General features: G+C 40.6%; 2 protein-coding genes across 2 annotated transcripts in view; both read left to right on the forward strand.

Moving 5' to 3' along the window:
• Positions 1 to 344, forward strand: part of LOC110885374 (DNA repair protein recA homolog 2, mitochondrial) — a 3315-nt gene extending 2971 nt beyond the window's left edge. The window contains exon 7 of the mRNA XM_022133060.2: positions 1 to 344. This exon is cut by the window's left edge and continues 114 nt beyond it. Within this exon, the coding sequence (XP_021988752.1) occupies positions 1 to 186 (186 nt within the window). The 3' untranslated portion in view covers positions 187 to 344.
• A 4968-nt stretch (positions 345 to 5312) lies between these two features.
• Positions 5313 to 6275, forward strand: LOC110885373. Its single transcript, XM_022133058.2, has 2 exons — positions 5313 to 5625; positions 6028 to 6275. Exons 1-2 carry the CDS (start codon positions 5375 to 5377, stop codon positions 6164 to 6166), a joined length of 390 nt encoding a protein of 129 aa, XP_021988750.1. The 5' UTR covers positions 5313 to 5374; the 3' UTR covers positions 6167 to 6275.
• The last annotated feature ends 137904 nt before the right edge of the window (positions 6276 to 144179 follow it).

Consider the following 144179-nt stretch of genomic DNA (forward strand, 5'->3'; position numbering starts at 1 on the left):
CTAGAATTGGCTTGTGAACACGGGGTTGTTCTAAAGGAAGGAAATTGTTACTTTATAGATGGAGAGGTTTTGAACAGTAAAATACAAGCAGAAACTTATTTGATTCAAAACGAACGGATCTGTGATAAGTTGGTTAAATCTCTAAGAAGACAGTTGTTTCGTGTTGATGAAGATTCTGATTCATGATCCTAACCAAAGAGGTTGGTATCCTTCTAGCCTTTTTAACATTTCTGAAAATAATGTATCTGTTGAACAGTTATAGTGCATGGAAACATTAGTTGGTTAGTGTACTTTGGAAAAGTTATAAAAAAAAAAAAAACAGTCGTCGTTATGTGACTCAAAAATGCAGTTATGTGATAATGTATGAAATCATAATCAAACTGACCAAAATAAGATAATGAGTGCAACTTAGTAGGATGGTACCCATTAGGGCTGAGTGTTGTAAGAATCGCTAGGCGCTAGTCGGGCGGTGGAGTACCGACTAGCGATTAATCGGGATTAACAGGGATTACTCGGAATTAATCGGATTGAGTTTTTTATATGTAATTTGTAGTTGTATATATACAAACACATTTTTATATGTAGTTTTTTAAAGTAGACATGTTTTAACCCCTCATTGATTCATTTTTTTAAGTAATTGGAAGAAATTTATATGGTTTGGTTGAAATTTGGCCGACGTCGACCGACATTGACTGCCTAGCGATTAATCGGCCATTAATCGGTGAACATCCGATTTGTGATTAATCGGCGATTAATCGGAGACTAGTCGGGATTTTTACAACCATGGCTGTAAATGAACCGAACGTAGTGAATAGTTCGTGAGCAATTTGGCGGGAGTTTGTTTATGTTCGTTCGTTTAGTAAATGAACAAACACGGATAAGAAATCTCATTCATGTAGTTATACAAAATTACAAACGAACATGAATAGGGGCTGACTTCGTTCATTTATGTTTGTGAACCTTCGGTAATATGTTCAGTTATATTCGTTCGTTTGTGTTCGTTCATTTGAAGCTTATTATGTTATATACTTTTATTTTATTGGTGGTAAATTTTTAAAAGTATGAAACCCTAGTTACACTTACACTATATGCCTCCAACAACATCCCCCATTTGACAATTTCAATTTCAGTTTGTGTTACACCTTGACAAAGATCTTAAATTTTGTGTTGATTATGTTTATGCCATCATGTCAAATATGTTTGGAATTATGTGAAGTACTTGTTTAGTTTTGGCGGATTCCGAGTAATATCTGGCATGAAAAATGCATATTTTATTCTAAAAATATGTGATCAATTGTATTCATGAACGTTCGTTTGTGTTCGTTTACATTCGGTAAGTGTTCGTTAACATGTTCAATTCCTTACTGAACGAACACGAACAAGAAATCTCGTTCGGTAAGTGTTCATGAAGAGTTAGTTTCCTTAATGAACGAATACGAACAAGGCCTTGTTCGTGTTTGTTTGCAGCCCTAGTACTAATGTGTAGGTATGACTCAATCTATTTCAGGGTCTTATTTTGTATGAAAATTTTTGTAATAAGTTTTTTTCTTATGATAAATCTACAATCAGTTTCTAAAACTTAATTTGCATGAAAGCAGTGGCGGAACTAGAAGAAATATCCAGGGGTATCCCAATTTTTTACTGTACGTTTATAGAACGGAATTTTTTTTACCTACATTACGGGGCGGGCCCGATCCTGAAAATTCAGGTGCTCTGGGCGAGCGACAAAAAGGCCCTTAGGCTTTACCGTATTAAATCTTATAAACCACTTTTTTTTTAATGTTATTAGTATTTAGGTTAACGAATCAATATTAAGCATTTCACATTTGGGCTATGCTTTATGAATTAATATTGGCAATAAGTTTTTAGGTTTTAGATTGGGATAGGTTTATTTTTAATTTTTAGATCAGACTTGCATCAACATTATCATTATCCAACATTCGGAGTTGTTTCATTCAGAATTGTATCATCATCACCAAAATTCTGAATAACCTAACAAAATTCAAAATATCGAAGCATAAACTAACCAAGAAATCAAACTATCAAAGCACAAGAAGAAAAGAATACTTAAACAATATGCGAATTTTGATCAGTCGATGTTGGTTCGAATTTTGATTAGTTTTGCGACTGCACTGCTGCTTCTACTTGTTCAAAAATCGAAATTATGATCAGTTCTGCTTGATTACTTGTTCGATTTTTTTATCAGTCTCACATAGGTTACACTTTGTCGAATTTTGATCAGTTTCTGCACTTTGTCGCTGCTGATGTTATGGAGTTTAGATGCTGGTGCCTTGTACGACGTTTGGTTTCTACAAATCTGTTGTCGCGCCCCTGCCCTATATTCAAAGGGTCATTATTTGTTTTGGGCTGAAATATTAGTTGGGTTGGGATTTGGGCTTACATACAATTGGGCTTACATTCAAAGGTTTATTATTTCTTTTGGTATTAAACCGACAAAAAAAAAAAAAAAAAAAAAAAAAAAAAAAAAAAAAACCACTACCGATACGAAGTTGAGCCGTAGCCCGTGCTACGGCTCGTTGAATGCTAGTTCCACCCCTACATGAAAGTTTTAGAAGTAATTACACAGATGGTCCATGTAGTAAGGTGATATTAAAGTTTTCATTCCAATTTTTGGGAAGTACTGGTTTAGTCCTCAGTGTCCATCAACGGATAACATAGATGCTCTTTGGAATAGATTAGGGTTAAGTGACTTCCCTTGTTGTTGACCAACAATAGACCCTTCACCATACTCATAAGGAACAAACTTGCGGATTTCATCTTTCTAACATTTTGGGGCTTTTAGAAAAAGATTGTGGTGAAGTAAAGTAAATGTTCAACAGTGAAAGATTAAACTTGTAATGTTCAAAAAGTTAAGATCAAAACTGTGATATGAGCCAGCCTAGAGAAGAAAGTAGTGTCTCATGTAACAAATTCATCAGTTATAAGTCACAAACCTACCATACTGCGTAATACCGACACCGAATTAAGTTAAATTAAAAACTGAATACCATATTGTATATGTTTGGTCGGTACCTGTATGGTATGGTACCAGTACCCCTAAACCATAGGAAACTTTATATAAATTGTTAGATTTTGAAACTCTTGTAATAAAAACGTGTACACATAATGAAAAGTGAGAGTCAGAATTAGGGATGACAAAAATACCCGAGCCCGATGGGTATACCCGAAACCCGACACAAATGGGACAGGTATACCCAATACCCGACGAGTATTGGGCGGGGTATGGGATTAGTTTTAGAAATTTTCGCGGATATGGGTCGGGTATGTGATTAAAAGATACCCGACCCGATTACCCGAAACGACATACCCGTTTACCTAAACTATATACCTGATCATATACCCGATTTTTTTAATTTATTTTTTTATTTTCCATTAACCATTGTATATTAGTGATTTATTTTAGTATGTTCATAATGTAAAAAAGTAAATTTTCTTTTGAGTAAATTACAAGTTTTGTTCTTTATGTTTGTCCCAAATTACAGGCGGTGTCATTTGTCTTTAAATTTGATGAGTTTTGTCCTTAACGTTTCAAAATCCTGCACGTTATGTCTTTTAGGGCAAACCCAGTTATAATTTCCAGTTAAGTTATGTCATGTGCACTGCACATGAGGGTAGTATTGTCTTTTCACATCCTAATTTATAATGATTTTTAGAAAACAAATAAAACATCCTGCAATTTCTCAACACACCCACACACACACTCTCTCTCTCCAACCACCTGCGGCCACCACCTCCCACCGTCACCTGCCGACGACCACCCACTATCTCCACCATCGTCTGAACAAACAAAAAATACAGAGCTACAAACTATCCCCAAATGTTTACAAAAACTGAACAGTCAAAATTAGTCAACACTTTACAAAAACTGATCAAAATTGAAGTGAATCAGACAATTAGTATTGAAATTAGATCATAATCAGACCTCCTCTTTCTGTTATGGTTTTTGATAAAACTCAAGGATGGAGTGGTGATTTGTTCGATAGATACATGGAGTATAAGTATGTATTATTCAATTTTGTTGCTAATTGTGTGATTTAGTTCAGTTTTGATAAGTTTTTGTGAATTGTTGACTGATTTTTGACTTGTGAGATGTTTGATCGGTGACGATGGCGGTGGAAGTGGAAGTGGAGGAGATGATGTCGTACCGGAAAGAGGAGATCTAATCGGAGATCGGAACTTGTCGACGGTGACGATGGCGGTGGAAGTGGAAGTGGAGGGGGAGGAGATAATGTCGTACCGGAAAGAGGAGATCTGATCGGAGATCGGAACTTGTCGACGGTGACGATGGCGGTGGAAGTGGAAGTGGAGGAGATGACGTCGTCGGAGCGGAAAGGTGAGTCGGCGCGAAGAGAAAAGTGGAACTCGTCGAGTTGAGAGTCGGTGTCGGAGATTGAACGGTGGCTCATGGCGGAGCTGTGGCGGTGGTGGTGGGGAAAATCTCTCCCTCTCTCTTCTCTCTCTCTCTCACTCAGAACTTTTGATATTTTTTATACACAATACCCCTTCATATAAGTTTTTGATCAGAACATTTGATCATTTTTTACACACAATACCCCTTCATATAAGTTCTTTTATACAATAGTCCCTGGAAAGTGAAATGATAAAGATGCCCTCATGTGCAAGTCACATGATCATAATTAACAAAAAAATCTGTCTGAGTTAGGGTTAAAGGACATAACGTGCAGGATTTTGAAATGTTAAGGACAAAACTCATCAAATTTAAAGACAAAGGACACCGCCTGCAATTTGGGACAAACATAAAGGACAAAACTTGTAATTTACTCTTTTCTTTTAATATATGTATTTGATAATAGTATTTATATATTGTATGATGTGAAGTGTATAAATATAAGTGTATAAGTATTATAAAGTTATTATCAATATATAATAAAACTTATATGTATGTAATGTATATTTTTAGTTTATAATAATTGTTGTATAAATAAAGTTATATAAAAATTATAATAGTAAAAAATGTATTTGGAAATCCCAACGTATATTTTTTAACAAACTAATGGGTATACCCGAAACCCGACGGGTAATTACCCGAAAAATACCCGACGTGTAATTACCCGAAAAATACCCGACGTGTAATTACCCGAAAAATACCCGACGGGTATTGGGTCGGGTATGGAACACAATTTTACAACCGGGTATGGGTATGTGATTATCAATACCCGCCCAAACCTGACCCATTGTCATCTCTAGTCAGAATGATGTTGGTCCCTCCTTATCCTAACAATATCCATTTTTCTGTTTCTTTGAGTTTAGCCTTATCCAAAATATCAATGGACATAACACTATGATCCATGTTACAAAACTGCCAACTGCTACCAAATGAAGCTACACAAAAATGGCTGCCTTTTCTCCTTTACAAACTCTCTCCTCCTCCTCCTCCTGTGCCAGCAAACCAACTGTCCATGTTCCCACGTTGGCTACACCTAGACCCATGTCTCTAAACATGACCCGAAAGCGAGGATCATTGACCGTGGTTAATGCCGTTGGCGATGTGTCCTCCGATGGCACAGTGTATCTCATTGCCGGTGCAGCTGCCGTTGCGCTTCTCGGGACCGCCTTCCCGATTATCTTTTCCCGCAAAGACACGTATGTTTGTTTATTGATCCACCAAACCAAATGTGGTATTCTTTTCCAATTTACTTAGGAATAGATCAATTGTCTGATTTTGACGGTTTTTAGGTTCAATTGTAAGTAACGGTTTTTGGCCACTATAAACCAAAACCAAGCCGTTGAATCGTTGATAACTATCAAGCTAAAGAAGCAAATAAAACATAATGTATGAACTCTAAATTATTGTATTGCTAAGCAAAGAGTAGTAATGTGAATAGTACAACTTAGCCCTAGAAAAGTCCTAATGATTACATAACGATTGCCGTCGTTATGTAATCATACTGAACGCGATGGCTAGTTGTAAACAATTAAAAAGGTTTGAACAGAAGTGTTTTGGGTCGATAGTGGTGTTAAGGATTTTCTGTATGCGTGTGGCAGGTGCCCAGAGTGCGATGGTGCAGGGTTCGTGAGGAAATCGGGCGGGAGGTTGAATGCAAATGCAGCTAGGAAGGACCAGGCACAGATCGTTTGTGCGAATTGCAATGGTTTAGGCAAACTCAATCAAGTTGATAAGTAGTACATTTGTCTTTGCTTTCATTATTATGGTTTTTGTATCTAATGCAACAATTTAGTATGAACATTTAAATGATATTTACAAAATAAAAATGGTTCCTATGAATTGGTAAGTGATGACCTCAATAAGGTATAGGAGTTTCTTAAACAACGCCACGTCATCAAGATATCGCACAAATGAGACAAAAACTATATGTTCTATGTATCCTGCTTGCAGGCTCTTCGCTCTCCTCGAACTCGGCTTGGTATTCACCACCGGGCAGCGTTGCCAGGTCGCTAGCTTGGGAAGGGGGATCCCTTCCGCGGTTAGGGGTACCGTGCATTTACCCTTTTTTTTAACTATATGTTGTATGTCCCTCCCTCCTGCTGCAAAACCGTTGGACCTATAGTGATTATCTCCCAGAAAATGATGTTGGTTCAACAAGTGCAATTGTTGTTATAAAAAAAAGAAAATAGGAGTTAGGCACCTGTCATTTTAGTCTATATGTTTGATTTATCGTCTGTGGTGTGGGTCCAAAAAGTTTTTAATATTGTCATTTTAGTCCAACTGACTTAACCTAATCCAATGACCTCGGTTAGTCAGGTGCAATTTCGCCATTTCCCTTATTATTTTAATTAAAGCTTTAAACCAACCCTATTTATATGTGAAACACTCGCCAATTCTTCAAAACACAATAACGCTCTAAACCCTAACATGATTTCCTTTAACTCACTCGTTAATCCATCATCCCCCAAATCAATTTCATCTCCCCTTCATTTTCTTCAACTCAATCCCTCAAAACGCTAGCTCAAATCCCTCTTTTAACCCCTGAAATGTTTCACAATCCACACAATTTCACACAATCGATCTCAAATCTCAACTATGTATGTCCCCAATTTCACCCTCCTTTAACTCTCACTCTCTAGGGTTTACGTTCGAAACCTTAATCCCCAAATAATCTCATTTTCCATTCAGTTTTAATAATAAGACTCAATCTCAATCGTTGCTGTCGTCGCCCTATGATAACTTCCATGTACTGACGTTGCAGAGGAACAATTTGTTTCATAATTTCTTTAACGCAACTCCAACTCATCTTCATCTTACAACTCGAACTCTAGTGGTTTTGTTTTACCTAACAAAACGACGTCGTTTAATCATGAAGAGTTTTTTTTCTTTTCTATTGGAGCCTGATAATTCGGGTCAGCTTGACGAGGTGTTGACCGGATTTTATCCGAAACCGGTACTTGAACCAGTTCGAGAAGTGAAACGGATTGTTGATGGTGCAAATACAAGTGGTCAAGTGAATCAGTTTAACTTTGACCAACAGTTTAATGGCGGCGGTGGTGGTTTGCCATTTTATGGTCATCTGTCGGTTGCCCTTATGGGTTGTGAGGTTCAAGAAAGTATGATTGGTGTTGTAAAAACTCAGGGGAAATATCATAAAAAACCAACATACTTTTGTTTTTTCTCATAAAAGTCCTTTCACTTTTTTTTTGCACATTCAAAACCAACATACTTTTCTTTTTGTCTCATACAAATCCCTAAATGTCACACTCCAACCGCGTTAAAACAACAAACCGCGGCGGAAACGTCGGGGAGTGTCGTAACAGAATCATTGTTTCACAACACATGGATAAAAGTTCAAGTTTTATTGAATTAAGTGTATTACATTGCATTGAAATTAGAAACAAAACATGAACAAATTGACATTCATTGTTATTAAGTCACTAAGGTCTCGTCCAATCCTATGTGAGCATGCACCAATATCATCATCAAACATCATCAACTATGGTACCTGAAACATATGTGAAAATACGTCAGCATAAAAATGCCGGCGAGTACATAGGTTTTGTGTGAGTGTCAGATTCATGGCTCTTTTACATTTTGAAATAACTTGAACAACTTCGTTAATTAATATTAGAAAACCTAGTTTTGTAAAATGTTTGTAATGTAAATTGAAATAACCAAGTCAAAACAGATTAGTTATATTTTATAAAACCTCGATGCCATGAACCTGAACTCAAAACATTTGTTTATGTAAACCCAGATTGTAAATTGTTTTTGTAAAAACTCGAATGGTTTATATTATTAGACAAACCTTGTAATATAACTTTGTTTTGAAAACACTTGCCCAAGTGATCTAGATAACGCAACGATATATAATGTGTTAAAAGCACTTATATATAGGAAGTACCAGCGGCGTATCCACCATGCTTTTATCACATTACACCCACCCTGTTACCTAATCACTTCCCTAACCCAATGGTTTAAACATAGATCAAACAGTTCCAAATGGTTCAACAATTCAAATAACCCACATAGATCAGACAGTTCCAAATGGTTCAAACAGTCCAAATAATTCACATAGATCAAACAGTTCCAGACGGTTCAACAGTTCAAATAACCCACATAGATCAAATAGTTTCAAATGGTTCAAAATGTATTACAATGTGTCCATATGCTGGATGAACATATGCAACAAAATGTAATATATGAAAATCAATGTGCTAGCATACTAAGTGAACATACATAGCAAAACATAATGAAATCATGTACTATATGCGTAGTAATGAACATAGCAAGTATATAATATAAAAGCATGAAAAGAACGAAAGTAACAAGTAGGCACATGTGTTTCACCCCAAAATGTTTGAAAACAGTAAAAGAGGGGACTATGTACTCACTTGAGAATGCTTAGAAGTCTTGAATAACAACCAAGCAAAGCTAGAGGGATCACGGAAAATCAAACGACACCTAATATAAGTAACTATGTGGGTAAACCGGACCTAAATCGGAAGATCGGATAGGATGAGGTTTCGTAAACCAAATGAGTATTGGAACTCATATGATATGGTTTAACAAAGCCTACATACTAAATCGAAACCTAATCTAAGTGCTTACGACCCATTACGACTCGTTTAGGTAGCTTACGCTACTTACGACCCATTACACCTAACTAGTCCTATGACAATTATTATATGCCTTAACATGTCTAATAATGTTACCTAATCAGTTTAGATGTAAAAATTTAGGTTACATATGCTTAAAATGAATTTATGCACAAAAAGGGCATTTTGGTCATTTTCCTAAGGCATATAAACTACCTATCATACAACTACTTAAACGAAGTGACCATAAGGTATAACCTCGGAAGGTTATTCCTTATACAACTATGGTCACAAAATATGCTTGATCGGATCCTAATGATCGACCAAACGGGTCGGGTTCGAAAGTCTAAGCGGTTGTTTAGACCACTTATCTTATGACTCTATATAAACACTAAACTAAAAGTGACGAGTTAAACATGTTAAAACATGTTTAAGGAAGTTAGTAAACAAGTTTGATATCAAAACAAAGGGTTTTGATACCCAAGAATAGTTTGGTTGCAAAATACGCATAAACGCGCATTTTGATCGAAACTATGACTCGTCACTATGCCTAATCAATGTGGTAATCAGTAGGTATAGTCAGTCACAAAGGACTATGACCATCGTGATTACGCTCACATTGCGAAGTTCAAACAAACTTCGTGTTGACCATTGACCGGTTAAAGCAGAAAGTCAAACACTGTTTGACTTTCATGCTTGAAATATATGAACAAGCATGAAGGAAAACTTACAAAAGGTCCAAGCAATGAAGGTTTGAACTCAAAAATTCTCAGGTATGAAGCTTTACAAGGAGAGCTTCAACTTAGAGAATGAAATTGAGATCAAATGTGTGAATGAATGTGATGAAGTTGGTGGGTATTTATAGATTTCTCAAAACCGTTAGGATCGCTCCTCGATAATTGAGTTTTAATCTGGACCCTCCATGTGTTACCCATTGTTTTACAAAGCTATGGGTGTCCAAAACCATCACACGGTATTGCAAAAGTTACAAAAAAGACCCCCAAGTTCAATCCCATTGCTGAAAATTGCTGAAAATCAATTTTTCTGCCCAGATATGGTGGTGGCGTGCCGCCACAGCAACACCACTTTGTGGTGGCACGACGCCACGGGTAGCCAGGTCCAGAAACTTTTGAAATTTGACAGTTTTGGTCCCTGCAACACTTTTAAGCCATATTCAATGCGTTAAACCCCGTTAACCAATTTTCAAGGCTCAATAATAAAGTTTAAGTATAGAGAACATAAAATATGCTCAAAAATATCTCGGATGTCGGTTTGTTTGGTCGTACGGTTGCGTTGTTCGGTTAATTACGACGAAACACGAACGGACGCGAAAAACGATCCAAATTACGCGACGAATGGAATTTTAGCATGCCAATTATTAAAATAAAATATTTCAATGATTACAAAAATTTTTGGATGTCCGGATATATTCAGAACATAAGATATGCGCGAAGATGCAAACTTATGCACTTTTTTACGCTTTTAGTCCCTATTGATCAAAAAGTTTATTTTCGCGCACCAAACACCTCAAAGCCTATTTCTAAGCTATGTAAATGATATTTAGGGGATATTTAACTTATGATCAAGTTCCGGAATGTTCGTTACCATTCGATTCGGTATACTTTTGCAGTTCGACGCAAATAGTCCCTTCGATCGAATAAACTTGGTTTCGACACACCAAACCCTCCAAAACTTATTTCTAAGTTACGTAAAGGTTATTTAAGGTATGTTAAGTCTATTTCACTGTTCCGGAGTGTTTGTTGCATTAAACTGATTACGTTTACGCATCAGTTCGCGTGTAACCTTCCAGAAAGCGATTTAAAGCTCGAAATCGAACAAAAATTGATATGTGCAAATGATACACATATTTATACAAATCCCAAGTATGAAACACAAAATTTCATTGATTTGGTATTTGTTTGATGGTCGAAGAGACACAGATGTCACAGTCTCCCCTACTTTAGGAAATTTCGTCCCGAAATTTATTCGTAGGAGTCTGTCTGTGACGTTGTGTTAAATAATTGTCTTGCATGGAATCTAGGGTGTTATCTATTTGCGTAGAGTAACCCATCAAGGACATGCAAGGCATAATCTTGTCATTCCCCAGTGGATATACTTCGAAGTGAAAATGAATGGACGATTCACTTTCTCTAATGGGTTCTTTGTCAGGTGTCGAAAAGATATTCATTTCCCTTGACGGATATTTTTCAGAAGCGAAAATGAATGGACGATTCATTTTCCTCAACGGGTTCTTCGTCAGAAATGGAAACGAAGGAAAAATCAAAAGGATATTCATTTCCCTCAACGGATATTCTTCAGGAACAAAAATGAACGGATTGAGTCATTTTCCTCAACGGGTATTCTTCAGAAATGGAAATGAAGGAAAAAAATCATAAGGATATTCATTTCCCTTAACGGATATTTTTTAGAAACGAAAATGAACGGATTGAGTCATTTTCCTCAACGGGTATTATTCAGAAATGGAAATGAAGGAAAAATCAATAGGATATTCATTTCCCTCAACGGATATTCTTCAGAAATGAAAATGAACGGATTGAGTCATTTTCCTAAACGGGTATTCTTCAGAAATGGAAATGAAGGAAAAATCAAAAGGATATTCATTTCCCTCAACGAATATTCTTCAGAAACGAAAATGAACGGATTGAGTCATTTTCCTCAACGGGTATTCTTCAGAAATGGAGATGAAGGAAAATTCATAAGGATATTCATTTCCCTCAACAGATATTCTTTAGAAACGAAAATGAACGGATTGAGTCATTTTCCTCAACGGGTATTCTTCAGAAATGGAAATGAAGGAAAAATCAAAAGGATATTCATTTCCCTCAACGGATATTCTTCAGAAACGAAAATGAACGGATTGAGTCATTTTCCTCAACGGGTATTCTTCAGAAATGGAAATGAAGGAAAAATCAAAAGGATATTCATTTCCCTCAACGGATATTCTTCAGAAACGAAAATGAACGGATTGAGTCATTTTCCTCAACGGGTATTCTTCAGAAATGGAAATGAAGAAAAAATCAAAAGGATATTCATTTCCCTCAACGGATATTCTTCAGAAACGAAAATGAACGGATTGAGTCATTTTCCTCAACGGGTATTCTTCAGAAATGGAAATGAATGAAAAATCAAAAGGATATTCTTTCAGAAGTGAAAAATGAATAGCTAGTTCATTTTCCTCAACGGGTGCTTCATCAGAAATGGAAATGAATAGAGTTAACTCTAGACACATGACAAAACTTGTTGTAACACCCCGTGTTTTCGAAAGTCAAAGTCAAAGTCCAAGTCAACTTTGACTTCTTTGACTGTTAATGTTTCTTTTGCTTTTTGTATTATGTGGAGTAAGTGTTGTCTAAATAAAATGATCGAATGTTTAATCAATGCGACCGATTTACGACTGTGAATAGTAGGAAGTAACAAGAATCAAATCAATCATCGAACTCGAACCTCGAATTATGCGAATTTTGGTATTGCTATATGTGTGTGTGTGTGCCTTATGTGTTGCTTGTGCGTGTTTACTTTATGTTTTGTGTGGTATTCAACCGAATCAATCGAAACTCGAATCGAAACTCGAAAAGCAATCAAACTCAATCGAAACCGACATCAAAACATGAATTATAGATGATTGTATGTTAGATATAGTAGTTGCGACTGAAATTAATTTGACTAGGAACTCTGTCGTATTCGTATCATCGTCCGTCGAAATCGAAATATCGAAAATCATCGCGAAACACTCAAGAAGGTGTTCCTGATCGAACAGGAATCACCGATCGAACAGGCTAGCTGATCGAACATGCTGCTCGATCGAGCAGCCTAGCCGATCGGAGATCCTGGCCGATCGGCTACCACTTTCCTCTTTTGGAGCCTATAAATAGCCCTGTCACTGTCACTCTTTCTACTTTTGGAAAGCTCTGACCGAACCAGCCCTTGTTCTTCACCTTTTCTCAGATTTCTCTCAACTCTGGTAAGTATTCACTCAAATTCTTGTACGTTTTTTATCATTACACGATTCTACACCTTTCTATCTTTCAAAACTTGATTTCTAACCATGAAATCATCAAGATCTAAGTGTTCTTGGGTGATGTCATCATGGTGTTCTTGAAGAACATCATACTTTGGCCTCATTCAACCGTGAATAGCTTGGAAACCGATTTCCACATAAACAAACAAGGAGATCTTTCATAGATATAAACATTTTCACATAAATCCAAACCCTTTCAGGAGGATAAAAGAGTTAAAAGAAATAGATACAAGTTTTCTCAAACTTTTACACTCAAAGCCTTAAAACCGATAGAAACGAAGCTCGAACCAAGTAACTAATCATTCTAACAGTCAAGAGGTTCAAGATTCGGATTCTATCTACGAGGTTCACCGATTTCGGGTTAAACATCAAACTACCGTTCCGAACAGTTCACCGGCCGACTTGGGTGATTCATGTCCGAACCGGTGAAGCAAGTAAGAACCCACGTCCTACGGTTTAACTCGCTGTCAAAATACCTCAAAATCATACCAAAGCAATCAAAACAGCCAAGTGTTAGGCGAAAGGCCGACCAAGTCAGAAATGCTGGCCGAACGGCTAGGCTGTTCGAACGAACAGCCCATCCGATCGAACATACCAGCCGATAGGCCGGGCCAGCCGATCGGCTAGCACATGGTTTCACACTTTTCAAACTTCATGAAGTATGCTATTGACGAGGTGATGTTCGATCGAATATGCTACTCGATTGGTAAACATTACTCTTCGGATCATGAGATACTATGCTACAACACTTAATCGATTTTGCAACTCGTTCGTAGTATGGAGTGCCAGCCGATCGAACAGGCTGTTCGATCGAGTGACACCCTGCTGAGAACTACTTCTGAAGTTCCTAACCGATCGGTTAAGCCAGCCAATCGAACAGGCCGTTCGATCGATCGACCTGAATGGTAAGAACACTTCAGTGTTCTCAAATGCTACAACGAAAACTTCAAAAGTTCAAACCATCATACACAAACACATCAGAGGAAGAAACAATCCACTCGAATGGTCCAGCCGATCGAGCCTACCGGCCGATCGAACAGGACTGTTCAAACGGACTTTCAAGCCGATCGAACAGCCCGTTCGATCGAACCTGCTGTTCGATCAACCAGGCTATTCGATCCATTCACACTTGTTTACATTTCCGCGCTACTCATCATTATGCTATCGAACTATTCAGGCTAACCCTACTCTCAATGCTCCCTTCAATCCATAATCAATCACTGTGAGTATACTCGAACCCTTTTTGCTTTAGCACTTTTGGGTGTTACATACGTTACTTATCAAAATCACAATCGAACACACTATTCAAACTATTTGAACGCTAACCGATTGCATGTATTACGTGACTAAATGTATGCTTGTTGTTATGTTTACACGTGGAATGCTGTCTACCTGCCTTAGCAACGTAGTACTATAGTTTGGACTCAGCACCCATTCACTCGGGGGTTGTTAAGGACAATTACTTGCATGGATTACGGTGGTAATCATGTATTGCGAACTATCTCGGACAGTCAACCCGCAGTCGTTGGTATCGATAGGTCCATGTCGATAATTAACATGCATCATTTCCCTCTGTGTACGTGCTGGTTATGCGTAAACTATTCGAACTCTATATGCTATTATCAAACTTGTGTGCTCACCTTTACATTTTATGTATTGACATTATTTTAACGTATGTGACAGGTGTTTAAGATAATTGCTTGCTAGGGAAGTGAAGCTAGAATAAAGCTTTAGAGGCTCCCAACAAATAGTTGTCTGTCAGGAACGAGCAACTAGGGCATAGTTGTCTGTAGATCTTGTCAGGCTGGGTCTTAGAAGCATAGAACAATATTTATTTATGTTAAATCTGAGTTGTCGGAACAGAACTACTTGTTTGGATGTTATCTGTAATAATGTATTTGTTTATTCGGGATACGGTATGGGACGTATCTTTAACTGAATTATATAGATAGTTGTTATGGAAACTTCTGGACAATCTGTTTCACTCAGTGCCATGCCCCGATGATTTCCGCCATCGGTTGGGGTGTGACAGATTGGTATCAGAGCCATAACTATAGGGAATTAGGCTAGACACGACCTAGTCCGGGTCACTGTCATAGAGACCTAGGCTATAGTTAGGAACCAACGGACCAAGCTTATGTGCCCTATTCTGCAATTCTTCACTATCACTGCACCCGAATTTCCAGTTTAAGGCCAAGCGATCCAGTCAGGAATAGGTGTGGAAACCGCAAACTCCCGACAGAATTGCCTGACTTATGATGATTTTACCCATTTACTCATGCTTATCTTGATATTTTCAATAACAAACGAGGAGAATTATACCAAATCAGGAGTGAACTCCCCATTTTGATGAAAATTCTCCTTAGATTTTCTTAAAACAAGGAAGAAATTGCTATGCCAGGGGTGAAACCCTAACCTTGGCAAATTGTTCCGAATATTATTTCATCTCACCAAGGCATTCGACGGACTCCAACGACCTGAACTCACAAGTATGACCTAGGGAATGCGTGTGGAATGCCCAAGACTCGAGGCAGAAGCACGATCCTGAACGTCGAAACTGACGACAAGTCTACCGTGAATAGTCGGATTGCTTTGGGTAGTCGATGTCTAGTAGCCGCAGACAATCTATTTCTCAATTTCATGTGTTTCGATTCTGAGCCCGCAACCGCAGACTCTGATGATTCATTGATTTTATGTGTTTTATGTGTGCTTTATCTGTTTATGTGTTATATTTTGGATATTATTCGATTTTGCTGCCACTTTGATCGACACACACGACTCGCATTGCTATTCTATCTCAATTCGATATTTAGTTACAATCTTGACGGTACTATGCTATGTTATGCTATACGACTAAGTCAGGCTATACTACACGATGCTATTCGATATGCTATACGCGATCGCTACACGAACGACACTCGACCTTGGAAGGATAGGTTTCTGTTTTCTGACTGCTTCTATGCTTAGATGTGAATTAGTGTATGTGCTGTGTTTCTATGCCCTGATTGCTTATGTGATTCTGTGTTTACGTGTATCTGTGGTTATGTGCCTATGTGTCTATGTGATATGTGTTCCGAAGTGTTCCTAAGCTTCAGTAATCTAGACGTGTGAGGTGAGATTCGATTACGTTGTGTTGAGTCCCGTGACGATGTCTGTTGCAGACCATGTCGTCGTCTGGATCCCGACACCATCTGACTCGTCAAGAGAAGAGAGATAAGCGTCTTGCCGCTATCATCGCCAAAAGCGTAGCAAAGGCTGTGAGCAACGTTTATGAAAACGCCAGCAAGTTGTCTGAAGAATCGCGAACAGACGCTCCCAAAGATGCAAACAAGGCTTTCAGCTTCAAGCAGTTCAAAGCATGTGGACCCAAAGAGTTCACCGGAGAAGATGGCCCTACCGCCATGTTTCACTGGTTCGACTCAGTCGAAGTCACTCTGCGACAAAGCGGATGTCCTGAAAATCTCCGCACTCTCAATGCTACAGGCGTCTTCCAGTCCCTTGCTTTAGATTGGTGGACGGCTAAACGAACAAGCGCGGAAATGATGCAGCTTACGAGCTAACATGGGAGGAGTTGAAGGCAATTATGATCGATGAATTCTACCCTCCTCATGAACGCCAAAAGCTGGAGGACGAGTTTTGGACTATCAAGCAGAAGGATGGAGACAACACAGCTCTCACTGCTCGCTTCAAGCAGCTTAGCATCATATGTCCCGATCAGGTCAAGACCCCAGATCAAACCATCAAGAAGTACATTCGAGCTCTGCCAGATTGTGTAGCCGACTTTGTTCACGCCGCCAAGCCAGCAACGATTGAAGAGACTTATCTACTCGCCGCTGAGATCAATGACAAGCGAGTGAAGTCTGGCTTTTGGGATAAGCAAACCAAGTCTCTGCACCAAGCCACCGCAACAGCATCCACCGACACCGCCACTGCTCAACCCTCCAAGTCATCAAGAAGAAAGAAGAAGCACAACAACAATAGCTCCAGCAACAAGAGCTGTGCTGCCACAACAACTGCTGCTCCTCTACAAGCTGTACCAGCTCAGCAGCAACAGCACCACCGCTCAGCTCCAATGATCAATGCATCGCCAGCGAAGCGTGCATACACAGGCCCTCACCCGCTCTGCCCGACATGCTCATATCATCATCCAGTGGGTCTAGCCTGTCGTTTTTGCGCTCACTACAACCTTTACGGTCATTTCACTGCGAACTGTCGTTTTGGTCCCCGTCAAGCCCCAGTGCAAGCTACTGTCAACCAAGCTCTACTCCCCGCCCCTCAACGCCAACAAGCAGCTCAAGCACCTGCAGTCAATGCTCGAGTCTGCTTTGCATGTGGTGATCCTAACCATTTTGCAAACAGGTGCCCGAACAGGGTGGTTAAGCAAGAGCCCCAGTAGCAACAACAACAACCTCAGCAACAGCAGCAAGCAGCCCATGCTCGAACCTTCAACATCAATGCCCGTCAGGCTCAGGCGGATAACAACGTGGTTAATGGTACATTCCTTGTGAATGGTATTTATGCCTCATGTTTGTTTGATACTGCAGCCGATAACTGCTTTGTGTCGTTTGAATTCGAGAAGCTCCTTAGTCTTAAGCGCTCTTATCTGTCCTCGTCATTCGAAGTCGAAGTCGCTACTGGAAGAACTGTCGCCGTTAACTCTGTTCTTCATGATTGTACTCTAGAGCTCAACAATCACATCTTTCCAATCGACCTTATTCTGATGCAACTCGGAAGTTTCGACGTCATAGTAGGCATGGACTTTCTTTGCGAAAACCATGCTGAAGTTGTGTGCCTTGAAAAGATGATTCGATTCTCGCTCGCAAACGATGATCTTCTATGTGTGTACAGTGAAACTGCGTCGAAAGGTCTCAAGCTCATGTCGTGTATTCAAGCCAGCAAGTATCTCCGCAAGGAATACCGAGCCTTCTTGGCCAACATTGTAGTAGCGGAGAAGGAAAAGAAAAATAAAGCCGAAGTCAAAGATGTTCCAGTGGTCCGTGAGTTTCCTCAGGTGTTCCCTGACGATCTCCCTGGACTGCCGCCAAGTCGTGATATCGACTTTCGTATTGACCTTATTCCTGGAGCTAACCCCGTCGCCAAATCCCCTTATCGACTCGCTCCATCCGAAATGCGGGAACTCTCAAACCAACTCCAGGAATTACTCGAAAAAGGCTTTATTCGCCCGAGCACCTCTCCTTGGGGCGCGCCAGTCCTTTTCGTCAAAAAGAAGGACGGATCGTTCCGGATATGCATCGACTATCGGGAGTTGAATAAGCTAACCATCAAGAACCGATATCCTTTGCCCCGAATCGATGACCTATTTGATCAACTACAAGGTGCCAAGTGTTTCTCGAAGATCGATCTACGTTCAGGCTATCATCAATTGCGGATTCAAGAGGAAGACATCCCCAAAACCGCCTTTCGAACCCGATATGGCCATTATGAATTCGTTGTTATGCCTTTTGGTCTAACTAACGCACCCGCGGTCTTTATGGATCTGATGAATCGCGTGTGTAAGCCTTTCTTAGACCGTTTCGTCATCGTGTTCATTGACGATGTCTTGATCTATTCCAAATCGAAGACCGAACACGCGCAACATCTACGTTTGGTTCTCGAGTTACTTCAGGGGAACCAACTCTATGCCAAGTTCTCCAAGTGTGAATTCTGGTTAGAGGAGGTTCAATTTCTGGGTCACATCGTGAATAGTCAGGGAATACACGTCGATCCCGCGAAGATTGAAGCTGTCAAAAGTTGGATTACGCCTAAGAACCCGTCTGAAGTTCGTTCTTTCCTCAGACTAGCGGGCTACTATCGACGATTTATCGAAGGATTCTCTAAGATCGCTGTGCCGCTTACCGCACTTACTCATAAAGACAAGCCTTTTGTGTGGGGAACCGCACAAGAGTCTGCCTTTAAAACCCTCAAGCACATGCTGTGCAACGCTCCTATTCTCACGCTGCCCGACGGAAGCAACGATTTCATTGTCTACTGTGATGCTTCCAACCTTGGTCTTGGTTGTGTTCTCATGCAGCGAGACAAGGTTATAGCTTACGCATCTCGACAGCTCAAGATCCATGAGAAGAACTATACAACCCATGACCTCGAGCTCGGCGCGGTTGTCTTTGCATTTAAGATTTGGCGACACTACCTGTATGGTACCAAGTGTACAATCTACACCGATCACAGGAGTTTACAACATATATTTAATCAAAGGGAACTTGATATGCGTCAACGCCGATGGGTAGAACTCCTCAGTGATTACAACTGTGAGATTCGTTATCACCCAGGCAAGGCGAACGTGGTTGCCGACGCGCTCAGCAGAAAGAGTTATGTGCTCAGTATCCGACATGTTCAAGCCCAGCATAACCTCGAAACCCTCATCCGCGAAGCTCAACATGCTTGCTTTAATGAGCGTACATTGAAGAAAGAGAGGATCTACCACGATGGAGCTCAGCTTGTAAGCAAGGCAGATGGGATATTCTACTATCTGGACCGAATTTGGATTCCTAGACGAACTGATCTGCGAAAGATTATCATGAATGAAGCTCAAAAATCCCGATATTCTATTCATCCCGGTGCAGATAAGATGTACCAGGACCTGCGTTATAAGTACTGGTGGCCGGGTATGAAACGTGATATCGCTCTTTACGTTGGAAGTTGCTTAACTTGCGCGAGAGTCAAGGCTGAACATCAAAGGTCTTCTGGCTTACTCGAACAACCACCGATACCTATATGGAAGTGGGAGAGTATAGCTATGGATTTCATAACGAAACTCCCACCCACGCCATCAGGTCACGACAGTATTTGGGTTATAGTTGATCGTCTAACAAAATCAGCCCACTTTTTGCTGATACGAGAAGACTATAAGGTGGAACGACTAGCCCAGATCTACACCGACGAGATCATTTGTAATCATGGTACGCCTCGCGACATCATCTCAGACCGTGATGCTCAGTTTACTTCTCGATTGTGGGAAACTTTTCAAGCGGCTCTTGGTACGTCGCTTAATCTGAGTACTGCATTCCATCTACAAACCGACGGACAGACTGAGAGAACGATCCGTACTCTTGAAGACATGCTCCGGGCGTGTGTCATAGATTTTGGTGGTAGTTGGAACAAACACCTGCCGCTAGTCGAATTCTCGTATAATAACAGCTATCATGCCAGCATCCAAATGGCACCCTTCGAGGCTTTGTATGGAAGGAGATGTCGATCGCCTATTGTGTGGCACGAGATCGGTCATTCGTAACTAACCGGTCCTGAGATCCTACAAGAAACGACTGACAAAATCCACCAGATTCGAGACAACTTGGTGAAAGCTCAGGACAGATAGAAAAGTTATGCCGATAGAAGACGCAAGCCCCTTGAATTTGACGTTGGCGACTACGTACTCCTAAAGGTATCACCTTGGAAGGGTGTAGTGAGATTCGGCAAGAAAGGGAAACTAGCGCCTCGATATGTTGGACCTTTTAAGATTCTGGAAAGGATCGGAAAAGTTGCCTACAGACTCGAACTACCGGAGGAACTCAGTAACGTCCACCCGACTTTCCATGTGTCTAACCTCCAAAAATGCCTTGCTGATCATGATCTAATCGTACCACTCGACGATCTTCAGGTCAACGAAACCTTACACTTCGTGGAAAATCCTGTCAAAATCATGGATCGACAAACCAAGCAACTCAGGCGCTCGCGCATCCCTATCGTGAAGGTCCGATGGGAAGGCAAGCGAGGCGCGGAGTTCACTTGGGAACTTGAAAGCGACATGAAGGCCAAGTACCCGCAACTTGGTAAACGACTCACGGTGATGTGTAGCTTCGAGCTTAATTTCGGGACGAAATTCCCTAAACAAGGGGAGGCTGTAACACCCCGTGTTTTCGAAAGTCAAAGTCAAAGTCCAAATCAACTTTGACTTCTTTGACTGTTAATGTTTCTTTTGCTTTTTGTATTATGTGGAGTAAGTGTTGTCTAAATAAAATGATCGAATGTTTAATCAATGCGACCGATTTACGACTGTGAATAGTAGGAAGTAACAATGCGATAAAGTTAATCCATTGATAACCAAGTAATCAAATCAATCATCGAACTCGAACCTCGAATTATGTGAATTTTGGTATTGCTATATGTGTGTGTGTGCCTTATGTGTTGCTTGTGCGTGTTTACTTTATGTTTTGTGTGGTATTCAATCGAATCAATCGAAACTCGAATCGAAACTCGAAAAGCAATCAAACTCAATCGAAACCGACGTCGAAACGTGAATTATAGATGATTGTATGTTAGATATAGTAGTTGGGACTGAAAGTAATTTGACTAGGAACTCTGTCGTATTCGTATCATCGTCCATCGAAATCGAAATATCAAAAATCGCCGTGAAACACTCAAGAAGGTGTTCCTGATCGAACAGGAATCACCGATCGAACAGGCTAGCCGATCGAACATGCTGCTCGATCGAGCAGCCCAGCCGATCGGAGATCCTGGCCGATCGGCTACCACTTTCCTCTTTTGGAGCCTATAAATAGCCCTGTCATTGTCACTCTTTCTACTTTTGGAAAGCTCTGACCGAACCAGCCCTTGTTCTTCACCTTTTCTCAGATTTCTCTCAACTCCGGTAAGTATTCACTCAAATTCTTGTACGTTTTTGATCATTACACGATTCTACACCTTTCTATCTTTCCAAACTTGATTTCTAACCGTGAAATCATCAAGATCTAAGTGTTCTTGGGTGATGTCATCATGGTGTTCTTGAAGAACATCATACTTTGGCCTCATTCAACCGTGAATAGCTTGGAAACCGATTTCCACATAAACAAACAAGGAGATCTTTCATAGATCTAAACATTTTCACATAAATCCAAACCCTTTCAGGAGGATAAAGGAGTTGAAAGAAATAGATACAAGTTTTCTCAAACTTTTATACTCAAAACCTTAAAACCGATAGAAACGAAGCTCGAACCAACTAACTAATCAATCTAACAGTCAAGAGGTTCAAGATTCGGATTCTATCTACGAGGTTCACCGATTTCGGGTTAAACATCAAACTACCGTTCCGAACAGTTCACCGGCCGGACTTGGGTGATTCCTGTCCGAACCGGTGAAGCAAGTAAGAACCCACGTCCTACGGTTTAACTCGCTGTCAAAATACCTCAAAATCATACCAAAGCAATCAAAACAGCCAAATGTTAGGCAAAAGGCCGACCAGGTTAGAAATGCTGGCCGAACAGCTAGGCTGTTCGAACGAACAACCCAGCCGATCGAACATACCAGCCGATCGCCCGGGCTAGCCGATCGGCTAGCACATGGTTTCACACTTTTCAAACTTCATGAAGTATGCTATTGACGAGGTGATGTTTGATCGAATATGCTACTCGATTGGTAAACATTACTCTTTGGATCATGAGATACTATGCTTCAACACTTAATCGATTTTGCAACTCGTTCGTAGTATGGAGTGCCAGCTGATCGAATAGGCTGTTCGATCAAGTGACACCCTGCTGAGAACTACTTCTGAAGTTCCTAACCGATCGGTTAAGCCGGCCGATCGAACAGGCCGTTCGATCGATCGACCTGAAAGGTAAGAACACTTCAGTGTTCTCAAATGCTACAACGAAAACTTCAAAAGTTTAAACCATCATACACAAACACATCAGAGGAAGAAACAATCCACTCGAATGGTCCAGCCGATCGAGCCTACTGGCCGATCGAACAGGACTGTTCAAACGGACTTTCAAGCCGATCGAACAGCCCGTTCGATCGAACCTGCTATTCGATCGACCAGGCTATTCGATCCATTCACACTTGTTTACATTTCCGCATTACTCATCATTATGCTATCGAACTATTTAGGCTAACCCTACTCTCAGCGCTCCCTTCAATCCATAATCAATCACTGTGAGTATACTCGAACCCTTTTTGCTTTAGCACTTTTGGGTGTTACATACGTTACTTATCAAAATCACAATCGAATACACTATTCAAACTATTTGAACGCTAACCAATTGCATGTATTACGTGACTAAATGTATGCTTGTTGTTATGTTTACACGTGGAATGCTGTCTACCTGCCTTAGCAACGTAGTACTATAGTTTGGACTCAGCACCCGTTCACTCGGGGGTTGTTAAGGACAATTACTTGCATGGATTACGATGGTAATCATGTATTGCGAACTGCCTCGGACAGTCAACCCGCAGTCGTTGGTATCGATAGGTCCATGTCGATAATTAACATGCATCATTTCCCTCTGTGTACGTGCTGGTTATGCGTAAACTATTCGAACTCTATATGCTATTATCAAACTTGTATGCTCACCTTTACATTTTATGTATTGACATTATTTTAACGTATGTGATAGGTGTTTAAGATAATTGCTTGCTAGGGAAGTGAAGCTAGAATAAAGCTTTAGAGGCCCCCAACAAATAGTTGTCTGTCAGGAACGAGCAACTAGGGCATAGTTGTCTGTAGATCTTGTCAGGCTGGGTCTTAGAAGCATAGAACAATATTTATTTATGTTAAATATGAGTTGTCGGAACAGAACTACTTGTTTGGATGTTATCTGTAATAATGTATTTGTTTATTCGGGATACAGTATGGGACGTATCTTTAACTGAATTATATAGATAGTTGTTATGGAAACTTCTGGACAATCTGTTTCGCTCAGTGCCATGCCCCGATGATTTCCGCCATCGGTTGGGGTGTGACACTTGTTGTGGTTTCTGTGCACTAAATTTCATAGTTATGTATGCATCCATAATTACGTAATTCCTTGCACAGTCCGCACAGTTTGTTTTGTAATGTGAAGGGGATAGAATTTAAACAAGCTCAAGATAACTATGATTAGGTCAACACATAAACACATATGCACATAATTGTTTTCTTGGCTATCAATTTGTTATCAGTTTGTTATTAATTATTATTAACTTGTTGTCGATTTGAATATGGGTATTCAAGGTACACTAGGAACCCAGTCGATGGACTTCAACGTCCTCAAGAATCTATCTGAAAAGATAGGATGATCTTAAAAAGAAAATTCGATTTTCGATTACAAGGAATCGTAACATTCGAGTTAAGGTACACAATAATTAAGGACTTACGAAAATACCCTTAGGTACCCTAGTTAGGATTTATAGTGGTATTTTGGGTATTTGTCCAGAGTTGTAACTTGCGCCTTATACTTCGTTTCCTTGGAAGAAACGGGTACATAGGATTTTCGTGGAAATCACAATAAATCATAAGATGGAAGAATTTTAGGAGTAGGTTGTTTCACAAGGAATGCGGTTCCTTGATTGTCGGTATCGTAGGGGATATGTTGTTTATACATGCAACCACATTTGTATATTGCAATGCAAATATAAGATTTATTTATGAACAACAACAACAACTGTTTCATAGACCATGACAACAAAAAAATAATACATAAGGCTTGATTATTCTAAACAGCGTTGTCTTCCAGTCGGTCAAATGCTCATCCCTGCGCTGGATTTGCATTAGGAAGATTTGGGCAATTATTTCAGAAATGGCCCATCTCGCCACAGTTGTAGCAAGACCCTAGTGGAAAACAAGCTTGAGCAGGATTGTTGTCAGCTTGATTTGGTGCAGCTGCAGCTCGGCAAACCCTAGCTGTATGACCTATAAGTCCACAAATTAGGCATTTACGGCACTTCACATTAGCATGATGATGAAGGCTACATTGGTTGCACAAGGGTGCAGTTCCGTTGTATGGCTTCCTAGCAGGGGGTTGAGCTGGTTGGTTGGTGACAGCTTGATCATTGCGAGCGACCATGGCGAAGTTTGGAGAAGCCTTTCGCTTCTTGGAGGATTCAGTCTGCTCATCCTTTGGTTTTGATTCATCGGTCAGTTTCTTATCACCCTTTCGGAAAAGTTTACCTTTCCTGATCTGAGATTCAGTCAAGGTAGCAGATAGCTCAATGGCCTGCCCAACTGTAGTGGGGTTGCTACCAGTAACAATGTCTTGTACTGAGTCAGGGAGGCCATCAATGTACTTTTCAATTGCCTTATCCAAAGGCGTAACCATGTTTGGGCATAACAGACTTAACTCCTTATAACGGTCCGTGTAGGCTCGATGCTCACTGCTATCTTGCTTAAGATCGTAGAATTCCCTTTCCAATGCCTTGATTTCATGACAAGGACATAATTCCTTCATCATCAGAGCTCGAAGTTCTTCCCAGGTTTGAGCCAGTGCTACCTCGGCACCCCTATCTCTCATCACACCATTCCACCATGTTAAAGCTTGTTTCTCAAAGACACTAGATGCAAACTCAACCTTTCGCTCGTTTGGACACTGAACATGTCTGAAGGTGCTCTCTAGACTCTCGAACCATTGCAGAAGTGCAGTTGCTCCTTGAGACCCAGAAAATTTTGATGGCTTAGCAGAGTTGAACGTCGTGAAGTTACAAGGAGCATTATTGTTGTTATTGAAGGCTTGGTTACATTGAGCAATGATGTTTGGGAGTGCAGCAACCATTTGCTGCATAATGATAGCTGCCAGTTCTTCATTAGGTATCTGATTGTCGCGTCGTGGAGGCATTCTAAAAGAGAAAGCATGAGAGAAAACAAGTGAAATGGCATTGGGTAAGAATAGGAAGTTACAACTACCGACCAAAAAGCATGGATGATAGTCATTTGTTCGAAACACGAAGCAAACAAAGGACACACAAAAGCTGAATCAAAGTAAATAGGTCCTCATAATGTATCGTGAAGACATGCTTTAGCCTATAAGTGGACACTCACCCTAAGAGTTCCCAGGTAAGAGTGACTGGTCCGATTATGTGGATTTGTATGAACACTCTTGCCTTAGACAGAAAACTCGGGATACAGGCATCCACTTTTCCAGATTGCAAACCAAACTTTGACGAGATTTTGAAAATTCGGAAGGCACTAAGCCAAAAACAAATCATCCGAAAGGGTGGGTGATTATTTTCAAAATCATTTTGGAAACTTAGAGGGTTCAAAACCTTATAATAAATCATCCTAGAACAGATGATTGGTTTTCAAGGAAGATTCAAAATTTGTGTTCTTGTTGTGGTTGTTGCCTAAAGATAGGCAACGGTATTGTTTTATGACTAAACACAAGTAAACTTGCGTTAGGGTCCTAGGAAGGTTATAGACTAGGTCAAAGCATTACTAATAACCTAATTCCCTATAACCATGAGCTTTGATACCAACTTTTTTGTCACACCCCGACCGCGTTAAAAGAACAAACCGCGGCGGAAACATCGGGGAGTGTCGTAACAGAATCATTGTTTCACAACACATGGATAAAAGTTCTTGTTTTATTGAATTAAGTGTATTACATTGCATTGAAATTAGAAACAAAACATGAACAAATTGACTTTCATTGTTACTAAGTCACTAAGGCCTCGTCCATTCCTATGTGAGCATGCACCAATATCATCATCAAACATCATCAACTATGGTACCTGAAACATATGTGAAAATACGCCAGCATAAAAATGCTGGCGAGTACATAGGTTTTGTGTGAGTGTCAGATTCATGGCTCGTTTACATTTTGAAATAACTTGAACAACTTCGTTAATTAATATTAGAAAACCAAGTTTTGTAAAATGTTTGTAATGTAATTTGAAATAACCAAGTCAAAACAGATTAGTTATATTTTATAAAACCTCGATGCCATGAACCTTAACTCAAAACATTTGTTAATGTAAACCCAGATTGTAAATCGTTTTTGTAAAAACTCGAATGGTTTATATCGTTAGACAAACCCTGTAATATAACTTTGTTTTGAAAACACTAGCCCAAGTGATCTAGATAACACAACGATAAATAATGTTAAAAGCACTTATATATATGAAGTACCAGCGGCGTATCCACCATGCTTTTATCACATACACCCGCCCCGTTACCTAATCACTTCCCTAAACCAATGGTTCAAACATAGATCAAACAGTTCCAAATGGTTCAACAATTCAAATAACCCACATAGATTAAATAGCTCAAATGGTTCAAACAGTCCAAATAATTCACATAGATCAAACAGTTCCAAACGGTTCAACAATTCAAATAACCCACATAGATCAAACAGTTCCAAACGGTTCAAAAGGTAAAACAATGTGTCCATATGCTGGATGAATATATGCAACAAAATGTAATATATGAAAATCAATGTGCTAGCATGCTAAGTGAACATCATAGAAAAACATAATGAAATCATGTACTATATGCGTACTAATGAACATAGCAAGTATACGATATAAAAGCATGAAAAGCACGAAAGTAACAAGTGGGTACATGTGTTTCACCCCAAAATGTTTGAAAACAGTAAAAGAGGGGACTATGTGCTCACTTGAGAATGCTTAGAAGTCTTGAATAACAACCAAGGAAAGCTAGAGGGATCACGGAAAATCAAACGGCACCTAATATAAGTAACTATGTGAGTAAACCGGACCTAAATAGGAAGATCGGATAGGATGAGGTTTCGTAAACCAAATGAGTATTGGAACTCATATGATATGGTTTAACAAAGCCTACATACTAAATCGAAACCTAACCTAAGTGCTTACGACCCATTACGACTCGTTTAGGTAGTTTACGCTACTTTAACGCGTCGTTCGCGTAAAACGCGTTCGGAACGCCTAAGTAGTCCTATGATAAGTATTATATGCCTTAACATATTTAATAATGTTACCTAATCAGTTTAGATGTAAAAATTTAGGTTACATATGCTTAAAATGAATCTATGCATAAAAAGGGCATTTTGGTCATTTTCCTAAGGCATATAAACTACCTATCATACAACTACTTAAACGAAGTGACCATAAAGTATAACCTCGGAAGGTTATTCCCTATACAACTATGGTCACAAAATATGCTTGATCGGATCCTAATGATCGACCAAACGGGTCGGGTTTAGAAGTCTAAGCGGTTGTTTAGGCCGCTTATCTTACGACTCTATATAAGCACTAAACTAAAAGTGACAAGTTAAACATGTTTAACGAAGTTAGAAAACAAGTTTGATATCAAAACAAAGGGTTTTGATATCCAAGAATAGTGTGGTTGCAAAATACGTATAAACGCGCATTTTGACCGAAACTATGACTCGTCACTATGCGTAATCAACGTGGTAATCAGTAGCTATAGTCACAAAGGACTATGACCATCGTGATTACGCTCACGTTGCAAAGTTCAAACAAACTTCGTGTTGACCATTGACCGGTCAAGGCAGAAAGTCAAACACTGTTTGACTTTCATGCTTGAAATATATGAACAAGCATGAAGGAAAACTTACAAAAGGTCCAAGCAATGAAGGTTTGAACTCAAAAATTCTCAGGTATGAAGCTTCACAAGGAGAGCTTCAACTTAGAGAATGAAATTGAGATCAAATGTGTGAATGAAGGTGATGAAGATGGTGGGTATTTATGGATTTCTCAAAACCGTTAGGATCGTTCCTCTATAATTGAGCTTTAATCTGGACCCTCCATGTGTTACCCATTGTTTTACAAAGCTATGTGTGTCCAAAACCATCACACGGTATTGCAAAAGTTACAAAAAGACCCCCAAGTTCAATCCCATTGCTGAAAATTGCTGAAAATCAATTTTTCTGCCTAGATATGGTGGTGGCGTGCTGCTACAGAACCACTTTGTGGTGGCGCGACGCCACGGGTAGCCAGGTCAAGAAAATTTTGAAAATTGACGGTTTTGGTCCCTGCAACACTCTTAAGCCATATTCGTTGCGTTTAAAACCCGTTAACCCATTTTCAAGGCTCAATAATGAAGTTTAAGTATAGGGAACATAAAATATGCTCAAAAATATCTCGGATGTCAGTTCATTTGGTTGTACGGTTGCGTTGTTCAGTTAATTACGACGAAACACGAACGGACGCGAAAAACGATCCAAATTACGTGACGAATGGAATTTTAGCATGCCTATCATTAAAATAAAATATTTCAATGATTACAAAAGTTTTTGGATGTCCGGATATATTCAGAACGTAAGATATGCGCGAAAATGCAAACTTATGCACTTTTTGACGCTTTTAGTCCCTACTGATCAAAAAGTTTATTTTTTGCGCACCAAACAACTCAACGTCTATTTCTAAGCTATGTAAAGGATATTTAGGGCATATTTAACTTATGATCAAGTTCCGGAATGTTCATTACCATTCGATTCGGTATACTTTTTGCAGTTTGATGCAAATAGTCCCTTCGATCGAATAAACTTGATTTCGACACACCAAACCCTCCAAAACTTATTTATAAGTTATGTAAAGGTTATATAAGGTATGTTAAGACTATGTCACTATTCCGGAGTGTTTGTTGCATTAAACTGATTACGTTTATGCATCACTTCACGTATAACCTTCCAGAAAGCGATTTAAAGCTCGAAATCGAACAAGAATTGATATGTGCAAATGATACACATATTTATACAAATCCCAAGTATGAAAAACAAAATTTCGTTGATTCGGTATTTGTTTGATGGTCGAAGAGACACATATGTCACACTAAACAACTTTTTGCATATAAAAGTCCCCCTAAATGTTAAATTTGAATAAAATTGTGAATTATTATTTTTTATTTATTAATATCATGTTAGAAAAGAATTTAGATGAATTAATATTTTAAATTGGATATTTGGTAAACCAAAGTAAGTTTAATGTTTGTCTTTTCTTTTACATTTTAAATTTACTAAAATGATAACATTAAATATTTTTCGGAAAACAATATAATAAAATTCACGAGTGTGGATGACATAACTCAAAATAAAATAAAATAATAAACATGTAAAATGGTATGTGTAAATTCAAAATCGTTAAAGGTATAACATAATTTGTCAAATAATGTTTTCGTGATTTCATCCAATCATATAAGAGATTTTTTTGTTAAAGTTTAACATTTTAAGGGACGTGTATGATACAAGAGTAGAAGGTATTGTTAGTGCATATGTATGTCGCTTACGTCTTGATGTAATAGGGTTAGAAATGTCAAATATGAGTTATGTATGTAAAACAGGCTCATCCGTACAAATGTAGTATATCCGCACGGATGAGCAAGTTCGTAGGTTCGCACGAAGGTGTTAGGTCCGTGCGAATGTGATGTTTGTTAGTCCGTACGAACATAATTCTCTAGTTCACACGGATATAAACGTCTATAAATAGACGTGCGGACCGAGTGTTAGGTAACGCGTGTGACGGACTGTGAGGCGAAGCATTGTCAAATTTGTACCTTAACTATGAATTGATTATAAAACATAGAAAATTGTGAAACCTTGTGTTTCTACCTATTCCTGATGGATTCCGCACATCTGACTTAGGATTAGATGTTTCCGTAAATGTAAACGTCGATTCGCAAACCGGACCTACATCCGCATGGATAAGCAAGTTTGTAGGTTCGCACGAAAGTGTCAGGTTCGTGCAAATGTGATGTTCGTTAGTTCATACGAACGTAATTCTCTAGTCCGAACTGATGTAAACGTCTATAAATAGACGTGCAGCCTGAGTGTTCGGTAACGCGTGTGATGGACTGTGAGGCGAAGGGCTGTTAAATTTGTACCTTGACTGTGAGTTGATTATAAAACATAGAAAATTGTGAAATCTTGTGTTTCTACCTATTTCTGATGGATTCCGCACATCTGACTTAGGATTTGATATCTCCGTAAATGTCGATCTGGAAACCAGACCTACAAATGGTATCAGAGCAGGAGACTGGTATCTACAGAAACTACAAGACTTGGACATATAGAACATTCTTTCTACACATTTTCTTGTTTTCATGATTAAACTGGACTGATTTTTCCAAGGATTGTGAAAAACTCAGTTTTAAACAACATATTGAAAAATCAGCTTAAAATTCAAACGTTTTCATGCCGAAATTTTCAAAAACGAGAAAACCATATTTTTATCATTCGTACGGAGGTACTAGTTCGCACGAATGTAACTTCATCCGCACGAACTAAATATGTTCGCACAAAAGTGACATTTTGATTTGTTTTTGAAAAATTGTCATTCGCACGAATGTACATACTTTCGCACAAAGGTGGTTTCATCCGTTTGAATTGCTTCATCCGAACGAAAGTGATTTCATTTGTACAAATCTATTTCCTTCGCACGAAGGGAGATTGTCTGTTTGAAAAGATTACATTCGCACGAAAGGATTTTAATCGGTAATCGGAAACAGAACAACAATGTCGATGATAAAGAAGATAAATTTATTAAAGAAAGAATTCAATACGTTTACCATGATTGAAGGTGAAACTCTGCAATAGTTTGTTAAGAGATTTTACATTCTTGTAGCTGAGATGAAGAGTTCAAAGTTTGGATATGAAGAAGATTGGTATACGGAAAAATTGTTGGAAGAGTTACCAAGTGAATGTGAAACATTTGTGTTGAATCTTCAATCTAATCGAAAAGAATATTCAAGATTAACTTTCGAGAAATTGATAGATAAATTAGAAGCACATGAACTAGAAGTTGAAAAGATGAAGAATGAAGTCAAAGAATCTACAACAAAGGCTTCATGTTCTGAACCAGTATGCTTAAAATGTTATAAATCTAAACCAGACAATGCCAAACTTCTAAAAGATGTGGAAAGTTTGACAATAGAAAACAAAAATTTAAAACAAAATGAAAAAGATTTGAAAAATCAAATAAAATTTCTAGAAAATCAAAAAATTGTTTTTAAATAATATTGTTTTAGAAAATAAAATTATAATAAATTTTCATCTTGAGAAAATAACGCAACTTGAAAATGAATTTGAGATTGCTAAAAATAAAGTTGAGAATTTAGAAAATAAATTGAAAGTTTCTGTAGCCTCGTCCTTAACGCTAGATCATATGGTTCCAAAACCGATCAAGAAAAATGAAGAACTAGTGAGGACGGGTATGAATTTTGTATCCGTGGTATTTATAACAACCCTTCTAAAATAATTATGATACCCTTATACGTCCTAAAATACACCCCGTATACGAAAAAACGGCCCAAAATACCTTTAGTTTTATAAAAATTAAATACAAACAAGATTTAAAGGTCTTTGGCGGGGCGCGACAGACCCCTCATGATCTGCCGCGGGGCGCGAGCGAGGGGACGAGTGGCGGAACCCTGAGCTGCCACGTGGCACCAGCGTGTCGAAGTTAGTCGCCGAATCAGCCAAGCTAGGGCCTACCCTAGCCTAGCTCGCGGGGCGTGACGAACCCCCTTTTCTCCGTCACGGGGCGCGAGAGAGTGTCTGATCAGCACTATAAATAGGATCGATCGGCATTCAGTTTTAGTCGCTCAAAATCTCAAACTCTCTCTCTCAATTCTGAATAGAAATAATAATATTGGGTATAATACCCCTTAATTAGCAAAGCTCTGCCTCGTTGTAAGTATTTTAACCTCCGGTTACGTATTAGATACACTGTCCGATTGATCTAGTGCTCCGTAACGCATGTCGAGGCTCTGCCTGTCTCACCCCAACCGATGGCAGAAATATCGGGGTGAGGCACTGAGCGAAACAGATTGTCCAGGAGAAATCCATAACAACTAAATTTCCAGATATTTAATATTATGTCCCATACCATAACATACAAAAGTAAACAGTTATTACAGGCCAATATCTCAAGGACAATAAATTGTTTCGACAACTCATGACATGGATTGTTTGTTTGTTTCTAGACTCTCCTACTCGTTTCCATGAAAGCAAGCAAAGCGTCCTAAGCATTCAAACACCTGTCACATACGTTAAAATAGAGGTCAATACACATGGTGTAAAGGTGAGCATACAAGTTTAATAGTATAATAGGTAGCGAAATTGTTTTACGCATAACCAACATGTAACGTGTAGCAAGTGAAGCTAGTAGGTTATCGATAATGAAATATGCACAGACGTGACTGTGAGTTGTAGAATGCGCAACACATATCCCCATTGGGACACGTGAAGTAAAGCCCTTAACAACCCCTGTCAATGACAGGTGCTGAGTCCAAACTATAGTACTATCATTGCTAAGGTGTTAGGCAACAATCACTGTGTAAACATAACATACAAGCATTCATCGAATAACACGTAGCATGCATAACGGTCAGCGTATAAAAGTGTTTGCATTGTGTGTCGATTGTGATTTGAATAAGTAAGGTATGTAACACCCAAAAGTGCGTAAAGCAAAAAGGGTTCGAGTATACTCACAGATAGCATTTAATAAATAAACACCGCCTTGGATTGAAGGGAGCGCTGGAAAGTTAGCCTGATTACAGAACGATAGCATAAGCGATGAACGGCGCGATAAACGATGAAGAGTGAACCAAGTGACGAATGGTCATCCGATCGGATGACAATCCGAACGGATCCAGTTGGATGGCCATTCGGTCAGATTGACATTCGTCTGGGATGGATGTGTTTATGTATGATGGCTTTGAAGTTTTCGTTGTAGCATTTTAAAATCAGAAAAGTATCTCTACTTTTCAGGTCGTTCGATCGAACGGTCATCCGATCAGATAGCCGTTTGATCGAATGGCGGTCCGTCCAGCGAGACATTTCTTTGGAGAACAAGTTCACAGCAGGATGGTCATTCGATCGGATGGTCTTCCGATCGGATGGCAATCCGTTAGAAACTGATGATATTTGAAAGGTTGTAAAAAGTTTAAGTGTTGAAGGCCAAGTGCAATCTGATTGGATTGTCATTCGATCGGATGGCAATCCGATCAGACGGCAATCTGTTCGACGACCTGATCCTTTTAAAATTTGAAATATTTGCTAAGTTTTGAGAAGTTTGCGGTTTGGCCGAGACGGTATGACGACGTGTTAAACAACGGAACCCCATCACGTCCGAGTCATCTGATCGAAGTGGGAATCACCCCAACCTGATCAGTTAACTGCTTGTGCCAGTGGTTCATCTTCAACCCGCTAAGTCGGTTATCTCGTTGATAGGGATTAGATCTCAGACCGACACTTCACTAGAGAATGAGTAGAAGGCCTGAATGAGCTCCGATTCTATCAGTTTTGAGTGCATTGAGTGTAAAAGAGTTGAAAGAAAGTTATGAAACCATCTTTCAATCCTTCTAATCATGAAAATGTTTAGATCTATGCGAAAACAGTGTTAAATCATGTTGAAATCCTTTAGATCTGAGTTGTTCTTGGTGGAATGAGGCCAATTCTTGTAGTTTATAAGAACTCCATGATTACATCACCCTAGAACACCTCAAATCCGGCGATTTCATGGTTAAAAGTGAAGATTCAAAGATGAAAATGATGAAGAAGTGTGTGTAGATGATAGACGTACAAGATTTGAGTTGAAAACTTAAAAGAATCGCGAGAAATCGAAGGAGAAAGGGCTGAGAAGCTGAAGAGTCGCACCAGAGCTGGCACGTAACTGTTTGTGATGTGACAGGTGCTATTTATAGGATTCCAAAAGAGGAAAGTGGCGCAGTGTAACTGATGTGTGTCGGTGTGAATATATTTTTAGTTATATTTTAAGCTCTTTTTAACACTTTAGTCAAGTTTTAAATTTATAAAACACGATATTTTACTAACACTAAACACACATATGGACAAGTGCACCCATCGTGAGCGTAGTATAGCGTTGGTAAGATACCGAGGTCGTCCAAGGACACAAGAGCTTTTAATACTGGTTTATCCTCAACGTCTAATCAAATCAAAAGTTTAGAAAAATTTTTCAACATGAAAATAAAAACTAAAAATGCTGAAAAATAAAAAATAAAAATAAAAATAAAACAGATAGACAAGATGAATCACTTGGATCCGACTCGCCTTTAGTGTAACCTTTGATGATTTCCGCACTTTTGCACTTTTTAAGAGAATATCTTAGTTATAGAAGTAGGCCCCTCTTTTGAAGGTGACGTTACCCTCAACCCAGTAGTTTGAGTTAGCAAGGATACAATCCTAAAGGGTCAGAATATTGAAAGATAATTAATTAAGTTATTAATGTGTGATGTGGTAGGCCCCTCTTTTGAAGGTGACGTTACCCTCGGCTAAGTGGTTTGAGTCAGCAGGGATACAATCTCAAGTAGACCGTAGAGATATGAATGGTGTAAATCTTTTATTTTATATAGACAGTAAAATAACACCAAGACACCATGGACAAATGATAAGGAAGTTTCACCTTCAACATAAGAAACTAGTTATTAAAGTCATTAATACAAAACCAAATAAAAAGTGCAAAAAGATTAAAAATCAAAAGTATTACACTAAATGCTTGTCTTCACTAAGTGATGTAAGAGACTTAGGCAAACATGGCCTTTGATTGTTAAGAACTCTTACTATCAATCTTGAATCCCGAGACTACTACACACAATCTATGATGGATGATGGTGGTGGAGTGTGGGTGAAGTGTGAGAGAGGTGGTTTGCCAAGGGATGCCTTTGAAGTGAACCAAGCACCTTTATTTATAGCCTGCATAAAAGTCTGGACACGGCCCTGTGTCCATCCACTTTCTCTTTCTATATTAATTGCAATTTGTCTGCATTAGCTCCACACGCCACCATGTCCGCTGGGCACAGCCCCGTGTGCAGAAGCGTATCTGTACTATCAAGATTTGCTTGGATTCTGCGAATCTTAGCATTGACCACGACCGTGTTGAGCTGGGCACGCCCCCGTGTCGAGAATAGAAGCTTCTATAGTTTTGTCTTTTCTACAGACAACTTACCACGCCTCGTGTCCGATGGGCACGGGGCCGTATTCAGCCTTCTGTTCTCTTGTTTTTGCTTGGGAAGATGCTGTCGAGGGGTTGGGCATGCCACGTTTATTCCTTTTCTTGTATTTATGTTAGATTTGGCTGGATTTTTGTTTCTTTTGTTCATTTACACTCATTTAATCCTGAAAATACAAAAGGAAGACACAAGCACACTTTTTCCAACATTAGTACTAAAAAGGGTTAGTTTTATGCCTCATTTAATGTAATTTATATGTTGCATTTTGCACACATCAAATACCCCCACACTTGAATCTTTGCTTGTCCTCAAGCAAAACTCTTTATAATGTGGCTTACACACCCAAATGGAATGGGTAGAAGAGAAGTTTTGGGCTTGTCTTGAGTGTTGGGATTCCAAGATCTTTATTAGGCTTTATTTTTATGTTATTCACAATCATATTCATTATGATTTTATTTAGAACGTTTCATAAGAGAAATTACTTATTTGGGCATAACATGCCTCTTTAAAATTCCATTTATATACAAGTTCACATACCTCACGGGAGATCACTCAACACTCGGCCGAAGATGTATTTTGTGAAACACTCGAGACCGGCATGGAACTTACTTCTACCATATGCTTGCCAAGCAATCAATCCTCCTCCTTTTTAACTATACACCTTTGTAAATATCAAGAGGGCTTGGGGAAGGGTTAGGCTTGGGTTAAAGGTAGGTGGTTTTGGGTTAGTGGTTAGTAAAAAGGGCGAAAAGGCATAAAAAGCGTCGGTCTTCGTAAAACTTTTTTTTTGTGACTTTTATTCAAACGAAGCATTTTCAAAGAAAGTTTCTTTTGAGGAACTCGTTTGTTTATTGCTATACTTCTTTCTCTTTTTTTATAAGGAATGTTACATGAAGACCGAGCTTTTTACTAAAATAAAGGGTTTAAAATAAAAAGGGTTTTTGGTGGGTAAAGGGTGTTTGTTTTGTGGGTTTAGAAACGAAAAGATTTAGGCTCAAAGGGGTTAACTAGGAGATTTTGGGTAGGTGGTAAAAAAATGAAAAATAATGGTGTTGAAAAGAAAAAGGGCTAGTCCTAATGCCTCCATCATTTATTTACTTGGGTTTAAGTTGGTAAGGACAGGGAATGTATCGTCATGGCAAGTTCTAGAGTCATAAGAAACCAAGCGGCTATTCACACAAGAAACGAAAAATGAGCATTTAATTTAAAGATGTATATTTGTATGCTCAATAAAGGCTCAAAACTCACTTTTTGTGGGAATGGGTTTTTAATGTGATCAAGTACATATAATCAAATTTTAACTAGATTTGTCATGCTGTTTCATAATTTTCTTATGTTGGTTCTTTTTATCATGATGCTATCGGTTGTAAATTTGTAAAAATATAACCTTTTTAGAACTTGTTATTCCCAAATTAAACCAAGACAAGTAAAAAAAATTGAAAAGTTTTTGAAAAAATTTGGGGTGATTAGCGGTTCCAATAGAGTTTTGTGTAAGGCTTGTTATTAGGACTTGCAAAATTCAAGGTTTTAGCATCCCCCCACACTTAAATTACACATTGTCCTCAATGTGTCCCAAAAATAAATTTTTAGGTTGATTGAATGTGTAATAAGGTGTTAAAAACAAGGTTTTGTTGTTACTGGGTATCTGGACACGGCCCCGTGCTGGATGAGCACGGCCCCGTGGTCAGATTGCCAGTAACTAAAACTTACAGAAGGTAGATACGGGGGCGTGTCTGGTGAACATGACCCCATGTTGGGAAGAAATTAAACAAACAGCAGGTACTGGGCGGTGGACACGGGGACGTGCCGGTTGGGCACGACCCCGTGTTGACAATCTGCAATCATGAAAAACAGGTTTCGGCTTTCGGTTCTGCTTTCCCGGATTTTGTAGCACTAATATTTAGTGCTTCAAGCCTCGTAGGTACCTGTTTTACTTAGAAATACCACACCAAACAAAATAACCAACATCTTACTTAACCATAAGTTCACCATTCACATCACAAACTAAAAAAATGTAGGAAATTAAAAGTGTTAAGAAAAGTAAATTGTTCAACAAGTGGCACGCATGCCATGAAATTGTTCATGAGAGATAAAGGGTTAACCTGTTACGTCCGTCAACCATGTTATGCCACCTCCAACATCTCCCGCTCAATCAATGTCGTCATCCTCGTCATCATCCCCTCCTTGGGCCGCCATGTACTCCCGGATGTTGCTAATATCATCTTGCATGTCAGAGATGTTTCTTTCTATAACTCCGACCTGGGCGTACGTGTTGCATGCCATGTTGTAGGTGTTCCGGGTACACATGAGATTTTCCGGCAATAAATCATGTAAACTTTGAAAGTTAGGAAAACAACCTCCTTGAGAGAAGGATTGACCCGGAGCACCATGGTGCTGATAGTGGTACTGGGTGTGACAACTCGGGTTTCCAAGATTCCATCTTCGCATTAATTGCGCGTTAACTGTTTAGTTGTTTGATTGTTTGACTTGTAACTGTACACTGGATTATAAGTTGAGATGGTTGTTTGATATGTTATGTGTTTAATATGAGTAAAGTGTTTGGTTGCATGAACATGAACTTGTAAACTGTTTAAGATTAGAACTACCTGACGAAACAAAGAGTTTCGCCATCAACCATTCCGACGAAACATGAGTGTTTCGCCATAAGTCACCTCAACGAAACAGGCGTATTTCGTCACACACACCTCGACGAAACGAGGTGTTTCGCCGGCCCATGACTCGCCGAAGCCCATTAGGGCCCAGTACGTTACGTCGTATGTTTTTATTGGGAATCATCGTTCCACTTGCCACACTTTAACAAATAAGAAACCCTAGAACTCCTTCTCCCTATTGTCGGCGACTGTGTGTGTCCTCGAAGCCCCTGAGTCGATCAAGTTATTATTCTGTTCATCGCGGTTAGTGTTTAAACCTTGCCTGATTGTATAATTGTTTTCATTGTCATCTGTTAAATTGAAATCATTAGAGATTGATGTTAAATAATACGTATGTTCATGTTTAGATGATGAATTGGTTAGTAGGAACCAGTTATCGATTACGGTTTCGTGTGTTGCTTGATTGATGATCTAGTAAATAGATAGAGTTGATGTCTTGGTTAGATTAGGGCTTGATGTTCTGTGTTCTGTCTTGAATCGTTTGGAATGATATTGTGATGCCACCGTCTAGGTTTGATTTGATATTTGCACACATCATCATCACTGGATTGTATGAATGCATATATTAGCCTTGAGGGTATCAATGATTTCTAGGTTGTATGTTTCTGCATGATTGAATGAATTCTGTAAACAGTTAATCGGCGGATTAGGGTTTTTGTGTAAACAGTTAATGACGTAACTGGCATTGTTGACGAAACGCAACTCACGGCGAAACGGGGGGTGTTTTGCCGAGAATTCATACAACGAAACAAGGGATGTTTCGTCGAGGGGAACACGACGAAACAATAGGTGTTTTGTCGAAGGGTTACACGACGAAACGTGTGTTTTGTCGAAGGTTTAAACTGCACAGTAACTAAGTTTACTTCTGTTAAGGGTTAACTGGGTTAGCTAACTAATGTTAAATGATAAGCATGATTTGTATGAGTTTGAATATGTGCTTTGTGCTATTTAGTGATCACTGATTCAATGCCCACTGTGATTGTATTTATACGTGAACTTCGTAAATGTAAACTGATTCTGTACACGTGCGTACTTTAGGCCTTGACTGATTATTTGTGAGCACATACTTTAGCATACCGAGCAAACCAAGGTGAGTTCACACTTCCAAGGCATGGGATTCCAGGTGGGTTGGGAATTGGATTGTATGACTACCCGTACATTCATCTAGACTACCAACTTGCCACGGTCCTTGGATTGGGAAGGACGCCAGTGCTAAAACCTACGTAAAGCCTACGTAATATTGTCCTCGGTTTGGGAAGGACACCAGTGTTAGAACTTACGTAAAACCTACGTACTATTGTCCTCGGTTTGGGAAGGACACCAGCGCTAAACCTACGTACTCGCTACGTACGGTCCTCGGTTAGGGAAGGGCACTTACGTAAAACCTACGTAAACTCATACTTACCGCTGTCCTCGGATTGGGAAGGACACCTATAGATACATCTAGTCTAGTACATACAACATGGGAAGCCCCCACTTACTATTGTAAAGGTTTGGGAAACAAGGGTACTGGGTAACACATGATTATGAAACGAACTTACGATGACTGAAACGAACTCTTTAACTGAACAACCAACTGTGAACTCGCTCAACTTCGTTGTTGACACTCTGTTACATGCCTTGCAGGTCGATAGGTACTCATGGAGCTTGGACTGGGAGGCGCAGTCGTTGTGGGACATGGACAGTGGATGCCATGTTAAAACATTATAACATTTTCGAACTTAATACTTATGTTGGTTTTTCACATTATGCTTCCGCTACTTAAACTATGTATTGTTTTGAACACCAATTGTATTGTGATGGATTTCATAAACTACTTTTGACTATATGCTATGTTCAATATGATTGGTGGCTTGATCCTGGTCAGTCACGCCTCCAAGCGGTGCTACTCCGTGGGTGGATTTTGGGGGTGTGACAGATTGGTATCAGAGCCATTGGTTATAGTGAACTTGGTTTTAATAATGGGAAACGTTTTTGTTAAAACCACACTATAACCTGTACAGTGCTCAACGATCCACAACGACGCCTCGCTCCACGTGCAAGACTCAACATTCTAGGTGATATGGTTTATGTTTTATTGCCTACTTGTTAGTTACATAGAACTTTGCTCATGGTATGCTTAGATAAACGTAACTGTGACAACTCGAATTTTCAAGATTTCTATTTCGCATTTATTGCACGTTTATTGTTTATGTAGTTAATTATTTGCACAATTGATTTCTTTGGAATTGTATACGTTTTGATTCAATGAAGTGTATTGTGCGTTTGTGCATGGTTATGTGTTAATTGTGATAGACTTGTCAAATATGTGAACTTGGTGGTGAAACTATGAAATTGTTATGAGATGGTGTGCATGTGTAAAATATGATACTTAGGGAGGTAGAGGGTAATTAGTGAAATCTTAGAGATACTTAACCCTAATCCTTTTTTCACTAATCATTCTCTCAAAACCAAAGCACGTACTACATTCTCTAATCCCCTAACAATCATCACCATCATGATTGACACAAGGCATTCAACACTTTGATTCCACATTTTCTCTAGAATCAACACAAGGTAAATGCTTATTGTTTATTGATTTCTTGATTATTATCGATTCTTGATTCTTGATTATGTGTTCATGAAAACCCTAGTTCCTCATATAGTATTCTGTGATTTTGATTTGATTATGGATGATTGCGATTATGATGATGATTAGTTTCATGCTTGATAGATTGTTCTTGTGATGGTTATTGTTATTAAGCATTGATCGATTGATTAAGATTCTGCCGTTTAAGTGAATGAAATTAGGGTTTTAGAATGATGAATGAAACTGTTGATCGAAAGGAAACGTAACTGTTTTAATGGCAAATATCGAATTATTGAATGTGTTGTGTCTGAGTTTTTCTATATTATGCTAGTCCGACTTCTGTTAAATCAAATAGTCTGAGTTTTATAATGTTATGTAATTGTCCGAATTCTTGATGATTGTGATGTCTGAGTTTTATCATAAGGAAGGATTTTGATCCGAGTTTAATACAAGAACAAACAGTCCGAGTTTGATATGTAAACACCTATGATGTCCGAGTTCTTCATCAAGTATGGTCCGACCTTTCATTAAGTTCATATGGTCCGAAGTTAAAAAAAAGGACATGAAGTCCGACTTTTATCATAAGTATAATGTCCGACTTTTATGATAGGAGATAAGCTTGTCCGAGTTTTGTTACATGGATATCTTGTCCGATCTTTAAATCAAAACAAAGAGGGGTCCGAGTTTAGTGAGGTAGATCCGAGTTTTGGATCCCTCATGTGGTCCGGGTTTCTTGAGCTCCACCCATAGTCCGACTTTGTGAAAGAGTTTCCCCAGGTCCGAGTTTTGCACAATGGGGAGGTGATTGTCTGAGTTTTAATCTCCTCACTTTGTCCGACCTTGTTAACCCCCCCTCTAGTCCGAGGTTGTGAAGGACAACCTCTCTTGTCCGAGTTTTTGACAAGGGAAAACCCTTGTCCGAGTTTTTTGTATGAGAGCCCAAGGTCCGACTTTTTGGCCATACATGCACATTATTCAATTTGTTTAATATGCTAGTTCAACTCTCATGCTTAATAACCTTAATAACCTACTCCGAGTTATGTGTTGTTGTGTTGTCTGAATTTCCCACTGGATATTAGTGTCTGAGTTTTAATAATGTGTGATCTGAGTTTACGAATGATGCTGAATTCAAAACCCTGAATGAAGAACACATTGCATGTTAGTATATATGCTACTGTATATCCTATCTGATGTCATTCCGCACACAACTATCACACGAATCACAACTGTTTAGACATCAATGACTTGTAAACCCTAATTGAATGTAAACGCTTATCTCGAATTTATGTGCAATGTATCCTAGGTCGTGTGTAACGGACTTAGACATTTATTAAACCCTAGAAGCAATAGCATACCGAGCAAACCAAGGTGAGTTCACACAGCCAAGGCATGGGGTTCCCAGGGTGGGAATGGGATTGATTTATTTATTTGTACTTCTCTAGATAATGGAACGTAGTGATATGATCCTCGGGTGAGGAAGGTGATTGGTTAAGATACTGCTAGACTAGTGATGCTTATGGAACTGATCTTCGCACACACGCCAGGGTTGGCTGCGATAATATGACTGATCTTCGCACACATGCCAGGGTTGGCTGCGATAATATGACTAATCTTCGCACACATGCCTAGGAAGGCTGCGAACTATACACTAAAACTTCGCACAGGTGCCGGGTGGCCGCGATACGAACATACCTAGTCTAGAATACTTGAGAATTTTCCCTAATCTTCGCATACATGCCTGAAGGGCCGCGATACGAACTATTACGATACATGACTTAATGAACGAATACAAGGCTTACTATACTATTACAAATACCGAACTATAAACTGTGAACTCGCTCAACTAGTTGTTGATCCTCTGTTACATGCCTTGCAGGTCGTTAGATACTTGGAGCTTGCACAGGGAGGAGCAGGTCGTTGTGGAGCATGGATCGTGGATGCCATGTTAAAACATTTAAACATTTGAACTTATGTTACACATTGGGTTTTCATACTTATGCTTCCGCTACACTTTGAAACCATGATTATGTTTTGAACACCTATCGTATTGACTGATTGGTTTACATTTATTTTACTTGATATTAATTACATGTTCAATATGATTGGTGGCTTGATCCTGGTCAGTCACGCTCCCAAGCGGTGATACTCCGCAGGTGGATTTTGGGGGTGTGACAGATTGGTATCAGAGCCATTGGTTATAGAGAACTTGGTTTTAATATGGGGAAAACGTTTTTTATTAAAACCAGACTATAACCAAAACAGTGCTCTCAACGATCCATAACGACGCTTCGCTCCACGTGCAAGACTCAACATTCTAGGTAATAAGGTTTATGTTTATTGCCTACTTGCTAGAAATGCATAGAACTTTGCTCGTAGTATGCTTAGATTACATTGCTCACTACTTGTTATTGATTGAGAACACCTATGTGCTTACACTCTTCTGTCATCGCACTACTCGCGAACGATTCTCATTTACACTACTTTTACTATGAAGATCATGTCTGGACGTGGGAACATGACTCAAGACCAGTTGACGGCACTTATCAATGAACGAGTAGCTGCGACACTTGCAGCTGCAAACGCAGGAGGTATACCCTGCAGTCGTAACTCATCCTAGGATCTTTAGATCCTACGTTCCTAAACAACTCTTATGTTTAACCTCGTTCTGATCTTACACATTAGGTCAACACGCTCATCAGCCCGTTTGCACTTTCAAGAACTTCATGGACTGTCGTCCAAGCTCATTCAGTGGCACCGAGGGGGCAGTGGGACTCCTCCATTGGTTTGAGAAGCTAGAATCTGTGTTCGAAATGTGTGAATGCCCTGAGGCTCGCAGGGTCAAGTACGCCACTGGTACTTTGGAGGGAATCGCGTTAACATGGTGGAACGCGCAAGTACAGATCCTAGGGTTGGCAGCTGTTAACGCCACCCCTTGGAATGACTTCAAGGAACTAATTAAACGTGAATACTGTACTCGGGAAGACATCCACAAGCTGGAGGATGAGTTTTATCATTTGAAAATGACTGGGTCAGAGATTGAAGCTTACACTAAACGGTCGAACGAGCTGGCCGTGTTGTGTCCAACTATGGTGGACCCTCCAATCAAGCGCATTGAGTTGTATCTCAAGGGGTTAGTGCCAGAAATCCAGAGCCATGTGACATCGGCTAATCTTGATAATATCCAGGCTATTCAGCGCCTTGCTCATCGTATTACGGATCAGGCAGTGGAACAGAACAAGCTGCCAAAATGCATCAGGGCTACCACCACTGCTGTTACTACTTATGCTACTCCCAGTGACAACAAGAGAAAATGGGAGGGGGATTCCAGCAGGGGATCAGTTTCTGTTCAGTCTCAAGCACAACAACGTAAGACAAACGACTACCAGAATCCGAGTCAGCAGACATCAGGCAGTCAGGGGCAGGGTGGATATCGGGGAATTCATCCACTGTGTAATAAGTGCAACAGACACCACAGCGGGCGGTGTCGTAAGGAGCGTTGTCAGAGATGTCTCAAGTTAGGGCATGAAGCTAAAGACTGCAGGAGTTCGCGACCTGCAAATCAGAATCAGCAACATCCACCACTAGCTCCACAGAACCAGCATCAGCAACAGCATCAGCGGGGCAACAGGGGATGTTTTCAGTGCGGGGCTGAAGGTCATTTTAAGCGTGATTGTCCCCAGTTGAACCAGAACCAGAATCGCAACAATAACCACAATCAGGGAAATGGCAACAACAACAACAATGGTGGGAACAACAACGGCAATGAAGCAAGGGGTCGTGCATTTGTGTTGGGGCAGGGTGATGCCAGAAATGATCCCAACGTAGTTATGGGTAAGTTTCTTCTCGACGATATTTATGTTACTGTTTTGTTTGATTCGGGTGCGGATACGAGTTATATGTCTTTGAAAATGAGTAAATTATTAAAACGTACACCAACACCCCTAAACACCAAACATGTTGTAGAGCTAGCAAACGGTAAAAGTGTAGAGGCCACACAGATAGTTAAGGGTTGTAGCATTGTGTTAGCTGGTCAGACTTTCTCCATCGACCTCATTCCTATAGTTCTGGGTAGTTTCGACATCGTCATCGGCATGGATTGGTTATCTAAGCAGCAAGCAGAGATCCTATGTAAGGAGAAGATCATTCGTATTCCTCGTTCGGGTAAAGAACCTCTCGAAGTTCAAGGCGACAAGAGTGGTGCTGTGGTTGGCATCATCTCTTTCTTGAAGGCTCAGAAATGTTTATGAAAGGGTCATACGGCTATCTTGGCATTAGTTACTGATGCAGCTGCGAAAGAGAAAAGAATTGAGGATATTCCAGTTGTACGCGAATTCCCTCAAGTGTTTCCCGAAGATTTACCTGGTCTACCGCCTCACCGTCAGGTCGAGTTTCAAGTCGAGCTAGCTCCAGGGGCAGCACCTATAGCTCGCGCACCGTATCGTTTAGCTCCAACTGAACTGGAAGAATTGTCAAAGCAGCTACAAGAGCTCTTGGATAAGGGCTTTATTCGTCCAAGCTCTTCGCCTTGGGGAGCTCCAGTATTATTCGTGAAAAAGAAGGATGGCACTTTCAGGATGTGCATCGATTACCGCGAACTGAACAAGGTCACAGTGAAGAACCGCTATCCTCTTCCTCGTATTGACGACTTATTCGACTAGTTGCAAGGGTCGAGTTACTACTCCAAGATTGATCTGAGGTCAGGGTATCATCAGCTGAGAGTCCGGGATGAGGACGTCTCCAAGACAGTATTCAGAACTCGCTACGGTCATTACGAGTTCCTTGTCATGCCATTTGGGCTTACGAACGCGCCCGCCATTTTTATGGATCTTATGAACAGGGTGTGCAAACCCTATCTAGACAAGTTCGTCATCGTTTTCATCGACGACATTCTGATCTACTCCAAGAGTCAGGAGGAACACGAGCAGCACTTACGACTTATCTTGGAACTTCTTCAAAAGGAGCAACTGTACGCAAAGTTTTCGAAATGTGACTTCTGGCTTCGTGAAGTCCACTTCTTAGGCCATGTGGTGAACAGGGATGGGATTCATGTCGATCCATCCGAGGTAGATTCGATCAGGAATTGGCCAGCGCCTAGCACTCCAACGGAAATACGCCAATTCTTGGGTTTGGCGGGTTACTACAGGCGGTTTATCAAAGACTTCTCAAAGATCGCGCAGCCGCTTACGCTACTGACACAGAAAGGTGTCACCTACCGTTGGGGAGATTCTCAGGAAAACGCTTTTCAGTACTTAAAGGATAGGCTTTGCAGCGCACCTATTCTCTCATTGCCCGAAGGCACGGATGATTTTGTGGTCTATTGTGACGCATCGATACAGGGGCTGGGTTGTGTATTGATGCAGCGGGATAAAGTTATTGCCTACGCCTCTCGTCAACTCAAGGTTCATGAACGGAACTACACGACGCACGATTTAGAGCTGGGAGCTGTTGTTTTTGCACTTAAGATATGGCGACACTATCTGTACGGTACCAAGTGCACAATTTACACCGATCACAGGAGTCTCGAGCATATCTTCAAGCAGAAGGAATTGAACATGCGTCAACGACGATGGGTCGAACTGCTTAATGATTACGAATGCGCCATCAAGTACCATCCAGGCAAAGCCAATGTTGTGGCCGACGCTCTCAGTCGAAAAGACACCTTACCTAGGCGTGTACGAGCTTTGCAGCTCACTATTCAGTCTGAACTTCCTGCACAAATACGAGATGCTCAGGTGGAAGCATTGAAACCAGAAAACGTAAAGGCTGAAGACTTACGCGGCTCAAGGCAACGAATGGAACAAAAGGAAGACGGTGCCTACTATGTAACGGGGCGTATCTGGGTCCCACTCTATGGCGGTTTACGAGAGCTTGTGATGGATGAAGCACACAAGTCTCGCTACTCAATACATCCAGGGTCGGATAAAATGTACCACGATCTTAAAACAACATATTGGTGGCCTAGTATGAAAGCCCACATCGCTACTTATGTCGGCAAGTGTTTGACTTGTGCAAAAGTCAAAGTGGAGTATCAGAAACCAGCGGGCCTACTTCAGCAACCCAAGATACCGCAATGGAAATGGGAAGAAATTTCCATGGATTTCGTTACAGGCCTACCCAGATCCCAGCGTGGGAATGACACTATATGGGTGATCGTGGATCGACTCACCAAGTCTGCACACTTCCTGGCTATAAAGGAAACGGATAAGTTCTCCACTCTCGCAGACATTTATCTTAAAGAAGTTGTTTCGAGGCACGGGGTGCCCACCTCCATCATTTCGGATCGGGATGCACGATTCACGTCAGAGCTATGGCAAGCGATGCACAAATCTTTTGGCTCACGATTAGACATGAGCACAGCATATCATCCTTAGACGGATGGGCAGTCTGAGCGAACGATCCAAACTCTTGAAGACATGCTTCGGGCATGTGTTATTGATTTCGGCAACGGCTGGGAAAAGCACCTCCCTTTGGTGGAGTTCTCATACAATAACAGCTATCACACCAGCATACAAGCCGCTCCATTCGAGGCATTGTACGGACGTAAATGCCGGTCACCTCTCTGTTGGGCAGAGGTGGGGGATAGTCAGATCACGGGTCCAGAGATTGTAGTGGACGCCACGGAAAAGATTGCACAGATACGACAACGCATGGCGGCAGCACGCGACCGTCAGAAAGCCTACGCGGACAAGTGTAGGAAGCCTTTGGAATTTCAGGTCGGGGACCGGGTTTTATTAAAAGTCTCACCCTGGAAGGGTGTGGTTCGTTTTGGCAAACGGGGCAAACTAAATCCGCGGTATGTCGGACCGTTCGAGATCATTGAGAAAATAGGCAAAGTGGCCTACAAGCTAAACCTACCAGCTGAACTCGGTGCAGTTCACAATGTATTTCACGTGTCGAATCTGAAGAAGTGCCTGTCAGATGAGACCCTCATAGTTCCTTTTAAGGAACTCACTATCGACGAGCGGTTGCAGTTCGTCGAGGAGCCAGTTGAAATCACGGACCGGGATGTTAAGTTCCTCAAAAACAAGAGAATCCCTCTTGTTCGAGTTCGTTGGAACTCCAAACGTGGCCCAGAGTACACCTGGGAACGCGAAGACCAGATGACAGAAAAGTACCCCCAGTTATTCGGAACCAATGCAACCACTACTGAGACTGAAGCTACTACTGCGGAATTTCGGGACGAAATTCCAAATCAACGGGGGGATGATGTGACACCCCAGGAAAACCAGTGAACAATACAGCTTACCTAGCTTCCTCAGTGAGTGCGTACCAAATTTCGGGACGAAATTTCTTTTAAGTTGGGGATAATGTGACAACTCGAATTTTCAAGATTTCTATTTCGCATTTATTGCACGTTCATTGTTTATGTAGTTAATTATTTGCACAATTGATTGCTATGGAATTGTATACGTTTTGATTCAATGAAGTGTATTGTGCGTTTGTGCATGGTTATGTGTTAATTGTGATAGACTTGTCAAATATGTGAACTTGGTGGTGAAACTATGAAATTGTTATGAGATGGTGTGCATGTGTAAAATATGATACTTAGGGAGGTAGAGGGTAATTAGTGAAATCTTAGAGATACTTAACCCTAATCCTTTTTTCACTAATCATTCTCTCAAAACCAAAGCACGTACTACATTCTCTAATCCCCTAACAATCATCACCATCATCATTGACACAAGGCATTCAACACTTTGATTCCACATTTTCTCTAGAATCAACACAAGGTAAATGCTTATTGTTTATTGATTTCTTGATTATTATCGATTCTTGATTCTTGATTATGTGTTCATGAAAACCCTAGTTCCTCATATAGTATTCTGTGATTTTGATTTGATTATGGATGATTGCGATTATGATGATGATTAGTTGCATGCTTGATAGATTGTTCTTGTGATGGTTATTGTTATTAAGCATTGATCGATTGATTAAGATTCTGCCGTTTAAGTGAATGAAATTAGGGTTTTAGAATGATGAATGAAACTGTTGATCGAAAGGAAACGTAACTGTTTTAATGGCAAATATCGAATTATTGAATGTGTTGTGTCTGAGTTTTTTTATATTATGCTAGTCCGACTTCTGTTAAATCAAATAGTCTGAGTTTTATAATGTTATGTAATTGTCCGAATTCTTGATGATTGTGATGTCTGAGTTTTATCATAAGGAAGGATTTTGATCCGAGTTTAATACAAGAACAAACAGTCCGAGTTTGATATGTAAACACCTATGATGTCCGAGTTCTTCATCAAGTATGGTCCGACCTTTCATTAAGTTCATATGGTCCGAAGTTAAAAAAAAGGACATGAAGTCCGACTTTTATCATAAGTATAATGTCCGACTTTTATGATAGGAGATAAGCTTGTCCGAGTTTTGTTACATGGATATCTTGTCCGATCTTTAAATCAAAACAAAGAGGGGTCCGAGTTTAGTGAGGTAGATCCGAGTTTTGGATCCCTCATGTGGTCCGAGTTTCTTGAGCTCCACCCATAGTCCGACTTTGTGAAAGAGTTTCCCCAGGTCTGAGTTTTGCACAATGGGGAGGTGATTGTCTGAGTTTTAATCTCCTCACTTTGTCCGACCTTGTTAACCCCCCCCTCTAGTCCGAGGTTGTGAAGGACAACTTCTCTTGTCCGAGTTTTTGACAAGGGAAAACCCTTGTCCGAGTTTTTTGTATGAGAGCCCAAGGTCCGACTTTTTGGCCATACATGCACATTATTCAATTTGTTTAATATGCTAGTTCAACTCTCATGCTTAATAACCTTAATAACCTACTCCGAGTTATGTGTTGTTGTGTAGTCTGAATTTCCCACTGGATATTAGTGTCTGAGTTTTAATAATGTGTGATCTGAGTTTACGAATGATGCTGAATTCAAAACCCTGAATGAAGAACACATTGCATGTTAGTATATATGCTACTGTATATCCTATCTGATGTCATTCCGCACACAACTATCACACGAATCACAACTGTTTAGACATCAATGACTTGTAAACCCTAATTGAATGTAAACGCTTATCTCGAATTTATGTGCAATGTATCCTAGGTCGTGTGTAACGGACTTAGACATTTATTAAACCCTAGAAGCAATAGCATACCGAGCAAACCAAGGTGAGTTCACACAGCCAAGGCATGGGGTTCCCAGGGTGGGAATGGGATTGATTTATTTATTTGTACTTCTCTAGATAATGGAACGTAGTGATATGATCCTCGGGTGAGGAAGGTGATTGGTTAAGATACTGCTAGACTAGTGATGCTTATAGAACTGATCTTCGCACACACGCCAGGGTTGGCTGCGATAATATGACTGATCTTTGCACACATGCCAGGGTTGGCTGCGATAATATGACTAATCTTCGCACACATGCCTAGGAAGGCTGCGAACTATACACTAAAACTTCGCACAGGTGCCGGGTGGCCGCGATACGAACATACCTAGTCTAGAATACTTGAGAATTTTCCCTAATCTTCGCATACATGCCTGAAGGGCCGCGATACGAACTATTACGATACATGACTTAATGAACGAATACAAGGCTTACTATACTATTACAAATACCGAACTATAAACTGTGAACTCGCTCAACTAGTTGTTGATCCTCTGTTACATGCCTTGCAGGTCGTTAGATACTTGGAGCTTGCACAGGGAGGAGCAGGTCGTTGTGGAGCATGGATCGTGGATGCCATGTTAAAACATTTAAACATTTGAACTTATGTTACACATTGGGTTTTCATACTTATGCTTCCGCTACACTTTGAAACCATGATTATGTTTTGAACACCTATCGTATTGACTGATTGGTTTACATTTATTTTACTTAATATTAATTACATGTTCAATATGATTGGTGGCTTGATCCTGGTCAGTCACGCTCCCAAGCGGTGATACTCCGCAGGTGGATTTTGGGGGTGTGACAGTAACAACTGTTGATTGAAAACCCATGTGTGATTACTCTCTTCTGTCATCGCACTTTCGCGAACCTCTCTCACTCATGTTTCCCTTTTTTTATAAATATCATGAGTGGACGTGTCAATATGACTCAAGCCCAGTTGACGACTTTGATTAACGAACAAGTTGCTGCGGCACTTGCAGCCGCTCAAGCAGGAGGTATACCCTGCAGTCACAACTCACACTAGGATCTTTAGATCCTACCCTCATAGACCAACTCTTGTGTTTAACTTTGTCCTGTTCTTATACACAACAGGTCAGCACGCTCAGCCACCTGTATGCACATTCAAGAATTTCATGGACTGTCGTCCTAGCACATTCAGTGGCACTGAAGGGGCCGTTGGACTCCTCCACTGGTTCGAGAAGCTCGAATCGGTCTTCGAGATGTGTGAATGCCCTGAGGCTCGCAGGGTGAAGTATGCCACTGGTACTCTCGAAGGAAATGCACTGACTTGGTGGAATGCGCAAGTTCAGATGCTGGGGTTGGCGGCTGCTAATGCCACCCCATGGAACGATTTCAAGGAATTAATCAAGCGGGAATACTGCACTCGTGATGACATCCACAAGTTGGAAGTGGAGTTCTTTAACCTGAAGATGACCGGGTCAGAGATAGAGGCGTATACAAAAAGGTCAAACGAGCTGGCCATCTTGTGTCCAACTATGGTGTACCTCAAAGGCTTAGTACCAGAGATTCAAAGCCATGTGACCTCCGCTAACCTTGCTACTATCCAGGATGTTACTCGTCTTGCTCATCGTCTCACAGACCAGGCAGTGGAACAGAACAAGCTGCCTAAACATATCAGTGCTGCTACCACTACTACTGCTTCTGCTATTCCCAGTGAAAACAAGCGAAAATGGGATGGAGATTCTAGCAAGGGTTTGACTACAGTTCAGTCCCAGGCACAGCAGCGAAAGACGGATGACTACCAGAGTCCTGGTCAGCAATCTTCTGGTAGTCAGGGGCAGGGTGGATATCGAGGAAATCACCCAAAGTGCAACAGATGCAACAGACACCACAGTGGTCAGTGCAACAAGGGTCGTTGTCAGAGGTGTCTCAACATGGGTCATGAAGCTAAGGATTGCAGGAGCTCACGGCCTGCAAATCAGAATCGCCAGCAACAACAGCAAGCACCGCAGAATCAGCAACGACAACAGGGCAACAAAGGATGTTTTCATTGTGGCACTGAAGGTCAATTCAAGAGACACTGCCCACAGCTAAATCAGAATCAGAATCAGAACCACAACCAAGGCAACGGGAACAATAATGGAAACAACAATGGGGGAAACAATGATAACAACGGTGCTAGGGGTCATATGTTCGTGCTGGGTCAGGGTGAAGCAAGGAATGAACCTAACGTGGTGATGGGTAAGTTTCTTCTCGACGACTTTTATGTTAATGTTTTATTTGATTCGGGTGCCGATACCAGTTATGTGTCTCTAAAAGTTAGTCAAATGCTCAAGCGCACACCAACACTTTTGAACACCAAGCATGTCGTGGAGTTAGCTAATGGTAGAATCCTAGAGGCCACACACATACTTCAGGGTTGTAATCTTGTCCTCGCTGGTCAGACTTTCTCTATCGATCTCATTCCTATAGTTCTGAGTAGTTTTGACATCGTCATTGGGATGGATTGGTTATCCCAATAGCAAGCAGAAATCCTATACAAGGAAAAGATTATTCATATTCCCCATTCTGGTAAAGAACCTCTCGAAGTTCAAGGCGACAAGAGTGGTGCCGTGGTGGGCATCATCTCCTTCCTTAAGGCCCATAAGTGTTTGCGAAAGGGCCACACCACTATTTTAGCACTTGTTACTGACACATCAACGAAAGAGAAGAAGTTAGAGGATATTCCAGTAGTACGCGACTTTCCCCAAGTGTTTCCTGAAGATTTACCTGGGTTACCGCCTCATCGCCAGGTCGAATTCCAGATCGAACTAGCTCCTGGAGCAGTACCAATAGCTCATGCACCGTATCGCCTAGCTCCATCAGAATTGGAAGAATTATCCACGCAACTGCAAGAGCTCTTGGATAAAGGCTTTATTCGTCCTAGCTCTTCGCCTTGGGGAGCTCCAGTATTGTTTGTGAAGAAGAAAGACGGTACCTTCCGTATGTGCATAGACTACCGTGAACTCAACAAGGTGACCGTGAAGAATCGCTATCCTCTCCCACGCATTGACGATTTGTTCGACCAGCTGCAAGGGTCGAGCTACTACTCGAAGATTAATTTGAGGTTAGGTTACCATCAACTGAGAGTCCGTGACGAGGACGTCTCCAAAACAGCATTCAGAACTCGCTATGGCCACTACGAGTTTCTGGTCATGCCATTCGGGTTAACAAACGCGCCTGCAGTTTTCATGGATCTTATGAACAGAGTGCGTAAGCCTTATTTGGATAAGTTTGTTATTGTATTCATCGACGACATCCTGATCTATTCTAAGAGTCAGGAAGAACACGAGCAGCATTTACGACTCATTTTGGAACTCCTTCGATCAGAACAGCTGTATGCCAAGTTTTCAAAATGCGACTTCTGGCTTCGTGAAGTCCACTTTCTAGGCCACGTGGTAAACAAGGATGGGATTCATGTTGATCCATCCAAGGTAGACTCGATTAAGAACTGGCCTGCACCTCACACACCAACGGAAATACGCCAATTCTTGGGTTTGGCGGGATATTACAGAAGGTTCATCAAAGACTTCTCGAAGATTGCACAGCCGCTTACTCTACTGACTCAGAAAGGGGTCACCTATCGTTGGGGTGATGCTCAAGAATCAGCGTTTCAACATTTGAAGAATAGACTTTGTAGCGCACCTATTCTCTTATTGTCCGAGGCACGGACGATTTCGTAGTTTATTGCGATGCATCAATTCAGGGTCTGGGTTGTGTTTTGATGCAACAGGATAAAGTCATTGCGTACGCCTCACGCCAGCTTAAAGTTCATGAAAGAAACTACACTACACACGATTTGTAGCTGGGAGCTGTTATAACAACCCTCGGTAAAACCGACACCCTCATAATAGTTCTGACACCTTAAATATATTTAAAAATGTCCCAATATGTTTTTGTATGTGCCCCGTATGTGAAAACCGAACCCAAAATACAAAATAACATATAAAATAAATTAAAAACCCTAAAAGATAAGCTGAGGCGGGCCGCATAGGACCTCACCTCAAGCTCATGCGGGCCGCATTAGGATGTAATTGGACTCCGTTTAAACTGTTAGTTGATGCGGGCCGCGTACAAGATCGCTTAAGTCCATGCGGGCCGCGAGCGTCCTAAAATCTGGCAAAGCCCTGAGCCGCCACGTGGCCCAACACACGGCAGAGCTATACGATGACCGGGCCAAGCTATGCAGTTGACCGGAGTCAATGCGGGCCGTGTAAGCCCGGCCCATATCCCACGCGGGCCGCGAGGAAGTCCGATTTCAGCCCTATAAATAGCACGCATCGGGTCTTCAGTCCGATCGCTCAAATTATTTCTTTCTTTTTTTTCTGTAGTGGCGTTACTATACCTGGGCATTTTACCCCCTAAATAGCGAGGTTCTGCTACGATGTAAGTATTATAACCCCTGGAGACGTATTAGATACGCTGCCCGATTGATCTAGGGTTCCGTAACGGCTGTCGTGGTTCTGCCCGACGTAGTCGTTGGAATGCCGTCTCGGGGAGGGTATTACTAATGTTAAAATGGGTTATTATACTAACACATGTGCATTTGTGTAAATTATAGATATTCACCAGGAAACCCTAAAGAATAACCTAAAACAGCAATGTGAGTAATCCTCTTTTTGTTAACTGTTTTTACAAAACCTTACATACTTTTCCATGCGAATAACAGTTATTGAGTATTTGTAAGAATACAATTATCGTGGGTATGTTGGGGTTTTGTATACAAAATTGGTTACAACCTGGTTAAGGAGTAACATTTCCACAAGTCGGGTTCGACAGTACCAACGGGTGATAATTGATATAACTTGGAAACAAATGTAATTGCGGGATCGCCCTCAATACTGTTCACTGTGAATTTTATTTAAACCTGATTAAACTGGGATTCACTCACCAGTATTTTCCACTGACAAAATGTTTTAAAACGCGTTTCAGCTAACAAAATGTGAAAGCCAAATAGAAGCCAGCTGGACAGCACTGGAGGCTTGGAAAAGTGGCAATAAAGTTACCTAATAATAAAACGGATGTTTTTATTAAATAAATAGGATTTATTCCTATGAAATGTGTGTATTGAAAACTTGGGTTTTACCCATATGTTTAATGTTATAAAATATGGTGGTTTACTCTGATTAAATATTTCCTAACTACGGTCCTGATGAAAATTTCCGCTGCCAAATTGGATAAATAATGTGATACCACCGAAACTGGCTCACGGCCGCCCGTTCCCGGGAACTAGGGATCGGGGGTTGTGACAGAAGGTGGTATCAGAGCTATGCCACTGATTCAGCCACAGAAGTGTTCTGCTGACATCAAAATTCAAAGTGTTAGGAAATAAATTATGGAAATACGTGTATAATTGTATTTCTTGCTATGTGTTATCTGACTATTTGTTAGTTTACAGTATGAGCGACCAAGGACCTTTGGACGCTTATCGTCAACTGTCTGGTTCGCCTAGGAGCGAAGGCACCTCCTCTTCTCAGCCTGCCCTCTCAGGGTATTCTGCTGACACAGAAGAAGGAATCTTTGTGTTTAAGGCTCAATCTGAAGAGCCATTTCCTCAGAAAAAGAGGAAAAGAATGAACGTAGGGGAGCGCATGAACGTAGGAAAAGAATGAAAAAGTTGCAGGAGCAGCGAGTGTTAGCCGCAGCAAAAAGAGAGACTGATGCTTATAATCAGGATATGCTCAATAGGGGTATTGCTAATATCCATATTTTAGCAACCACTGCTGCTGACCCAAACCTGGAACAAATGCTAGCACCCCAACCACAAAATCCTGACCAACCCATGGAAGTAGAAAACCTGATAGAAATGCCTGATTACAACCCGGAGGAGATACCTAGGGTACCTGCACCAGATCCCCTAGACCCAAACAACTACGACCCCTGGTGGGACGATGTTAGGGACTACGTGCAACAAAACCCAATACAGGAAAATGTGCCAATGCCCAACTTAGGAGCTTACCCAGGGTTAGATCCTCAAGATCCCTACAACATTAGTGATGCATATGTTAGGGAAATTTTAGAGAATCCATACCCGTACCAGGCCCCTATGCCTCCGTATCAGGAACCCGTACCACAAATTCCAAACCCAGTCCTAGAACCTGCACCCCCAATGAGTGCAGAAAATGTCCAAGAACTTAGGACTTTTGGGGAGGAAATTTTAGAAAGCAGTGAGAGAATGCGACAGGTGGGAGAACGCTTCGTATGGAAATACGATGAGCGTAATATGGATTTTTGGATGAATCCATATCGGTGAATGTGATGACAGGAACGGTAGTAGTAATAATAATAATAAAATAATATATGTGTGGATGTGTTAGAAAAAAAAAAAAACTACGGATGCCTACTACTAGTATTGTAGCTTTAGATTTCAGTCAGTATTGTAATTTAAATTTCAGTACTAGTGTGTAATGATGCATACTATATAAATAGAGTAAAAGTCGTAATGCTCGATGCTTTTGGTTAAAAGTGCGTGTCATGTGATTGGCTATATTCAAATATTAATTGTGATATTAATATTTGGTAATTGTTTAAAATTCAGATGGCCGACGAGGAAAATCAAGATAATCTGAATAACGATAACCAGAGTAACAATAACGTGGTTAATGAGAATCCAAACAACAATGGAAACCAAATGGATAATAGTGCCGTTCAACACATAGTGGCACAAGGAATTATAGATGCAATGCCATTTATTATTCAAACAGTTCAAGAAGCGAATAATAAAAGTAAGCATAGCAGTAAGCGACCAAGTGAACCGGAACACAGCGTGAACAATGGACCCGTACTTCAAACGCCCATTCCCAAAAGAAGAAGAACCATGCCATATGGTTGTTCTTACAAAGAATTCTGGTCCTGTAAACCAATAGAATTCTCGGGCAATGAAGGACCCATTGCAGCCTTACGCTGGATAGAGAAAACTGAGGCAGTCCTGAAAATCAGTAAGTGCGCTGAAGAAGATAAGATAATGTTTGCTTCAAATCTATTTAAAAACGCAGCCTTAGAATGGTGGAACACTATCCTCCAGTCAAGAGGAAGTGATAGGATTTATAACATGGAATGGGAGGAATTTAAAAACATGGTAGAAAGGAAATTCTGCCCTCCCAATGAAAAGGAACAGATAGCCAATAAGTTTCTGAATCTTAGAATGACCGGGGTAGACAGTAAGGGTTACACTACCACATTCTTTGAATATGCTAGGATAGTACCAACCCTTGGATCACCTGAACCGGTATTAATCTCCCGTTATATCTGGGGATTAATTGGAGAGATTAGACATGTAGTCAAGGCAGCTAGACCCCAAACTATAGAAGAAGCTGTAGAACTAGCCAATACCTTGACAGATGAGTTAATCCGTACTAGAGAAGAAGACCAGAGGAGAAACCTAACCCAAAGGCTTACCCAAGAATTCCGTTCTGGGAATTCCAACCGTAGAAATATAGGTTCTACCTCTGCACCATACTGCAGGAACTGCAAGAAGAAGCATTCTGGAAAATGCTCTACTTACTGCAATTACTGTAAGGCGCCAGGACACAAGGAAGAAAATTGCAGAAGAAAAGCCAGTAATGGAATGTGCTACAACTGTGGAGAAAAAGGTCATATTAAGACAAACTGCCCAAAATTGACTCCAGCTGCAAACAACAAGAATACTAAAAATGCTAGAGCATTCGTTCTAACTGCAGATGAAGCCAGGATGATTCCAGATGTAATTGCTGGTACGTTTTTAGTTAATGATATTTTTGCTAAAGTATTAATTGACTCTGGTGCAAACCAAAGTTTTATTAATACTTCATTTTGCAAACTCCTAAATCAATCATTAACTAAACTACCACAAGAATGTCTAGTAGAAACCGCAAATGGAGAAACCGTTAGGATTTCTGAAATCTTGCAGAAAGCAAGAATAGAAATTTTTAGTCAAAAGTTTATTGCAAACCTTTACCCAATGAATTTAGTAGGATTTGATATCGTGTTAGGAATGGATTGGTTAATAGCCAATAAAGCCAATATCTTATGTGAGCAAAAGTCAATTCAAGTAAAATCACCAAGAGGTGAAAAGATCACAATTAAAGGAGAAAAATTATCTAGATCCACTAAATTCATCTCTGTGATGAAAACTGCAAGTTATATAAGGAAAGGATCAATAGTGTATTTGATTTCTATAATCACTAACACTAAAGGAAAAGAATTAAAAGATATTCCAGTAGTGTCCCAGTTTTCAGATGTCTTTCAGAAGAATTGCCAGGACTACCACCAGACAGAGAAGTTGAATTCAGAATTCACCTGTTACCAGGAACAACACCGATTGCCAAAGCACCTTATCGTTTAGCACCCGCTGAAATGCAGGAACTGAAGAAACAATTAGACGAATTGTTGGAAAAAGGATTTATACAGCCAAGCTCATCGCCATGGGGAGCACCGATTTTATTTGTCAAAAAGAAGGACGGATCCATGCGTATGTGCGTTGACTACCGTGAATTGAACAAAGTCACGATTAAGAATCGGTATCCATTACCGAGAATCGATGATTTGTTTGACCAACTTCAAGGAGCTCGATTTTTCTCTAAAATCGATTTAAGATCAGGATATCATCAACTAAAGGTACAGGAAGAGGATATTCCTAAAACCGCATTTAGAACAAGGTATGGTCATTATGAATTTACTGTCATGCCATTTGGTTTAACCAATGCCCCAGCCGCATTTATGGACATGATGAACCGAATATGTAAGTCATATTTGGATAAATTCATAATTGTTTTCATAGATGATATTCTAATTTACTCTAAAAGTAAAGAGGAGCATGCAAAGCACTTGCACTTACTTTTAAGTTTATTGAGAAAGGAAAAGCTTTATGCTAAATTTTCAAAGTGTGAGTTTTGGTTAGAGCAAGTACAATTCCTCAGACATTTAGTCAACCATGAAGGAATTCATGTAGATCCAACAAAGATCGAGGCAATTACTAAATGGAAAACCCCAGAGTCACCAACTGAGATTAGAAGTTTCTTAGGATTGGCCGGTTATTATAGAAGATTTATCCGAGATTTTTCTAGAATAGCCATTCCTTTAACTAAGTTAACTTGTAAATCTGTTAAGTTTGAATGGGGACCAAAACAAGAAGAAGCCTTTAGAATTCTTAAGCAAAGATTAACCCATACACCCATACTAGCGTTACCAGAAGGAACTGAAGACTTTGTAGTCTTTTGTGACGCTTCTAAGTTAGGATATGGATGTGTATTAATGCAACGTCAAAAGGTTATAGCTTATGCCTCTAGACAGCTTAAGAGTCATGAAGAAAATTATTCAACCCATGATTTGGAATTAGGAGCCATAATTTTTGCCCTTAAGATTTGGAGACATTATCTTTATGGTAGTAAGTTTAATGTTTTTACAGATCATAAAAGTTTAAGGTATGTCTTCGGGCAAAAAGAGTTGAATATGAGACAGAGACGCTGGATGGAATTACTTAGTGATTATGATTGTGATATCCAGTATCATGCAGGAAAAGCCAATGTAGTGGCTGATGCTTTAAGTCGAAAGTATCACGAAAAGCCAAAAAGGGTACGTTCTCTTAAATTAAATCTACAAGTAGATTTAAACAATCAGATTAGAAAAGCACAAGAAACAGTAATCAAGGAGGATACTGAAAAATTAAAAGGAATGATTATGGAATTAGAACAAGGAACAGATGGAATTTGGAGGTTCCATAAAAAGAGAATGTGGATACCTAAATTAGGAAATTTACGTCACCGTATATTAGAAGAAGCTCATAAATCTAAATATACGATGCATCCAGGAAATGATAAAATGTACCAGGATTTAAGGATAAATTTCTGGTGGATAGGAATGAAAAAGGATGTAGCAGCCTATGTTTCTAAATGTTTAACTTGCTCACAAGTTAAAGCTGAACATCAGAAACCCTCAGGTTTGTTACAACAATTAGAAATGCCAGTCTGGAAATGGGAATTAATAACAATGGATTTTGTTACCAAATTACCCAAAACAAGAAAAGGTAATGATACAATCTGGGTGATTGTAGATAGGCTAACCAAGTCAGCTCATTTCTTACCAATGAAGGAAACCTTTAGTATGGAACAATTAGCCAAATTATATGTAAATGAAATTGTTTCATTACATGGAATTCCTTTATCAATTGTTTCTGATAGAGATAGCCGCTTTACCTCTCGTTTTTGGTCAAGTTTCCAAAAAGCAATGGGAACTAAGTTGAACTTAAGCACAACTTATCATCCTCAAACAGACGGGCAAAGTGAAAGGACAATCCAGACAATGGAAGACATGCTTAGAGCTTGTGTAATTGATTTCGGAGATAATTGGGACGAACACTTACCTTTAATAGAATTTTCTTATAATAACAGTTATCACACAAGTATCAAAGCTGCACCATTCGAAGCACTTTATGGACGAAAGTGCAGAACCCCAGTCTGTTGGGCAGAAATTGGGAAAAAACAATTATCTGGACCTGAGATAGTACAAGAAACAACTGACAAAATCATTCAGGTTAAGGAACGACTGAAAGCAGCGCATGATCGATAAAAGAGCTACGCAGATAACAGACGCAAACCATTAGAATTTCAAGTAGGAGATAAAGTATTATTAAAAGTCTCTCCTTGGAAAGGAGTGGTAAGATTCATCAAGAGAGGAAAGCTTAGTCCCAGGTATATTGGACCTTTCAAAATTCTTAAAAGAATAGGACCTGTAGCCTATCAGCTACAACTGCCAGAGGAAATGGCAGGAATACATGATGTATTTCATGTATCTAATCTCAAAAAGTGTCTAGCTGATGAATCACTCATAGTACCTCTCAAGGATATAGAGGTAAATGAACAACTCAAATTTGTAGAGAGACCTCTACAAATTGAAGATAGAAAAATTAAGAATCTCAAGCATAAGAGATTAGTTCTGGTCAAAGTAAAGTGGGACTCCAAAAGAGGACCTGAATACACATGGGAACTAGAATCAGAAATGCAAAAGAAATATCCACACTTGTTCCAGTAGATCTCGAGGACGAGCTCTAAAACAAGGTGGGGAGGATATAACAACCCTCGGTAAAACCGACACCCTCATAATAGTTCTGACACCTTAAATATATTTAAAAATGTCCCAATATGTTTTTGTATGTGCCCAGTATGTGAAAACCGAACCCAAAATACAAAATAACATATAAAATAAATTAAAAACCCTAAAAGATAAGCTGAGGCGGGCCGCGTAGGACCTCACCTCAAGCTCATGCGGGCCGCATTAGGATGTAATTGGACTCCGTTTAAACCGTTAGTTGATGCGGGCCGCGTACAAGATCGCTTAAGTCCATGCGGGCCGCGAGCGTCCTAATATCTGGCAAAGCCCTGGGCCGCCATATGGCCCAACACACGGCAGAGCTATACGATGACCGGGCCAAGCTATGCAGTTGACCGGAGTCAATGCGGGCCGCGTAAGCCCTGCCCATATCCCACGCGGGCCGCGAGGAAGTTCGATTTCAGCCCTATAAATAGCACGCATCGGGTCTTCAGTCCGATCGCTCAAATTCTTTCTTTATTTCTTAATTTTCTGCAGTGGCGTTACTATACCCGGGCATTTTACCCCCTAAATAGCGAGGTTCTGCTACGATGTAAGTATTATAACCCCTGGAGACGTATTAGATACGCTGCCCGATTGATCTAGGGTTCCGTAACGGCTGTCGTGGTTCTGCCCGACGTAGTCGTTGGAATGCCGTCTCGGGGAGGGTATTACTAATGTTAAAATGGGTTATTATACTAACACACGTGCATTTGTGTAAATTATAGATATTCACCAGGAAACCCTAAAGAATAACCTAAAACAGCAATGTGAGTAATCCTCTTTTTGTTAACTGTTTTTACAAAACCTTACATACTTTTCCATGCGAATAACAGTTATTGAGTATTTGTAAGAATACAATTATCATGGGTATGTTGGGGTTTTGTATACAAAATTGGTTACAACCTGGTTAAGGAGTAACATTTCCACAAGTCGGGTTCGACAGTACCAACAGGTGATAATTGATATAACTTGGAAACAAATGTAATTGCGGGATCGCCCTCAATACTGTTCACTGTGAATTTTATTTAAACCTGATTAAACTGGGATTCACTCACCAGTATTTTCCACTGACAAAATGTTTTAAAACGCGTTTCAGGTAACAAAATGTGAAAGCCAAATAGAAGCCAGCTGGACAACACTGGAGGCTTGGAAAAGTGGCAATAAAGTTACCTAATAATAAAACGGATGTTTTTATTAAATAAATAGGATTTATTCCTATGAAATGTGTGTATTGAAAACTTGGGTTTTACCCATATGTTTAATGTTATAAAATATGGTGGTTTACTCTGATTAAATATTTCCTAACTACGGTCCTGATGAAAATTTCCGCTGCCAAATTGGATAAATAAATGTGATACCACCGAAACTGGCTCACGGCTGCCCGTTCCCGGGAACTAGGGACCGGGGGTTGTAACAGCTGTTGTTTTCGCACTTAAGATATGGAGACATTACCTGTACGGTACCAAGTGCACTATCTACACCGATCACAGGAGTCTCGAGCATATCTTCAAACAGAAGGAATTAAACATGCGTCAACGACGATGGGTCGAGCTTTTGAACGATTACGAATGCGCAATAAAGTACCATCCGGGCAAAGCCAATGTTGTGGCCGACGCTCTCAGTCGAAAGGATACTGCATCGAAACGCGTGCGAGCGTTGCAACTTACCATCCAGTCTAGTCTTCCTGCACAGATACGAGATGCTCAGATAGAAGCACTGAAACCAGAAAACGACAGGGTAGAAGCCTTACGTGGCTCAAGGAAACGGTTAGAACAAAAGGAAGACGACGCATACTATGTAACAAGACGCATTTGGGTCCCACATTATGGAAACTTACGCGAGCTAGTGATGGATGAAGCACATAAGTCTCGCTACTCAGTACATCCAGGTTCGGATAAGATGTACCATGATCTCAGAACTACGCATTGGTGGCCTAGCATGAAAGCTCACATAGCAACTTACGTCAGCAAGTGTTTGACTTGTGCGAGAGTCAAGACGGAATATCAGAAACCATCAGGCCTACTCCACCAACCAAAGATACCACAATGGAAATGGGAGGAAATTTCCATGGATTTTGTTACTAGCCTGCCTAGATCTCAACGTGGGAATGATACTATTTGGGTGATCGTAGATCGACTCACAAAGTCTGCACACTTCTTGGCTATCAAGGAAACATACAAGTTCTCTACCTTAGCAGACATTTACTGAAAGGAAGTGGTTTCGAGGAACGGGGTGCCAACCTCCATTATCTCCGATCGTGATGCACGTTTTACTTCAGAACTGTGGCAAGCAATGCACAAATCTTTTGGCTCACGATTAGACATGAGCACAGCTTATCACCCTCAGACGGATGGGCAGTCTGAGCGCACTATTCAAATTCTAGAAGACATGCTTTGGGCATGTGTGATTGATTTTAGCAACGGCTGGGAAAAACATCTCCCGTTAGTGGAGTTCTCGTATAACAACAGTTACCACACCAACATCTAAGCCGCTCCATTCGAGGCATCGTACGTGCGTAAATGCCGATCACCTCTTTGTTGGGCAGAGGTGGGTGATAGTCAGATCACGGGTCCAGAACTTGTAGTAGACATAAGGGAAAGAATTGCTCAAATACGACAACGAATGGCGGCAGCTCGTGACCGTCAGAAAAGCTACACTGATAAGCGCCGGAAACCACTCGAGTTCCATGTTGGGGATCGAGTGTTACTCAAAGTCTCACCTTGGAAAGGTGTAGTTCGTTTTGGCAAACGAGGTAAACTTAACCCACGTTACGTTGGACCATTCGAAATCATTGAGAAAATAGGCAAGGTGGCCTACAAGCTGAATCTACCACCAGAACTTGGTGGAGTTCACAACGTTTTTCACGTGTCAAATCTGAAGAAGTGTCTGTCAGATGAGACCCTTATAGTTCCCTTGAAGGAGCTCACTATCGACGATCAGTTGCGATTCATCGAGGAACCAGTTGAAATCACGGACCATGATGTCAAGGTCCTCAAGCACACCAGAATACCTCTTGTTCGAGTTCGTTGGAACTCCCGTCGTGGCCCAGAGTTCACCTGGGAATGAGAAGACCAAATGAAACTCAAGTATCCCCAGTTGTTCAAGAACAATGCAACTACTACTGAGGCTAAGCTACTACAGAATTTCGGGACGAAATTCCAAATCAACGGGGGGATGATGTGATACCCCAGGAAAACCAGTAAACTACACGACACAACTAGCTTCTCCAGTAACTGCATGCTAAATTTCGGGACGAAATTTCTTTTAAGTTAGGGATAATGTGACAACTCGGGTTTCCAAGATTCCATCTTCGCATTAATTGTACGTTAACTATTTAGTTGTTTGATTGTTTGACTTGTAACTGTACACTGGATTATAAGTTGAGATGGTTGTTTGATATGTTATGTGTTTAATATGAGTAAAGTGTTTAGTTGCATGAACATGAACTTGTAAACTGTTTAAGATTAGAACTACCCGATGAAACAAAGAGTTTCGCCATCAACCACTCCGACGAAACAGGAGTGTTTCGCCATAAGTCACCTCGACGAAACAGGCGTGTTTCATCACACACACCTCGACGAAACGAGGTGTTTCGCCGGCCCATGATTCGCCGAAGCCCATTAGGGCCCAGTACGTTACGTCGTATGTTTTTATTGGGAATCATCGTTCCACTTGCCACACTTTAACAAATAAGAAACCCTAGAACTCCCTCTCCCTATTGTCGGCAACTGTGTGTGTCCTCGAAGCCCCTGAGTCGATCAAGTTATTATTCGGTTCATTGCGGTTAGTGTTTAAACCTTGCCTGATTGTATAATTGTTTTCATTGTCATCTGTTAAATTGAAATCATTAGAGATTGATGTTAAATAATACGTATGTTCATGTTTAGATGATGAATTGGTTAGTAGGAACCAGTTATCGATTACGGTTTTGTGTGTTGCTTGATTGATGATCTAGTAAATAGATAGAGTTGATGTCTTGGCTAGATTAGGGCTTGATGTCCTGTGTTCTGTCTTGAATCATTTGGAATGATATTGTGATGCCACCGTCTAGGTTTGATTTGATATTTGCACACATGATCATCACTGGATTGTATGAATGCATATATTAGCCTTGAGGGTATCAATGATTTCTGGGTTGTATGTTTCTGCATGATTGAATGAATTCTGTAAACAGTTAATCGGCGGATTAGGGTTTTTGTGTAAACAGTTAACGACGTAACTGGCATTGTTGATGAAACGCAACTCACGGCGAAACGGGGGGTGTTTCGCCGAGAATTCATACGACGAAGCAAGGGATGTTTCGTTGAGGGGATCACGACGAAACAATAGGTGTTTCATCGAAGGGTTACACGACGAAACGTGTGTTTCGTCAAAGGCTTAAACTGCACAGTAACTAAGTTTACTTCTGTTAAGGGTTAACTGGGTTAGCTAACTGATGTTAAATGATAAGCATGATTTGTATGAGTTTGAATACGTGCTTTGTGCTATTTAGTGATCACTGATTCAATGCCCACTGTGATTGTATTTATTCGTGAACTTCGTGAATGTAAACTGATTATGTACACGTGCATACTTTAGGCCTTGACTGATTATTTGTGAGCACATACTTTAGCATACCGAGCAAACCAAGGTGAGTTGACACTTCCAAGGCATGGGTTCCTGGTGGGTTGGGAATGGGATTGTATGACTACCCGTACATTCATCTAGATTACCAACTTGCCACGGTCCTTGGATTGGGAAGGACGCCAGTGCTAAACCCTACGTAAATCCTACGTACTATTGTCCTCGGTTTGGGAAGGACACCAGTGTTAGAACTTACGTAAAACCTACGTACTATTGTCCTCGGTTTGGGAAGGACACCAGCGCTAAACCTACGTACTCGCTACGTACTGTCCTCGGTTAGGGAAGGGCACTTACGTAAAACCTACGTAAATTCATACTTATCGCTGTCCTCGGATTGGGAAGGACACCTATAGATACATCTAGTCTAGTACATACAACATGGGAAGCCCGCACTTACTATTGTAAAGTTTGGGAAACAAGGGTACTGGGTAACGCATGATTATGAAACGAACTTACAATTACTGAAACGAACTCTTTAACTGAACAACCAACTGTGAACTCGCTCAACTTCGTTGTTGACACTCTGTTACATGCCTTGCAGGTCGATAGGTACTCATGGAGCTTGCACTGGGAGGCGCAGTCGTTGTGGGACATGGACAGTGGAAGCCATGTTAAAACATTATAAGATTTTCGAACTTAATACTTATGTTGGGTTTTCACATTATGCTTCCGCTACTTAAACTATGTATTGTTTTGAACACCAATTGTATTGTGATGGATTTCATAAACTACTTTTGATTATATGCTATGTTCAATATGATTGGTGACTTGATCCTGGTCAGTCACGCCTCCAAGCGGTGATACTTCGCGGGTGGATTTTGGGGGTGTGACACTGGGGAAGAGGACGGATATGTGGAGCGTGTAGGACAAGAGCTTCTTGAGGGTTCCACACATGCCCTTGAACCGTCTGAAATCTGACCGTCCCGTCATTTGCTTCATTGATTAAATTCATGGAGCGACAAATGACAAGGTCCACTTTTCCCGAACACGGGCCCTTTTGAAAGTTCCTTGGCATGCTTGGCACAAAATGTTTGAAGAGGTGGTAGATCCACCCTCCAAAAAGGATAGGAGTAGGGAGAGTGGCAAGTTGGTTCAAGTGCATGTGCGGAGTAGCAGGTATGGAACATCGAGGTTGATACGATTGTGAATGCAATGGAGGACTAGCAGGTCACGCAACCCTACAACACCACCACTGTCATGTCTCTGGCAAAGAGAGTAGCTGAGGACCCTGTGGATGTAGCGGTAGAGAGGGTCCCTCAATAGTGTGCTCTTAGTTCGGCTCGGGTTATAGTGTCCCTCCCCAATCTGAGCCCAAGCAGCTTGGCGTTGATCTTCTGGAAGCTCGCAGAGACCACCAGTGTTCTCTTCCTCTCCAGCATCCTCTTCTGAATACAACCCGACAATTGCCCCAAATTGTGCGATTGAGATTGAGTACATAACCCCTACACAACGAAATTCTACCCCCTCATTGTCAAACGACTCCGCTCTTGTCTTGAAAGCAAACGTGCTGTAAAATTCCATGTTATACTCGTGCACGGAGTGAAGCCGAGTGCAAAGAGCTGCTCGTAGTGGACCGGTAACAAGGTTGTTGAAGCGGTCTATTTGGTCTACTGCTTCTAGAGTATCCAAGCAAACTTGTCGGGGATTTTCTTCCGGCCTAGTCTTGAGAACCTCGAACCGCGCTTGAGCAGTCACTGGCGTTGAACCTGGTAAATTTCTTGGCCTTCTGAAAGAAAACACCAAACAATTAGCATGAAACAGTAAAATTTTCGAAGAAAGCTGAAAATAGTCAGCTGAACACGACCCCGTGTTCAGCGGACACGCTCCATGTTCACCAAAAATTAGCTGAACACGCCCCCGTGCTCGCTGATCACGACCCCGTGCTCAGGCGTCTGTTTCCCAAAAATCCCATTTTTTGACAAGGTCCCGAAAACTTGAAAATTTTTGGTCCAGTGGGAGCGGTTTTCCCCGAAAATGAAACCCCAAGTGCTGTTTTTCCCAAAACAAAGCGTTTACCCCTTCAATTTCATCTTTTTCGGTTCAAAGAAGAAGGGTTTGAGGTTTGTGTGAGAAATCGGGCAAATCTACAAACAATTCAAGTTGCTTTACTTCCTATAACATGCATCTATACTAATACTAACAGATCTAAGAAAAAATTTGAGGTTTGATTCGGTTCAAGTTGAAGAACCCTAGATTTTTCCCCAAATTTTTGATGTTAAACTACATGCAAGTGATTAAACTAACTAATTATGATGATAGAATCATACCTTGACGTTGTTAGAAGTCGGGGGAACGTTAAAATCTGTAGAAAATTTCACCAGAACCAGAGAGTTCTTGGGGAAACGGGGCATGTTGAAATGAGATAATGAAAGAAAAAGGGGTATTATCCCCGACAGTTACGCGAACACGGCCCCATGGGCGGGAAAAAAATATTTTTTATTTTTTTAAGTGCACGTGTGAATGCCCTGTTTCCTAAAGCTTGGTTTTAGAAATCTTACCGATTTAGATGTGTCACACCCCGGCCGCGTGTAACGTGCAATCGCGGCGGAAATGCCGGGGAGTGTTGTGGACAGAATTAAATTGTTTCATAACCATGGAATTCAAAGTTACATTTTATTTATTAAACAGAAGTGTTACATCGTTTCAATGCAGAAATACAAAGTTCATAACATAATTAAACTAGTCTATCTTCATTTTTATTCTCTAAGGCACAGGTCCGCCCTAGTGTCATGATCATCATCCTATGGAATAGCTCCTGAAAACACATGTGAAAGTAGGTACGTCAGCATAAAAATGCCTGTGAGATACATAGGTTTTGTGAAAATGGGATTCATGACTTGAGTTTAAAGAAATGTTTAATAACAGTCAGTCATGAACCTTGTAATTTGTCTTGCTTTGTAAACCATTTGAAAAACGATAATATCAGATGATCTGTATAGATAAGTGTAAGGTTAAACGAGTAACCATGTAAAATGAGTTGAATAAGATAAGTTGTTTGTAAAAATAATGTCTTGTGAAAAGTATGTTATTTGTGTAAAACGTAATGTGTCTAAACTGAAATGACTTAGATAACGCTACGATATGTAATATTATACAAGCATTTATATATAGGAAGTACCAGCGGCGTATCCACCATGTTTGTATCATATTACATACGCCACGTTACTCTAACCATTTACCCAAACCAACCACCATGTAAATTGTTCATGTTTATTAATAAATTGTCAAGTGTTTTTGTGTAAACCATATCGAAATGTCTATGTTTAATGTAAACCACCATGTATGTATATCAATGTCAAAATGTTCATGTGTAATGTGGATCATGTAATGTGTACCCAAAATATATCTTGTATGGTAAGTGAGATGTATCAACTAAACCATATGTAAAATGCACAAAACAAGGTGTTGAAGTAAAACATGGTTTAAATCAACGTTATGTTTTGTGGAACAATGCATGCTCTACTGATATAAACATTTATGCGGTATTGTGAAATATGCATACATCCAAGCCTTGAGACTGTGGCGATAAACCCTTAAACAAATTAAAGGTTTATCTAAGTTATGTATATCGAATTCGGTCATTCCTTCTAATCCAATCAAACCCTGGATTTCAGGAACGAGAGTTGTCAATTCCTATGGTACCACTACCTACTAACGAACGGCGTAGCTAATGTTAATGAATGTATTGTTCCATGTTAAACAAACCAAATGTCATAACAAAATGAAGGCATGTGATGTAAACAATTGTACTAAGTATGCACACAATGGGCATAAATAGCATGAAATGTAATGTGAACCAATGTACTAAGTACGCACACAATGGGCATACATAGCATGAAATGTAATGTAAAGCAATGTACTAAGTACGCACACAATGGGCATACATAGTATGAAATGTAATGTAAAACAATGTACTAAGTACGCACACAATGGGCATACATAGCATGAAATGTAATGTAAAACAATGTACTAAGTACACACACAATGGGCATACATAGCATGAAGTGAAATGTAAAACAATGTACTAAGTACGCACACAATGGGCATACATAGCATGGAATGTAATGAAATCATGTACTATAATGTACTAACGAACGTAGCAGGCATATGATGTGAAAACATGGAAAGCATGAAAGTAACAAGTAGGCACACGTGTTTCACCCCAAAACAGTTTGGAAAACAGTAAAAGAGGGGTTCAATGTACTCACCTGAGATTGCTTTGGAGTTCTTGTATAATAACCAGATAATGCTAGAGATCACGGAATATCAAACGACACCTAATAGGTAGCTATATTAATATACCGGACCAAAATCGGAAGGATCGGATAATATGCGGGTTCGTTAAACTAAACGAGTATGGAGACTCGTGAAATATGGTTTAACAAAGCCTACATACTAAAATGAAACCTAACCTAAGTGCTTGCGACCCATTACGACCCGTTTAGGTAGCTTATGCTACCTTACGCGTCGTTCGCGTAGAACGCGTCTGGAACGCCTAACATCGTGACCACAAGGTATAACCTCGGAAGGTTATAGCTATGGTCACCTAATGTGTTTGGTCGGATCCTAATGATCGACCAAATGGGTCAGGTTCGAAAGTATAAGCGATGGTTTAGATCGCTTACCTTACAACCCTATATATGCACCAAACTAAAAGTGACGAGCTAAGCATGTTAGAACATGCTTAACTAAGTTTAGAAAACAGGTTTGGCATCAAAACAAACGGCTTTGATGCTCACGAGTAGTTTGGTTACAAAATACGCAAGAATGCGCATTTTGGCCGAAACTACGACTCGTCACTGAGCCTAGATAACGTGGTAATCAGTAGGTATAGTCACTACAGACTATAACCATCATGATCACGCTCACGTTATGAAGTTCCAACGAACTTCGCATCGACCATAAACTGGTCAATGCAGAAAGTCAAACATAGTTCGACTTTCGGACTCGAAAAGCGATAAAACTACGAAGGAACACTTACAAAGGATCCCCGAAAGCTAATCTTGATCAAAGAAACTCAGGTATGAAGCAATACTTCAACTTAGAGCTTTTAGATCAGATTCTTGTGAGTTTTACACCAAAGGGGGGGGGGGTATTTATAGGAAAAGTAGAGCCGTTAGGATCGTTTCTTGAATAACGTGCCACGATCTCGCCCGTACACTTGTCGAATTATTGTGGTACATCAGATCTTGCCCCTTATTGGCTGGAAGAGACAAGGGCCAGCTTGCCCTTTCACTACATGAAGAGGTAACAACATTTAAAACTGAATCTGTTGTGCTGGGGGTGCCTTACGGACCGTATGGGTTGTGGCTTACGGTCCGTAAGCCCTTAGTTTGGCAGATTTACAGTTTTGGTCCCTGCAGCTCCAAAACTTGGTATTTGATGCATTTTTGACACGTTTAAGCCCCGTTAACCCCATTTCAAAGCTCTAAAATGAAGTTAAAGTATAGGGAACTTAAAATATGCTCAAAAATATCTCAGATGTCGGTTCGTTTGGCCGTACGGTCGCGATGTTCGGTTAATTACGACGGAATGCGCATAAGCGCGAAAAACGGTCCAAATTGCGCGACGAATGGATTTTTCTCATGCCATACACTAAGGCATAATATAAGGATGCTTTCATAAATTTTTGGGTGTCCGGATGTATTCAGAACATAAGTTATGCGTGAAAGTGCAAACTTGTGCACTTTTTGACACTTTTAGTCCCTGAATGATCCAAAAGTTTATTTTAGCATACCAAACCCCTCAAAGCCTATTTCTAAGCTATGAAAAGGATATTTATGGTATGTTTAACTTATGGACATGTTCCGGAATGTTCGTTACAGTTCGAATTGGCATACTTTCGCAGTTTGTCAAGTTTAGTCCCTGTAAGCGAATTAACTTGTTTTTGCCATACCAAAGCCTTCAAAACTTATTTCTAAGTTATGTAAAGGTTATTTAAGGTATGTTGAGTATATGTTGATGTTCCGGAGTATTTGTCCCATTAAACTGAGCACGTTTAAGCACCAGTTAGCGTATAACTCTCCAGAAAGCGATGTAGAGTTTGAAATTGAACAAAAGTCAAAACATGAAAAATGTAAAACACAACCAAACAAACATTGGGATAAAATAACATTGTTTTATTGATAACTGAACTGTTCACAATGATTACAAGCACAAATGTTACAGTCTCCCCTACTTGTGGAAATTTCGTCCCGAAATTTATTTAGAGGAAACTCGTGGAAAAAGATGTGGATATTTTACCTTCATTTGATCTTCACGTTCCCAAGTAAACTCGGGTCCACGTTTAAATTCCCATCGAACCTTGACCAAAGGAATGCGCTTACGTTTAAGCCACTTGACTTCACGTTCCATGATTTCTACCGGTTTCTCAACAAATTTCAGTGTTTTATCAACACGAATCTCGTCAAGCGGTATGTGGAGGTTTTCATCAGCTAAACACCTCTTGAGATTGGACACGTGAAAGGTTGGATGAACATTTCCAAGTTCAGGAGGTAACTCAAGTCTGTAGGCTACCTTACCGATTCTTTCGACGATCTTGAATGGTCCAACGTATCTAGGTGTAAGTTTTCCTTTCTTTCCGAATCTGATCACACCTTTCCAAGGTGAGACCTTAAGTAATACTCGATCACCGACTTGAAAATCCAAGGGCTTGCGTTTTAGGTCCGCGTAACTCTTTTGACGGCTTCTAGCTGTCTGAAGGTTATCACGAACTTTCTTTACCTTATCTGTTGTCTCTAAAATGAGGGCGGGTCCAGTAAGTTGAGCCTCGCTGATCTCATTCCGGCAGACTGGTGAACGACATTTTCGACCATAGAGAGCCTCGAAAGGAGCCATGTTGATGCTGGAGTGATAACTGTTGTTGTAGGAGAATTCAATCAATGGAAGATGTGAATCCCAACTACCACCAAAATCGATCACACAAGCTCTAAACATATCCTCTAGTGTCTGGATTGTTCTTTCAGATTGATCATACGTTTGCGGATGATAAGCTGTGCTCAGATTAAGTTGAGACCCCATAGCAGATTGCATGGTTCTCCAAAAATGAGAAGTGAAACGAGCATCCCTGTCAGAAATGATGTTCAATGGAACACCATGTCGAGCTACGATTTCATCTACATAGATTTGAGCAAGTTTGTCAGCCGAAAAATCCTCACGGATTGGCAAGAAATGTGCTGACTTGGTAAGACGATCAACGAGTACCCAGATGGCATCGTGACCTTTCTTTGTGCGCGGAAGTTTGGTAATGAGATCCATAGTAATGTTTTCCCATTTCCAAACTGGGATCTCTGGTTGCTCCAATAATCCGGAAGGACGCTGATGTTCAGCCTTAACCTTAAGACAAGTAAGGCATTTGGATACGTATAAGGCAATGTCTTTCTTCATACCAGGCCACCAATACTGAATACGAAGATCCTTATACATCTTATCTGAGCCAGGATGAATAGAATAACGAGACTTATGGGCTTCATCCATAAGCAAGGTACGAAGATTATCTTGGCTCGTGACCCACAAACGGTCCATGAAGTAATACGATCCATTGTCCTTCAGTTCAAGAGCAGGTGTTATGTGATAAGGAAATTCCTTATCCATCAAACCTTGTGAAACACAAACTTGTTGAGCCTGAGAAATACGGGCTTGGATATTGGTTTGAGGTTGAATAACAGATTGGACACGAACACAATGAAGCTTAGTACGTTCCTTGCGACTCAAAGCATCGGCTACGACATTCGCCTTACCAGGATGGTAGCGAATTTCGCAGTCATAGTCGTTTAGAAGTTCCACCCAGCGTCGCTGTCTCATGTTGAGCTCTTTCTGATTGAAGATATGCTGGAGACTTTTGTGGTCCGTGAAAACCACACATTTGGTACCGTACAAATAGTGTCTCCAGATCTTAAGAGCGAAGACAACTGCACCCAACTCAAGATCATGAGTGGTGTAGTTCTTCTCATGTATCTTCAACTGCCTTGATGCGTATGCTATGACTTTGTTTCTTTGCATCAGGACGCAGCCAAGACCTAATTTAGATGCGTCGCAATAAACGACGAAATCATCATTGCCCTCAGGCAATGTTAGGACAGGCGCGTCGCAAAGCTTTTGTTTCAAAGTCAGAAATGCTTCCTCTTGTTTGACTCCCCAATCAAATGGCTTGTTCTTATGAGTTAGAGCAGTTAGAGGAACTGCAATCTTTGAGAAATTCTCTATGAAACGGCGATAGTAACCCGCCAGACCAAGAAAAGAATGAACTTCAGTAGGAGTAGTAGGCGTATCCCAATCCTTAATCGCACTGATCTTGGAGGGATCTACATGAATACCTTGTTCGTTGACAATATGTCCTAAGAATTGAACTTCTTTAAGCCAAAATTCACACTTGGAGAATTTGGCGAAAAGTTGCTCTTTCTTTAGGAGTTCCAATGTAAGACGAAGGTGTTGCTCGTGATCAGCTCGCGTCTTAGAATATATCAAAATGTCATCAATGAAAACGATGATGAACTTATCTAAATAAGGCTTGCAGACCCTATTCATCAAGTCCATGAAAACAGCAGGAGCATTAGTAAAACCGAATGGCATGACTGTGAACTCATAATGTCCATAACGAGTACGGAACGCCGTCTTGGGAATGTCTTCCTCATGCACCCGAAGTTGATGATATCCAGATCGCAGATCAATCTTTGAAAAGTAAGAAGCGCCTTGCAATTGAACAAAGAGATCATCAATGCGAGGTAGGGGATATCGATTCTTGATGGTGAGCTTGTTAAGCTCACGATAATCGATACCCATCCTAAAAGATCCATCCTTCTTCTTGACGAAAAGAACGGGAGCACCCCAAGGTGAAAAGCTAGGACAGATAAAACCTTTGTCAGAGAGCTCCTGAAGCTGCTTAGATAATTCTTTCATCTCAGACGGTGCAAGACGGTAGGGAGCTCTGGCAATGGGATTTGCACCAGGTACGAGATCAATACGGAACTCGACTTGGCGTGCTGGAGGTAGACCAGGTAACTCTTCAGGAAAAACTTCAGAATAATCCCGAACGACAGGAATATCTAAAATAGACTTACCCTTGCCTTTATCTGCTGTAACATGTGCTAAGAAAGCCACATAGTTCTTCCATAGATACTTCCGTGATTTAAAACAAGACATGAGTTTGAGACCACCGGCAGGCTTCTCACCACGAATCTATAGGATCTCGCCTGTCGATAACGACACACGAATAATCTTCTCAGAACAAACTATCTCTGCGCGATGCTTAGATAACCAATCCATGCCCACAATAACGTCGAAGCTTCCAAGTTGCATTGGCATGAGGTCAATAGGAAAAATATGGTCGTTAAGGTTCAACTGGCAGTCGCGTAGAACAGAATTAAGAACAATGGGTTCACCACTGGCAACCTCTACTGTCAAAGGTTTACCTAGTTTCGTTCTAGACACGCGAAGCATTGGCTCAAAAGAGAATGACACAAAACTCTTGTCGGCACCCGAATCAAAAAGAACAGATGCTGGCTGATTATTAATAAAGAACGTACCGTTCACCACTTTGTTGTCTGCTTGTGCCTCCTGTGCATTCATGTTGAAGACTCGACCTCGAGCCTGAGCCTGATTCTGGTTTGCATTCTGGTTCTGGTTGGCTAGTCTTGGACACCGATTTTTGTAGTGGGTCAGATCCCCACAGTTATAACAAGCACCTGGTGGGTATTGTGGTCGTGCAGCTTGACCCTGTTGCTGCGCAAGAGGCTGAGCAAATTGTGGGGCAGGGTTCTGAATGCGCGATTTTGAGCAAACCGACAGACATCGGCAAGATGACCTGACTTCCCACAGTTTGTACAGAAACGGCACTGATGTTGCGGCTGATGGTGACTGTTGCATTGATTGCACAAAGGTGCACTTCCTGAATAGGGCTTCTTTGCTGGAGGCTGGTTGGGAGCTGCCTGGTTAGCTTGGGCAGTGACAGCATAGTTTTGGGAAGCCTTACGCTTCTTTGCCCTTTTTGATGAACCAGACTCCTTTCCATTCTTGTCTTGACCTTTCTTGTTATCTTCCTTGTCAGACGACTGTTTCTTGCCCTTGTCACCCTTCCTGTGTAATTTATTCTTTCGAATCTGCAACTCAGTCAGTGTCGCTGATAACTCGATTGCCTGACGGAGTGTGGTAGGGTTGCTACCAGTAATAATGTCTTGTACCGAGTCAGGCAGGCCGTCGATGTACCTTTCGATAGCCTTGTCGAGTGGGGCGACCATAGTCGGGCAAAGTAGACTCGGCTCCTCAAACCTATCAGTATATGCCCTGTGCTCGCCACTATCTTGTTTCAAATCATCAAACTCCTTCTCCAACGCTCATTGCTCATGACGAGGACAAAACTCCCTCATCATAAGAGCTCTCAGTTCAGCCCATGTCTGTGCTAGAGCGACATCTGCACCACGGTCTCTCATTACCCCATTCCACCATGTAAGAGCCCTCTTCTGAAACACGCTTGAAGAAAACTCGACCTTGCGATTATCCGGACACTGCACATGGCGAAAGGTATTCTCGATGCTCTCGAACCACTGAAGAAGCCCAGTTGCTCCCTCAGAGCCACTAAACTTGAGTGGTTTAGCCGAGTTAAAGTTCTTGAAATTGCATGTACCATTGTTGTTGTGGTTGGCCTGGTTCCATTGAGCAAAGAGATTTGGGAATTGGGCAGCCATCTGCTGCGCAATAATTTCTGCCAGCTCGGCAGTTGCTATCTGGTGTTCGCGTCGAGGAGGCATTCTAAAAGAGGAAAACATGAAAGGAAACGAGTGAGATGATTGGATGATAATGCATTGCGAAGACATGCTCGCCTATAAGTGAACACTCACCCCAAGAGTTCCCAGGTAAGAGTGACTGGTCCGATTATGTGGATTTGTACGAACACTCTAGCCTTAGACAGAAAACTCAGGGTACAGGCATTCACCCTTCCAGTTCGCACGTGTTCACATTATTAAAAACCCGAAAACCTTGACGAGACTTTTGAAAATTCAAAGGGGTTCAAAACCTTATAACAGAGGGTTCAAAACCTAGTAATCAATCATCCTAGAACAGATGATTAATTTTCAAAGCGGATTCGGAACCGAAGTTCCCGTTGTGGTTATCACCTAAGGATAGGTGATGTGCATGTTTTAAAATCTAAACACAAGATAACTTGTGTTAGGGTCCTAGAAAGTTATAGTCTAGGTCAAAGCATTACTAATAACCTAATTCCCTATAACCATTGGCTCTGATACCAACTCTTCTGTCACACCCCGGCCGCGTGTAACGTGCAACCACGGCGGAAACGCCGGGGAGTGTTGTGGACAGAATTAAATTGTTTCATAACCATGGAAATCAAAGTTACATTTTATTTATTAAACAGAATTGTTACATCGTTTCAAAGCAGGAAATACAAAGTTCATAACATAATTAAACTAGTCTATCTTCATTTTTATTCTCTAAGGCACAGGTCCACTCTAGTGTCATGATCATCATCCTATGGAATAGCTCCTGAAAACACATGTGAAAGTAGGTACGTCAGCATAAAAATGCCTGTGAGATACATAGGTTTTGTGAAAATGGGATTCATGACTTGAGTTTAAAGAAATGTTTAATAACAGTCAGTCATGAACCTTGTAATTTGTCTTGCTTTGTAAACCATTTGAAAAACGATAATATCAGATGATCTGTATAGATAAGTGTAAGGTTAAACGAGTAACCATGTAAAATGAGTTGAATAAGATAAGTTGTTTGTAAAAATAATGTCTTGTGAAAAGTATGTTATTTGTGTAAAATGTAATATGTCTAAACTGAAATGACTTAGATAACGCTACGATATGTAATATTATACAAGCATTTATATATAGGAAGTACCAGCGGCGTATCCACCATGTTTGTATCATATTACATACGCCACGTTACTCTAGCCATTTACCCAAACCAACCACCATGTAAATTGTTCATGTTTATTAATAAATTGTCAAGTGTTTTTGTGTAAACCATATCGAAATGTCTATGTTTAATGTAAACCACCATGTATGTATATCAATGTCAAAATGTTCATGTGTAATGTGGATCATGTAATGTGTACCCAAAATATATCTTGTATGGTAAGTGAGATGTATCAACTAAACCATATGTAAAATGCACAAAACAAGGTGTTGAAGTAAAACATGGTTTAAATCAACGTTATGTTTTGTGGAACAATGCATGCTCTACTGATATAAACATTTATGCGGTATTGTGAAATATGCATACATCCAAGCCTTGAGACTGTGGCGATAAACCCTTAAACAAATTAAAGGTTTATCTAAGTTATGTATATCGAATTCGGTCATTCCTTCCAATCCAATCAAACCCTGGATTTCAGGAACGGGAGTTGTCAATTCCTATGGTACCACTACCTACTAACGAACGGTGTAGCTAATGTTAATGAATGTATTGTTCCATGTTAAACAAACCAAATGTCATAACAAAATGAAGGCATGTGATGTAAACAATTGTACTAAGTATGCACACAATGGGCATAAATAGCATGAAATGTAATGTGAACCAATGTACTAAGTACGCACACAATGGGCATACATAGCATGAAATGTAATGTAAAGCAATGTACTAAGTACGCACACAATGGGCATACATAGTATGAAATGTAATGTAAAACAATGTACTAAGTACGCACACAATGGGCATACATAGCATGAAATGTAATGTAAAACAATGTACTAAGTACGCACATAATGGGCATACATAGCATGAAGTGAAATGTAAAACAATGTACTAAGTACGCATACAATGGGCATACATAGCATGGAATGTAATGAAATCATGTACTATAATGTACTAACGAACATAGCAGGCATATGATGTGAAAACATGGAAAGCATGAAAGTAACAAGTAGCCACACGTGTTTCACCCCAAAACAGTTTGGAGAACAGTAAAAGAGGGGTTCAATGTACTCACCTGAGATTGCTTTGGAGTTCTTGTATAATAACCAGATAATGCTAGAGATCACGGAATATCAAACGACACCTAATAGGTAGCTATATTAATATACCGGACCAAAATCGGAAGGATCGGATAGTATGCGGGTTCGTTAAACCAAACGAGTATGGAGACTCGTGAAATATGGTTTAACAAAGCCTACATACTAAAATGAAACCTAACCTAAGTGCTTGCGACCCATTACGACCCGTTTAGGTAGCTTATGCTACCTTACGCGTCGTTCGCGTAGAACGCGTCTGGAACGCCTAACATCGTGACCACAAGGTATAACCTCGGAAGGTTATAGCTATGGTCACCTAATGTGTTTGGTCGGATCCTAATGATCGACCAAATGGGTCGGGTTCGAAAGTATAAGCGATGGTTTAGATCGCTTACCTTACGACCCTATATATGCACTAAACTAAGAGTGACGAGCTAAGCATGTTAGAACATGCTTAACTAAGTTTAGAAAACAGGTTTGGCATCAAAACAAACGGCTTTGATGCTCACGAGTAGTTTGGTTACAAAATACGCAAGAATGCGCATTTTGGCCGAAACTACGACTCGTCACTGAGCCTAGATAACGTGGTAATCAGTAGGTATAGTCACTACGGACTATAACCATGGTGATCACGCTCACGTTATGAAGTTCCAACGAACTTCGCATCGACCATAAACTGGTCAATGCAGAAATTCAAACATAGTTCGTCTTTCGGACTCGAAAAGCGATAAAACAACGAAGGAACACTTACAAAGGATCCCCGAAAGCTAATCTTGATCAAAGAAACTCAGGTATGAAGCAATACTTCAACTTAGAGCTTTTAGATCAGATTCTTGTGAGTTTTACACCAAAGGGGGGGGTATTTATAGGAAAAGTAGAGCCGTTAGGATCGTTTCTTGAATAACGTGCCACGATCTCGCCCGTACACTTGTCGAATTATTGTGGTACATCAGATCTTGCCCCTTATTGGCTGGAAGAGACAAGGGCCAGCTTGCCCTTTCACTACATGAAGAGGCAACAACATTTAAAACTGAATCTGTTGTGCTGGGGGTGCCTTATGGACCGTATGGGTTGTGGCTTACGGTCCGTAAGCCCTTAGTTTGGCAGATTTACAGTTTTGGTCCCTGCAGCTCCAAAACTTGGTATTTGATGCATTTTTGACACGTTTAAGCCCCGTTAACCCTATTTCAAAGCTCTAAAATGAAGTTAAAGTATAGGGAACTTAAAATGTGCTCAAAAATATCTCGGATGTCGGTTCGTTTGGCCGTACGGTCGCAATGTTCGGTTAATTACGAAGGAATGCGCATAAGCGCGAAAAACGGTCCAAATTGCGCGACGAATGGATTTTTCTCATGCCATACACTAAGGCATAATATAAGGATGCTTTCATAAATTTTTGGGTGTCCGGATGTATTCAGAACGTAAGTTATGCGCAAAAGTGCAAACTTGTGCACTTTTTGACACTTTTAGTCCCTGAATGATCAAAAAGTTTATTTTAGCATACCAAACCCCTCAAAGCCTATTTCTAAGCTATGGAAAGGATATTTATGGTATGTTTAACTTATGGACATGTTCCGGAATGTTCGTTACAGTTCGAATTGGCATACTTTCGCAGTTTGTCAAGTTTAGTCCCTGTAAGCGAATTAACTTGTTTTTGCCATACCAAAGCCTTCAAAACTTATTTCTAAGTTATGTAAAGGTTATTTAAGGTATGTTGAGTATATGTTGATGTTCCGGAGTATTTGTCGCATTAAACTGAGCACGTTTAAGCACCAGTTAGCGTATAACTCTCCAGAAAGCTATGTAGAGTTTGAAATTGAACAAAAGTCAAAACATGAAAAAATGTAAAACACAACCAAACAAACATTGGGATAAAATAACATTGTTTTATTGATAACTGAACTGTTCACAATGATTACAAGCATAAATGTTACAAGATGCTTTCCCGATGTTCGTAACTTACAAGATATGATGTTGATGCTCAAACCTTCGTTTCATTCTTCAGCCGCTTGTAGCGAGATTTCTTCCTCTTCATCCTCAATAAATCCTTGATAAAGCTTTAGCCGTTGGCCATTGACTTTGAATGGAATTCCATTCCGAGATTTAATCTCAATTGCACCGTGTGGAAAAATGTGGGTGATGGAAAAAGTCCCGACCACCTAGACTTTAATTTGCCAGGAAATAATCGAAGTCGTGAATTAAACAATAGAACTTGATCTCCTACCCGAAATTCATTAGGTTTAATGTGTTTATCATGCAAATTTTTCATTCTTTCCTTATAAATTTCCGAGTTAGAGTATGCGTGATTTCTTAATTCGTCTAATTCATTTAATTGACAATATCGATTTTTACCGGCAATTTCTAAGTCTAATATTACGTTTTTAATTGCCCAGTAGGCTTTGTGTGCTATTTCTACTGGCAAATGGCAACTTTTTCCATAGACAAGCTTATATGGGGTTGTACCTATTGTTGTTTTATACGCTGTTCGAAAAACCCATAAAGCATCGTCTAATTCATCAGCCCATTCTTTTTTATTTAACCCTACGGTTTTTTCAAGTATTCTTTTTAAACCTAGATTAGTCACTTTGGCTTATCTGTTTGTTTGAGGGTGATATGATGTTGGGATCCGGTGATAGACCCCATACCTTGTTAAAAATTTTCAAGTTGATGGTTACAAAAATGGGTGCCTCTATCACTTATTAATGCTTTTGGAGTTCCAAAACGAGAGAATAAGCGTTTCAGGAATCTTACCACAACCCTTCCATCGTTTGTTGGAAGTGCCTCGGCCTCGGCCCATTTAGACAAGTAATCTACCGCCACAAGTATATATTTGTTTCCTTTTGACGGTGGGAAAGTGTTGGTGCACTTGTGTCTGTACTTTGTCAGTATTTTGTCATGATATAAAACGATGTCTTTTGTTAGTCTTGTTTACGTCTTATGTTGGTTAATATGTGTGTTTGATGTAAGTTTGACCAAGTCAACCATCCTCCTGGTTTGACTTGGCCAAACAGTTAGAACATTGTTGTAATATGTTTGTGTCGAAGGATGAGTCATCGAAGGATTGTTTAGATCCTTCGATGAGCTCGAAGGATAAGCCTTCGATGGATATGGATGGACCTCGAAGGATATCATCCTTCGAGGTATATGTGGATCCTTCGATAGACTTCAGATCGATAGATGATCCTTCGATCAGTCTATCTGATCCTTCGACCAGACGATCTGTGATGGGTATATATACTCATGTAATGTGTTCACTTCAGTGTGTGAGTGAACTTAGTCTTGTAGAGAGCGTATTTTCAGTTTGGTCAAGGGCTGTAACCGTGTCCACTGAAATACAAGAGAAAACTTTGATATCTCGTGTGTCTACCTTTCTCTTTGTAGCTTGTGTTCTCATATAAACTACCGGTTTGCATTCTAGCTTGGATTCCGCACTTGCTAGTGTGTTAAACATAACAAGGATAAGGTTTAACCTCAACCTCCGGGGGACCTACAAGTGGTATCAGAGCAGTGGCTCATTTCCTTGTTAAAAACCGAGTTTATACAAGACTTTGGAGTGTTTGGACAAAAACTCACATGGTTTAGCACCCGTTTTTAGTGTTTTTCTCGCATTTCTAGACGTAAAAACGTGTTCTAAACTAACCGGGTGTGTTAAAGGACGGGTTGGGTAACTTAAAAACTTGTTTTTAAGAAGTTTGGTAATTTCCGGCCAAATTCCGGCTTACTCCGGTGACCGGTTTTCTGGATAAGAAGCTTCTTTTTTAAGTAATATTTTATTGGGTCAAATCTGGTTTGGTAAAAAGTATGGTCTGAACATACCTTCTGCCGAAAGCTTTCTACCAACCAATCACCTTTTCACCAACCTGTCACTTTTTGTCAACTGTGTCAGTACAGATCGAAGGATATCCTTCGAAGTCGAAAGATCATCTTTCGATCAAAGGAAGTTCGATAGATAATCATCCTTCGAACATCCTTTAAAGTTTGTGACTTATCCTTCGATCCAAGGAATCTTTTCGAAGGATATATATTTCGATCTACAGTTCTTATTCGAAAGATAAGGATCTTTCGATTGGAGAATCTTTCAAAATCATTGTTCGAAATTCAACAGTGATCTTTCGAACACTGTTGATCCTTCGAAAGAGTATTGATCCTTCGATCCTAGTCTGTTTAAGTTTAACAAGTTTGTGTTTTTCAGGTCTTTCGATCAGGATCTTTCGGCTGGTTGTTTTCATTCGAGATATTAACGTAGTTCGTGAAAATTAAATTTTTAAAAAGGGAAAACTTGTTTTTCAAATTTTAAATCAATTTTCACTTAATATATTAATTTTTATAAAACGGGAACAAACGGTCAGTGGGATCCAACCGCGTGGACTCAAACTACTTTGACTCCATAATCATCAGCTACGCAATCATCAGCTACGTAATCTGCGTCAGATTTCAACAAAACTGCATAGATGCAGGCTATTGCCCCACCTCAAGCTGCAATGATAACTGCAAATCAATGGGCATTGGTCAGAAATCAAAGCAGCAGCATTCAAGCAATGATGCAGAACGACAGTGAAACTGGTACAAGCACAAAACCGCCAAAGCTAAATCACATCAGTGATTGGGGATGGTGGAAAAAAAGGCTGAGAACTTATGTTCAGGGGCAAGGTCAAGATCTATGGATGTGCTTCTTCACCGTATTTGACAATGATTTGGAAGTTGCAGGATCTAATCCACAAACTTACAGCACTATGTCTGATGATGATAAGAAGAAATTTGAGTTAGAAAAGAAAGCATTCATGATTCTCACACAAGCTCTTCACAGAGACATTTACCACCAGTTTGTTTACTGCACGACTACTAAAAGCTTGTGGGATATGCTCACGTTACGATGTGAAGGAAATGCTCAATCTAGAAAGATCAAGCAAGAATTACTGAAGAAAGAGTTTGAAGGATTCACGTGTATGGAGAATGAGACTTTGGCAGAGTTATCTACAAGGTTCCATCACTTGTTGAGCGAGATATTTGCTTTTAGAGTCACTGCCACTCCACAAGAAATGGTGCAGAGATTCGCTGATAGCTTACCAGCAAAGTGGAGCAGTTTTCTTGAAATTCTCAAACAAAATGGTGTTCTAGACACAATCACCGTTTATGAGTTAATTCAAAAATTGGAAAACAAGGATGTAGAAGAAAAGCTTAAGGCAAAAAGAACACTAACTCCTCAAAATCCAGAGATGTACTACGGGATTGCAGGAGGTATCAGTGGAGAAAAACCAGGCTCTCAACACGCGAAGCTTCAAACAGCTTTCATCTCAAACACCGGACCTTCCACAACAAATCAGTTTGATCCTTCAGCATACACGATGTATTCAAGACCAGATTCTTCTTCTCAACAACAGTATGTGCAACCGACAGCTCAGCAATTCACACCACCGCCTTTCTTAGACCCAAGCAGAGCTCAGCAGCAACAACCGCAACAGCAAGGGTTTTATGGAAGCTCTTCAAACTTTCAAGCCACTTCCAATCCGAACACAGTCAGACTAGACACTTCCAACTTTTCCAAAGTCAGTGTCGAAATAGCCAAGGAGCATATGGAGATGTTGAACACCTTGGTTAGTGCTTATTGTGGATTGGTCGCAGGTCAGATTGGGAATATCAATCTAACCAATGAAGATTATCAGCAAGTGGATAGAAAAGAGTTTGAAATGATGGATATCAAATGTGCTCTTGCTAGTGCAATTCGAAGAGCAAAGGAGTTTATGGAAAGGACGGGGAGAACCAACTTGGAGAGCAACAACAACACCAAGTATGGTTTTGATAAGAATGCTGTCACTTGCTTCAATTGTGGTGAAAAGGGTCACTTCAAGCGGGAATGTCAGAAGCCACCTAAGCAAGGAAATCAGAATCCCTTCAGGAATCAAGGACAGCCACAACAGCAACTGAACAACAATTCTGTCAGATCAATAGTTCCCGTTGGAGGAAATGCATCTGGATCCACAAACGCTAATCCCCACAGAGGATTGGTTGTTCAAGCTGATGAAATCTGCAACTGGAACCTTCAGCTTGGAGAAGAAGGAAATGGTGGAACAACATGTTATGCTAAAGTGATTGAGAAGGTAGTAGAACCCGTGTCTGCTGGTGAATCTTCAGAAGATGAAGATAGTTCGGGTTATAGTGGGAGCATGGATGGGGAATCACTTGATGCTGGTGATTTATCAAGTGATGCTTTAGATTTGGAAGTTGATGAGCTTTTGGCTGAAGCTGAAGCATTATGCAAGAGGAGATCTATTCTCTGCCAGAAATCTGCTGGAACTTCCGAGAAGCTTGCTCAGTTCTTCTCTGAAGATGGATCTTTTTCTTTTCATACAGCCTTTATGGCTCACGTAGAAGGTCAGACTTCTCAGGTATGTGATACTAATTCTGACTCTATTTCTGTTCCTATTGAATGTGCAAAGTGTTTAAAATATGCAGAAAAGGAAAGTCAGTTTGAAATCCACACAAACACAATCAAGAATTGATTGTAGATCTTTCTAAAGCAACCGAAGCTAACTTGTTTTTAACCAGAAATGAAAAGGAATTTAAAGCAACAATTGCGTCATTAAGACATGATGTTTCAGAATTACAAAAGGCTGTTTTGCGAAAACAACATGCTAACAATAATCTTATTGACACAATTGAAAAGCAAATGGTAGAGTTAGCAACAGCTCGATGTGAATGTGAGACAATTAAGCAGAAACTGGAAAGCTATTCCAATTCCCGCTATGTATTAGATCACATCATTAACGTTCAAAAAGAAAAGGGGGATGCAAAATGTATTGGATTCAAATCATGTCCTCCCCCAATGAATCACAATTACTCCAAATTGCCTGATGACGAGGATATGCCCCGTTTTGAACCTACTGTGCCATTAGGTCTAGATGACTTTACAGCAGGCCTCAGGTTCACAACTGGTACATCATCCTCGGGTCAATCAGAATCTGAGAATGTGACAGATTCATCGTGTGTTGAGGAACAGAGTCCTCCCATTGTTGAGGATGCTGATTCTTCGGATGATGAATCTGAAGAAATTGTGAAACAACAGTCTAACTTGGTTACAACAGATATTCCAATCGAGAATCACATCCTGTGTGATCCACCAGTGAAATTGAGTAAGACTGAAATGTCAAAAGCAATGGAGTCCCTTGTATCTAGCCTTGAAGGGAATAATTTGTTGTACACGCTCAAAGGAGATAGCAAAATCTACTCTAACAAAGATTTTTCAATTAAAAATGTAAATCAAGATTTAATTGAGCAAATTTTTGAAGGATGCATTGATAAGTTTTTGGGGAACAAAAGTGGCAGAGTTACCGTCACTCAATGTGATCCAATTCCGTGTGAACAAATTAGAAAACAATACGGAAATCAAAAACTACCAATTGAGCGAAAACAACAAGTCAACTCCGGAAAGGGTAAGGTACAGGGAAAGAAGGCTCAGAACAAGAATGTTCAAGCACCTAAAGTTCAGCAGCCTAAGACTGAACAACCAAAGGTTCAACAACCTAAAGTTGAACAGTCTAAGGCTACTCAACCTAAGGCTGCACAACCTAAAATTCAACAATCAAAGGTTGAGCAACCTAAGGTTCAACAACAAAAGGTGCAAAACAAAAGAGCTCCTGTTAAGAAACGAGAACCGAAAATGAACTTTGTTGGATCCACGGGTTCAGACAAACTTGAAACATTTCAGGATAAATCTAACGATATTTTGTAAAACAAGTTAGAATTTTAAAACGAAATGATCAGAATAATTACACCCAACACACCAACGGATGTGATTTAGGTCCAAGCACGTCTAGATCACAAGGTTCATTGTCTAGTTCTCCGTCTGGTTATCAACATGTTTCTCCGAAGTTTGTAGAGCGGAGAACATGTTTTGAATGTGGCACAGTTGGGCATATTGTAAGATATTGCCCACACGTGCAAAAGCTGAAGTCAAAAACGAGTGCTCCCCAAGAAATCGATTACCAAAAACGATCAGTTTCCCCGAAACAAGACCCACGTGTCTTGAAAGAAAGGGAAAAGAAGTTAAAGCAAAAGAATCAAAAGGTAACTGAAAAGGCCTTAAAATCAGAGGTCAAGGAAGAAAAACCTGTACAAGCAAAACCTGAAACTGTAAAACCAGTAAATGCTAAAACAATAAATTCAAATACTGGTAAAAGACAAACAGCTTGGAAGTAAAAGCAGGTAATTCAATCAGGGGGAGCACCACAGGTTCTTTTTCCTAATCATCAAGTGATTGAAATCACTTTCCTTGATGATCAAGGACGACCCAAGTCCACAAAGGCTTGGGTCCCCCTCTCAAACTGATAAGTTAGTTGCATGTGCAGGCGGCTCTAGGAGGAACTATTAATAGTCATTGGATTGTTGATAGTGGGGCTTCCAGGCACATGACGGGTGACTATCCTCTTCTTTTCGATGTGCGAAGTATAAGAGGAGGATATGTCGCGTTTGCTGGAGACAAAGGAGGGTATATCACCGGCGAGGGAATGATCTCAAATGGAGTTGTGAGTTTCGACAAAATCAATTATGTGCAACAGTTGGATCACAATCTCCTGAGTGTTTCTCAGATCTGCGACAAGAAGTTCACCGTGCATTTTGATGATGTCGGTTGTTATGTGCTGAAGCCAGGATTCAAGATTCCCGAAGAATGGATTCTCTTATCAGCACCAAGAGTTAATGATTTGTATGTCCTCGATATGAGCCAAGCAATAACTAAATCCAAACAAGTTACTTGTTTTATTTCAAAAGCCACTGAAAAGGAGACGATCTCTTGGCACAGACGGATGGGTCATATTCACCTCAGAAAAATGAATCACCTTGTCAAAAACAATCTGGTGAGAGGTGTAAATGTGAAGAATTTTCAACTTCAAGATGTCTGTGTGCCGTGTCAGAAAGGGAAGCAGATCAAGAAATCACATCCATTGAAGAAGGTTAACACTGTAAACATGCCACTCGAACGTCTGCATATGGACCTTTTCGGCCCAATCAAACACAAGAGTGTGCACGGGGAGGTTTTGTGCTTGGTAGTCACTGATGACTATTCAAGATTTTCATGGGTTGCTTTCATGGTCCACAAGAGCGAGACTCCAGAAATTCTAAAGAATTTGATCACCTTGTTGGAAAATCTTTATAATCTAAAGGTGAGGCGAATTCGAAGCGACAACGGAACCGAGTTTAAAAACAGGGTTATGGATGAATTTTGCACTGCAAAAGGAATCCTTCATGAATACAGCACTCGGTACACGCCACAACAAAACGGAGTCGCTGAAAGAAAAAACAAAACCTTAATTGAGACTGCAAGAACCATGTTGGTTGAGTCTTAGCTTCCAGTTCGATTCTGGACTGAAGCTGTTGCCTCGGCTTGCTACACGTTAAACAGGGTTCTCACAGTGAAAAGACATGGCAAAACGTGCTTCGAACTCCTACACAAGAAGACTCCTGACTTGGAATATCTAGAACCTTTTGGTGCACCATGTACCATGATTGAGCCTGACGGGAAGTTTGGTGCCAAAGCTATCGAAGGTTACTTCCTTGGGTATGCTACTCCTAATCTGCGAGTATGGAACCTGACTACCAAGAAGATTGAAGAGTGGGGTGAAGTAAAAGTTCAAAGATATTCTAATCCACCGAAGCCTTCTGGAGATCTATGGATGTTCGATTATGATGGTCTTTTCGACTCATTCAATCTGCCGACATTTGATGATGACAATGCAATTGCTCAAATGTTGTCTGAAAGCGAGAATGCGACTGGCTCTCAGTTAGTTCGTCCAATCATTGTTGACTCACAAGCATCTTCTTCTGTCAACAATCTCGTTTCAAATGAGGTGTTTAATGATGCTGTCGACTACAATTTGTCATCGGAAGATGAGGAGTATGTTGATGTAAATGATGGTGAAGCACCGCGTCCAGTTCAAGGTACTTCAGAAGCAACGGATCCAGTGTCTGCGCCAATTGTCCAAGAAGAAAATGCATCATCTTCTACAACTCAGCAGCTTCAGAATGATATCGGGAATTTAAATATCAATAACTTGAGGACCAATGTTGAAATTCCTCTAGTTCCTGAAACCCGAATTCATAACATTCATCCTCAGCAGAATATTATAGGTGATGTTCTCAGTGGTGTAAGGACAAGGAATCAAATCAGAAATAACGCAAATGCTGGCTTGTATGCTGAGATACGAGAATCGGGACAACAAAATGATTGGTCTTTCGCCTGCTATGTTAGCCAAGAAGAGCCTAGATCTTGGAAGGAGGCATTGAAAGATGATTCCTGGGTGGAAGCCATGCAAGAAGAACTTCAGCAGTTCGAGAAGTTGGGCGTATGGAAATTGGTTGATAGGCCCGACCACTACAAGAAGATCGGAACTCGTTGGGTGTTTAAGTGCAAGAAGGACGACCATGGGATTGTTGTCCGAAACAAAGCAAGGTTAGTTGTTCAAGGCTTCAGTCAGATAGAAGGTATTGACTACAATGAAGTGTATGCACCTGTTGCACGTCTGGAGGCTATTAGAATCTTTCTAGCCTACGCATCCTTCACGAAATTCAAGGTATACCAGATGGATGTTAAAAGTGCTTTTCTTCACGGAGTAGTCGAAGAGGAAGTATATGTCAAGCAACCACCGGGGTTTGAAGATCCATTACATCCTGACAGAGTTTTACTACTTAACAAGGCGTTATATGGTCTTCATCAAGCACCCCGAGCCTGGTATGAGACACTGTCTACCTAGCTGCTGAACAACGGGTTTAGACGGGGTTTGATAGATTGTACCCTCTTCATCAAAGAAAAAGGTGAAGATCTTCTGTTGGTACAGGTATACGTCGATGACATTATCTTTGGTTCTACCGATGATAAGTTATGCAAGGAATTTGAGAAGGTGATGCAAGATCGATTCGAGATGAGTGCGATGGGTGAAATGACGTTCTTCTTGGGTTTGCAAGTTAATCAGTCCGAATCTGGAATTTTTATCCATCAAACCAAGTACGTCGGAGACATCTTGAGCCGGTTCCAGATGTCCGATTCGAAGCCAATTTCTACTCCTCTTTCGCAAAATCACGGGATTACTCCGGATGAAAAAGGGGAAGCTGTGGACTCTTCACTTTATCGTGCTATGGTTGGATCTTTAATGTATCTCACCGCATCAAGACCCGACATTATGTATCCAATGTGTCTTCTCGCCAGATACCAAGCGAATCCGAAGGTCTCTCACTATGCTGCTGTCAAAAGGATTTTTCGTTATCTGAAGGGTTGCCCTGACACCGGGTTATGGTACCCTAAGGATGATAACTTCGATCTGAAGGCTTACAGTGATTCTGATTTCGGCGGTTGCAAGAAAGATGGCAAATCAACTACAGCAGGATGTCAGTTTTTAGGCAATCGCCTAGTCACTTGGCAGTGCAAGAAGCAGACATGTGTGGCTACGTCTACATGTGAAGCGGAATACATTGCTGCGTCTAGTTGCTGCTCCCAGGTTCTATGGATCCAACAACAGATGCGGGACTACGGTTTTGAATTCCTAACTACTCCTATTTATGTTGATAATGGAGCTGCTTTACAGATCACTAGAAATCCTGTACAGCACTCAAAAACGAAGCACATCGATATTAAATATCACTTCATACGTGATTGCTTTGAAAAGAGACTTATCGATGTGGTTCACATTCATACCGATCACCAACGTGCCGACCTTTTTACCAAAGCATTTGATAAATCAAGATTCGATTATTTACTTTTGGTAAACGACATAAAGGTGAAGCAAGAGTAACCGACATCGGGAAATCGTTTTTGTAAATATTTTTCTAAAACCAAAAATCCAAAAATATGTTTTTACTTTATTTTATTTTTGAATTTTAGGGGGAGAAAGTTTCAAGGAAAATACAAAAACATTGAAAAACCGCAAAAATACAAAAAATATGTCTTTACTTTATTTACTTTCTGCATTTAAGGGGGAGAAAATTCAGAAAAAAACAAAAACAATAGAAAAACAAAAATGAGTTTCTTGGTAATATAAGAGAAAATGATATTACATCAGAGGTCGGTCGAAACATGTTTCTAGAAATCAAAAGAAAAGAAAATGATAAGTAGCTCTACTAATGATGTACCGGTAGACTCACGATCAGTTTAAAGTATGCAGGAGATATAAACATAACGAACTGAAAACCGTGTGGGAACCACTCATTGGCATATGGTCTTGGTACCGAAATTTCGTTTGATAGATTGCCGAGGTTCTGAGATATTCGGGGTTTATACTGTTTATTATCTGGGTATCTTGGTTGTTTCTATAAAGGACGTAAGTCTAGATCTTCCATGATACTATACATACGTGTACATACTGCATTCGACCTCAATAAGTGATAAACAATCACATGTCCAAACAAATAAGTGATAAAATATCACATTTATCCGGGAGTCAAGTTCGTCTCTCTGCTGTACGGAAGTACTGACCTGTTCACGGACTTGCTCCTGTGCCCTCATGCATATGAAAATCAAGTTCCTCATCAATAAGTGATTCTATCACATAGGGCTTGTTTTCAAATCAAATAAGTGACTTGTTCACATTTTATATACGTTAAAAACGGATGATAAATGGTATACTCGCCAGTAAGATGAACTCTCGTGCATACCTTGATACGGGAATGTGTCGTGAGTGGATGAACACCGGTCGGTAAGTATAAATCATACCTTAAATGTATCTCAATGTATTATGATTACACTTGATCGCTGAGTTTAAGTGGATAACAATATCGGTAATTGTGGTAGAATACTTATCCACATCTGTAAAAGAATATTAAAAGGAAATGTGTTTTGACAAAAGACCGCAAAACTGATATGATTCTCTTCGCCAGAAACTCGCAAAAATATTGTTGTGTTTGTACATATTTATTTACTGCTTAACTTTTATTGTCTTATTTTAAACAGTTTTGTCGTTTGGTGCATATCAGCACGACATTAGCGGTGATGTCGTTTGATAACATTCAAAAGATATTAAAATTGTTGTCTTTTATTTTATCAAAATCCAAAAAGATTTTCAATTTAATCTTATTTTTGATTAACCGATGTTGGTGCTCGATCCGATACCTGGCAAGCCGAGATACTTCATAAAACTGACCTTTGCAGAACTTCATAACGGGCAATTTTTCAAAACGGTCTTTTCTGAAAACTTTTAAGAATTTGAAGGGTTTGAATTGCAAATTCCCAAAATCCAAAGTGTTGGTAAAAATCTGATCCTTCGAGGAAGCAATGGCCCTCGAAAGATCAGATGGTCAATGAAAGTCAATCTTGATGGTCGAAAGATAAATTGGTCAAAGAAGGATTTGACCAATTGGATCCTTCGAGCTGATCAGACTTTTCGAAAGAAGGATCAGGTCGAAAGATATCCTTCGAGGATCGTCTTTCGAGGTTGTTGAGGGTTCCCACAAATATCTGGTATCTTTCGATCCAGATCTGGATCCTTCGACCCAAAGTCTCATCTTTCGAGCACCTTTTTCATCTTTCGAAAGGTTAATGATCCTTCGAGGCGGTTCGCGTTTCGAGGACAGAGTATAAAAGGGGGCCTTCTTCTTCATTTCAACATAACAGTTCAAATTTCAAAAACCTCTGATCCTACCAAAACTCTGCCAAAATCGAAACAAAAGTTAGGCTATCAGGATTACAACAACAATCACGGTAGGATAATCCTAATACACTTAACAAACAACAACATGAACACCTCATCTGATCATGTGATTTTATGTAATGTGAATGTGTTGTAAATATGTTAGTGGTAGGTTTTTATGATCATAAAGTTTTATCTTGACTAATGTTTTGTGTTACAGAGGTTTGTGTTGAATTTTAATGGTCTGAAAGGGTCTTGGGTGTTCTTGGGGTTGATCGGTACCTATATCTGTGTTAGTATCCGGGTTAGGATTAGTGTCCGGGGTTGTTTTTGATGTTGATGTTTTTAAATGGTTTGATGTTGATATTTTTAAATGGTTTGAAACACACTTAAAACACACTTAAAACAATCACCGGAAAACACGCCGATGAACAGTGCCACCGGAAAACATCCTTCGATCACGAAAGATGATGTTTCTTAACCTCGAAAGATGGACTGCAAAATATCCTTCGAACTGAGACTCGAAGGATACTAAGCTTTTCGAAGGATTCATCCTTCGATTGATCAGATCTTTCGATTGACCAAGATATCTTTCAAAATTAATGATCTTTCGTAAGTTGATCCTTCGATAAGGCCTTTCATCTTTCGAGGAAAATAACATCTTTCGATCAAGTGTCAATCCTTCGATGTCTAAATGGAATCCTTCGAGGAAACAACACTTAGAAATTTTTCAAGAAACTGAAATCTTTCTAAGTGTGAAATCCTTGTTGACTGTTTGACTGTTTTCTCATTACGTGTCCTCGTTTTCATGAACAGAAATGGCACCGAAAGAGAAGAAGGAACGGGCAAAACCAACTAAGAAAGAAAAGTTTGAAGTTGAATCTATGTCCGAGCCAAGACACAACATGGCCGCGTATCTGCAACCGGAAGACAAAGTTAGTCCGGAATACGATGGGATAATGCAGTATCTTCACCGGGCACGAATCAACTATGCCATTACTATACAACACACCGCTTATCAGTCCCAGATCAAGGAATTCTGGAATTCTGCTGTGGTTGATACAGTGAATAACCAAGAAGTGATTAGAGGATTCGTTACTGAGAAACCCGTGGTGATCACCGAGAACACCATCAGAGCGCGTTTGCAATTGGGAGATCAACCAGAAGACTCGACTTCTATTGATTTACAGTGTCAGCGTGGTTTATTGATGAGGCTACGTTACACCGAGAATGTGTTAGCAAATCAGATAAACAAAGGTTTCATGCCGTTACGATACAAGTTTTTATTGCATATTCTTATTCACTGTCTGAGCAACAAACGGTCTGGATACGATTTGTCGCCTATTGAATTGACGGGATTGTTTACGGCTTTAATTCTGAACAAGCCGTTCAACATATCACGTTACATCTTTGACAATCTGAAAGAGAATGCCCGCAGGCCACTTCCGTCAGCAAATCAACGGACGTCAACCAAGTTTTGGTTATATCCAAGATTCTTGCAAATGATGATGGATGATCAGATTCCGAATCTTCCCAAGGTTGATGCAGATATTCTACCAGTTAATCCGATGAACGAGCGTACATTGCTGATCTTCAAGTCTATGTCTAAGTATAAGGAATCCAATCCAGTCAGAAAGCTTATTGGCCACCTCGATGATGTGACCTACGAGGCACCACAGGACCACAAGTGGCGTCGAGATGCAAGTGATTCTGATGACGAAGGGCCCAGGTTAATCGCGTTGGATAACACACAACTCGAGGCTAAGCACGGAGTTAAAGCATCGAGCAAGAAGTCTGCTGGCAGTTCCAGTGCTGCAACACATGTTGAAATTGATGTGAATGTTGTTGCGGAAGAAGTTCAAGGAGTGTTCGTCGAATCCAACAAAGGTAAAGGTAAGGCGGACGAGCCGAGGAGGTTGGTGGATGAAAGCAGTTCGTCTTCTGATGATGAAGGAGGTTCTGGTAATGATGATTCGTCTTCTGAGGATGATAATCCTCCTCCACCAGGGATGCGAAAGGTTTATGATCAGCGCGGGAATCTTCGTGGTCTTGAACGTATAGAGAAACTAGTTAGTGCCGCAGAATCTGACAAAGATGATGATTATATTCCTGCTGCTCCTGGTTTGGTTAGAAAGAAGAGGAAAGCAAGAAAACAGGGTACTCGTACTTCAAAGAAATCAAAGGACGGATCAGGGTCAATGGGTGAAACTGCTGGTGATGTCACTATACCTGATTCGATCCAGCATTCAACACCTCCAGAGCATCAGCTACCACCTGTCAGTGATCAATTAACTACATCAGAGATGCTGGCGCTGGTCTCTTCTCCGCAGACGTCTACTGGGACACGCACGGCGACTGTTGATCAACAGCCGCCTGCAACTCCTGTCTCAGGTACACACGCACGTCCTCCTTAATGGTCCAACAGGTACTTCCGGTCCATCTGGTCAGTCTGGCTCCTCAGGACCTGAGCCTTCACGGCCGACTCTAGCAGAAACATTGTCTGGTTTGTCTGAAGCTGAGAGAATTCACTTCCTGATCGAACAAGTCAGTGAATTGGGTAACTTAGTCAGTCGGCATACTAGAAAGATTAAAGAGTATCGTGAACAGCGAACACGGGATGTGGAGGCACACAACAAGCTCGTCTCAATTGTTAGTGCTCAGAATCTTAAGATAAACGAACAGGCTCTAGAGATTGAAAGGCTGAAAGAAGCAAACAGGGCTCGTGATAGGGAAGTTGAGATAATAAAAGGGCGGAGCAATGTGTTGGAGCATGAGGCAAATGTGTTAAGGCAGAAGCATGAAGAGCTGTCGGATCGCTATAAAAATCGTGATGATCGATTAATAGAAGCCTTCAAGCCTGTTCAAGCAAATTTCAAGAAAATGGATCACAAAGTAGTTACGCTTTGGAATGAAAGGTGCAAAGCATTAGGCATCGTTCCCTCGAAGCGTGGCGATGACAAAGACGATGATGCAGCAAATCCTGATCAACCAGCTGCCTTAGGTTCCGGTGCAACTGCATCCGGTGCTGCAGGTGGGTCTGGTACGTCTCAAGCTGCTCCTACTGCTCCTCCAACAGCTACTACTAGTCCGTCTGAGCAGACTGAAACGTTGGAAGCTTTAGCAGGGTTTGAACATGTTAGTCTTGAACCGGAAGCGTTTATCGATCTTCCTGAATCCTCAACTGTTCAACAGTATCATCCAGTCACGGGTGAATTATTAGAAGAGGGAGAACATGTTACAGAGATGTCTGATGAACGTATATTAGCTCTGAAGGAATTGGCTGAAGTTGATTTGAAGACGATCGATGCTACTCCGTTAGTTCCGGACGAAACCGATTTCTCTACGATTGAAGAAATCTTCATCGGTTCGGATCCGGAACGTCCTGTTTATGTTGGTCAAGATAATGCGGAGTTTAATGTGCTTGATGATGAGTTTGTGGCGGCAAAGACAGCAGAATTTACTAACCCTTCTTCAGATTCTCCTACAGCTCAAGAAAGCCGTGAGAAGACCTTGAACGAATGGCGAACGGATTTCCTAGCTAGGAATCCTCCTCCGCTCCCTCCGTTGGATCAGGCCAACTACATGAATCTGGAAAGGAATCAGGCTCGGGGTCGTATTATCAGCTGGATGTTCATCAAGGAGCTTCACTGCATGGTTGTGAAGCGAGAATGCGGCCTTCAGTACTTCAGGTCTCTTCTCAGCATTCTTTCACTTCCTTATTATGATGTTGCGGTTTTGGCTCAGCTGAGGGTTATTAATCGAGTCGAAGACAAAATGGTGAATCTGTTCACCAAGAAGATCAGGTTGGAACGAAGAATTGGTTGGAAGGATCCGCTATATAGGCCGCAGTTTCCTCAATACGAGCAGATCAGGTTTACGCTTGATCCAGATACAAATACTGCTCGTTATCGATTGGTTTATGATCCTCCGAAGTTGATGAAGAAAATACCGTTGTTGAAGATGAGGACAGATTTTCTGGGTAACTTTCGTTGCTGGGTTTATGATGCAGATACTGGAGAAGCGGTGATCTTATTCCAAGATAGTCCAGAGAACTTTCGAATGATAGATCCAATGTGGATTACTAACATGTCCAGGTCGGATATTATTATTCTTAAGGATCACGAGATCAACTACTTGGTTAGGGATCGTGCACAAGCAATGAAGTTTCAGAAGATGGCTTTGTATTGCTTCAACCTACTTGCGAATGCGGGAAGTGAATGGTCAACGCATCACTTAACGGTTGAAAGGACGTCAGAGACTTGAAGACACGAAGATCGAGACAAAGCTACAACCAAGGGGGAGTTTGTTGGTGCACTTGTGTCTGTACTTTGTCTGTATTTTGTCATGATATAAAACGATGTCTTTTGTTAGTCTTGTTTACGTCTTATGTTGGTTAATATGTGTGTTTGATGTAAGTTTGACCAAGTCAACCATCCTCCTGGTTTGACTTGGCCAAACAGTTAGAACATTGTTGTAATATGTTTGTGTCGAAGGATGAGTCATCGAAGGATTGTTTAGATCCTTCGATGAGCTCGAAGGATAAGCCTTCGATGGATATGGATGGACCTCGAAGGATATCATCCTTCGAGGTATATGTGGATCCTTCGATAGGCTTCAGATCGATAGATGATCCTTCGATCAGTCTATCTGATCCTTCGACCAGACGATCTGTGATGGGTATATATACTCATGTAATGTGTTCACTTCAGTGTGTGAGTGAACTTAGTCTTGTAGAGAGCGTATTTTCAGTTTGGTCAAGGGCTGTAACCGTGTCCACTGAAATACAAGAGAAAACTTTGATATCTCGTGTGTCTACCTTTCTCTTTGTAGCTTGTGTTCTCATATAAACTACCGGTTTGCATTCTAGCTTGGATTCCGCACTTGCTAGTGTGTTAAACATAACAAGGATAAGGTTTAACCTCAACCTCCGGGGGACCTACAGAAAGGTCTCATAAAGTCGAGTCCCCACACATCAAAAATTTCACAAACAAGAATGCCATTTTGTGGCATTTTGTTTTTGGAAGAAATATTACCTGATCTTTGGCAAGCGTCACATGTCTTGATAAGACTTTGGGCGTCTTTGTAAATGGTTGGGCAATAAAATCCTGAATCAAATACCTTTCGTGCGGTGCTAGCAGCACCATGATGTCCTCCATATGGACCTTCATGACAATGGCGGAGAATTCTTCTTGCTTCACTACCATGTACACATCGACGGATAAGTTGGTCGACACACATTTTGAAAAGATAAGGATCTTCCCAAAAATAATGCTTTACATCAGCAAAGATTTTTTTTCTTTGATGATGTGGCCATCCTTTTGCGACTATGCCGCTAGCTAAGTAGTTAGCATAGTCGGCGTACCATGGCTCTTCTCGGTATTCCACCATTTCTAGGGAGTCTGTTGGGAATTTTTCATTGATTTGCTCGTCCCTAGTTGCCTCCAAAGCTGGATCTTCTAAGCGGGAAAGATGATTTGTAGCGGTGTTTTCTGCTCCTCTTTTGTCTCTAATTTCAATGTCAAATTCTTGGAGGAGTAGAATCCACCGAATTAAATGTGGTTTAGCATCCTGTTTCTTAAAGAGATATTGAATGGCTGCATGGTCTGTATAAACTGTCGTTTTAGAAAGAACAAGATAAGAACGAAATTTATCAAAAGCAAATACTACAGCTAGTAATTCTTTTTCTGTTGATGTGTAATTTTCTTGTGCATCATTAAGTGTTTTACTAGCGTAATATATTGGGTGAAAATGCTTATCTTTCTTTGTCCCAAGACGGCTCCAACTGCAAAGTCACTTGCATCACACATGATTTCGAAAGGTAATTTCCAATCAGGCGCTATCATGATAGGTGCATTGACTAGCATTTCTTTTAGTGTTAGAAATGCTTTATTGCAATCCTTGTCAAAGATGAAAGGGGCATCTTTTTCAAGTAATTTTGTTAGAGGTCTTGAGATTTTAGAAAAGTCTTTGATAAATTGTCTATAAAATCCGGCATGCCCAAGGAAACTTCTGATCGCTCTAACAGAGGATGGGGGTGGTAATCGAGAAATAGTGTCTATTTTTGCTCGATCAACCTCCATTCCTTCGCTTGAGATTTTGTGTCCTAGTACTATTCCCTCCGTTACCATGAAATGACATTTTTCCCAGTTAAGGGCGAGGTTAGTTTCCTCACATCGGGATAGCATTCATTCAAGGTTATTGAGGCATTGGTCGTATAAATCTCCAAAGATAGAAAAGTCGTCCATAAAGACCTCCATTGTCTTTTCTGTCATGTCATGGAAGATGGCCACCATGCAACGTTGAAAGGTTGCGGGGGCATTACATAGACCAAAAGCATGCGTCGATAAGCAAAAGTTCCGTAGGGACATGTGAATGTTTTCTTTTCTTGGTCTTCGAGTACTATCGGTATTTGAAAGTAACCTGAAAAACCATCTAAAAAACAATAAAATTTGTGACCGGATAATCTTTCTAACATTTGATCAATAAAAGGTAAAGGAAAGTGGTCTTTCCTTGTTGCTTCATTTAATCGATGATAATCTATACATACTCTCCATCCTGTGACGGTTCTTGTTGGTATCAATTCATTTTTTCGTTAGTTATTACCGTCATACCTCCTTTCTTAGGCACTACTTGGACGGGACTTACCCAAGGACTATCGGAGATTGGGTAAATGAGTCCGGCGTCAAGTAATTTGATGACTTCATTTTTAACCACTTCTTGGACGTTTGGATTTACTCTATGTTGTGGTTGTATTACCGATTTATAGTCATCATTTATTAAAATTTTATGCGTGCACATGGAAGGACTTATTCCTTTAATATCTACAAGCTTCCAAGCGATCGGGTTTTTGTGCTTTTTTAAAAGTGTGACTAACTTTTCTTTTTCTAAACTACTTAATTTTGACGAAATAATTAAAGGTGATTTACCATCTTTGTCGAGAAAAGCATATTCCAAACCTTTTGGAAGTTCTTTGAGCTCAAGAGGTGGGTCTTTAGAAGACTCCTTATTTGGTTGCTCATTTCAGTCAAGAACCAAGAAGGTTTGTTCTATGGCGACCTCTTCTTCAACAAAGTGGTCAATTTCTTCTCTTGTATCGGGTGGTTCATCTTCATCTTCAATTAGGGGGTCACTATTGTCGAATGGATATTTCATTGAACGCTTAAGATCGACACTTTTTTTAAATGCCCCTAATTGAATAGGTAGATTGTTGTACTTCCGATTTTTCAAAGCTTCATGGGTCTTTACAAAAGATCGTCCCAACACTAGTGGAGCGTCATCAAGGATGACGAAGTCGGTTGGGATTACCATTTGATTGGTTTGGACCAACACATCCTCAACTATCCCTATTGATTTTATTGTTTTCCGATTAGATAGAAAAATGGGTATTTGAAGTGGAGAAAAATCACCAATACTTAATTTTTTTGATAATGTAGTTTGGCATTATATTAACACAAAGATCTTTATCAATTGTAATATTAATAATAAAGGAGTTTTGAAAAAAACATGGAACCGGTGTAATGTTAATTTCAAATGGATCTTCTTTTATTAGCGTAGTTTGATCATTTGTTAACTTAATGCTTACTGTTTCGTCAATTTTAGTGTTAGTGTTTAACTCTTTTAAAAACTTTGCATGAGTGGGTACTAAACAATGATTTTCGATTTTATTGTTTCATCATTTTGCTGAGGGTGATGCTGTATTACAAGCATTTGCAGAAAGTATTATACGGGGACTAGGTCAGAATTTCCATTCAGCAGAAGTCCCGGGATAATACCCCAGATATCACTGAGCATAAAGACCTAGTATCTCAGAAAGAGGGAGCTTTCAAACAAGATTTCGGGGGTTACCCATATATCCAAGAAGTTGTTCCCCGCGATATAAGCAAGTTTGAAATTTAGGTTCATATCTCGTCACAATCTACTAAATGTGTAAAAACCTACTGGCATATCCGCAGTGAGATTGTTTATCACATTTTTGACTTTACAATTCTTTAGTGTGTTGTGATAGTCCAGTGATGTACTATCATTTCCTCTTTTTCACAACAAAACTCGTTTTTGAATTTTATCATGTTTTTGGCTTTTTCAAATTTTCTAATGTTTTTGGATTTTCTGAAATTTTCTACTCCCCCTAAAATGCAAACACATAAAGAAATTTGAAAACAAACTGTTCAAGAACTTTAACAACTGTTGCATCAAGCTTCAAATCTCCATCTACATGGCATATACAATCAGAACTCCCCCTCCCAACAAACTATTTTCCCATTAAGATTTCAAAACACTTAAGTTTGTTTTAATCAAAACGGTTTTTCAGGAAAATAAGTTTAGTTGATTTAACCACTTGTAGGTATGGGGATGTGGTTCATCATATTGTTTTCAACCACTTGTAGGAAATCAAGTACAAATTAATGTCCCTGATTTACCACTTGTATGTAAAACACAATCAAATATAAAGAATGATGCCGATTCATGTTCCACACTTACCAACCTGGGAACTCCGGCAATTCATACTTCTCAATTTTAATTTTTTCATAAAATTTCAAGAAAGATGCCGATTCATGCTCCGCGATTACTGTCACGGCCCCCGACCCGGTTTGACCTGTTTCAAGAGCCGCGGGACAGAAATCCTGCGGTATTTAAATTTTAGGCGACAGCGGAAGTCTTTTTAAAACAGGATCTTTTAATAATTCAAACTGCCCGTTTTATAAATGGGGGATAAAATCCCATAATTTACAATAATGTGATTTCTCCGGGAAATCTTTATTTTCAAAATATGTTTCTTTTATTTATTTACAATGAGCCACTTTTCTAAGCTGGTAGTGCTTCCTGGCACTTTTCTTTGCTCACAACATATCACCTGAAACATGTTTGAAAAAGGTTTTGTCAGCGGGGAAATACTGAGTGAGTTCATTCAGTTTTTAGGAAATGACCCATAGTTATAAATTACAGCATAAGAGCGATTACAATGGTTCCTATCCTATCTTTATCTGGCCTTCTGTCACAATGGTGACAAGTCTCAATGGTGACGATGGTCATACCACTATTAGGTCAATGAACTCTAATAGTGACGTTCCTCCCTAGTAGGTCAATGAACCTAACTGGGAGAAATAGTAATGTGCACAATACCCCACTAACCAGTAATTCAAGATATCCACGACTTAGTCCCTGTAATTATAACTTTTGAAAATAATTTGGAGTATTGTAATTCAGTTGATAAAAAGAGAATGACTCACATTGCAGATTTAACGAGCAGTGTATAAGCCTTACTGATTTTCCTGTGATTAACCTAATTTAAATAACAATGCACACACACAACCGGGTTAATGATCAATACAGCATTTACGATAACTCACGAGATCAAATTCTCACGACGAACGACAAAGTGAAATACTTAAACATCCATCGATTTAATGACGAATGACAAAGTATAACCCTATGTGGGCGGCACTTAAACATCCATTGGATATATTCATCAGTCGGAAAATGAATCGTAATAGCGATTGAGTTATTACCCTGATTGCGGCAGCACTTCGTGAATCATGTGTGTTTGTGAACGATTTCTATGATATCTCAGAGCATAATTCGAATTTTAACGTCGTTTTAGTGTCAGAATTCAAGTCCCAAGGCCCTCTATTTATACACAAAAATTGCACCTCCCGCTAGTCGCAGAAGAATCCGTGTCGCGTGCCGCGTATCGCCTGTGGTGACATTTTTAGGGTAGGGTAGGTACGTGTCCAATTAGCTCAGGTGAGTCGACAGTTTCGATAAATTCAATTTAGACAGCGATTTTTTATGATAAATATCAATTAGGGTTTACCCCCCTGAGTTTTAGGGGCCCTAATCCTGTTTCCGATTATTCTAAAAATTTTAGGGTTTATGCGGAATTACTTGGGTTCCTCAATTAGGGTTTCCTTAATAGATAATTAACACACTAAGTATTAATTTTAGTGAGAGTTGTTACAATTACCAACTTGGGAGCTCCGGCAAGTCAGGTTTTTCATTCAAAGAAAATATCCACCCAAGCCTGACCAGCCTTGGGTGTCACCGAGTCATCAACCCTCGGTTTCTTACCTCCCGTCTTCTTCTCATAAAACTCTTTAACCCCTTTGACTTTTCGATCAATCATCTTACCAAAAATATGTTTTACCTTGGGGTTAAAGGCCTTTTCTACATCAAAAACCTGCTTATCAGAATAAAATTGGTTAGAAATTTCAACTTTTCCAATTTTCTTCTTAAAATTTTCAGCCCGAAGTGGTGGAAAATTCTCATCATCCACAGTCGGAACTGATTCTTCACCATTTTTCTCAACCTGTGGCTCCTCTGATTTTGTGGAATCAGATTCATCGCCAGAAGATAGCTCCTCTGATTTTGACCTATCAGAATCATCGCTAGAACTATCAACAGACCTTTTAACAACCCATTTCTAGTTGTCAGATTTAGCTCTAAAACCTGTTTGAATACTCACCAATTTCAAATTTTCAATTTTTGAATAATTTTGTTCTATCAATTGGTGGTTCAAACTCAACCACTTTCTCTTTCAGTTTACGAGATACTCCCTGTTTTGATCGTATTGCCTTAGAACACTCTCTGGTAATGTGTCCAACTGTGTTGCATTGGAAACAGGTTCTCGTTTCTTTCTTTAGTTCAGCAAACTTCATTTCTTCTTGCTTCTTTGCAAGGAACTCTCTGTTTGACTACTTTCTGAACAACTTTTCTTTCTCCTCTTCCGAAGAAGTACCTGAAACAAATGTCATCTTTGATTTAAAATCTCGAACATATTTTTCATTTTTCTGTTTTTCTGTTGGTGTAAAACCCAATCCATTCTTTTTGAAATTACCGTTATGGTTTGGTTTCTTTTGAAAACCAGAACCAGAACAGTAACCCTATTTCTTGTTTAATCTTTGTTGAACTCTTGAGGTGTATTTTTTAGGTTTATCAGTATGTAACACCCGTCTAATTTTCTTGAATATAATAATAATTCCAAAACGTTTTAAACAAAACATGTTTAGATAACATAGGTTTCATACATCAAGTTCATAAGTAGCGAAAAGCTTAGTCAGCTAAAGACTAATTTAAAACATTCAAAAGTTGTTGGTTAATTGTTTACAATCCGTAAACATAGTCCATTAAGAATTAAACTAATGCGGAAGCTTGTGGATAGTGTTCGGTTCTTCAAAAGCTAGCTCGATCATCTTCCGGTTAGTTCCAACATCACCTAAGGTCAAAACCACAACAAATATTAATTTTATTGAAGCTACAATGGGTATAACCAAGTTCTAAGGGTCAAACAATCAAGAAAATAAAAATTTCCTGGATCAGGAGGCGTCGCGTGACGCCAAGGGCCTTGGCGTCACGCCAAGCCCTGTTTTTCACAGAATGTTCGTTGTTTCTGGTGCTGTACATTCCCAGCTCCAAGTATTTTCAATCCTAACTTAAAATCACCATAACTTATGATCCGTAAGTCCGTTTTTAGTGATTCTTTTTCCTACACGACCGTATTTAAATTACCGACGTGTCTACCATAATTATTTTCCCGAAAATTTGGTTTACGGACGTAGTCACTAAAAGCTCTATATGGATATTCGACCCACTTAATTTACACAACTTCGCTACCATACACTAGCATCTTTGAGGCGTTCTCACCCAACATCCGGGGCTTGACACCACTTGCATTTCCTTGACGATTTCCATGGCTTAATGCACTCGTGCTTGATGTCATTTTCGCTAAGTAATTTAGACATCAATGTTGCAATTTACACCATTATCTGACCCGTTGGCTCATCTTATGGAATTCCTCCAATGTGAATGTGACAACTCGAACTTTAGACTTGCTTTGTGTAACGATATGTGTTTATGTGAACCTTATTTGATTAAATGAATGTTACGGTTAAATGTTTAAATGTTGCGTTATTGGATCACACAACACTACACCCGATCCATAAATCAATTGGGCTTTACTATTGTTTGCAAACCCACTCGGTCCATGTAAGGGACTCGAGATCACAAGCCGGCCCAAGTGAGGTCTCGGCCCACCCTCACCTCACACGTATATGTTCATACACACATCTTAGGGTTTTAGTTTTACAATCTTTGCAACACACACACAAACTCTCTCTCCCTCTCGTTGCTTGGAACCCGACGGCACAAGAATTCTATTCGGATCACCCTTGTTTCTTCTCCAATCCGGTTAGTGATTATGTATTGATTGATTTTGTGTGTTATGATTTGTATGTTGATGATTGCTTGATACCGAAACTTGTTGTGTATGATATTATTAGATTGGGTCGATGATAGATAATGTTCATGTAATTGGCTTGCTCATGAAATCGGATATATGTGTTTTGTATGATGTTAAACGGCTCATGTGTATAGTCAAGGGTCACAAGAAATCGGATGGTATGATATAAGTTAAATGGTAATCGGAATGCTTGTAATCAGTCGATGTGCTAGACGATTCGGATTAAATGTTATGATATATGTTCATGCGAATTGTTAAGAATTGTTCATATGATTGTTAGGGTTCATGAGAGTTCTTGATAAAATACCTTGTTTGATCGATATCATGCTAAACGAATTGTTAGAAATCTGTTGATTGAGTTGAGTATAATTGGAAACTATTATGTGATTGTAACCGATCAGCATGAAATCAGGAAAACCAGTTACACACACACGACACACGGTTGCGACTCAGATTGCGAGTCGAAACCTCGTGGTCACGACTCGAAACCACAACAGCACAAGCCGAGACCATGGTTGCGAGTCCCGTTGCGACTCGTAACCGGACCATGACGAACCGAGATCTCCATTACGACTCGTAACCAGCTGTTGCGACTCGTAATCTCCGGTTGCGACTCGAGATCTCCGTTGCGACTCGAGACCATCATTTACACGCACACTGTTTTGGGCCTACGCTATCACGGGCCCAACCTTATGACTGTTATGTTATTGGACTTGTTTGCATAGATGCTAATTGGACTGCTTATGTTAATTGGGCCGACTACTTGGACTCGTTACTTGATATGAACTGCTGATACGTTTATGTGATTTGCCATGATCATACTTGATACCATACGTGATACAAACGTGCTACATACGAACCTAACTTGCATAAGTAACCATGATAGGACGTGGTTGATCCCTTACTTGTATACTTGAGCATTTTATTGTCTGCCGAGCAAACCCAGGTGAGTTCACACTCCTATTAAGGCATGGGATTCCCGGGTCGTGGGAATGGGATAAAGGTTACAATTGACTAAGAACGTACATATGCTTTCCTAGACTATCACCTACCATGATCCTCGGAGGTCAGGACGGTTCCGTAGGTTAGGATAACACCTACGTGGTCATATGCCAATCACTGCCTCGGATGTCAGGCACGCACGTAAAACCTACGTGTACGCATTACTTACTTCTATCCTCGGTACAAAGGATACGTACGTGAAACCCACGTACACCCCCGCGTCTCCTATCCTCGGTTGTGAAGGATACGTACGTAAAACCTACGTACACCCCATACGCGCTACTGTTCTCGGAAGAAGAACAGGGATGATACGAGTAGTTGATACGAATAGTCTAGTGGTCATATAACATGGGAAGCCCCCACCTATATAACTTACTATCGGCCCAGTAGAGCCACCCGTTACTTACTGTTACGCATTTACTTACTGTGAACTCGCTCAACTAGTTTGTTGATCATTCTATTACATGCCTTGCAGATCGTTAGGTACATGGAGCTTGCACAAGGAGGAGCCGGTCGTTGTGGACAAGGATCGTTATTACTTTGTTAGACACTTATGACATTTCAGTACTTTTAACTTGGGTTTACAATAATGCTTCCGCTACTTAAACAATGCTTGGTTTTGAAACATCGATCATGTCTTGATGAATTACTTTAATGACTTTTATTATTAAATGCTATGTTTGATATGATTGATGGCTTGATCCTGGTCATGTCACGCCTCCAAGCGGTGGTACTCCGCGTGTGGATTTTGGGGGTGTGACAGATTGGTATCAGAGCCATTGGTTATAGAGAACTTGGTTTTAATATGGGAAAACGTTTTTATTAAAAACCGGACTATAACCAGAACAGTGCTCTCAACGATCCACAACGACGCTTCGCTCCACGTGCAAGACTCGACATTTTAGGTAATAAGGTTTATGTTTATTGCCTACTTGCTAGAATTACTTAGAACTTTGCTCGTGGTATGCTTAGACTACAATGCTCACTATTTGCTATTGCTTAAGAACCCTTACGTGTTTACGCTTTTCTGTCATCGCACTATTCGCGAACTTTTCTCACCTATTTCGCCTTTGACATGAAGATCAATGGCTGGAAGAATTAACATGACACAAGCCCAGCTAGAGGCTCTTGTTCAAGCCCAAGTTGCTGCGGCAGTTGCAGCAGCTCAAGCAGGTAGTATATCCTGCAGTATAGCCCTAGATCCTACATTCACTCTTGTATTTAACTTCGTCCTGTTCGTACACAATAGGTCAACACGCGCAGCAGCCTGTCTGCACTTTCAAGAACTTCATGGACTGTCGTCCAAACTCTTTCAGTGGCACAGAAGGAGCGGTTGGACTCCTCCACTGGTTCGAGAAGCTAGAATCAGTATCGAGATGTGCGAGTGCCCTGAGGCTCGCAAGGTCAAGTTTGCCACCGGCACTTTGGAAGGAATCGCGCTAACTTGGTGGAACGCCCAAGTTCAAATCTTAGGGTTGGCAGCAGCTAACGCCACCCCATGGAACGATTTTAAGGAACTCATCAAGCGCGAGTATTGCACGCGTGAAGACATCCACAAGTTGGAAGACGAGCTGTATAACCTGAAAATGGTTGGATCAGAGATTGAAGCGTATACTAAACGGTCGAATGAGTTGGCCGTTCTGTGTCCAACTATGGTGGACCCTCCATACAAGCGCATTGAGTTGTATCTCAAGGGATTGGCGCCAGAAATTCAGAGCCACGTGACGTCGGCTAACCTCGAAAACATCCAGGAAATCCAACGCCTCGCTCATCGCATCACCGATCAGGCAGTGGAACAGAATAAACTGCCTAAGCGTGTCAGCGCTACTACTACAGTCACTCCTTCAGCTACTCCCGTTACCCTCAGTGACAACAAGAGGAAATGGGAGGGGGATTCAAGCAAAGCATCAGTTTTGGTTCAGTCCCAGAATCAGCAGCGAAAGACTGACAACTATCAAAGCCCTAACCAGCAGTCGTCAGGTAGCCACAGGCAGGGTGGATATCGCGGAAATCTTCCAAAGTGCAACAACTGCAACAAGCACCACAACGGTCAGTGTAACAAAGGTCGTTGTCAAAGATGCCTCAAGATGGGTCACGAGGCCAAAGACTGTAGAAGCCTTCGTCCTGCGAACCAAAATCAGCAGCAGCCTCACGCTCAGCCTAACCAACAACAGGGCAACAAAGGATGCTACAATTGTGGTGCTGAAGGTCACATCAAGAGACACTGCCCACAGCTCAACAGGAACCAGAACAACAACAACAACAATCAGGGCAATGGCAACAACAACAATGGGGGAAACAACAACGGCAACGAGGCAAGGGGCCGTGCATTCGTACTAGGTCGTGGCGACGCAGTGAACGATCCCAACGTTGTTATGGGTAAGTTTCTCCTCGACAATATTTACGTTACTATTTTGTTTGATTCGGGTGCGGATACAAGCTATATGTCTGTGAAAATGTGTCAACTGCTAAAACGTGCACCAACACTTTTACCCACCAAACATGTAGTAGAGTTAGCTAACGGTAAAAGTCTAGAAGCCACGCACGTAGTTCAGGGTTGTAACCTTATTCTAGCTGGTCAAGCCTTTTCTATTGATCTCATTCCCATAGTTTTGGGAAGTTTCGACGTCGTGATTGGGATGGATTGGTTATCCCAACACCAGGCAGAAATCTTATGCAGCGAAAAGGTTATTCGCATTCCTCGTTCTGGTCAGGAACCTCTCGAAGTTCAAGGCGACAAGAGTGGTGCAGTGGTTGGCATCATCTCATTCTTGAAGGCTCAGAAGTGCTTACGTAAAGGTCACACAGCCATTTTGGCTCTTGTATCAGACGCATCAGTAAAGGAAAAGAAATTGGAGGATATTCCAATTGTACGTGATTACCCTCAGGTGTTTCCTGAAGATTTACCTGGTTTACCGCCTCATCGTCAGGTTGAATTTCAGATCGAGCTCGCTCCAGGAGCAGCCCCCATAGCTCGCGCACCATATCGTTTAGCTCCATCAGAATTGGAAGAATTGTCAAAGCAGCTGCAAGAACTCTTGGAAAAGGGTTTCATTCGTCCAAGCTCTTCGCCTTGGGGAGCTCCAGTACTTTTCGTGAAAAAGAAAGACGGTACGTTCAGGATGTGTATAGACTACCGTGAACTGAACAAGGTGACGGTGAAGAACCGTTATCCTCTTCCACGCATAGACGACTTATTCGACCAGTTGCAAGGGTCGTGTTACTATTCCAAGATCGACCTACGGTCAGGTTATCATCAACTGAGAGTCCGCGAGGAGGACGTCTCTAAGACAGCATTCAGAACTCGCTATGGTCACTACGAGTTCTTGGTTATGCCGTTCGGACTTACGAACGCGCCTGCGGTATTCATGGATCTTATGAACAGGGTGTGTAAACCTTATCTCGACAAGTTCGTCATTGTTTTCATCGACGACATCCTGATTTACTCCAAGAGTCAGGAGGAACACGAGCAGCATCTTCGTCTGATATTGGAACTCCTTCGAAAGGAACAGTTGTACGCCAAGCTTTCAAAATGCGACTTCTGGCTTCGTGAAGTCCACTTCTTAGGCCACGTGGTAAACAAGGATGGGATTCACGTCGATCCATCCAAGGTAGACTCGATCAGAAATTGGCCTGCACCGCGTACACCGACAGAAATACGCTAATTCTTGGGTCTGGCAGGTTACTACAGACGGTTTATTAAAGACTTTTCGAAGATCGCGCGACCACTTACACTACTGACACAGAAGGGTGTCACCTACCGTTGGGGCAACACGCAAGAAACTGCTTTTCAGTATCTAAAGGATAGGCTCTGCAGCGCACCTATTCTTTCATTGCCAGAGGGCACAGATGACTTCGTGGTATACTGTGACGCATCAATACAGGGTCTGGGTTGTGTATTGATGCAACGTGATAAAGTGATAGCCTACGCTTCTCGGCAACTCAAGGTTCATGAACGGAACTACACGACGCACGATTTAGAGCTGGGAGCTGTTGTTTTCGCGCTTAAGATATGGCGACACTACCTGTACGGTACCAGGTGCACGATTTACACCGATCACAGGAGTCTCGAGCATATCCTTAAGCAGAAGGATTTGAACATGCGTCAACGACGATGGGTCGAGTTACTTAACGACTACGAATGCGCCATCAAGTATCATCCAGGCAAAGCCAATGTTGTGGCCGATGCCCTTAGTCGAAAGGACACCTTACCTCGACGCGTGCGAGCGCTACAGCTTACGATTCAGTCTAGCCTTCCAGCACAGATACGAAATGCTCAGGTAGAAGCATTGAAGCCCGAAAATGTTAAGGCTGAAGCCTTACGCGGCTCACGACAACAGATGGAACAGAAGGCAGACGGCGCCTACTATGTAACGGGCCGGATATGGGTCCCTCTTTATGGCGGTCTACGCGAACTTGTGATGGATGAAGCTCACAAGTCTCGCTACTCAGTACATCCAGGGTCGGATAAAATGTACCACGACATCAGCACTACTTATTGGTGGCCTAGCATGAAGGCCCACATCGCTACGTACGTTGGAAAATGCTTGACCTGTGCGAGAGTCAAGGTTGAATATCAGAAACCAGCTGGTCTACTTCAGCAGCCTAAGATACCGCAATGGAAATGGGAGGAAATTTCCATGGATTTTGTTACAGGCTTACCTAGATCTCAGCGTGGGAACGATACAATATGGGTCATAGTTGATCGACTCACCAAGTCTGCACACTTCCTGCCGATTAAGGAAACGGATAAGTTCTCCACTCTCGCAGACGTCTATCTTAAAGAAGTTGTTTCGAGGAACGGAGTGCCCATCTCTATTATTTCGGATCGCGATGCACGATTCACGTCAGAGCTTTGGCAAGCAATGCATAAATCTTTCGGCTCACGATTAGACATGAGCACAACATATCATCCCCAGACGGATGGGCAGTCTGAGCGAACGATCCAAACTCTAGAAGACATGCTTCGGGCATGCGTTATCGATTTCGGCAACGGCTGGGAAAAACACCTCCCTTTGGTGGAGTTCTCGTATAATAACAGTTATCACACCAGCATCCAAGCCGCTCCATTCGAGGCATTGTACGGACGTAAATGCCGGTCACCTCTCTGTTGGGCAGAGGTGGGAGATAGTCAAATTACGGGTCCAGAGATTGTTGTGGACGCCACAGAAAAGATAGCACAGATACGGCAACGCATGGCGGCAGCACGCGACCGTCAGAAAGCCTACGCGGACAAGCGTAGAAAGCCTTTGGAATTTGAGGTCGGAGACCGGGTTTTATTGAAAGTTTCACCCTGGAAGGGTGTGGTACGTTTTGGCAAACGGGGCAAACTGAATCCGCGGTACGTCGGACCATTCGAAATCTTAGAAAAGATTGGCAAGGTAGCCTACAAGTTGAACCTACCAGCTGAATTCGGAGCAGTTCACAATGTCTTTCACGTATCGAACTTAAAGAAGTGCCTATCAGATGAAAACCTCATCATTCCTTTCAAGGAACTCACTATCGACGAGCGGTTGCAGTTCGTCGAGGAACCAGTAGAAATCACGGACCGGGATGTGAAGGTCCTCAAAAGCAAGAGAATCCCTCTTGTTCGAGTTCGTTGGAACTCCAAACGTGGCCCAGAGTACACCTGGGAACGCGAAGACAGAATGACAGAAAAGTACCCCCAATTGTTCAAAACCAATGCTACCACTACTGAGGCTGAAGCTACTACTTCGGAATTTCGGGACGAAATTCCAGATCAACGGGGGGAGGATGTGACACCCCAGGAAAACCAGTGAACGCTATAACTTACCTAGCTTCCTCAGTGAGTGCATACCAAATTTCGGGACGAAATTTCCAATTAGTTGGGGATAATGTGACAACTCGAACTTTAGACTTGCTTTGTGTAACGATATGTGTTTATGTGAACCTTATTTGATTAAATGAATGTTACGGTTAAATGTTTAAATGTTGCGTTATTGGATCACACAACACTACACCCGATCCATAAATCAATTGGGCTTTACTATTGTTTGCAAACCCACTCGGTCCATGTAAGGGACTCGAGATCACAAGCCGGCCCAAGTGAGGTCTCGGCCCACCCTCACCTCACACGTATATGTTCATACACACATCTTAGGGTTTTAGTTTTACAATCTTTGCAACACACACACAAACTCTCTCTCCCTCTCGTTGCTTGGAACCCGACGGCACAAGAATTCTATTCGGATCACCCTTGTTTCTTCTCCAATCCGGTTAGTGATTATGTATTGATTGATTTTGTGTGTTATGATTTGTATGTTGATGATTGCTTGATACCGAAACTTGTTGTGTATGATATTATTAGATTGGGTCGATGATAGATAATGTTCATGTAATTGGCTTGCTCATGAAATCGGATATATGTGTTTTGTATGATGTTAAACGGCTCATGTGTATAGTCAAGGGTCACAAGAAATCGGATGGTATGATATAAGTTAAATGGTAATCGGAATGCTTGTAATCAGTCGATGTGCTAGACGATTCGGATTAAATGTTATGATATATGTTCATGCGAATTGTTAAGAATTGTTCATATGATTGTTAGGGTTCATGAGAGTTCTTGATAAAATACCTTGTTTGATCGATATCATGCTAAACGAATTGTTAGAAATCTGTTGATTGAGTTGAGTATAATTGGAAACTATTATGTGATTGTAACCGATCAGCATGAAATCAGGAAAACCAGTTACACACACACGACACACGGTTGCGACTCAGATTGCGAGTCGAAACCTCGTGGTCACGACTCGAAACCACAACAGCACAAGCCGAGACCATGGTTGCGAGTCCCGTTGCGACTCGTAACCGGACCATGACGAACCGAGATCTCCATTACGACTCGTAACCAGCTGTTGCGACTCGTAATCTCCGGTTGCGACTCGAGATCTCCGTTGCGACTCGAGACCATCATTTACACGCACACTGTTTTGGGCCTACGCTATCACGGGCCCAACCTTATGACTGTTATGTTATTGGACTTGTTTGCATAGATGCTAATTGGACTGCTTATGTTAATTGGGCCGACTACTTGGACTCGTTACTTGATATGAACTGCTGATACGTTTATGTGATTTGCCATGATCATACTTGATACCATACGTGATACAAACGTGTTACATACGAACCTAACTTGCATAAGTAACCATGATAGGACGTGGTTGATCCCTTACTTGTATACTTGAGCATTTTATTGTCTGCCGAGCAAACCCAGGTGAGTTCACACTCCTATTAAGGCATGGGATTCCCGGGTCGTGGGAATGGGATAAAGGTTACAATTGACTAAGAACGTACATATGCTTTCCTAGACTATCACCTACCATGATCCTCGGAGGTCAGGACGGTTCCGTAGGTTAGGATAACACCTACGTGGTCATATGCCAATCACTGCCTCGGATGTCAGGCACGCACGTAAAACCTACGTGTACGCATTACTTACTTCTATCCTCGGTACAAAGGATACGTACGTGAAACCCACGTACACCCCCGCGTCTCCTATCCTCGGTTGTGAAGGATACGTACGTAAAACCTACGTACACCCCATACGCGCTACTGTTCTCGGAAGAAGAACAGGGATGATACGAGTAGTTGATACGAATAGTCTAGTGGTCACATAACATGGGAAGCCCCCACCTATATAACTTACTATCGGCCCAGTAGAGCCACCCGTTACTTACTGTTACGCATTTACTTACTGTGAACTCGCTCAACTAGTTTGTTGATCATTCTATTACATGCCTTGCAGATCGTTAGGTACATGGAGCTTGCACAAGGAGGAGCCGGTCGTTGTGGACAAGGATCGTTATTACTTTGTTAGACACTTATGACATTTCAGTACTTTTAACTTGGGTTTACAATAATGCTTCCGCTACTTAAACAATGCTTGGTTTTGAAACATCGATCATGTCTTGATGAATTACTTTAATGACTTTTATTATTAAATGCTATGTTTGATATGATTGATGGCTTGATCCTGGTCATGTCACGCCTCCAAGCGGTGGTACTCCGCGTGTGGATTTTGGGGGTGTGACAGTGAAGCCTACCAAACGGTTCTTTATCAATTTAACTATATTGGTTCAAGTAACAATCATGGTCACTATTGTCGTGATTCCTCTTATAACATCTATTCAACCCGTTTGACTATCTTGTGAAACCATCACTTTCTTAACAAGTCAAACCTAATCCCAAGTCTTTATATTGACCCGTTTGATGTTCAAGTGAACTACGCCACTTTAGAATGCATCAAACGCATCCTTAGTGCTTCAATTTCATATATATACATTAAACTCAAACAAAAATGCACAATTTAACGAGACTAAAGTCACGTACCTTTAAAGCACTCCTTTTCCACGTGTATCTCCTCCGGCGTGTCCGCTCGACGTCCCGGATTCCTTGCCTAAAGAGTTCAATTTACAACAAGTTTAGAACTCTTTCTTAAGCTTTAACGCATCATTTTCTTAACATATTCAATTCTGCGTTTTACCAAACCTTTAACATTTTGACCCTAATTTAGGCTTTTCATCGAACACCTAGCGGGTCAAATTTCTACATGATCTAAACCAATTTCATGACTTGAAATTATCATCCAAATTAACTTCAATTTGACAACATACACATATTTTAACATCAATAATTTTAGGGATTTCCTCAAAATTACAATTTACACTAGGCAAGAATCTTAATCCTAGTGTTTATCAAGTTCTACTAACATATTAATCACCCACTATGGTGATTTCGATCCATACAAACATCATGCAAGGATTTGACAAGAATTCATCTAGGGTTTGTCCCCAAACCCTATATCATTCCCAATTTCATGTTTACAATCACCTAATTAAGCTTAACATTCAAATTTAATCATATGCAAGGATTTGGATTGAATCAAAACGACCTAATTTGACATACCTTATGATCCCTTTGCCGAGGTGATCACAATTCTATGCTCAGATTTCGATTTCTAGTTGATTTAAGGCTTCAATTTGTGGTTTTTCTTGTAAATTAGGGTTTGGGTGAAGAACCCCTTGTCGCCCCTGCTTGTTGATCGACCAGACACCTCTAGTATGGGGTGTTTGGTTTGTTTTTACTATTTTAGTAATTTAAGTTCTAGTTTTTTTACAAGATTGGCCCCTCTATTTATTTAACATAACATTTTGTTGTTTTAACCCCATTGTAAGTTATTTTTAGACTTGTTATTTAACTAGGTTATAAATTCCTAGTTGATAAATTCTCATTTATTTAAACTTTATAATTCCGATATAAAGTCTTATATTTTCGGGGTGTTACAAGTCCACCCCCCTTAAAAAGGGTTTCGTCCCCGAAACCGAATTACGTACCAAATAATGAAGGGTAGAGCCGTTGCATTTCTTCTTCGGATTCCCATGTAGTATCCGCACCCTTCCTGTGTTCCCACTTAACCTTCACTTGGTTGATCTTTTTGTTTCTCAAACTCTTCACTTTATGATCTAGAATTGCAATTGGCTTCACCGCATAGTTAAGACTGTTATTCACCTCGATATCATCATAGTGGATACGAGTAGTTTCGTCTGCTAAACATTTTCGGAGATGTGACACGTGGAATGTACTATGTATTCCACTCAACTCCTCAGGCAGCTCGAGACGGTATGCTACCTTACCAACCCGTTCCACGATTTCGAATGGCCCAATCAATCTTGGGCTTAATTTTCCTCTTTTTCTAAACCGAATTATCCCCTTCCACGGCGATACTTTCAACATTACCTTATCGCCCACTTGAAATTCTATTGGCCTCCTTCGTTTATCCGCATACGATTTTTGTCGATCCTGAGCTGCTTTTAAGTGAGTGCGGACCAAGTCGATTTTACGATTCGTAGCTTGGATTATATCAGTCTGAGCTAGCCCTCGCGGACCAACTTCTCCCCAACAAACTGGGGTTCGGCACTTTCTACCATATAACATCTCGTATGGGGCCATTTTAATACTCGCGTGATAGCTGTTGTTATATGAGAATTCGACCAAGGGTAGATGGACATCCCAACTGCCCCCAAAGTCGATAATGCAACCACGCAACATATCTTCCAACGTTTGAATTGTTCTCTCTCTTTGCCCATCCGTTTGGGGATGGTAAGCAGTGCTAATGAACAGCTTGGTTCCCATTTGCTCTTGGAAACCACGCCAAAAATCCGAAGTGAACCGAGTATCTCTATCGGACACAATGGATATCGGTACCCCGTGACGCGCCACAATCTCATTGGTATACACTTCTGACATCTTTTCTGATGTATAAGTCTCACGAATTGGAATGAAATGTGCAATTTTAGTTAATCTATCCACAACCACCCATATAGCATCAAAACCACGACTGGTTTTGGGTAGTTTGGTCAACAAGTCCATTGTAATTTGCTCCCATTTCCATATCGGGACGTCCAATGGTTGTAGCTTACCATATGGTTGCTGGTGCTCTGCCTTGACTTGCAAACAGGTCAAACACTTCTCCACATATTTTACAATATCTCTCTTCATCCCGGGCCACCAATAATTTTGCTTTAAATCATTATACATCTTGGTCGCTCCCGAATGTATCGGATAATGAGATTTATGAGCCTCGTCAAGTAAAAGTGCTTTGGCTCCACATGTATTTGGAACCCAAATTCTCCCAAATCGAGTTTTCAATCCTTGGTTACCGTCCTCCAAGTCTTTTAACTACCATACTATTCTTTCCTTTTTCACATTCTCTTCCTTTATGGCTTCAATTTGAGATTTTCGGATTTGGTCAAGTAATCCCGATGTCACAATTAGTTGCATCGATCGGACTCGAATAGGCGCATAATCTGGCTTTCGGCTCAACGCGTCCGCCACCACATTAGCCTTCCCGGGGTGGTAATGTATATCACAATCGAAGTCCTTGACAGTCTCTAACCACCGCCTCTGCCTCATATTTAATTCCTTCTGATCGAAGAAATACTTTAAGCTTTTGTGGTCGGTAAAGATAGTGCACTTTACCCCATACAAATAATGCCTCCATATTTTCAAGGCGAACACCACGGCTGCTAACTCAAGGTCATGCGCAGGATATCTCTTTTCATGAGTCTTCAGCTGCCTTGAGGCATAGGCTATAACCTTGCCTCGTTGCATCAAAATGCAACCAAGCCCCGAATGTGAGGCATTCGAGTAAACTACCATATCATCCGTTCCATCCGGTAATGACAATACCGGTGCTTGAGTCAGTTTTTCCTTAAGTGTTTGAAACGCCCTTTCTTGGTCCTCACCCCAGATAAACTTTTCTTCCTTGCGGGTTAGTTTGGTTAATGGCATAGCAATTTTGGAGAAATCTTGTATGAATCTCTGGTAATAACCCGCAAGCCCCAAAAAGCTTCTGATTTCCGAAGGATTCTTCGGTGGACTCCATCTCGCCACAGCTTCTATTTTCGACGGGTCTACTAACACCGCGTTTGCATTAATTACGTGCCCAAGAAATTGCACCTCTTGTAACCAAAAGGCACATTTCGAAAACTTTGCATACAATTTTTCTTTTCTGAGTGTCTCCAATACTTCACGCAAATGTCTTGCATGTTCCGCTTCATCCTTTGAGTATATTAGAATGTCGTCAATAAATACTATCACCGACTTATCTAGCATAGACTTGCAAACCCGGTTCATGAGATCCATGAAAGCTGCGGGCGCATTTGTTAACCCAAAGGACATCACAAGGAATTCGTAGTGTTCGTACCGCGTATGGAAAGCCGTCTTCGGTATATCTTCCTCCCTGACTCTCAACTGATGATATCCCGATCTAAGGTCGATCTTGGAGAACCAACTTGCGCCTTGCAATTGGTCAAATAAGTCGTCAATCCTTGGGAGGGGATATCGATTTTTCACCGTGAGTTTGTTTAACTCCCGGTAATGAGTTTGTTTAACTCCCGGTAATCGATACACATACGCATACTCCCATCCTTTTTCTTCACAAACAGCACTGGTGCGCCCCACGGAGACACACTTGGCCGAATAAACCCTTTGTCGAGGAGATCTTGAATTTGAGACATTAATTCTTGCAACTCTGAGGGTGCAAGCCGGTACGGCGCCTTGGCCACGACTTTCGCGCCCGGAATCAATTCAATTCCAAACTCTACCTCCCATTCTGGCGGTATTCCCGGTAGGTCTTCCGGAAACACGTCGGCATATTCACGTACCACCGGTACGTCTTCAATCCTTAGCGATCCCTTGTCTGGTTCGTTTGCGTATATCATGAATGCCCTACAACCGTGCCTCATGAGCTTGTAAGCTTTTGTCATTGAGCACATAATAGGTTTACCCTCTTTCTCGCCACGTATGGTAACTGATTTCCCACTTGGAGATGTTAATTTTATCTCCTTGCGGAAACACATAACTTTCGCATGATGTCGGGATAGCCAATCCATCCCGACCACTACTTGGAATTCTCCCATGGATATAGGAATTAAGTCTATTGGATATTCCTCATCGTCTGTGTTTAGCTTGCAATCTCGACATATATCACCCACAAGGAAGTTTTTGTTATCACCTATTTCTACCTCTAATGGCATAGGTAATTTCGTTAGTACAAAGGAATGATGTCGAATAAGTCCATGTGAAATAAAGGATTTATTCGCACCCGTATCAAATAACACATGTGCAGGAATTGAATTTATGGTAAATATACCTGAGACCACATCAGGCTTCGTTTTCGCCTCCACTGCTGTTAACTGGAAGGATCTTGCTTTTGCTTTTGGTGCCTCTATGTGCGTACTCTTGTCATCCTTCTTTCCGACCAACTCCGGACACTCAGATTTCTTGTGACTCGGTTGATAACATTTGTAGCATACCGACACTTTCCCCGGGCACAACGCAGCCGTGTGCCCTGTCTTCCCACAAATAGGACACGACTTGTCCTTAAACTGGCACTCACCCTTGTGCCCTTTCCCACATACTTTACAACTTGGCATACTGCTCTTTCCTTCTTGCTTCTTCGATGAGTCTGTCGTGTGTGCCTTTTTCGTAGGGCTTGGATTAACCTCTTGTGCCCTTCTTTCACCCCTTTCAATTTGTTTCTTTAACTCTATTTCTCTTTCTCGAGCGGCGTTGATGATTTCGGTGAGGGTTTCGTATTTTGAGGGAGTCATGAACTCCCGATACTCCTCGCTTAGCATATTATAATAGTAATACACCTTTTGTTCTTCGGTTGTCACCAATTCATCACAAAACCTTAGTTTGTCGAGAAAGATTCCCGTGATCTTGTCAATAGATTCACCCTTTTGTCTACGCTGGATAAATTCTTCTTTGATCCGATTGATAACTGCTTTGGGACTGTGATGTTTAAGGAATGGTACCTTAAACTCGTCCCATGTCATCGCCTTCGCCTCTTCGCTACCAATTTCCTTTTTCTTGTTATCCCACCAGTCTTTTGCTTGACCTCTCAGCTGACCCGTGCCATAAGCTACGAAGTCACTTGTATCACAGTGGGTTCTCTCGAACACCCCTTCAATATCACTCAACCATCTTTGGCACACTATTGGATCCACTTCTCCGTGATAGAGTGGCGGTTTACATGCCATAAACTCTTTGTACGAGCAACCCTTGCGCTCTACAGATTTTTCCTTAGCTACTCCAGCATCATCTTCCAATTTCTTAATTCTTCCATCAACAACCGATAATACCGTATTCTGAATCTTATCAATAAAACCGGATAAGCTATTTTCGATTGCCTTTCCTACTTCCTCGGCAATCACTTCTCTCATTTGCTCGGTGACTCTTGGCACCGCTTCTTCATTTCCCTTATCCGTCATCTTTGAAACTGAAATGTTTACATTTAAACGTTAAACATTTCATTTATAACATTGCTTCTTTTGTTTTGGTTTAGTCAAGTTCTCAACTTGCTTTAACCGTTCAAATTTGTTGCACTTCCCGGGTTTGAGTGTGTTAACATACTCTTCCCATGCACTTCAATTCCTTTCTCATTCATACATAAGACATAATTTGTTAACATAATAAGTTAATTCTTACCGGACGATCGATCAAGCTTGAACCGAACACTTTGTTGACAACCTTAAGCTCTGATTACCAACTTGTAACACCCGTCTAATTTTCTTGAATATAATAATAATTCCAAAATGTTTTAAACAAAACATGTTTAGATAACATAGGTTTCATACATCAAGTTCATAAGTAGCGAAAAGCTTAGTCAACTAAAGACTAATCTAAAACATTCAAAAGTTGTTGGTTAATTGTTTACAATCTATAAACATAGTCTATTAAGAATTAAACTAATGCGGAAGCTTATGGATAGTATTCGGTTCTTCAAAAGCTAGCTCGATCATCTTTCGGTTAGTTCCAACATCACCTAAGGTCAAAACCACAACAAATATTAATTTTATTGAAGCTACAATGGGTATAACCAAGTTCTAAGGGTCAAACAATCAAGAAAATAAAAATTTCCCGGATCAGGAGGCTCCTGTTTTTCACAGAATGTTCGTTGTTTCTGGTGCTGTACATTCCCAGCTCCTAGTATTTTCAATCCTAACTTCAAATCACCATAACTTATGATCCGTAAGTCCGTTTTTAGTGATTCTTTTTCCTACACGACCGTATTTAAATTACCGACGTGTCTACCATAATTATTTTCCCGAAAATTTGGTTTACGGACTTAGTCACTAAAAGCTCTATATGGATATTCGACCCACTTTATTTACACAACTTCGCTACCATACACTAGCATCTTTGAGGCGTTCTCACCCAACATCCGGGGCTTGACACCACTTGCATTTCCTTGCCGATTTCCATGGCTTAATGCACTCGTGCTTGATGTCACTTTCGCTAAGTAATTTAGACATCAATGTTGCAATTTACACCATTATCCGACCCGTTGGCTCATCTTATGGAATTCCTCCAATGTGAAGCCTACCAAACGGTTCTTTACCAATTTAACTATATTGGTTCAAGTAACAATCATGGTCACAATTGTCGTGATTCCTCTTATAACATCTATTCAACCCGTTTGACTATCTAGTGAAACCATCACTTTCTTAACAAGTCAAACCTAATCCCAAGTCTTTATATTGACCCGTTTGAGGTTCAAGTGAACTATGCCACTTTAGAATGCATCAAACGCATCCTTAGTGCTTCAATTTCATATATATACATTAAACTCAAACAAAAATGCACAATTTAATGAGACTAAAGTCACGTACCTTTAAAGCACTCCTTTTCCACGTGTATCTCCTCCGGCGTGTCCGCTCGACGTCCTGGATTCCTTGCCTAAAGAGTTCAATTTACAACAAGTTTACAACTCTTTCTTAAGCTTTAACGCATCATTTTCTTAACATATTCAATTTTGCGTTTTACCAAACCTTTAACATTTTGACCCTAATTTAGGCGTTTCATCGAACACCTAGCGGGTCAAATTTCTACATGATCTAAACCAATTTCATGACTTGAAATTATCATCCAAATTAACTTCAATTTGACAACATACACATATTTTAACATCAATAATTTTAGGGATTTCCTCAAAATTACAATTTACACTAGGCAAGAATCTTAATCCTAGTGCTTATCAAGTTCTACTAACATATTAATCACCCACTATGGTGATTTCGATCCATACAAACATCATGCAAGGATTTGACAAGAATTCATCTAGGGTTTGTCCCCAAACCCTAGATCATTCCCAATTTCATGTTTATAATCACCTAATTAAGCTTAACATTCAAATTTCAATCATATGCAAGGATTTGGATTGAATCAAAACGACCTAATTTGACATACCTTATGATCCCTTTGCCGAGGTGATCACAATTCTATGCTCAGATTGTGATTTCTAGTTGATTTAAGGCTTCAATTTGTGGTTTTTCTTGTAAATTAGGGTTTGGGTGAAGAACCCCTTGTCGCCCCTGCTTGTTGATCGACCAGACACCTCTAGTATGGGGTGTTTGGTTTGTTTTTACTATTTTAGTAATTCAAGTTCTAGTTTTTTTTTACAAGATTGGCCCCTCTATTTATTTAACATAACATTTTGTTGTTTTAACCTCATTGTAAGTTATTTTTAGACTTGTTAGTTAACTAGGTTATAAATTCCTAGTTGATAAATTCTCATTTATTTAAACTTTATAATTCCGATATAAAGTCTTATATTTTCGGGGTGTTACACAGTAAGATTTAAATCTTTTATTTCAGAAATGTTAATTTCTGTTAGTTTGAAAACCTTTTTTATCATCTCAGTTTTGACACCTCTTATTGGAAATTCCTCATCAGAATATAATTTGTCCGAATCATTCAAAGTATATGCCACTTTAAATGTTTCATCATTCAAATTAGATTTTGATAATAGGAACTCTTTATCATAAACTCTTTTGCCCTGTTTTTCATTTTGGCCCGGAGTGCTTGACTCAGACTTTGACTCCGACATAGACTCCGACTTTGACTCCTCAGTTTCATCGTTATTTAACACATGATCCACCACTTTCTTCATCAGTTGAGATTGTTGATCAGTGTCAGACGATGTAAACGTAATATCAATACTGTCTGGCAAATTTACTGAGGACTCCGACTCCCACTGTAAGTTTGTAGCCTTTTTGACTCTTTCATCATTTGGATTTCTGGGCAAATATCCATTATCCAGCGGGGGTGGACACTTGTTGTAACTGACACCTTGTTTCTTACCAGAATTCTTCTTGTTAGTCTGTTTCTTTGTGTCATTCTTCTTGCCAGTCCTTTTCTCAGGAGTCTTTTCTTCAGAAACTGTCTGTTCTTCAGTTACTTCATCATCTTCAAATGCCTTCATGCCTTCAACAGTTGGATAAATCATGTCAATGACATAAGAAGTACATGAGTAACTTTTCAACAAACGATTAACTCTCTCAGTCTCAATTCTTTGCAACTCCAGCTTCTGTTCAAGAGCAGCACACTTCTCGATATAATTGTTCACAACTTTTTGCTTGATCATAAAAGCTCCTTGAAGTGTCTTCATTGCAGTTGCCTGTTCTTCATTGGAATCATTGTACATGTTCATTGCTTTGTTCAAGACATCATAAGATTCCTTCAACCTCACAGGTTTCACAATTCACTAGAATCTCTTTTGCAATGACATCTTCGTTTATCTTGAACTTTGGAACTTCTTTCACTTTTCTTCGGACCACCGGAACATCTTCATCATCACTACTGACCGGTGTCTTGATCTTCTTCTTTTTCTGCTTTGCTTTCTCATCTTCACTACGCTTTCAGCTAGCATTTTCAAATGATCTCTCATCTTTTTAGCATAGTATTCAGTATCATCATCACTATCTTCTTCAACTCGGGCAACAAAAGCTGTGTGAACAGGAGCTTGGTCAGGAATATAATCATCCCAATTGAAGTTCTCCCAGCTAAACCCTTCAGGCATCTTTTCATCATCTTGGTCTATTATCAATGCTTTACCATCAGCTGAAATATATTTATCCTAGTTGAAATCTGTTGACGACTTTTTCTCATCGTGATCCACCATGCATGCTCTCTTTGAAGGTTCTTCAATCACAACCCTTCCATGTGATGTTTGTGCCTGCTGTTGAATTAGTTGTTGAGCAACTTGATGGTAGATGGCCTTCCGGTAATAATCATTGTTGTTGTTGAATGGATTTTGAGCTCCACTTGCTTCGCGATTCTTGCACTCTCTCTTGAAGTGTCCTTTTTCCCTGCAACGAAAACAAGTGACTTTAGATTTATCAAAACCTAAAGTAGAAACATTAGCCTCACGGAGATCATCTCTTCCTGTGATCTGCTTGAATTTCCAAAGTCTCCTCAATACACTAGCTAAACACCATTTTCTATCCATTAGTTCCATCTCTTCAGCATCTATCTGATCGTAATCCTCCTTAGTCAGCATTGGATTCCCGATCCGACCTGCAACAAAACTACCATATGATTCTAAAACAGTTCCCAACAAAGACATATGGCTTTTAGCTAACTCTTTAGAATATTCCTGATCATTTTCAATATTCAACACAATATTGCATTGAAGCTTTTTACCATTTCTTGTCGTTGAAACATTCGGATCAAATGATGAAAATGATGAGAAACTTGTGTTGCTGTTTGATCCTTTTGATGAACTACCAGATGAGTTCTTTGCGTTGAAAGCAGTTTCAACTTTTGGTGACAAGTTGGTTGTTTTATCATTTAACCCTGCTTTGTAGTACAAACTAATGTCTTGTTCACCATCAAACACTTTCCTTCTAGAGATTTTTATTTGTTCCATTTCCTGAGCCTCCAACTTTTCAATGAGTTTGCTAAGTGTCAGGTTGCTAAATCCTTTCTTGTTCCTTAGCATCATCAAATAAGTTCCCCATGTTTCGTGTGGTAAAGCATCAGCCAGTTTCTCGATCAACTCCTCATTATCTTTGTTAATGCTCACCCTCCTCATGTTCACCAACAGATTGCAGTATCTTTCGATAATCTGCTTTGTGCTCTCGTTCTTCAAACCACGAAACAAATCAAACTCTTTCTTTAGAAGTGATTTCTTGTTCTTGATCATTTCCTGACTACCAACAAACTTTGATCTTAGAGCTTTCCAAATCAAATAAGAACTTCCGTTATGTTGCAATAAGACCATGATGTCTTCTTTCACAGCTTGTTGTAGTAGACTCAGCATCATTTTCTCATTTTTGTATTTTCTTTTATCTTCAGCACTCATATCCTTGATAGCAATCACCTCTTCATCGTCATTTATCGGTCTCACATACTTCGTTTCTACACATTCCCAAGCATCTAAATAGTTAGCTTGTACCCAGTTCTCAAAACGACCTTCCCAACCCTTATACTCAATATTAATGAGCTTAGGTGGTTTTTGCATAGTTCCCGTTTCGTTTTCCAACATTGTGTTCTGTGCAAGACTGATTGGGGTAACCGGGGTAGCGAATGCGTTATAAAATTCTTCGTCCATTTTTCAGATTTCAAAAATTTCTCAAAAGAGTCAGTTCAAGCGGAATACAAGTTCAAGTGGAATCCTCTTTGGAGCAGAATCAACAAGTTCAAACAATATCACTGATTTCGTTTCAATTTACACTACTTTCAAGCGAAATAACCTGTTCGAGCGGAAACACAAGAAACTTTCGAGCGGAATACCAGTTCGAGCGAAATCAACCCGAACTTTCAAGCGGGACCTCACGTACAGGCGGAATCACACCAAAATTTTCAAGGGGAAACAGAATTTCAAGCGGAATCAACCAACTGATTTCGCTTGAAGCACTGCTAACGTCATCTTTCAATTGAACACTTTCAAGCGGAATTACCAAAATGACCAGTTTTAGTTTGAATTTTAGCTTGAAACTTTTAAGGATTTATTAAATCATGATTACGCGTGTACAGTGAAATTTTGAGTCAATTTTAATCATGAAATGATGTTCAATTTGAAAAGAAGGTGTAGAAAAACAGAAAACGCAGCTGAATTGGTATGAGCTCTTCCTCCTGGGCTCTGATACCACTTGTAGGATCGTATTCAGACCCGAACGAGTCGATCAGAAGAGTTTATCTCAGTTTCAGAGGCGGAAACAAAGAAACTGAGTTCAATTCAGCAAGTATTACACTTTAAACTGTCTTTCAATTGATTAGAATGACTTTTACAGCGTGACGACACTTCGGCAGCACTTCGTTGCAAAACCGGAATGAATGATTACTTGATTTTGCTAGGACACCCCTATTTATAGGGCTCTGATTCCGCTTGAACATGATGGTTCATTTCAAGCGGAATAACATGTTTAACTTCAAGCGATATCAGACAACTACAACTCGAGCGGAATCAGAATCTATGTGATTTCGCTTGAACTTGATCTAGATCATTTCAAGCGGAATCTCTTCTAACTACATTTTCTTGTTTTTCGTGCCTTGATCTATCTAGCTCTATACAAGACTCAATACAAGACGAAGACGACAGACGGATGCACCAACACTTAGGCAAACATGGCCTTTGATTGTCAAGAACTCTTACTATCAATCTTGGATCCCGAGACTACTACACACATTCTATGATGGATGATGGTGGTGGATGTGGGTTGTAGTGGTGGTGGAATGTGGGTGAAGTGTGAGAGAGGTGGTTTGCCAAGGGATGCCTTTGAAGTGAACCAAACACCTCTATTTATAGCCTGCATAGAAGCCCGGACACGGCCCCGTGTCCGTTGGGCACGGCCCTGTGTCCATCCACTTTCTCTTTCTTCATTAATTGCAATTTGTCTGCATTAGCTCCACACGCCCCCGTGTCCGCTGGGCACGGCCCCGTGTGCAAAAGCGTATCTGTACTATCAAGATTTTTTTGGATTCTGCGAATCTTAGCATTGACCATGGCCATGTTGAGCTGGGCACGCCCCCGTGTTAGGAATAGAAGCATCTATAGTTTTGTCTTTTCTGCAGACAACTTACCACGCCCCCGTGTCCACTGGGCACGGGGTCGTGTTCAGCCTTCTGTTCTCTTGTTTTTGCTTGGGAAGATGCTGTCGAGGGGTCGGGCGTGCCACGTTTATTCCTTTTCTTGCATTTATGTTAGATTTGGCTGCATTTTTGTTTCTTTTGTTCATTTACGCTCATTTAATCCTGAAGATACAAAAGAAAGACAAAAGCACACTTTTTCCAACATTAGTACTAAAAAATGGTTAGTTTTATGTCTCATTTGATGTAATTTATATGTTGCATTTTACACACATCAGTAACGGATCGGATGGCAACCCGATCGGATGGCCCTCCGATCGGATGGTCATCCGTACGGATGACCATTCGATCGAAGGTTGCCTCGAGTTGGTTTTCAATGTTTCGTTTTGCGTGTTGAGCGTTGCAATGCGTTTAAGCGAATGTAGATTTAGCGATGCGATAGATTTAGATAATAGTCACACAAATAACATAACTAACCTACAACAACATAAATACCCTTGCGTTAAGCGTTTGCGATTAGATTGCGTTGCGATAGAGTTGCGATTGCGTTTTGATTAATCACCACAAACATAATATAAACATGCACAAGTAATCACATAAATAGCACACACACGTAAAACAAAATACAGAAATACAGATTCTAGTTGCGAATGCGATTGCGATTGCGATGCGATTAGCGATACAGCGATAAATAGATTAGCAATTAACATCGATTAAACCTCGATTATTATAGATACTCCACACAATACAACTAAAGCAAATAAATAAAAGGATTAGATTACAAGTCAATGAAGTAAAATCAATAGTTAAGCAAGGAGTGACAGATCGCAATTAGCAATCTTTTCTTCCTTTGACTTTGACTTTGACTTGTACTTTGACTTTCTAAACGCGAGTTGTTACAGCCTCCCCCTCTTAAGGGAATTTCGTCCCGAAATTTAGGCCGTAGGTGTAACAAAAAGCTGCGGGTATTCGACTTCATGTCACTTTCGAGTTCCCAGGTGAACTCTGCGCGGCGTTTGCCTTCCCAGCAAACCTTCACAATAGGAATGCGTGAGCGTCTGAGCTTCTTTGTTTCTCGATCCATGATCTCGATAGGCTTCTACACGAAGTGTAATGTTTCGTCCACTTGTAGATCCTCAAGTGGAACTTGTAAATTCTACTCAGCCATACACTTTCTGAGGTTCGAAACATGGAAAGTCGGGTGGACGTTGCTAAGTTCCTCCAGTAGTTCGAGTCTGTAGGCCACCTTCCCAATCCTTTCCATAATTTTAATGGGTCCCACATATCGAGGCGCGAGTTTCCCTTTCTTGCCGAATCTGATCACCCTCTTCCAAGGTGAAACCTTTAGGATTACGTGATCGCCAACGTCAAATTCAAGGAGCTTGCGGTGTCTATCGGCGTAACTTTTCTGAAGACTCTGAGCTTTCAGCAGATTGTCTCGAATTTAGAGGATCTTGTCTGTCGTTTCTTGTAGCAGCTCAGGACCATTTATTTGCGCATCTCTGATCTCATGCCACACAATCGGCGATCGACATTTTCTTCCATATATTGCCTCAAATGGTGCCATTTGAATGCTAGAATGATAATTGTTATTGTACGAGAATTCGACCAAAGGTAAGTGCGCGTCCCAATTACCACCGAAATCTATGACATACCAGCGAAGCATCTCTTCAAGAGTACTAATCGTTCTCTCAATCTGACTGTTGGTTTGGGGATGAAAAGCGGTACTTAGATTTAGCGTAGTACCGAGAGTAGATTGAAACGTTTCCCAAAGACGTGAGGTAAACCAACCATCGTGGCTAGAGATGATGTCACGAGGCGTTCCGCGTCGACAGATGATCTCATCGGTGTAGATTCGGGCTAATTTTTCTACCTTAAAGTCTTCTCGTATCGGCAGAAAATGAGCAGATTTAGTCAAACGGTCAACGATAACCCAGATGCTATCGTGACCTGAAGGTGTACGCGGGAGTTTCGTTATAAAGTCCATGGCTATGCTCTCCCATTTCCACATCGGGATCTCAGGTTACACAAGTATGCCAAAGGGTCTTTGTTGCTCGGCCTTGACTTTTGAACAAGTTAGGCACTTCGAAACATAGATTGCGATATCCTTCTTCATTCCAGGCCACCAGTACCGTAGACAAAGGTTATGGTACATCTTGTCGGCGCCAGGATGAATGGAATATCGAGACTTGTGTGCTTCAGTCAACAATATATCTCGAAGGTTATTGCGACTTGGAATCCAGATGCGATCTAGATAGTAACAGATACCGTTTGATTTGGTGACAAAGTGTGAGTCAGCTCCACACTTTTTCATTTCCTCTCCCATGGTATCTTCAATGAAGCAAGCGTGCTGAGCGTCACGAATCAAGGCTTCGAGGTCATGTTGGGCGTGGGTATTACGAACGCTATGAAAATAGCTTCGTCTGCTTAGAGCATCGGCCACAACATTTGCTTTGCCAGGCGGTAACGAATCTCACAGTTGTAAACGTTGAGAAGTTCAACCCATCGGCGCTGACGCATATTTAGTTCCTTTTGGTTGAGGATGTGTAGTAGGCTCTTATGGTCGGTGAAGACCGTACACTTGGTACCATAAAGGTAGTGTCGCCAAATCTTCAACGCCAAAACAACTGCGCCTAGCCCGAGGTCGTGGGTTGTATAGTTCTTTTCGTAGATCTTGAGCTGTCGAGAGGCGTAAGCTATAACCTTGTCCCGTTGCATGAGAACACAACCAAGACCAAGGTTCGAGGCATCAGAATAGACAACAAAGTCCTCGTTTGCGTCGGGTAGAGCAAGGATAGGAGCATTGCAGAGCATATGCTTGAGAGTTTGAAAGGCAATCTTTATGCATCAAAGAAGTAAGCGGAACAACGATTTTTGAAAAGTCGGCGATGAATCGACGGTAATAGCCAACCAATCCAAGGAACGAACAAACATCGGATGGTGATTTTGGAGTAACCCAACTCTTAACAACTTTGATCTTCGTGGGGTCGACGTGTATACCTTGACTATTGATGATGTGACCGAGGAATTGAACCTCCTCTAGTCAGATTCACACTTGGAGAACTTGGCATAAAGTCGATTCCTTTGGAGTTGTTCGAGGACCAAACGTAGGTGTTGCGCGTGTTCGGTTTTCGACTTCGAATAGATAAGGATATTATCAATGAACACGATGACGAAGTGGTCAAGAAATGGTTTACACACGCGATTCATCAAATCCATGAAAACCGCGGGTACGTTGGTTAGACCAAAGGGCATTACGACGAATTCATAATGGCCATATCGGGTTCGGAAAGCGGTTTTCGGTATATCTTCCTCTTGGATTCATAACTGGTGATAGCTTGAGTGTAAATCGATCTTCAAGAAACACGTAGCACCTTGCAATTGATCAAACAAATCATCGATTCGGAGCAGGGGATAACGATTCTTGATAGTCAGCTTATTCAACTCCCTATAATCGATGCACATCCGGAACGACCCGTCCTTCTTTTTGACGAAAAGAACTGGTGCGCCCCAAGGAGACGTGCTAGGGAGAATAAAGCCTTTGTCAAGTAATTCCTGGAGTTGACTCGAGAGTTCGCGCATTTCGGACGGAGCGAGGCGATAAGGAGGTTTAGCAACAGGATTGGCTCTAGGAATGAGGTCGATACGAAAATCAATATCACGACTCGGGGGTAAACCAAGTAAATCATCAGGAAAGACTTTAGGAAAATCACGAACCACAGGTACCTTATCAATTGCCTTCTTTTCCTTTTCCTCCGCTACTATGATGTGTGCTAAGAAAGTTTTGTATTCCTTGCGGAGATACTTGCTCGCTTGGACACACGACATGAGCTTGAGATTCTTCGATGTGACTTCACCATAGACACACAGTTGATCACCATTAGCGAGCGAGAAACGAATCATTTTATCAAAGCAAATGACTTCAGCACGATTTTCACGAATAAAATCCATGCCTACTATGATATCGAAACTACCAAGCTGCATCGGAATAAAATCGATAGGGAAGACATGATTGTTAAGTTTAAGAGTACAATCACAAAGAACAGAACGGACAGTAACGGTTCATCTAGTGGTAACTTCAACATCGAACGTTGAGGGGAGATGTGCGCGCTTACGATTAAGGAGCTTTTCGAATTCTAACGACACAAAATAGTTATCAGCTCCAGTATCAAATAAACACGAAGCATATATACCATTAACGACGAACGTACCATTAACCAAATTGTTATCTGCTTGAGCCTGACGTGCGTTGATGTTGAAGGCACGTCCCTGGGCTGCTGGCTGCTGCTGCTGCTGAGGCTGCTGCTGTTGATGTTGAGGCTGCTGCTGTGGCTCTTGCTTCACCACTCTGTTGGGGCACATGTTTGCAAAGTGGTTGGGATCACCACATGCAAAGCAAGCTCTGGCGTGGATCACGGGTGCAGGAGCTGCTTGTTGGCCTTGAGGAGCAGGAAGGAGAGCTTATGGAGCAGGAGCGTGATCTTGACCCTGAGCGGGAGCTTGGCGTAGACCAGTACGGAAATTGGTAGTAAAGTGGCCGTACATGTTGCAGTGAACACAAAATCTGTAAGCAATCCCCACGGGATGATGATAAGTACAGGTAGGGCAAGCCGGGTGAGGACTAGTGTATGCACACTTGGCCAGCGGTGCATTGGTGACCGGTGCCGCTACTTGGCGGTGTTGGGGTTTGCGGTTGAGCAGGTACAACTTGAAGCGCAGCGGCAACTGTGACAGCGCAATTCTTGCTACCTGTATTGTTGTTCTTTCTCTTGTGGCGGGAGGACCTTGAAGCTTGCGGTGCGGCAGTTTCAGCTGTGGGAGCAGCGGTTGCTTGATGAAGGCTCTTCGGAGTGTTCTTGAAGTACCCAGCGAGAACTCGCTTGTCATTTATCTCAGCAGTGAGTAGGTAGGTTTCTTCAATTGTTGTTGTCTTCGCGGCTTAGACGAAATCAGCAACACAATCCGGTAGAGCAAGGATGTACTTCTTGATTGTCATTTCAGGTATTGCCACCTGACCTGGGCAGATGATACTCAGCTGTTTGAAGCGCGCAGTAAGACCGGCTGTGACACCCCCGGAAAACCAGTAAACTACGCAATACAACTAGCTTCCTCAGTAACTACGTGCTAAATTTCGGGACGAAATTTCTTTCAAGTTGGGGATAATGTAACAACTCGAGTTTTCAAGGTCTCTATCTGATTTAACTTCGTATTCATTTGCTAAGCATGTTTAATAATTATTGAGGTGCAATATAAATGTATAACTGTGATATGTATTATGTGTGTACATATTATGCATATTTAGATTATGGGTGTACATATCATACATATTTAGATTGTCTAAATTATTTTAATAATGTGGGACTTCACCTAACTAACCTAGCCGAAAACCCCACCATATGAAACTGTTAGTGCACTACATTATTTCGTCTAAGTGTCTAGAATCAGGTCTTACATCGTATTGTATAGCATAGGGCACGAAATACGAGAAAACTGGAGTCCGTATAGGTTTTATATGCTAGGTTCGCTTATATGGTCTTTAGAATATTGGTTCGCTCATAGGTGCATGTCGGTCCGCTTATGTGGACTTGTCAGGTCCGCTCTTATGGTCATGTGACACATAAGCGGACCCAACTGCCTATATATAGGGTAGTTTGAGCGATCCTCAATATAGTTGTTGAATTCCACGCCGAAGCTCTGCCGGTGTGAAGATTGAGCTGTAAAACGTTTCAAATCAATAAAACAAGCAGTTAGAAAGAAGAACAAGCTATATCTACTTGCATTTCTTATTATTCCGCATCTAAAACGCAAGAGACAACCTCTGAATGACTCGTTCGGGTAAACAAACGATCCTACAAGTGGTATCAGAGCTTAGGAGGAGGTTTTCTGCAGATTATAGCCGGATTTCATCATTTCTTCTCACTTCTATACCTTCTTTTCTCATTTTCGGGAGATTTCACGGTCGAATTTCGTTCAAAAGCTCACAGATTGTGTATAATCATACTTAGACAAACCCTTGAAAGTTTCAGGCAGAAATACAGCTTAAAAACAGGTCAAATCATGTTCGTTTTATGGTTCGCTCGTACTGACGTCATCATGAACCGCTCATAGATCACTGTCTGGTTCGCTCATTTGTACATGTTTAAGTCTGGTTCGCTCCAAAATTAGTGGTTTGGATCGCTCATTTGTACATTTTTGCTTCGGGTTCGCTCCAAAATCATTTCTGGTCCGCTCCAAAGGAAATTCTTGGTTCGCTCCAAAGAACACTTTCTGGTTCGCTCATTTGGATCTTTCTGGTTCGCTTATAAGGCTTCGCTCCTAAGTATAGTTCGCTCGTGTGAACATCTGGTTCGCTTATCTGTGCAAAGTTGATTCGCTTTTCTGTCATCTGTTTAGTTCGCTTATAAGTCAGTATGGATACCGAGTTCTACAACGCTTTTGCTACATCGACTACTCCAGCCGCAATTGCTCAAGCAATGAATTTAGAAAATGAGACGGGAACGACTCAAAAGCCCCCTAGATTGATGAGCATTGAGGAGTATTATGGGTGGAAGGATCGGTTTGAAAACTGGCTTCAGGCCAATCATCTCAGATCATGGGAATGCATATTGAAGAAGTACACATTGCCTCAAACAGATTTGCAAGTTGTTAAAGAGATATCCGAATTTACCGATCAAGAACGAGCGATGTATAAAGCTGAGAAAATGATGATCAGTTTGTTGCAGCAGGCTATAAAGGAAGATATATTCATCTTGTTACAGCACGACAAAACTGCTAAGTCGATATGGGATGCTCTTAAGGTTAAATTCGAGGGAAGTGAAAACATGATCAAGAGCAAGAAAGCATTGTTAAAGAAAGAGTTCGATTTGTTTAGTAGTTTGCCGGGAGAGGATACTAAAAAGCTAATCGAGAGATACTGTCACTTGGTGCGATCACTATCGATGTTGGGAGTTGAAAAAGGTCGTGATGAATGGGTGGATAAATTGGCTGACGCGTTACCTCAGAAAGAGTGGGGAACATATTTGATGATTTTAAAGAATACTGGTGTGTATGACGGGCTGACTATTTCACAGTTCATTGAGAAAATAGAAAGTCAGGATCTTGAGCAGCAAAAGATCGCAAGGATGAATAGTCCGAGTGGTCAACAGGATGTGAAGATGTACTACAGGGGTAGTGTTCCAGTTACTGAATCTGAGAGAAGTCCAAAGATTCAAACCGCTTTCAGTGCTGGTAATTCATTAAAAGCTAATCAGGGTTCGAACAAGAGTAGCAGCGGGTTTTCATCGTTTCCGAGTGTGAATCCGAAAGAGACTAACACGAGTTTTCAGTCTCAGAGCACAAAAACTGGAAATGGATACATAATTCAATGTAACATAGCTCTTAATCTTCCAGAAGGTCAAAGCTTCTCAGAAGACACTGCGAAAGACCACATGGCACTTCTTTGTTCAGTTCTGTTATCCTATGAGGGTCTTGTTGCTGGTCGGATCGGAAATCCTATGCTTACCAAAGAGGATTACGATCAGATAGACGCCAAAGAAATGGAACTCATGGATATTAAATGGTGTCTTGCAAGTGTTCTTCGACGAGCTGAGAAATTCAAACCATTACCGGGAGAAATGACTTTCTAGATGCTCATGTTTATACTTTAGGTTTTGATAAATCTAAAGTTACTTGTTTTCGATGCAGGAAGAAAGGCCATTTCAAGCGGGAGTGCAAAGGAAGAGAAGCTAGCGGAGCACAGAATCCATTCGGGAAAGATGATTACTATCGCAAAGCTATCTATCAGCAAGTTGGTCAATCCCAAGAACCGCAGACGGCTCATGGGAGAAAGATTGAGGATCCAAAGAGAGCATGTTTGGTAGATTTCAGCTGGAGTAATTACATATCATCTGAAGCCACAGCAGCACGCATTAGTGATCAAGATGATGAGAAACTACCAGAAGGTTTCAGTTGGGATATGTTTGTGGACAAGAAGGGAGAGTTCAAAGCTTTCATTGCTAAGATTTTCCGAGAGCCAGATTTGTTTGCTACTTGGATGAAATCTATTGGAGAGACTGTGAAAAGTGAAGATGAAGAGTCTGTGTCATCTGATGAAAGTTCAGATAGTACTGATAAACTTTCAGAACATTCTGGGGAAGTTTCAGAAAGTTCAGACGAAAGTTTACAGGGTTCAGATGAAGATTTACAGAAATCTGATAAAAGTGTACAAAATGAAAATGTTCAATAAAAAGAAGTTGTTTTTGATAAAACACCGTCTGATTCTGATGTATCAGATGGTGATTCTGATAAGTCTGTAAAGTTTGATCAATCACCTGATCACAGCAGCAGTGATGATGAAGAAGAAAAACATATAAATATTGCAAAAACTCATCTATCTCCTGAAAGTTTTCATTTCTATTTTGCAGAAAGGATGGAGAAACTGAAGGAAAAACGAGCTGCTAAAGAACAACAAGCTGAATCTGAAGGTGATATTCAGAACGCTAAGATTGGTGCTGAGAAGATTACCAGGGTTATAAAAGAAGAAGAAAAGGTGATTGAAGTAGAAAAAGTGGTAGAAGTTGTTAAAACAATCGAAGTTGAGAAGATTGTTGAAATCGTCAAGCCGTGTGAGAAGTGCTTGGAAGCTTGCAAGAATTGTGCAGCTAAAAACGACATCATAGCTGAGTACGAGAAGAAAAAGGAGCAGTTACTGTTCAACCTCAACTATGTGAAAGAATCATATGATGTTCTAATAAAGCAGTAACTGGTCTCCAAAAGACTAACTCAGAGAGAGAACAAGCGCTGACGATGTTGAATGCAGTTTTAATGACAAAACAAAAAGAAATAAATTTCTACATCGAAGAGAGTGCTAAGTGGAAGCAAGAGTTGGAGACGGAAAAGATAGAGAATGAGAGAATTAGACGCTTATTGCAAAGTTATTCTAGTTCTAATTATCTCATTGATCGTATTTACCCAACTGTTGCAGGTATGGAAGCTTTCAAAGATGAGAAGCTGAAAGACAATAAAAACTGTGGTAAGAAATCGACTGTTAGTTATAACAAATGTCCACCTCCGATTTGGGATGGTTATTCACCTAGAAGACCAAATGAGGAGCAATTGGAAAAAGCAGTCAATATAAAGCTTAAAACCGACACAACTGACATTTTACCAGATAACATTGATGTCACGTATACCTCGTCCGATACTGATCATGAGTCTGAATTAATCAAAAAGGTGGTCGATCAGGTGTTGGATACTGATGAGGAGTCTGAGTCGAAATCTGGGTCTGGAAAGTCAAAGTCGTCAGTCAACAGTTCAAATTCGTCGGATAAACGGTCTTATAGTAAAGAATTTTTATTGTCAAAGGCAGATTTGAATGATGAAACATTCGAAGTTGTGTATACTTTGAATGGTTCGGACAAATTATATTGCAATAAAGAGTTCCCAATAATGAGTATTAAAACGGAACTAATAAACAAAACTTTCAAACTTATAGAAGTTAATATTCCAGAATTAAAAGTTTTGAAAAGTTTTGAAAAATCTAAAAAATACACTTCTAGAGTTCAGCAACGTTTAAATAAGAAAAAGGGCAACAATTCTGGGTCTGGTTTTCAAAAGAAACCTAACCAGAATCGTAGCTACAAAAAGAAAGGCCTTGGTTTTGTTCCACCAGAAAATGATAAAAATATGAAAAATTCTAAAACAAAATTTGAATTTGTGTCAGGTGGAAGTGCTGAGGAGGAACAGCAGAAACTGTTCTGGAGACAGTCTAATAAAGAGTTTCTTGCTGAGAGAAAGAAGAATGGAGCTGATATATGTTATCAAAGAGAGACTAGAACTTGTTATAGATGCAATGAAGCTGGTCATATTGCATGGAATTGTTCTAATAGTGACAAATCAAAACAGGGAGTTTCTCAGAAGTTGAAAGAGAAAGTTGTTGATGTTGACACACCAACCAATAAACATAAAATTTTTGAGAATTCAAAATTTGAGGTTGGGGAGTGTTCGGAAAAGAATTTTTACAAAAAGAAAGGAAAAGACAACCAGGTGTGGGTTGCAAAAAAAGGTGAAGTGAATGTCGGCGATGAATCTGGTTCCACAAAGCCAGAAGAGCCACAGGTTGAGAAGAAGATTTCAGTGAATGATGAGGAGTTTCCATCATTGAAGTTTGAAGAAGTGAAAAAGAAAGTTGGAAAAACTGAGATTTCGAATCAGTTCTACAAAGAAAAGAATGATTTTGATGTCGAGAAAACATTCAACGGGAATGTTAAAAAGATTTTTGGGAAAATGTTGAGCGGGAGAGCTAAAGGGGTTAAAGATTTTTACGCAACTAAAAAGGCAACATACAACCCAACTGCTCAAGAGCTGAAAGCCATCAAGTCTGAAAAGACTTGGATGGAAGTCTGTTTCCCATGATAGTCAAAGGACTATGCCGGAGATTCCAAGTTTATATCGTGGATCAGGAAACAGCATTTTTCTAGTGTTTAACAAGTTTGTTTGTAAGATTTTGAAATGTGTTTAATGTTTGCAGGTTGAAGGACTACGCCGGAGCTTCCAGGTTGGTAATTGCGAAGCAGGAATCGGCATCCTGATTGGTAAAATGGTGATGTAGACGTAACATTCCTACAAGTGGTAACTTTGATCTTACAAGTGGTATTTGTGGTCAAATATTTTGAGATGTTTGTATTTTTATAAGTGGTACAGAAAGTTCTAAAATGCAAATGGGAAATCAGGGACATTAAATTGTACTTGATTTACTATTCATGGCAAAAGATAGACAAGATGATGAACCATGTCCCCGTTTTAAAAAGATAGACCTACAAGTAGTTTTTATCAACACAAACTCATTTTCCGGAAAAGTCATTTCGATTAAAACAAACTTAAGTGTTTTGAAATCTAAATGAGAAAATGGTTTGTGATAGGGGGAGTTCAGATTGTTTATGCCTAGTGAATGGCGATTTGATGTGATTCAGTGTCAGTTGTCAAGTTTCTGTACAGTTTGTATTGTTTTCTATGTTTTTCAAGTGGGTCAAAAGTCTTTTATTTTCAAATTTTCCTTTGAAATGTGTTTGCATTTTAGGGGGAGTAAGAAATATTTCTGAAAATCCAAAAACATTTGAAATTTTGAAAAAGTCAAAAACATGATAAAATTCAAAAATGAGTTTCGTTGTGAAAAGAGGAAATGATAGTACATCAGTGGACTATCACGGCACGCTAAAGAAATGAAAAGTTAAAATGTGATAAACAATCTTACTGCGGATGTGTCAGTAGATTTTCGCACATTTAGTAAGTTGAAACGGGATATAAACCTAATTCAAACTTGCTTGATTCGTGGGTAACTATTCTTGGATATATGGGTAACCCCCGAAATCTTGTTTGAAAGGTCCCATATTCTGAGATACTAGGTCTTTATGCTCAGTGATATCTGGGGTATTATCCCGGGACTTCTGCTGAATGGAAGTTCTGACCTAGTCCCCGGATAATACTTTCTGCATACGCTTGAAAAAGCGCAGCCCTCAGCATGTTGATGAAACAATAAAATTGATAGTCGCTGCTGTTGTAATCAAAAGATCCTCTAAAGGGGACCCACCAAAAGTCGTGCCGTCATCTCTCTGCTGAACGGAAGTTCTGACCTGAGCTCTCACGGTTTCGCACTTAACCCTTGAACAGATATCATCTGTGGTATACTCACCTGTAAGACTGAATATTTGGGATCTGGATACAGGAGTATATTCAAGTGGAGTGATACACAATTAAGTTTAAGTTTCTAAAACATTAATATCGTATCTCGAATCGACTGAAATTTGTGTTGAGAATTTAAGTGGACAAACATACTGGCAATCTAGGTAAATTGTTTAAAACTTAAAATGAAATCAAGCTTAACGGTGTTGGTGATTTGTCTCATAAACTGATATGATCCTCTCGCACGAACTCACAAAAATATTGTTTGTAAATATTACATTTTCTGTATGTTTGTTTTTACTAGTAGTGTCAAGTAATATCTCTCAGAAAATCCAAAAACATTTTTTGTGTGTTTTAGCATAAATTTTGAAAAAGTCAAAAAGATTTTTGACAGCTGATGTGGAGTACTGATTTTCAAAATTCCGAGTGCTAAACATGATGAGCAACATTTGAGGGGAAGTGTTTGCGTAAATCTAACTGTTTTCGTTAAATCTAACCTTCTTCAAGTGGTTTATCATAGATATTTGAGAGGAGTCAAGTATTGGTGTATAGTGGTTTGAAATGTTTGTGAAAGAAAGTTTATTTCGGGGTTAAGATTGTGCAGGTAGCCAGGTTTCAATCTCTGAAGATCTCTGTTGGAGCCAGGTTGATCGATTCTGAAAGAATGAGTAGAGTCAGATTCTAATCCTGAAGATCATGTCTATTGTTGATGCTGATGAACTTAAGGAATCAAGAGATCTGATCAAGAGAATTAGAGTGTTTTAAAGCTAGACAACGATCCTGAAGATGTTACTGAAGAACAAAAGAATGCCAGTAAATCGAGAGGGGGAGTCTGAAGATTGAAAAAAAGGAGAAAGCCCAGAGACTGTTCTAGACTGAAGATGTGAAGACTCAGTTTTGCAGACAAGGTGTATTGGCGACTCCATCAACATCTGAGGGGGAGTCTGTTAGTGCACTACATCTGTTGATTTCGTCTAAGTGTCTAGAATCAGGTCTTACATCGTATTGTATAGCATAGGGCACGAAATACGAGAAAACTGGAGTCTGTATAGGTTTTATATGCTAGGTTCGCTTATATGGTCTTTAGAATATTGGTTCGCTCATAGGTGCATGTCGGTCTGCTTATGTGGACTTGTCAGGTCCGCTCTTATGGTCATGTGACACATAAGCGGACCCAACTGCCTATATATATAGGGTAGTTTGATCGGTCCTCAATATAGTTGTTGAATTCCACGCCGAAGCTCTGCCGGTGTGAAGATTGAGCTGTAAAACGTTTCAAATCAATAAAACAAGCAGTTAGAAAGAAGAACAAGCTATATCTACTTGCATTTCTTATTATTCCGCATCTAAAACGCAAGAGACAACCTCTGAACGACTCGTTCGGGTCAACAAACGATCCTACAGAAACCACCCCATCGAAAACACCTTCACTGCTGAAAACACATAAGTGTTTTCGTTCATGTGTGGCTGCCGAAAATCAACTGGGCTTTGGCCTAGTAGTGCTTAGTAATAATGATGTTTTTAACCTGTACACGTAATGAGTATTCGGCAGAAACCCTAATCACATCTCCTCTCCCTCCCTCACTACCCTTGAACCCAACGGTAATCTCTAAGCTCTGTGAAAACTCTTGCTAGTCTCTTGTCATAACTGGTTAGTATGTTATTTTGATGATGGATTGTTATATAATTTCTGCAAATTGCTATGTGTATTAATTGATGTGCATGTAAGATGATCTGTTGTGATGTTTAGGGGTTTATTCGAACTGTATGATTAGGGTTTTTTATAATGATAATCTGATGTTACGATGGTTCGAGTTATGTCTGTCATGATTGATCTAATTTGATTATAAATGCATGACAACAAGATGGTTGTGCATATATTTTATTGATGATGATTGGAGTACATGTGCATGATATAGATCGGCCCAATCATATACCATAAAAGTTTAGTAAATGTCGGCCACTGTAAATGGGAGGGATGATATGATTTCATGTTGAGGGTTTCATTAATTGAGTATATGTGATGTGTGGTTGTCGGCCACCATGGGTAAACCCTATTGACTATTTGATGTTATGCATGAGAAGCAAAAAGGATAAGATTCACATGATCGGCTATTAGGTTTATTCTTGCAAGTGGGTTGTCAGGGACATGTGATGTCTCATAGGTGCATAATTAGATTGAGAGTACATGGAAATATGATAATGCATGTGATTGACAGTAGCCATGTGATTATTAATCATATATATATATATGTATTGTTTGTGTGGTTCGATGATAGCATGTAAAAAGATGGCTGTTAGCATGTTTAGGGTTTCTTGTTGAAGTTTGCAACTGATGTGTTAATGATTGATGAGGTAACCCGACGAAAACACTACCTCGACGAAAACACTTGGGGATTTCGTTGCCCAAGTGTTTTCGCCAACAAAGGATTTCGGCCCCAATGTTTTCGGCCCAAGTGGATTTCGTGATATATGTGATTTCTTCTTGTGGTCTCTGTTAAGTCTGTAACTCGGTTAATTAATAACTCAGTTAGGTTATTAATTCTGATAAATGTAACTTTGTTAAGTTAAGCATGTAACCTTGTTAACTGTGTAACCTTGTTGGTATATGTTAACCCAGTTAAACTTGTTAACCCTGTTAAAGTGTGTTATTGGTAACTACATTAAATTGTGTGAATTGCATAATATTGACTTATGGCTTACGTGATACATAAGATTAACTGCCAAGCACTTTGTGACATAGATTGTATGTGAAACTTGTCCAACATGAACTAACTGTGTGTAAATGCATACTCTAGGCTTTGATTGATTTCTTGTGAGCACTTAACTTAGCATACCGAGCAAACCAAGGTGAGTTCACACAGCCAAGGCATGGGATTCCCGGGTTGGGAATTGGGTTGGAAGATTTGAATTGGATAATTACTTATACTTACGCTATTGCTAGACTATATACCATCGTCCTCAGGTTAGTCAGGACACTTACGTAAAACCTACGTAAACTAGTATTTACCACTGTCTCCCAGGTCGGGAGGATACTTACGTAAAACCTACGTAAACTCATACCTACTACTGTCTTCCGGGTCGGAAGGACACTTACGTAAAACCTACGTAAACCCCACGCGTACCACTGTCCTCGGGAAAGGGCACTCACGTAAAACCTACGTGACCTTGTACGTATTCCTGTTCTCGAGTTAAGAAGAACACACATGGTTACAATAGTCTAGTAAGGATAAACATGGGAAGCCCCCACTATTAGTACATACATACATGGGAAGCCCCCACAAAATGAACATACGATTTTGCTATTTCGAACTTACTTTCTATGAACTCGCTCAACTAGTTGTTGACTCTCTGCTGCATGCCTTGCAGGACCTTAGGTACATATGGAGCTTGCACAGGGAGGAGCAGGTCGTTGTGGAGCATGGATCGTGGATGCCATGTTAAACTTTATAACACTTGAACTTATTACATACATTGAGTTTTCATATTATGCTTCCGCTACTAAAACTACGTTTGGTTTGAACATCAATTGTATTGAGTTGGATTTTTATGAACTACTTTAATTATTATATGCTATGTTTAATATGATTGGTGGCTTGATCCTGGTCAGTCACGCTCCCAAGCGGTGATACTCCGCAGGTGGATTTTGAGGGTGTGACAGATTGGTATCAGAGCCATTGGTTATAGAGAACTTGGTTTTAATATGGGAAAAACGTTTTTATTAAAACCAGACTATAACCAGAACAGTGCTCTCAACGATCCACAACGACGCTTCGCACCACGTGCAAGACTCAACATCCTAGGTAATAAGGTTTATGTTTATTGCCTACATGCTAGAATTACATAGAACTTTGCTCGCAGTATGCTTAGATTACATTGCTTACTATTCGTTATTACTTGAGAATACCTATGTGCTTACACTCTTCTGTTATCGCACTACTCGCGAACCATTCTCACTTATTCTACTGTTACTATGAAGATTTTGTCCGGACGTGTGAACATGACTCAAGCCCAGTTGACGACTCTCATTGCTGAACAAGTAGCTGCGGCACTTGCAGCTGCACAAGCAGGTCAAAACGCTCCACAACCTGTCTGCACATTCAAGAACTTCATGGACTATCGTCCAAGCACATTCAGTGGCATAGAAGGAGCAGTGGGACTCCTCCATTGGTTCGAAAAGCTCGAGTCAGTATTTGAAATGTGTGAATGCCCTGAGGCTCGCAGGGTAAAGTACGCCACTGGCACGTTGGAAGGGATTGCGCTAACCTGGTGGAATGCGCAAGTACAGATTCTAGGGCTGGCGGCTGCTAACGCCACCCCTTGGAACGATTTCAAGGAATTGATAAAAAGGGAATACTGCACACACGACGACATCCACAAGTTAGAAGTGGAGTTTTTTAATCTAAAGATGACGGGGTCGCAGATCGAGGCATATACCAAGCGGTCAAATGAGCTGGCTGTTCTGTGTCCAACTATGGTGGACCACCTATCAGGCGTATCGAGTTATATCTCGAGGGGTTAGCACCGGAAATTCAAAGCCACGTGACATCGGCTAATCATAACAACATCCAGGATGTTTAACGCCTAGCTCATCGTCTCACTGATCAGGCAGTGGATCAGGACAAACTACCGAAACGTATCAGCGCTACTACTGCTACCACATCAGCCGCTACTCCTACTACCCCCAGTGACAACAAAAGGAAGTGGGAGGGGGATTCTAGCAAAGGTTCAGCAACAGTTCAGTCTCAGGCTCAACAACAGAAGACTGACCACTACTAGAGTCCTAGTCAGCAATCTTCTGGTGGTCATAGGCAGAAGAGATATCAAGGATTTCACCCCAAGTGTCACAACTGTAACAGACACCACAGCGGCCAGTGCAACAAGGGTCGTTGCCAAAGGTGTCTCAAGATGGGGCACGAGGCCAAAGACTGTAGGAGCCCACGGCCTGCGAATCAGAACCAGCAACTGCAATTACCAGCTCCACAAAACCCGCAGCAGCAGCAACAACGGGGCAACAGGGGATGTTTCCCGTGTGGGGCCGAAGGTCATTTCAAACGTGATTGCCCCCAGTTAAACCAGAACCAGAATCACAACAACAACAACCAAGGCAATGGTAACAACAACGGTGGGAACAATAACGACAATGAAGCTAAGGGTCGTGCTTTTGTGCTGGGTCGAGGTGACGCAAGGAACGATCCTAACGTGGTCATGGGTAAGTTTCTTCTCGATGACTTTTACGTTACTGTTTTGTTTGATTCGGGTGCGGATACCAGTTATGTGTCTTTAAAAGTTAGTCAAATGTTAAAACGTGCCCCAACTCCCTTAAACACCAAACGTGTCGTAGAGATATCTAATGGTAAAAATCTAGAGGCCACACACATAGTTCAGGGTTGTAATCTTATCCTCGCTGGTCAAGCTTTCTCCATCGACCTCATTCCTATAATTCTGGGTAGTTTTGACATCGTCGTGGGTATGGACTGGTTATCCAAGCAACAAGCCGAGATCCTATGTAAGGAGAAGATCATTCGTATTCCTCGTTCTGGTCAAGAACCTCTCGAAGTTCAAGGCGACAAGAGTGGTGCTGTGGTTGGCATCATCTCCTTCCTGAAAGCCCAAAAGTGTTTGCGAAAGGCTCACACTGCCATTTTGGCACTAGTTACTGATGCATCAACAAAAGAGAAAAGAATAGAGGATATTCCTGTGGTACGCGATTTTCCTCAAGTGTTTCCTGAAGATTTACCTGGTCTACCGCCTCATCGCCAGGTCGAATTTCAAATCGAGCTCGCTCCAGGAGCAGCACCCATAGCTCGAGCACCGTATCGTTTAGCTCCAACTGAACTGGAAGAACTGTCAAAGCAGCTACAAGAACTTTTGGAAAAGGGCTTCGTTCGTCCAAGCTCTTCGCCTTGGAGAGCTCCAGTGTTATTCTTGAAAAAGAAGTATGGTACCTTCAGGATGTGCATAGACTACCGGGAACTTAACAAGGTAACGGTGAAGAACCGTTATCCTCTTCCACGTATTGACGACTTATTCGACCAGTTGCAAGGGTCGAGCTACTACTCCAAGATTGATCTAAGGTCAGGTTACCATCAGCTGAGAGTCCGGGATGAGGACGTCTCCAAGACAGCATTCAGAACGCGTTACGGCCACTACGAGTTTCTAGTCATGCCATTCGGGCTAACGCACGCGCCTGCAGTTTTCATGGATCTTATGAACAGGGTGTGTAAGCCTTATATAGACAAGTTCGTGATTGTTTTCATCGACGATATTCTGATCTAGTCCAAGAGTCAGGAGGAACACGAGCAGCACCTACGGCTTATCTTGGAACTCCTTCGAAAGGAACAACTGTACGCCAGTTTTCAAAATGCGACTTCTGGCTTCGTGAAGTCCACTTTCTAGGCCACGTGGTAAACAAGGATGGGATTCATGTTGATCCATCCAAGGTAGATTCGATCAGGAACTGGCCTGCACCGCGTACACCAACGGAAATACGCCAATTCTTGGGTTTGGCGGGGTACTACAGACGATTCATCAAAGACTTCTCAAAGATCGCACAGCCGCTTACACTACTGACACAGAAGGGTGT

The sequence above is a fragment of the Helianthus annuus genome, chromosome 10, assembly GCF_002127325.2.
Source record: "Helianthus annuus cultivar XRQ/B chromosome 10, HanXRQr2.0-SUNRISE, whole genome shotgun sequence".
In the NCBI taxonomy this organism is placed as follows: domain Eukaryota; kingdom Viridiplantae; phylum Streptophyta; class Magnoliopsida; order Asterales; family Asteraceae; genus Helianthus; species Helianthus annuus.

Excerpts from the sequence above, each read along its gene's own strand:
- LOC110885373 (XM_022133058.2), top strand. The coding sequence starts at position 5,375 with ATGGCTGCCTTTTCTCCTTTACAAACTCTCTCCTCCTCCTCCTCCTGT. Across the intron at positions 5,626-6,027 it reads ATCTTTTCCCGCAAAGACAC|GTGCCCAGAGTGCGATGGTG; the intron begins GTATGTTTGTTT and ends TGCGTGTGGCAG.